At 38.9% G+C, this 144,179-nt stretch overlaps 5 protein-coding genes, 1 long non-coding RNA gene and 3 pseudogenes across 8 annotated transcripts; 7 read left to right on the forward strand and 2 right to left on the reverse strand.

The window, feature by feature from the left end:
* Positions 1 to 10,068: 10,068 nt before the first annotated feature.
* LOC131329638 (uncharacterized) lies at positions 10,069 to 15,487 on the reverse strand. Its single transcript, XM_058362892.1, has 5 exons — positions 15,043 to 15,487; positions 12,974 to 13,010; positions 12,495 to 12,731; positions 12,356 to 12,403; positions 10,069 to 10,534 (listed from the first exon to the last, which is right to left on the reverse strand). The coding sequence occupies exons 1-5, from the start codon at positions 15,348 to 15,350 to the stop codon at positions 10,274 to 10,276; spliced, it is 891 nt and encodes a 296-aa protein (XP_058218875.1). The 5' UTR covers positions 15,351 to 15,487; the 3' UTR covers positions 10,069 to 10,273.
* A 5,985-nt stretch (positions 15,488 to 21,472) lies between these two features.
* LOC131333190 (uncharacterized) lies at positions 21,473 to 29,195 on the reverse strand. Its single transcript, XM_058367572.1, has 9 exons — positions 28,976 to 29,195; positions 26,610 to 26,660; positions 25,780 to 25,801; positions 25,541 to 25,655; positions 24,581 to 24,613; positions 23,670 to 23,795; positions 22,696 to 22,802; positions 22,539 to 22,610; positions 21,473 to 22,032 (listed from the first exon to the last, which is right to left on the reverse strand). The coding sequence occupies exons 1-9, from the start codon at positions 29,147 to 29,149 to the stop codon at positions 21,623 to 21,625; spliced, it is 1,110 nt and encodes a 369-aa protein (XP_058223555.1). The 5' UTR covers positions 29,150 to 29,195; the 3' UTR covers positions 21,473 to 21,622.
* Positions 29,196 to 30,295: 1,100 nt separating this feature from the next.
* On the forward strand, positions 30,296 to 87,085 carry LOC131298645 (class V chitinase-like). 2 transcript variants are annotated; one of them, XM_058324126.1, is made up of 4 exons: positions 30,296 to 30,502; positions 32,910 to 33,537; positions 33,922 to 34,619; positions 86,778 to 87,085. In XM_058324126.1, exons 2-4 carry the CDS (start codon positions 33,152 to 33,154, stop codon positions 86,798 to 86,800), a joined length of 1,107 nt encoding a protein of 368 aa, XP_058180109.1. In that variant the 5' UTR covers positions 30,296 to 30,502; positions 32,910 to 33,151; the 3' UTR covers positions 86,801 to 87,085. The 2 variants fall into 2 exon arrangements, with proteins under 2 accessions (XP_058180109.1, XP_058180106.1); XM_058324123.1 differs by lacking the exon at positions 86,778 to 87,085 and adding an exon at positions 35,052 to 35,291.
* On the forward strand, positions 41,520 to 59,708 carry LOC131308859 (uncharacterized; annotated as a pseudogene).
* LOC131298823 (uncharacterized) lies at positions 51,030 to 53,948 on the forward strand. 2 transcript variants are annotated; one of them, XR_009190542.1, is made up of 2 exons: positions 51,030 to 51,260; positions 53,800 to 53,948. It is a non-coding gene; the product is annotated as an uncharacterized LOC131298823 (long non-coding RNA). The 2 variants fall into 2 exon arrangements; XR_009190538.1 differs by having other exon boundaries at positions 51,043 to 51,260; positions 53,743 to 53,948.
* On the forward strand, positions 56,562 to 57,875 carry LOC131298640 (class V chitinase-like). Its single transcript, XM_058324120.1, has one exon. It carries the CDS (start codon positions 56,655 to 56,657, stop codon positions 57,771 to 57,773), a length of 1,119 nt encoding a protein of 372 aa, XP_058180103.1. The 5' UTR covers positions 56,562 to 56,654; the 3' UTR covers positions 57,774 to 57,875.
* LOC131308970 (uncharacterized) lies at positions 65,564 to 69,061 on the forward strand. Its single transcript, XM_058335975.1, has 6 exons — positions 65,564 to 66,677; positions 67,345 to 67,625; positions 67,696 to 67,906; positions 68,012 to 68,249; positions 68,351 to 68,501; positions 68,591 to 69,061. The coding sequence occupies exons 1-6, from the start codon at positions 65,591 to 65,593 to the stop codon at positions 68,891 to 68,893; spliced, it is 2,271 nt and encodes a 756-aa protein (XP_058191958.1). The 5' UTR covers positions 65,564 to 65,590; the 3' UTR covers positions 68,894 to 69,061.
* Positions 87,086 to 92,206: 5,121 nt separating the features above from the next.
* Positions 92,207 to 97,268, forward strand: LOC131298801 (cysteine-rich receptor-like protein kinase 10; annotated as a pseudogene).
* A 4,675-nt stretch (positions 97,269 to 101,943) lies between these two features.
* On the forward strand, positions 101,944 to 107,302 carry LOC131326551 (class V chitinase-like; annotated as a pseudogene).
* Positions 107,303 to 144,179: the final 36,877 nt, after the last annotated feature.

Below are 144,179 nucleotides of genomic sequence, written 5' to 3' on the forward strand. Positions count from 1 at the left end.
ATTTTGGTCGTCTTTGTGTGTCGAATTCCGACCGGGGGACCTTTCTAAGCTCTCATTCGGGCGAAGGGCCGGCAGTTCGTCTCTTCTAGTTTGATGTTGCTGCTGTTGAAGATTGTGTTGCTGCAGGGAATTGTTCAGAGTTTTGGTAGATGGTGGTAGTGGCTAGCTCTGACTGCCTCGGCTTTCATTTTCGAAGGTTGGCTCCCCGCGCCGGTCTCTACGTACATCTGGGAGAGACCGGCTCGGCTTAACGGCGAGACTAGGCTTTAGTGGTTAGTACGGCAGTGGCTCCGGTGTAGTTAGGCTGGCTCGGTTTAACGGCAAGGTTGGGCTCCCGCCGCCGATCTCTCCATCTAACTAGATATATTATACGGTAAAATTTCTCCTACAACTCCGTTGAGTTAGATAAATATGTACGCAACTTAATTTAAATATGTATATGCTTCTCCATGGATGACCCGTGGTGTCCACCACGGTATATATATTTCGAAATTTTGATTGGTTCGTTGTAAGTCTAGATGTATGTACGATATTTATATAATTCAAATGGATTCGATGATTGAAGTCACGGATTTCATTGCATTTGAGTAAAGAAAATAGTACAATATATATGTAATTTTAAAAGTAGACCATCGATCTATTATTTTTCAAGAGTTAACGTCATGAAATCGCGATTGTCACCATCAATGAATAAAGTTAATTTTTGTCGTCGGAGCTCTTCCACATACTTAGATTGACCATAAAAAATGTAGCATGAATCACGTCATTACAATAAGACTTTTGGCGCACCAGACGACTACAATTCACGTACTCTATCTACGGCATCGAATCTTAATTCATAAATCTATATTATAAAACAGGACGGGTATTTTTAGGAATATTCTTTTTCAACGGTTCAGATTTCTCTCTAACACAAATTTTATCTACTCATACAAACTAATCCAACGGTCCAAATTTCTCCATCCTTCACATACAAACCAATGGCAATTTAGTAAATAACTTACATTGTTTGGACAAAGATATATATGGTAATCTTCGTTCAAAAGGAACTCTCAGCTGAGTAGGAAAAAAAATAAAACACTTCCCATATATAATTTGAGCAAGATTTGCCATCTACGTAAGAATTGATTTTGAGAAATTGCCGACTTCCGTTTCAAAATTTAAAATTGAAAGAAACACTTTTCATATATATTATTTTTTCCTATATATTACCCCTCGGAAGACATTCTAGTTTTTTTTTTTGGCCGCCCAGCTATTGCTTTCTCTTCGATGATGGTTTTTCCTATTTTTCCCCCCGAAAACGTATAGGTAGGTTTAATACACTGATTCTTAATCTCTTGAATTTTGTTTCTTTTCTTTGAATTTTTCGTATTATGCAGGAGTGGTTCAACTTTCTGATGAGCAATATTGAGACTGAATCTTTGAAAACCTACATATTAATGTGAGTAGTTTGATCCTTGGTTTCGTTTCTATGTTTTATTTTTGACATTTGTTTTGTAGATAGATTCGATTGGTTGGATTTTCTTTTATACTTTCCTCTGATATTTTCTTTTTGCAAGAGAAATCATCATATTGATCAAGAGCAACCAGAGGGAAAATGTGAAAAACCATATCATACGTTATTTTCTTTTGAGTGTTGCTATAGGTACCGAAAATGGGGGAGGGATTTCGTACCGACGGCTGCCGGTGGGCCGTCTCCGGCCACCGGACGGCCGATCCGAGCCGTTCAAAAATTCTAAAAAAAAAAACCGAGGGGCCCTACGCGGGAATCAACGGCATCCAAGGTGTGTAGGGTGCTTGATCGGAGCACCCCTTTTCGTGTACACACGAAAAGGGGTGCTCCGATCAAGCACCCTACACACCTTGGATGCCGTTGATTCCCGCGTAGGGCCCCTCGGTTTTTTTTTTTAGAATTTTTGAACGGCTCGGATCGGCCGTCCGGTGGCCGGAGACGGCCCACCGGCAGCCGTCGGTACGAAATCCCTCCCCCATTTTCGGTACCTCTATCATTTCTGTTTTCTTTTTGTTTTCTCTCTACCAATAATAGGTTAACAAATTCCTTCAATTTATCATTTTTTTCCTTCTGTGTAACTCTGTCCTTTTCTACTCTTTTGCAAAGGATATTATAGGACGTCGTCTCAGATCGCGTGCATCGTGCTGACTCTCCTTCATTTACTTTAATTTTAGACATGTTAAATACAATTGATTTTGCATGTTACTTAAAGGTATGACGACCAATTTAAACTTCGTGATAATTTAAGTTAAGAGAATGTATTATGTTTCATGAAAGTAAAAGTAGCGTCAAATGCAACAAATTATCCCGCTTGCGCCGTGACTTGGTGGGTGTGTAATGGTTTTGAACAGGCTACTTTTGGTCATCAATGGTTTTTATCAACTTCTGTTCCGTGGAGTTTTGATCCTAAAAGTGGCACCATGGCACATCTACGACTTTAGTGGTAAGCACAAATTAAATTATTGCATATTGTATTGCTAATTCCTTCAACTTTTCTTCTTTTTCTTTTTAAAAAAAAATAACTTTTGGTTCATTTTGGATTTCAATTCATGAGAGTATGGTACTGATGATTAACTTTTGGTCCATTTAGCTGTTTTTGCTGCTGCATTTGATGTTGTTGGTTGCATTTATTGTAGTGCCTTTGTTTTGCTGGCTGTTTTTCGTTGTTGCTGGGTGGCTGAGGCGTAGACTTTGGTGCAAACCACATCGATTGGAGTTACCAAAGGGAGTTCCAATCACTGGTACAATGTCACTTGCATTTATTTTTAATATACACATAAATAGTATAATGATGTGGTTGATTTCTATCTGGTAAAACATCTCTTGCATCTATTTTTATACACATGAATAGATATAATGTTGTCGCCAATTTCTAGCTGGTCTGAAATGCACAGTTTAATAGATCACGCCAGGCAAAACTAAAAAAATTATTTATGCAAAAGGTTTAGTTGGTGGTGGTTTCAGCTGGGAACCCTTGACTGTTAGATCTTGGAAAAACAAAAAAATTGTCCAACAACATCTAATATGCAAAATGTGTAAAAATAAGACTTAGATTAACCCTCACCGTAGTCATGTGACGCAGTTGGGGTGCTCCGTATTAGATTTGATGCTTTTTCCTATTCGTCTGTCTATGGTCATTGGTCATTATGAATGGTACATTAAGCTAATTGAGAAGGCTGCAACAAGAAGCTTATAAAGTTTTGTTTGCACACTAAATTTGAGTTTCAATTGTTCGTCATCTTTATGAACGGTTTGTATATTGATTGTATTGTCCAGGGACTAAGATATTTGATATAGTTTCATGGAAATGATGGTCTTAGGTTTATTTACTTTTTTAAGGTTTGCTTAGGAATAACTTTCAGTTAGAGCCATCAGCCTATTATGTTCTCAAACTTGGTGTCTTTAGTCGATATACTTGCCATTGAGTGACTTACAATTTTCTTGCATAATGCAGTTTAACATGATACTAACTCCTTCGAAATTAATTGCTTGCTTTAATTTGGTGGAGTACATAGGGATGACGGTTGCATGACTGTGCGAGCATGGAGGCTGAAAAGACTCAAAAATCAATTGGCTAAGTCCAGATTGTACATGTATGTTTAGTGTATTGAAAATATTGTAGGAATAAGTTATCACATATAGAAGTTTAGGGAATTAATCTTGGAAGTAAAAGAATAGGGTGGTGGAATGGAGAATTAGATCAGAAAATTAATTATATTTACTATATCTAAACAAATTATAGTATATGTGTCTGTTATACGGTTCAGATCAATTTGGAACCAAAACCGTTAACGCAAATCCATAAACCAAATCATTTAACACGGTTTCTAGATTTTTAAAATCAAGACCAAACCACGTCACTAAAAAACCAAACCAAGCCAAACCAATCGAATTGATTTGGTTTGGGCTGAATTCATGGTTTGACGGTTATTTTGCTCACCCCTTTTTTTAATTACAACATAAATTTATAGAGGTAACATGGAGTTACTCATACGCTACCTTATTTTTTTTCTTTTGTAAACAGACAAATTCTAGTGACTCCAATCTAGTAGCCAGAGAGACGTCATGCATTATAATAATTATGTTTCCGCCAACAGAAGGTGGGAGATACATTTAAAATATCGCGATAATTGCGTTAAATCAAACTAGACTGTCAAAAAAGTACCAGCATAGTTTGACACGCAAACTACAAACAAGCTCAAGATGAGAAATAATTAAACATCACCAGTCAACTGTATATGCAAAAGAGACATCATCAGATAAATCTTTATTGACCCAAGGGATTTTTGCTTACTATGGAAATCAAACCGCAGAACTTGAGGGGCAACAAAATTTTGTTAGAACTCGACAAATGGTACATCGAGGAGTGACCAATCTCTAAGCTTAAGAGAGAAGACTTGAGACAAAAAGAAGGCCAAAAGAAAAGAAAGAGAAAAATGAAAATTACATCCAATCCGAAATTGAATGAAACCACAGGCAAGAGTGGCGACATCCAACCGCTGAGAGAAAAAACACTCGGTTTATTTTTTAGTCAGAAGAGTTCGGTACTCGATGATTTTACGCGGAAATTGTGTGCATCAACTATCCTACATAAATATAAAAGAAGCAACGTACGTCTCCTGCTTATGGATTAACTTTTGTGTGTTTTGGTTTGTTAAAAGAAGCATCTTTGAAATTTTTATTTTCTCTATTTGCTTCGATTGGCCAAATTATTTAAATAGAGTCTGTCATGTAAGCGTCACTTAATTTGTTACACGTAATTCGCAGCCAATGGTTCTGTATTATATATATATATATAGTAAATGAATGATAGTGATCAAGTATTGGGTAGGCGTTTGAATAAAGTTTGGTCTCGTTATTGGTCAGTTAAAGATTGTGCATGTCACCACGTGAATCCAAATCGTTTTCATGTCATTATCAACCGACGAAATCAACAGTATTTGAGAATGTACCTTTCTGACCACAATCAAAATGCTTCTGGGAGCTTCGGGAGCTTCTGGGACTAGCTTCTAGGAGTGTTTACGGAATGCAATAAGTTGAGTAGATTTTGTTGTCAAAAAATTATTGGTTGGTTCCACTAATTAATAAGTCGTAGCTGGGTATGTGAGTGAAAAGTCGTTGAAAAAGGTCAAGTTGTTTCCATTAATCAATAAGTTATTACCAAATGTTAAGTTGTTTTCGCTAACCAATAACTTGTTGATTAGTGAGAACAACTTGGTAAAACGCCGTAAGTTGTTGAAAAATTTTAGTGGAAACACGGCGAATTCTCGTCGTTGCTAGTCATGTTTTGTTATCGCGAGGTTAATTAATGAGGTAGCTGACTTATTATCAAGCATCAAAGCATGCAGCAGCAACTCTAAGGGCTTTTTGTTTTACGTAGTGTTACACCAGACTTTTCGTAAGACGCTGCGTCCAAAGATCAGATGGGCACAGTAGTACCTTGTTTTGCAAAAATGTATCAGCCTTTGTAACACTTTTGATCTAATATAAGTTATGTCTTTTGGTTCAAAAAAAAAATTGCTTCAGATACGAAACTGAAACCATCGAAAGAGAAAATGTTCACATTTTATGAATAGCGTAATGTACCCTCTCTAAATTTGGACTTCGACTTATGCCAAAGTTTTAACTAAAGTATACTCTATAATGTATGCGTCACTCGTAAAGTGCAGCTCGTGGTTATGCACGGGAATAGTCACATAATCCTTCGTAGAGCTATCTGCTTCTACCCTATTCGTGAAATGCAGCAAGTGGTTATGTCATGGGTATTGGCCGGGGCCGTAGAAAATGATGGTGATTGAGTATCTGTTATATATAGTGTTATGGTCTTGAATGGTCTCAATAACGAACGGAAAGATAAATAATTAAATTGTATAGTTATTCAAATTAATTAAGACGTAAATCTATATGCTCTAAATAATATGTGCCTTGCATGCAATGATGGAGCTAGGGGAGATTAAGTGGTGGCCGTCGCCGCCCCACAATTTCAAAAAAAAATTCAAGATTCATACCATTGTTTTTATTTTATTTACCTCAAACTAAAGTGTTTGCTACCTCTAGATTTTTTTCGAGTAATAATACTATATGATTAGCAATACTTTAATCCTCTGTTCTTTTATACTCCATAGATGACCTAAATTAAGAAGTCGAAAGTCAATGCCCCAAACTCAAATTCGAGAGGCCTAATTAAAAAACCTGATCAATAGAAAGAAAACTACTAATTCCCGGCCTTCTATTCTACTTTAATTAAGTCTGCTCCGGAACCGGAAACTTGTAGTGCAAGGGTGCATACTTAGAGTTAGTTCAAATTGGAAAGCCAGCTATCGCTTAGGGGATAGCATGTGTGTTGACTCATCTGGGCTGTCCAATTTTGGCAATGAACGGCTCAGATTTCATCTTAGTAATAAACTAATGGACAGTTGAGATTTGTTCGGCTTAGATAAAATCTGTGTCATTCATTGCCAAAATAAATGGCCCGAATGAGGTTAGCACACATGCTGTCACTGTCCCTTAGGGGACAGCAGATTTCTCGGTTTCGAGTTCGTTCCATAATTCCATGGCTCCAACAGGACATTTGAAGCCAATTGACTAATTAGATCGAGAGAAAGACATTGCTGGAGATTTTGATGTCATTCTACTGCAAATTCTTAGAATGACATACGAGCCGTCGGATGTACGATCAGACGGCACAGAGGTGCGCATCATCCCCCAATTCGAAACAGTGTCAAGTGTAATTCAAAGCACCTCGGTTTCGTTTGGATTTCAAAATCCGATCAAATTTATCTCTGATATGGATAATTTTTTTTGACGAAATTCAAAAAAGTGACCGGTTTCGATCAGGATGCACCCGAAAAAGGACTGCAACCAGTGGTCCCACGTGTGATCCAAGGATACGAAGATGTTATATAACTAATGTAGATTCAGATTCTTTCTTAGCTGGAGAAGATCAGTGTCTTGTTCAAATTAGCTGTACATTATGGGGTTTAAACTTTTAATAATCAGACGGCTTAAAAAAAATAATCAAGCGGGCAAACACTCATCGTTTAATTATGTAAAAATTAAACTCAGTAACCACCATATAAACAACATTAACCAACTTAATTAAGGAAGTTTGTTTAATTAGTCCCTAAAATTCAACCAATGTAAATGTCATTTGATGATTTCGAAATTGTCTCTTTTTAAAAAGCGACATGCACAATAGGGAGTTGAAAATTTCTGTATTTTAAGAGGATTGCGACCTATTGATGAAGGGTAATTTTTTTATACTAAGCTTTAATTGGCAGGAAAGATCATCCCCGTTGTATTAAAATACGAGTAAATTACAACTAGAACAAAAGCAAAATACAAGTAAAAGCCGCATATAATCAGCTCCGGTATTGGACCCATGGGTAGTAAAATCCTAGCTCGCCTAGGTGGATAGATTTGCTAAGTTTTATTTCTTCAATTAATCAACCCACCAACTGAAAAGTAAATCAATCTCATAAACGGAAAGCAAACAAAAAAACGAACCGTGGCCCGTGGTCCTAACAAGTAGTTTATAGCAGTGGTGCACATGCTTTGGCGGTTCACTTGTATAATTAAAATGGTCATTCTTTGTATGAGTTTGGATTTCGTTGATAATTTCTCCTTACAAAAACTATAAAATTTTTCAGATACCCTCTCCTAAGTTATGAAATTGCCCCATCAATCCTATTAGGAAACAATTTTGCCCTATTATATGCACTACAGGAGAGGTGCACACCGGCCCGTGACCCGCGCATCTTGACCAAGCTAGTACGCATTGATAAAGGTTAGAGATTGATATTTATGCTCGCAAGATAGGTCTGAAACTTCGGTTGTCCCCGTCCAGCATATAATATTTACATAGATTATTTTGTTTATTATTCAAAGAAAACCAAAGTTGTGAATTAGGAATTATTAATTTTCACTTTTTAATTGTTTTAGTACAAATTAAACGAGTTGACGGGCATGGGAAGTAAACTTCAATCGGCCTAGCCTTTGACCTCCTTTTCTTTTTTCTTTTTTTTAAACAGAGGAACAGCTCTATAACCAAGCCAGTAAATGAACCCGACTGCACAATCCAAACCTCCGGGAGAGCTAGAGCAGCCCGAGGTAATCATCTTGCCCCAGACCTTGAGACGTTCTCCCAAAACTTGGGCATCCGCCCGAACCACTGGGACAACCTCTGGATGTGTATCTTTGACCTCATTTATATTCGAACAGGGCTTGGCCACGCATAAGGTCCACTAATAACGTGTGTAAGCCTGATTTAAATCCAATCTGGCCCTTTAAATGTGCACTTACATGCTGCTATCTTCTCGATTGAACTACTACAAATCCACAATAATGAGGATACGTACGGTTCAGATTGGCGCAATTCTGTAGCAATTTAATAACCAAAATGTAATCACTTTATATGTAGAACCTGACCAAAATCAAACCGCAAAAGCAGTTAATTTTGATTTGATTCTTGCATGTTCTAATTTCTGTTAGCAACCCATCACTAATCACAAACAATATGGACTTGCCATGCAGTTCATATGTCACACAAAACTGTTGGGAAAATGGTGTAAATTTGACATGATTATATGCAATCTATTAGGCAAAATAGATTGCATATGTCACTTTGATGATTACGAAATTGTCTGTTTTTAAAAGTGGCATGCACAATAGGGAGTTGAAAATTTCTGTATTTTAAGAGGATTGCGACCTATTGATGAAGGGTAATTTTTTATACTAAGCTTTAATTGGCAGGAAAGATCATCCCGTTGTATTAAAATACGAGTAAATTACAACTAGAACAAAAGCAAACTACAAGTAAAAGCCGCATAAAATCAGCTCCGGTATCGGACCCATGGGTAGTACAATCCTAGCTCACCTTGGTAGATAGATTTGCTAAGTTTTATCTCTTCAATTAATCAACCCACCAACTGAAAAATAAATCAATATATTTCATAAACGGAAAGCAAACAAAAAATGAACCGCCCAGCCTGACCAAGCTAGTACGCATTGATAAAGGTTTGAGATTGATATTTATGCTCGCAAGATAGGTCTGAAACTTCAGTTGTCCCCGTCCTGCATATAATATTTACATAGATTATTTTGTTTATTGTTTAAGGAAAATCAAAGTTGTGAATTACGAATTATTAATTTACACTTTTTAATTGTTTTAGTACAAATTAAACGACACTTTTTAATTGTTTTAGTACAAATTAAACGAGTTGACGGGCATGGGAAGTAAACTTCAATCGGCCTAGCCTTTGACCTCTTTTTTTTTAAAACAGAGGAATAGCTCTATAACCAAGCCAATATATAAATTCGACTGTACAATCCAAACCTCTGGGAGAGCTAGAGCAGCCCAAGGTACTCATCCTGCCCCAGACCTCGAGACATTCTCCCAAAATCTGGGCATTCGCCCGAATCACTTGGGCAACCCTTGGTGTATACATTTGACCTCTTTTATAACTGAACGGGGCTTGGCCACGCATAAGGTCCATTAATAACGTGTGCAAGCCTGATTTAAACCCAATCCGGCCCATTAAATGTGCACCTACATTCTGCTATCTTCTTGAACTACTACAAATCCACAATAATGAGGAAATGTACGGTTCAAATTGCGCAATTCTATAGCTATTTAATAACCGGAATGCAACCACTTTATACGTAGAACCTAACCAAAATCAAACCGCAAAAGCAGTTAATTTTGATTTTGATTCTTGCATGTTCTAATATCTGTTAGCAACCCATCACTAATCACAAACAATATGGACTTGCCATGCAGTTCATATATGTCACACAAAACTGTTGGGAAAATGGTGTAAATTTGACATGATTATATGCAATCTTTTAGGCAAAATTCAAGCGGGCTCCATACATCTTGGGGTGGGTTCGGGCTACACGGTTTGATAATAACTTTTCTTTTTTCAATGTAATAGTAGGATTTTTAAAAATTGTAAGAGGGCGACCGCCCTACTGACTCTTCTGGCTCTATCCTTTGCGTAACTCTTATTGAAATACCCCTATATATGTCGATAAGTCGTTTTGACTGCTACAAAATAGGGCCAAAATAAGTAATTTCCTTCCAACACAAACCTTTAAGAAAAATACCGAGCCAAATGAGGTTGACTGCCAAACATCGCCGATCAAGCAAGCGCATCTTTTCTTTACACAAATAGCATTCCTCGGGAAAAAAAAAAAAAAAAAAGACTAGCCATCTATGCTCACTACTCAGGCGGGAAAAGGAAAGATATTGCAGGCTTGCAGCTATCTTCTTCCGAATCTTAAGCATTTGTTGTGTTTGGATTCTGACATACTATCGGTAGGACCAAGACGAGACTTGTTTTCCTTTGTGAAAGAGAGCTTCTCCATCGCGTTCACAAACTTGCGCAAGTGCTTAATGTACTCGGGATAAGTTTCGAGGTTGCAATGACCGCCACCCTTGACCCATAACGGATCGTACTTTTCTTTGGCTAGTTCCCACAGTCGCTTTCCGTGGGACCAGTCTACAATGTCGTCTTCTGTTCCCTGCAAATTATCATCAAGGCATAGGAGAAATAACGTAAAGCAATTTTGAATCGGCGCTTAACCTGAGCTCGGATACCACAAAATCAAGAGTGAGAATGAGTAGAAAGGAATCATAATGTAGGGAAAAGGGGGTTTTCTAACATATACTCATCACAAAGCCTTCACATGCCAATAATCAAGGACAATCATTTTCCAGATTAGCTAGCAAAGAGCTACCTAGGTAACTGGACAAGATATTGGTCGGAGATCATGTTGGATACTCGACTCCTAACTAAGCTTATGAGATATGTTTCCGATAAGTGTTGTAGGGTATTCCCCATCGAGTATGTCCACATACTTGAGTTTTTGAATTCCCGCCGTCCACAAACTTGAGCTTACAAGTATGCTATCTTGTATTTGGAATGAAATGCTCTATTTTTTTACCTCATAAACACCATCTTAATATGCTGGAAAATAGAAGTGAAAGGGTGACATTAAGAAAATATGGTATTTATGTTCTCGTGTCCTTGGACAGGGATATTTATGGATATTTTGTCATGTCCCCTGCTGCGTCTGTGTCCCCATTTTTTAAGAAATCCCATGTCAGTATCCGTGTCCGTGCTACATAGTACATATATAATCTAGTTACATACCATCTAAAGACAACACTCCACTTAACCAACCGCAACAGCACCAACTAAACCAAAAATCGTCTCTAGCTCACTCTACCAATCAACCAGCAGAACAAGATACATGGAGTATCATTTGCACGAGGAAATTCCATGCATCACTACTTCTACAAAGTCAAAATATTGGGAACTCATTTCCTAAAGTTCCATTGTCAAGGAGTTCAAAACATTGGCAGCTCTTAAAACGGTAAACACCACCCTCGACCAAGGCTTGTCTAAACAGTAGCATTGACTAACCTCGACAGATTCCAATCCTCCCTTACTCCGAATTCATAGACTAACTTCAAGGAACTACTTGGAGTCCACTACCTCAAAGTTTTCCATCATTTAATCTACAAGTTCTTAGATTTTTTTAAAAACGCAACAAGCATATTTTTCAAGCTTTTTGACCGCTATCTTCTGTTGTGCCCACTTGCGTTCAAATGGACAAGGACCTGGTCATTCAACATCGATCCAACCCGATATGTACCTCAACCCATGGTTTGTGCAGCCTCTCGTTGTATTCTACCATGCCACGACTAATCCATTTAATAACCTTTCCCTAATTTGTGCTTCCTTTAACTGCACACGAAAGCATTCATGAGGTGATACCTTCAAACAAAAGCTTCCAACTCACCCACCTTAGCATCCCATTTTTGGGTACACATTATTTGAACATCCTAGTCTCTTAAGAGACTGACAAATGGCAGCGTTAATCACAGCTTATCTCTTTGAAACTTGATCAATGTTCTCCAAAGATTAATGAGCTCCCTAAGGATACTGACACACCCTCATGTTCTTTAGTCATAAAATACCAGAAAAATAACATAGCAATGAAAGACAATAAAAACCTTGACATAGATCTTGTTAAAAAGATAGCATGGCGAGAGATCATGGTTTTGACATAGCAATTTGTTTTCATTGAACTTTAGATTGTTTCTCAATATAGTACAGCATACGATAACAAGAAAAGGATAGTCATTCCAACAGGAGTTACAAGCAAGATGAGGGTAATCTCAATGTGATGTAATTGCAGAAAAAATTTAAAATCAAATGCCAAAAACGAAAAGCTTTGCCAAGAATGGACGTGATAAGATTTGCAGAAAACAAAATGGATAGCTGGAAATATCTCTGGAAAGAAAGGAGAGAGAACTAATCAGCGATGGGAACTTACATGTATAACTAGAACCGGACAGTCGACATTCCGTATTTTGTCTACATTCTGAAGATAGGAGCAGAGGTTTGTCAATATACAGCAGAGGTAATTACACATCGAACATTTGAGATAAGAAAAACCACACATTGAAACTTACTTTGAAGATGTCAAACCAGAATGTCATTTTGACATTATACAATACTCGTATGCCTGAAAGGATTGCACTATGAAGAACAACACCTCTCAACCTCTGCAAACGAGAAGCTAAGTGGAGCGTGGGTCCACTTCCAACGGATTGGCCGTACAAAATCACATCCTCCTCCTTAACTCCATGTTCGTTCTTCAAACAATTGTAGACGGCCTCTATGTCATAGTACGTGTTTAACTCTGATGGCTGTGAAATACAAGCGGTAACCATTTCTCAGTAACAGATTTAGGCAACCAGCCAAAACATGTATGATCAGAAGAAAGGAGCTGGATCACAGTACTTAATTGCATCTTTCACTTATCCTTTAAAGTTTCCGAGTTTTTTTGGAGAGGAAATTTAATGAGTAATTAGGAGTTTGTACATAGCCTCCTAGATTTTTCAATCCAGAGACTAACTATACAGGAAGATTGGTTTCATATTATAATTACCTTACCAGAGGATGCTCCATACCCAGAATAATCATAGCTGCAAAATAGCAAATGTGTCGAGTCAGTAACAGCCCTACAAAAAGCTATACTAAAGATATCCAATTGGCATCCCGCTAGGCTTTTAACGGTTAAAAATAACATCAGCTGTAGTTAGATTCCACATGGGTATTTTAAGTGTTTTTACTCATTAATATACAAAACCAAAAAGGAAACTTGAATCATTTTAGAAGAAATACCTCCACAAACCTAACAGATTCACAATGATATGTGCCTAAAAAAATCCATATAAGAACCCTATTTGTGTGATTTAGCAGATTGTAATACAACTTAGGAGTACAGACTCATCACCCCAGTGTATTTCACAGGCGAAAGAAACATCAAACAGTTGTAGGTCTTCAACATGCAACCAAAGGACAAAACCAAACCAAAAAGGGAAGGAACGAAACAAAGGCCTTAGCTGTTGGAGCATTGAGAATAGACAGGGAATACAGACCATTATTAACGGCAACAAACCCAAAAATCGCAGGTGCAAAAACAGATCTGCAAGAGCACAGCATACGTAATGGGTATATAACTCATTTCACCCACAGGACTGAAACTTGTGCATGCTTTGAGGAACAAGTAGAACAATCAGACACAAAGCAGGAGGCGATGTTCAAGAACTATACAATCAAGCAGTAAATGGAACATCAAAAGGTACATAAAATTGTGAAAGCTTAGCAAGTTAGCAACAAACCAAGTAGAGAAGACTCTCCAATATAGAGGCAGATGGAATGAGAAGGATATCAAAAGGAACTAATTTACCAGACAAAAGATAACCAACCTCATACAACCATTTCAGTTCCATCAAACCCTTACCACACTATTAGAAAAACAAGATACAATAATAAGAATAAAGAACACAAATCTATATAGTCTCCTCGACACAATACAAATGCGTTGTAAAAATTCAACGCCAGACCAATAATGGCGCTGAAATGCAAACAAACAATGACGTAATCTCGATCTTGCAACAGCATAGAAGAACAAGAACAAAATCCAACCGTTGCTATCATCCAAAGGAAATCACCCAATCAGAAACCCAAATTCCTAAACCGTAGATATACGTAGTCCTTGGTAACGGATAAGAATACCAAACTAAACAAACATTGAAAAGCAAAAGGGAATGGAAAACCCCACAATTTCAGTACCCAACTAAAACAAGCATTTTAAATTTAAAAAAAAAAAAAAAAAACTAAAATAAGCATTGAAAAGCAAAAGGGGGTTTTTAAAAAAACCCATAATCACCCATTTCCATACCATTAACAACAACAAAACCCATAAAACCCCAGATTCTCAATCATTCCTCAATCCAAACAAAACTCAGATTCCAAGTCATCCAAATAACAGAAAAACACAAACAAACCCAATTAGAATAAGCATTGGAAAAAAACCCACAAAACCCCAGATTCCCAATCATCCCTCAAACCGAACAAAACCCATTCCAAATCACCCAAACACCACAAAAACCCAAACAAACCAATACATCCAAAAACTACCTCCATGACACTGAAAAACATCCAGAGAGAGAGAGAGAGAGAGAGAGAGAGAGAGAGAGATATCATAGCCTCAATATCTGATAAGAATACCTAAACAACCAAAATAAGCATTGAAAGGCAAAAGGGAATTTTTTTTTTTTAAATAAAAACCACACTCTCCCATTTCCACACCATTAACACAGAAAATATAATCGAAGCGTCCGTAAACTGGCCGGACACCAGAGTTATCCAAAGTAAACAACAAAAAAATACCCCATCATACCCCAGATTCTCAATCATCCCTTAATCCAAACAAAACCCAGATTCCAAACCACCCAACTAAACATAAAAACACAAACAAACCCAACACACTCCAAAAAATATCTCATGAAAAAAACGGAATGGAAAACCCCACAAACAATCACCGAACATAAGCATTGAAAAGAAAAAGGGAAAAAAATCCAAAAAAAAATACCCACAATCACCTATTTCCACACCATTAAAGTAACAGAAAAACACAAAAACAAAGCCAATACATATTCCCAAAAATACCTCATGATATTGACACGGAGGTGAGCTCTGAGCTCAATGAAAAGCTCCTGCATCTGCCCCAAATCGGCAGCGTTTCCATGGGAGTACAAAATCGTGAACCTCCCAAACGGGTGTTTCCAGAAAGTGGCCACAATCTTGTTCCCGCCCTTTGTCTCGAGCAAGTGGACGCGGACGTTCTTGTCGGCCGTGAGCCCCGTGAACACCAGCCGTCCGTCGTCGTCTTCCCCGTCCTTGTACACCTCGTACGTCGGTGGGTCCGGCGGGAAGAACGCGAACCTCGCCGCCACGCTCGACGTCACGTTCCCCATAAAAAAAAAAAGAGGTCTCTTGACGCCGACCCACCAAAAAATATTCACTAATTGATGATATCTACGGAAAATGAGGTCAAATTTGTTCTTTTGATCTGTTTTTTTTGGGGGGAAATTGATGGGAAATGAGGGATTTGGGGGTTAATTATGTTGGGTTTTCTCTTTTTGGGATGTTGGGTTAGTTTGATGGGAAATTTGAAGCTTCCCATGGAGATTTGGGTTGAGAAAGATGTGGATTTTCATTTTTTCCTCTGTTTTTTTTTGAGGGATTTGGGGTAAATTTTTGTTGGGTTTTTTTTTGTAAAAGTTTTCTGCTTTGGATTTTGTGTGGATTGTTGTTGGTGGTGGAGGGTAGATCCGATCTAAGCGGGAAGGAGTCGAAACAGAGCCTCTCAGAGAAAAGAATTGAAGGGAGAATAAAGAACAGAGGGGGGTGACGATGGCTGTGATGGTGATGATGTATATGTTGACGTTTGACTATGGTACTTGTTGTATCTAGTGATTATGTGTACTCATCTCCAATAAATAAATGATGGCCATATCTCTCACGTATAGTTTTTCATCATGGAATAAAAAATGTACATTGGTTATGTGGGATCCGACGTGGAATAGTCACAATTTTATTTGAATGTGAGTTAATTCATTTTATAGATCTCGATGCGTTTATGGCTTCTGTTGTGAATTAGGACGATTGAATATTGACAAAACCTTGGTCGACTTATATTTCATTGAAGAAAAATGAACGACCAATGTTTGGCTTTTCATTTTTATGTGACAGATGTGTTTTGTTCAAACGATGAGTGATGTTTGATTAACCAATTTTTTTATGAGAATAAGCACATCGAGTCATGTAAAATAAAGGGTTTAAGATAATTTAAGAATAGCATGATGGGGTCTATTTTGTATAACATCAAAGAATAATTGGATAATCGTCACATGATAGGATCTTAAATCATCTACCACATAAGTTTGTAATTGATTAGTCATAAAAAAAAGAAATTAACGTACTTTAATAGTACATCATGATACGATATGGATATGGTAGTATGTCAAAACTTAAATAATGCAGAATATGGATATGGATATGTCATATACATCTATAACAATTTTACATTTTTTTATTTACAATTATTATTCTATTATTAGATTAAAAAATGGTTAGAAATGATGTATTTTGAGAGAGTACGATAAATTGATAGAGTGAGTGAGAGATATCTATCTGTGTTCAAAGTTTGAACCAATAAACTTAAGAGATAAGTTGTGAACAGAAAGACGATGTATCGACTTCGCATGCCAAGATTTTGTTTGTTGTTTAAGACAAATGTATGTAATGACTAATTGTCTAGTGTATATAATTCATACATTTTATTTGTTCCTTATTGGATACTTTAAAAAAAAAAAACAAAATCTTTTAACGCCCTCCATATTTTGGAAGTATCTCGCGCATATTCAATAGGCATATTTGCGTATATTCAATAGATATCCGAAAGCTAACATTTCAAACAAATACTAAAAACTTATCTGTCATATCCAACACATATCATGTCCATATCGCTATCCGATATTCGATACACTATAGGACGTCTACTTTCGGATTCTCCGTGCTTTGATTTGTAAGAAATGCAATGAAAGGTGAAGTGGGAGCCCCTAAAGCCCCCCCACCCCAAAAAAGAAAAAAAGAAAAAAATAGTAACTGGAGGTTTCACATGAAAAGACACTAAAATTGTGGCTAGATATTGCTTATTATTACGTAGTACAGGGAGGTAAATGTAAGTAAAAGTGGCAAAAGATCTTTGGTGAGATGAGAGGGTGATGGACGGCTGAGTGTTGGTCAAAGGCTGCTGCAGGCAGTGTCAGAGTCATACATTCCCCCGTTTTCCTTTGTTCAGTCAAATGAAATGAACACAAAGTTTGATGGTTCGTTAACCCGAGTAATTATTCAATGGTCTTAAAGACACGGTTACTTATTTTTCAATACCTTTTTTCTATCACACATTCAGTCCCATTTGTTAACCCTCTTCGCTCTAAGGATTGAATTATCAATTTCAAGAGACTATCAATACTTTGTTTGGAGTTTGGATTATGAATTCAATGGACTAACAAGCTGGGGATTAGGGGTATTAGGAATACTTTGGGGGAGATGGTATTAATAATTCAAACCTAACTCATTCTCATTATCAATTCATTTTATCAATCCAATCCCATCATCTAATATCATCTCAAATAAACATATTCATTACTAATCTCTTCTCATTACCAATCCCTTCTCATTATCAATTTTAATCATAAACTCATCTCTTTATGAATCACATCCATCTATCACTGTTATCAAACGAAATCCATGTAAGACTACACAAATTGGGTGTTATTGCAAAGATGTGTTGTTGAAAAGAATGTTAGAAGATCACATGGCAGTGTCCAAAGACCATGACCATGAATGGGATAATTTTTCTTCTTAACCCAACTCTTGGAAGTTGTGTTATTTATCCTCATGCTACCATAATTGCTTCTCTCTCAATTTAAAAGCCACGCTTAAGTTCATTGTCTCAATGATTTATAGGTTAAACTTTTAATTATCGGCTTAATGATTTTTTTATAACTCAGGTGTCTAGGTCAGTTTACACACCTCAACTAATCATGTAGAACCAATTACATTGGACACGTGCGGGGGTTCTAATTAAAGCAAGAACGAAGCTTTGTATGGACTGACTCCAAAAAAGATAATAGAACCTGACAGATTTCGAACTTGAGACATTTGGCTGTGTTTGGATGGTAGACATTTTAGGGGGAATAAAAATATGATTCGAGAACTATGAGATTCTCACGTTTGGATAATGATTGAATGAGAATATGATTACTAATCTCCCAATTCAGAAGCAATCAAATTTCTAAATAGAAGATGAATCTGATACCTTCACTACTCTGGGAATATGAGATTACGGGGTAATCTAATTACTTGGAAAAAACAGAAAGTCAAATTAGTACATCTTATACCCCCAAGACCCACGTTGTTTTTTCCCTCCTCTCTCCCAATTTTCCCTTTATCCCTATTCCCCCCTTTTCCTTTGCCCGATATGTTTGCCTCTTTTTTATTTTTTTGCAATCCATTCCAAAGTTTTGTTCGGGATAAACATGGTCCTCTATTTTCATATCTGTAGCAGGGCTCTAAGTTTTTCAACACAACTATTATAAGATAAAATATGTGCTGATTTGCGAAAAATGACGCCTCTAAGTCTACAAAATAAATGATTCACATCATCAAATAGGACCATGGGAGGAATCGTCATATGAGAAGTACCATATTAAGACGGATGTTTCAGAGCCAACGTTGAGCTAAAACTCACGGTGTCGGCTGCTATAGGTCTCGGAAAATTTACAACTTCTAAGGATCCCTCCTGCTTCAATACCTTTCGTAATTGTTCAAAGGTTCCCATCATAGATTTTGGTTTTATGCCCCGGAAAAGTGCCCTAAATGTTTGAACATACCTCGATATCACAACGGATTTCATGGATTTTTATGCATGTCACAGCAAAACCCAACAAAGACGTGGGGCAAGTCCTAAGTTGTGATTCCATGAAGTGCGTTGTGATAGATTCCTCATTCCTGAGGAAGAAAGCTTGTCCTCAAAGGAATGGACTGGGTCAAAAAAGGCCCCATAGAAATGTAGTAGTAGAATGCTTAGAACTTGGTGCAAAAACCAAAGCTGGGTCCTAAAGAAAACTAAAGTTGAAAAGGGAACTCTGTTTTGTTGGGTTAATAAAAGGTCAAATCATTGGTCATTAGAGTCGGCTTTGAGTTAAAGTTTGTATTACGGATATTAGGCTTTCAAAAAATTTTGATTTTTAGGTGGCCTTTCTATCATTTTATTCTTTATAATAGTTCAACAAAAGGGTCTTATTTTTTATTTTCGCTTTAAATCCCTAAAAAAATAGGGATGACTCTGCTGGACACTCCTGGAGTACCACGTTGTATTCTCCGCAAATAAAAGATCACCGCAACACTATAGGAGTCGGTCCTTGTTTTTCAACCACTCCGCATGAGTGAATGATAATGGCATACGTCGCTGCGTAAATGATTGGGAGTACCACGGAGGCAACGTCACAAGGTATTCAGGAACGCTGAATAATTTCTCTAACAAAAAGATTAGTCAATGGAAACACATTGTTTGGTAGTTGTCTGGCTTTAAGACAACATGTATTTTCTCGGAAATCTAGTTAATGGAACATGACTTTCATGTGGAGATGCCACTGTCTGAACACATAAACAATGATTTAAAATCACATCACTTTTAAGGAGCTTAAGAAGCGAATCATTAACGGATTATCCAACTACGACTGTGTTAGGATCATAATTTGTCAATAAAATTGGGGAACGAGAATGAGAAAGTGAAGTTAGGCCGTGTTGTTTTAAACTTATCTTAAAATAAATTTGTTTGTCATTATTTGAATTTTTTTTGCATTTGTTAGTTTTGGGTCAAACTTTTGTAGATTATTGATTCGTCTCGATGAGAGAAATCGGGCCCAAATATTTAGGAAAAAACCACTTATTTCTCAAAATAAGTCAACTTATTTTACTTTTTTTTGCTAAAAAGTGATTATATTTCAAAATACTTGGGTAAAAATAAAAAAAAATTACTTTTCCGATTCCTCTCGTCGAGACGAATCAATAACCCACAAAAATTTGGCGCAAAACTAACAAATGCAAAAAAAAATTAAATAATGACAAACCTACTTATTTCAATATTTTTTTTGATAATACTTATTTTAAGATAAGTTTAAAAGAACACAGTCTAAAAGATAAGAAGACAATAGTTTGCATGAGCAAAATTTAAAAATTTGGTAACCATCAACTCCGTTTGGAAAATTCACCATCCAAACACAGCCTAAACATAAGACCAATTTTTTTTTTTTTTGATCCGCAACATAAGACCAATTTCTTCTGTCCATTATGGTCCATTTGAAGGCTGAGATTTACTCTCAGAAATCCAAGGTTCCCATCATGCCACGTGCAGTCTTATTTTTCTCTCAAACGGCACTAACTTGCAAACGGAAAAGCCCCATTCAACGTGAAAAAAAAAATTCATAAAAAATATTTTAAGAATGACTTGTCCCGCAAAAATAAAAAAAAATCATTGCTCAAAAATAAAAAAAATCTTGACTTTTGATTTTTATTTTATTTTTGCGGGACCCGCCCCTGGTCCTATAAAGATGTATCAAAACAAAAGTCATTCTTAAAATATTTTTTATGAATTTTTGAAAAAAATTAGCTCGGTTTGATATTGATAAAGGCTCTTTCAGAATTCGTAAAGCCTCTACGAATGCTGAAAAAACCTTTACAAATATCGGATTGAGCTAATATTTTACAAGAACTTATAAAAAAATATTTTAAGAATAACTTGTGATTTGAACATTTTTGAGAGACCCGAAATGGGGGCCCTACAAAATCATGCCCATTTATGAATTTTTTTTTTTTCACGTTGAATGGGGCTTTTCCGTTTGCAAGTTGCTAGCGCCGTTTGAGAGAAAAATAAGACTGTGCGTGGCATGATGGGAACCTTGGATTTCTGAGAGTAAATCTCAGCCTTCAAATGGACCATAATGGACAGAAGAAAACTGGATGGGATCCAAGTGGGGTGGGGTCGAAGTACAATCTGCAATGGACCATAGTATGTGATACGAAAAGGCTTTTCTGCTGTTTGGTTGTGGATTGCAAGGAGTGCAGTTCGGTCATTTTCGGAGCCAGCCATTTTTGGAGTCACTTTGATGGTAGAACTTGTCCACATAGTAGAGCTTGTTGAGTAGAACAACCACATAAAAAATCAGGTTAATTAGTTACCGACTAATATCCCATCTAAGCACATTCATTTGAAATACAATGAGCTAAGTACACTGGATTACAACTTAAAAACACGTAAAAATATTTGCACTCCGATCAGATTAGTTGGTATCTAATAAACTTGCTTTGTTGTGTGGTTGTTGTACTTGACAAGTTCTACAATATGGACGAGTCCAATCATCAAATTGACTCCAAAATGGGTCAAAAAATGGCCGGAATGCAGGGTTGCAGTTCATTGCCAAATTGCACAAAAGCCTATGTGCCTCTTTTAATTGCTCTTTAGAAGTTGCAAAACCAAAAAGTTATAAGTTGATCAACTCAGTGCAATGGAAGCACCATCAATTTCTTCCATATGAAGCTACAAAACAATTGCATATATAGATATCCATATATACATGTATTAATGTACAACTGGGCATAATAATCGTTCATATCTTCACTGAATAGGATTCTCTGTGCCTCCATGCTCTCTCCTATACAATATGTGCTCCTCTTGCAATGAGGTCTCATCTCCAGTGACAGAAACCCAAGTTTCTGCAATTTTCTGCAACTTTCCGCCCGATATCTCAACCAAAGTGAAAGCTCGAACCGTGTCTTCTGCATTTGGTGAGGAGAGTGAGGTTTTGTTGTTCATGGAGCTTTGGGTGTCGGCAGTTTGATCATTACCCAATCTTTTAACCCTAGGAACTATGGCACCATTTAGGTAGATTGTGTTGTCATCCCCAACTACTATCATTTTTCGCAGACCATTCCCATAAGCCAGCTCTTTATGCATGTGACCGAACACAACCAAAGGGATGCATAACTGTGTCGTCTCCTTCAAGTGGGAAATGGCATGTGCTAAGTCTGTGCCATATATAAATTGGTAAATAGACATTGTGAAGTAGAGTAATTCCAATTTTTGGCAAACAAAACGATGCCACATTTCCAGTAAAAAAGTGAATCAGAGGAACTACTATTTCCTATTGGGTATTTTTTGACACCTTTTCCGTAATTGTTTTCTTGGTTTAGGAAAAACCAGTGACAGGTTCAAATGCACTAATCGTTTTCAAATAGTTTCTATTCCGTACAAAAACAGTTTGAAACTCACGAACAGTTTTTTGGTATTTCTTGAGAAGTCAAAATTTTCTTCAATACAGTTCTTGGAATAGTTCACCCAAACAATTTCTACGGTCTTTTTTTCTTCTGGAAAAACAAAGTCAGAACAGATAATGAAATGACACAAAACAGGCCAACTACCAAGCTTATTCAGTAAAATGGTCTACTATCAACCCTTTTAGAGGGCTTGCTGATATGGAACCTACGGAACAAGAAATCCAAACGAGCAAGGACCTGAGCCAAAAGGGTACTACCTGGATCACCGTGGTCACCACCTCCAAACACCCAATCTCTTCCACAAATGTCATTGATCTTAGAACCTAGACCTGCTTAGATGTAACAAGAAACTATCCATCTAAAGAGAGCAGCTTGTCATAGAAAGACTAGAAGATATGGATTAGATTTACAGACCTGTGGGACCATTGTGAGCGAGCAATATAACAGAATGATCCTCTGGGGCACCTAAAGCAGCTTCATAGATTCTCTTTGCACTTCCATCAAAGTCTTGGATGCCATACCTAAGAGAATCATTTCTGTTTGATGAGTTGCAATTCACCCCATAATAACTAAGAACAAGATCCAGCACATATGCACTAAAATCTAAACCACGTGATAAAAGCAAGCCATTTTGCCTTAATCCTACCTGACTCCTATGAAGAAATCACAAAATCCAACAAATGGATGCATCATCAGTATGTTCAACTAAAAACTAAAAGGGACTTAAAAAAGAATAAGGAGAAAAAAGAAAGCAATGGAAGAACAGAAACAGATATAGCATAGTCTAATGCCTCGAATACTGAAAACAAACCATCATTAAGCTTAGTGCATCTCCAATGATTGGAACCAGATAACCACAGCCAAAGCAATTTTTTTTGGCTCGCTGCAGTGTCATTTTGCCAAATGTTGGCAAATCTGCTGACGGTGCCAAAGCCAATTTTTTGGCCAACCATCACTTGCTGCTATTAGATAACAACCATCTCTTGGACAGTTGGATCACTTGCCCTGAAGGGGCACCATTCGTGCAATACAAGCTGAAGGGGCAGCTCTCTTTGTTTAATCAGGACCTTGCAGCCATTGGATCACTCGGGGTGTGCTTAGATATCCCCACAATCTCTCATGGGATGGCTGATGTGGCAAGAAACGGCTGAAACAAAATCTGGGTTGAGAAGCAGCAAAGTCATTACTTTATTGTGAAAATGGCCGACTGTAAGGGACCAATACTTGGAACCTCCTGCCTTTTTGTCTTGGCTTGGAAAATGGCTGACCATTGGAGATGCTATGGCAATTTAGGATAACTGGTATCAACAGTCAAAATGCACTAGCACAATCACTATCGATCAAGACAGAGTAAACAGATTGTAAGTAACATGCAATGGAAAACTAACCTTGCATCCAGAAGTGCTTTCCGGAACAAATGCTCACCCCCACAAGAAAAAGGCCGTCCGCCAACAATACTCAGCTTTAATGAAGGATAATCCACGCGTCGATAACCCACATGCTCTTCACCAAGACTGCCCATCACATAATGGACTCAAATTAGTCCTTATCAACTAAACAGTTGAAAAGAGTACCATAGACTTCGGTCATGCAAGTTATACAAAAGATCCATCAACGTGACTCATATTTTCAAATAAGTCAATGTCAAACTGAGATTAAGTAAGTTGATTAAAAAAAAAAAGCTGAGCTTAAGTCCCAATCAACGCTCCGTTCTGGTTTGGAATTTTTTGATGAATAAAATGCATGATTACAGTTTTCCTGGGCAAGAAAGGCATTCGACAATATCACAAATCAAACTCCAACAATCACAAAATCCTAAGGATCTAATGATTAGTTGTTGCTCCATCATAAGGGTAGAAACACATGGGTAGTTACTGTAGTTTAGTCTTAATAGATTTTAATCTAAGTTTAAATCTGGCCCACTAAGACAAGCATGGGCTAGTAAAAACATAAGGGATAGGTTCAATTGCTAAACTGAAACATTTAGCAAAATTATGGGACAAGTTCAATTGCAATACCATTAGACAAAAAAGATTTTACCAGCAAGATGAGAAAGTGCTCATATGCAGCCCTATACCTTTGGCAATTCTATTTTCCTTCCACTTTTGTTTAAGACAGAAAGGCTTGAGGTGTGAAACAGGGCATTTGTAGTATGAGGGAAGAACAACTATCTTTCTGTTTTTCTTCTTTATATGACGAGGGAAGCTTACTGAGGCAATTAAAGAGTTCCATATCATGTACATAAATAAAAAAATTCGGATACTGTAAAAATGAAAAAGTAGAGACTGTAAATGCTCACCATTCCAGCTGAAGTTGGACTCTGTCCTTCCTCCTACAAAATCAAATCCATGACACTGTCAGAGAAAAAAATGGCCTTTACGTTTAAACTTGCATCTTTGACACATCAGACATAGAACTAGCTACTTTATAATCTAAAGTATGTTGGACAATAGCCATTGAACTAATCTAGGACTAATCTAACCCTCTGTAAATTGAACTAATCTAGGACTTCTGATTCTAGGTGATGGCTGCAGCAGCAGGAGTGGAGTTGACAAAAGAATGGAGAATGCAGCTTGTGAAAACCCCACTCGCCTACTCGTCGAAGCTCCTATATAAGAAAAATAGCAGCCAAACTTTAAAAGGGTTTAAACTTTCAAATTAGTCAAATTTAGTGATCAACTGTGGATAGTTTTTCTATTCTCCGTGTGGAGAAAGCTATAATCACCATTAGCGAAAACTAAACAAAGAAGAGATATTAGAGCCTCTGTTCCTTTGTTTTTCTGTGTTGCTTTTTCTGTTTTTTTTGCTTGGTTGTGCCTGCAGTGGCTCCTCATTTTCTGTCTCTAAGGGTTTTATCCCCTTGAACCTTGTTGTATTTGTGCTTGGGCTTTATAAGAAATGTACCACTTATCATAAAAAAAGATATTAGAGACGATAATATGAGAAGAAGAGGAACATGATGTTGGGAGAAAGAAGAGAGTATGGCTGAAACGATATAGTGTTAAAGGATAATCAGGACACAATCGAAGAACAAAAAAGCAAATAAAAAAATATAATCAAGTTCTGGTATAAATTAGAGCAACTTGAATTGAAGATCCTGCATACACATCATGCAAACAAAGCCAGTCGATATAGGTTAAATAATTCCATGAAGCTTCTGAATGCGACCATGTTCTCACTTTTCATAGACTCATAATTCAGTGCAACTTCCTTGTTTCTTAATCCAAACTAGTCTGAAACTTCGACACAGATGACTTGCCTTTGAGCAAATTGTTGAGTCCTCCAGGCATCATGGTTTCCCAATATAGCTGCTTTAGAAAGTTTTAGATCCGCAATGCTCCTAACAAGTTCAACATTCTCATTTCCAAAATCACCTGGTAAAGCCGACAAATGCAAATAAGTTATTGTAGCATCAAGAAATTGAAGAAGGGAAGAGAATATCTGAAAGCAGATCCGTCAAAAATATCAAGTACAAAAACAAGAAAAAACATGACTTGCCTGTAAACAGTACCAAATCCGGCTGCATTTCAAATAAAATGCATGTTAGACAGGAAGAGGAAACAGAGGCACTAGAATGAATATGGTTATAAGCATCTTAAACTACACCTGGTTCGTAGAAGAAAATTGTCACAAAGTTAAACTTAGAAATTAAACTACTGACTTAAAGCCAGCATATATTGCTGTTCAAAAAGAAAAAAAAAAGCATATATTGCGAATACAAACAATGGCACATCTCAAATAAAAAGTTGCTTCCATCACTCAATTTCTCGATATCTTAGCAAATTAACATTGATTGAAAATAGTGGGGCCAGTTCTATAGTTGCAGCCATAGCATCACCATAGCTAAATATTATTTCCAGTGACCAACCAAGCATAAGCAAGGGCCTTAAACCACTATTTTGAATTCTCCGTGAAGAGAACCCCATCCTATTTACTTTATCAGTGTTCCAACATCAACAAATATAGTGTCAGACAAGGCATACCAGTTGGTGATGCTAATGTTTCTTGTTAAGCTAAGTGTTTTTCATCAAATGGAAGACCCCTTTTATCAATAAGTCATATCATGCAACATATCAAGTTCCATTCCATTTAAGATCCAAAAAATCTGTAAGGTGTAATCCCTGTTTTCTCTCTATTACGGGATATATTTGACAAGATTTTGTAAGGCTGGCTGCAAGCTTCAGATTTATCTTACACAGTTGTAAGAATCAAACATACAACTGCAAACAAGAGGAAGGCAAGTTCAATGGCTTGAAGCTTCTGAGTAATCGACAAACCTGAAAGCATAAAACATACAAATACAAACAAGAGAAAGGCATAAGTAATACCTGCAATAATTGAAGAGCTTTTGTATCTTCTTGTAGATTCCAGTCATCATGCTTCAAAAAACATTTAAAAGATTGCGAAAAGAACAAAAAACATTAGTAGTCCATGCATTTATTCCTATTTATTTATATAGTAACAATGGCCATATTAATTACTGCAACTTACACACACACAAAAAAACATGTTCTCAACTAAACTCATTCAGTGAAATAACCTTACCAAATAAAACAAAAGCTAAATATGAGTATGTGTTGTTAGTCCATGTGCACAGAAGCATCAGATTACATCAAACTTTTTAAACTATACTACAAGTACAAGCTTATTCGGAGATGTCATTAAAACTAAGAACTAGTACGAAAGTGATAGCACAATTTGCACTCCCTAATAAAAAATTGGTTGGAAGCCGTTGCATGGTCCACTTATGGAACGCTGCCTGAAAACCCTTGCATACTTTATACCAGGTATTAGGAGAGGTTAAGAGAATAACTGAATAAAGATTAAAGCAACACTAAGACTGTTTTGAGGTGTATTTTATTTATTGGAACCTCAAAGTTGCTCACTCCAGACAACGTTATCTTGTGTTCTCGTGTTTTTGCACTTGTTTCAGTGTTCTTTGTTGTTCGGGGTAGATCAATTTGTTTTGTCTAGGCATGCCGCTATGCTTAACCTAAATGAGCAGAATTATGCCTGAATTGGGATAACTAACTCCTAGAGTCAACAGATATGCTGACAAAGCTAGGAAGGCCAAACATTGCCTAGGAGTTTCAGATGATTGAGCAGACATTAAAGTCAGTGACAGTACACGTCAAATGTCTCCATAAGTGGAATTTAATAGCTGAATAATGCACTAATTGTAGTTACTTGTGGATTTCTCCGCTGTTAAGAAGAGGGAAAATGATCAGGTGTGGTCCACAAGATCACAACATTAACTCCTTACACTCGAAGATGGATGTTGACATAGAAATTAAAGGCTGAACATGGTAAGCATAATTGACGACAGGCAATTTAAAATATAGCTTCCAATAATCTCAGCATATAGAAGGCAAGCTGCTGTCGAGAAAACTAGGCATTAAGATCCTCATGCTTTTTCAGCCCGAGCAAGAAACCATTCTACCCTTTGTTTGCTGACAATTAGAGCAGCAACCTCAGCCTTGACTTTATCATGTTGAATAGTTTATGCATGCGCGATCGCAGCCTTATTAGCCTGCTCCTTCTCCTTCGTACCGCTTCTAGTTAACTACATTGTCCACCAGCTCAATAAGAGTTCAATTTCATTGAGCTTGCCTTGACAGTCTGAGTGACTGCCCTTGGAGGCTTCAAAGCACTGTGGAAATTTTTCCTCGAACCTTCTTAAGTCCTGGTGCCCAAGAAGTGTAAAGGACCAGTTCTAGTACTATATTGGTTAGGGTTTCTCAAGTCCTTGAAGGGGGATAGTAGATCAAACTTAAACATCTCCTTTGTCTTTCTGGTGGTTTTGGAATAGGTTGAGTATGTAAAAACTTTGGATTCAACCAAAAAGCTAGAGCTATTAGCTGGAGAGGGCCCCTTGTATACCAACGGGCCATTTGTTTGACCAGATATAAGCATCAAATTGGAGTTAAATATCCATAGGACCACGTATGTGACGTTCCGTTAAAGTAATGTGGCTCGGATAAAACACAAGTCGGATATACGATCCCACAGAGTTTGAGATATATGCAATACAACGGAGATGCAACATTATTAACCCCATCATTATAAATGTATGAGATTACATATCTCATCGCTTCACTATTAGCTTGGTCAAACAAACGGGCCCTAAGTGATCAGCCATTCTCAGCCAATATGGGATTGCATTTATCGAACACAAAACAGGCGGAAGATGGAGCATCATACTATTACAATGGAAGATGTGAGCGTGGAAAGAGTTGACCGCAAAGAAGATAAAGGTAAAATAGGATACTAAAGGGATAAAAAGAGAGTCAATGATGGCATCAACAATCCCGAAATGTTCAATCTTTTTGGGATGATGTGTCATTTTCAATTGTCTAAAAGAAAGTAGAGAGAAAAATTGGGGAGGCATACATGTTAAAACCTAGGGTTTACATTACTTCAACAAAAAACAGTCACTCAAAAACCACGATACACAAATTCGAATCCTAAGAGGTTTTGAAGGCCAAACATTCTGGTCACTGGAGGTTTGCCTGGTTGTTAACTTCAGCACACCAAAATTAGTATTGGTGGGTGCAGCCCGGACATCCGGTTATGGAAAAATTTAGAAAAAACCACGATACACAAACAGAGTGACAGCCTAACAAAACCAACAGATACGATATAATGTTAGATATACAGATATACGTGTATATGTAGAGAGAGAAGGAGAGCTTACGACGTCTCCGACAACGGCGATTCGGACGGAACTAGCCATTGGTGAGCGGCAACTGGGGTTTGAGGAGGACGGAGGAGAGAGAGGGGTACAACCGAACAGACACCAAAAGGTTGGGAGGTGCAATAACTTGCCAAAATACATTACTATACGAAAGGGATACAATTTCGGGTACATGTATGGTCTTTCTCCTGTGGTACTACACTACTCCATAGCCATATGAGGTTGCCTTTTTCACGGAGGTCCCATAAAAGAGATTTCGCGCTGCCCTATCTCACCTTTGTTGCGGTAATCGAACGGTTCGAATTTTAAATAAATTATTCGTGTAAATAGTTTAAATATTTAAACTATTCGCGAGAATAATTTATTTAATATCTGCACAATTTAAAACATTTTTGAACGAATGAGATTATTTACCTCCGTAAAAACCTTTCTTACGAAGCCTCTGTAAAGAAGTTTTTATTTATCCATATATGCCAATTTTCACAAAACAAAATTTTGGTTTTGTTTAAACGGACTACTTTCCGGGCTAGTTTACGTATATTTTGGTTAATTTTTTTTCCCTGGGTCCGATTGGATGCGATATGAGTTTTGGGTGTATTAGTTATGGAGGGAGATAAGATAGTAAGGGATATTAGGTAAGAAGGGAGGGCCCACATTGATGCGACATTTATAGATGATGTATTAAAATATATATGGTTTGGATGATGTATTAGAAAGAAGGGTGTATGATGTAAAAAATTGTCCAATGACTCATTTGCCCTTGTGCAGTCCCAAATTTTATTATGTATAACATTAATTATATAATTGCAAAACTTAATATATTTAATTACTTTTTGACAATTTTAAGCTATAATAATTTACTTCATTAACAAATTAAATAATTTAACAAATTTGTAAAATATAAATTTTGTTTTTGTTTTAAAAGATGGGGAACTTGTAGGAGTAAGGCTCCGTTCTAAAAACTTTCTTAAAAAATAAGCAGCTTATTTCATATTTTTAAACTCAAAAATAATATAATAAAAGATCTCGATGATATCTTTCAAAGAAGATCTATATTGCATATTTTTAAATTCAATAAACTCATTATTTTTAAGCTTAAAATTATTTTCTTAAAAAATAAACTGCTTTTTGGAGTTCTGGAACCCATCCTATTACATAGGGTCACACGTGTTTTTCAAAATTGCTTGTGACCATTGGATTGCTCTCCATTATTCTAAACCATTTATTTGGGTTGATCTCAACCACACATGATAATTTTCCCAACATTGGGAGTATCGGCTGCCTGTCTCCTTTATCCCAACTGTATAGTTGTCTGTACAGAGAGAGTCATGCACACGGAGAGAGAGAGAGAGAGAAGAAAGACAAAAGCGTAGAAGAAGAAGAATAAGGAGGAGGAGCAGCCCCACTGATTGTCTCTTCCGATCTGTACACAACCCATCCCAATTTGGCAATCGTCTCTCTCTCTCTCTCTCCGATCGGTGGGTTGTCTCTCTCTCCGATCTGTACACAACCCACCCCCAAGAACAGGTACATCTCTCTCTCTCTACGTATACATATATATTTTTTGTGTATTTGTTTTTGTGGTGGTGCTGGTGGTGATCTGTTGTTGGTGATGGTGGTGTTCTTGTTTCCTCTCTGTAGCAAATAGAGAGAGAGCCGTTGGGGGAGGGGGTTGAGGAGGGGCGTTTTGGTAAAAAATCAGGCGTATACACCCGGATTAGCTACCGCTACCTGGAGGGGTAGCAATAATTTATGGTTGTTCTCGGTGTATTAGTGAATACGGGGATTAGCTAATACAGGGGAAAAAGTGGATGCCAAACGGTGTATTGATTTCTCATCCGGGGTGTATTGTGTAATACACCCGCCGAATACACCATCCAATCGGGCCCACTTCTAATGGGGCTCGAACCCTAGCTTTCCACAAGGGAGGGACTGGGAATACCATTTAGATACAAGCCCTTTGGCCGACTAATTTTCTTTTGGATAAATTACGGGTCAGTTCAGTGTGGTTAAAGATAGATTACCGCCGAGATTAGGAAATACACAAGAAATTACTTACTGCCTAACCCAACAAAATTTCGTACTGCTTGACCCAAAAATCAAACCTTAGTCAATAATAGTATTGAGAGCAAACCCAACAACCAATCAAATTTTCCTTCAAGCTGAAAACAAAATTTTGTTACAGCACGAGTGAAGCGTAAAGCCCAGTACAAACATGGGCCGTTCTAGGCCCACTCCCAATTCGGTGACAAGGGGTGTACAAACATGGGCCGTTCCAGGCCCACTCCCAATCTGGTGATACTATTAGGGGGCGTTTCCACTAACTAATAAGTTATGGACAACTTCTTATTGTCCAAAAATGTCAAGTTGTTTGCACTAATCCATAAGTTGTAAATGGTATATGGGTGGGTGAAGAAAAAAATAGAGGGAAAAAATATAGGAGAAAATGAAGAGGAAGAAATTGTGGGTTAACATAAACAACTTGACAACATGCAATAACTTGTAGTCCAAAGAAAGCCCCCCTTAACAGGAGAATGATTAGTTTGGGTAGAAGTTTCAAATCTGAGAAGTTGCATACTTGCATTTTGTTTCCTGCAAGAAGTACAAAATAAATTTAGGGGCTTACTTGGTGGTTAAAGCCTAAAATTTAAGAATTTGCTTTAGAAAATTGATTTTGGCACTCTTGTTTTAGCCATTGGCACTTCATTTTGTATCTTAATCATGTAAGATTACAAAATAAAATGTGGAGTGCCACTGGTTAAAACTTGAGTGCCAAAATCACATCTCTTTGCTTTATCTTAAGTTCTCGAGTTTGAAACCCGGGGCGGTTTCGGGAACAACTAATTAGACACCTAAAAAAACACCTCATAGTTCTCAATCAAATTTTGATGATCCAAGCCGTTCAATGTAATCAGAGCGTGAAAAATCAGCATAAAAAATGATCGGGAAGGGCTTGATTTGAGTAGTTTTTAGCTTAGATTTGATGAACTGTTCAATTAAAAACTATACAAAACAAGCACTTGCCGGTCATATTTTTTGTTAATTTCTCGCGGCAATCTTAAAATCACATTCTGCATATATTGAACGGTTCGGATCATAAAAATTTGATCGGGAACTATGAGATTGAGATTTGGGATATTTTTTTGAATGTCCCTTCAACTGCCCCGTTTGAAACCTTCCAAGTGTTATCAACCTTTTTAGGGTCAGTTTATACGGAGATTTGCTCCGGTTTTAAGTGGGCTCCACGTAAATGGGTAGTGGAATTAAGCTTCAAAATTAGTCAATGTGTATATAAACTGACCCGGACACTTGAGTTAGGAGTAAAAAAAGAGCACAGAATACTGTACTACCATGCGTAAGGACCATGAAAATGTGAAATTTCTTTATCCAGAACATCACTTGGCATTTTTTCTGTTGCGAAATGGTTGACCAGGACTATGGTGGAACAAATCATGAACCATCTGTCGTTCAAAAGTCAAGTTCTGTTATCGTGAGATAATGGATCTTTCTCCGCCCAAGAAAATTCAAGCTGACATTTTAGACCAATACAACAAGCCAACAACAGCATTACTATATGCCAAAAGATCAAAATTAAACAACACTCTACATTCCAATAGACTAAGGTCCCGTTCCAAAAGCCTTCTTAAAAAATAAGTACTTATTTTGAAATTTCTCAAAAAAAGAAGAAGAAGGGTTGTTCCACAAAACCCAAATAAACAGTTTATTTCACATTTTTACCATTAGATCTAAGTTCGCATTTTAATTGCAAAAGAAGATAAGGGTCCACAATCTTATGTTCAGGACTCATTGTCTACCTAATAGTTATAACAATCTTGAACAGGATTGATCAATGGCCAAATTTATATAAATTTGTTGCAATGGTTAAGTCCATAGAGTTTCTTGTTCAGTAAATTAACATTCTCTTTTGTGCCAGTAAGATAGGGTGGGATCTTAACTTCGATTTCAAAAAACATGCGGTGAAACCCAATGCAAATATGACTGTGGTGCTGAGAGCAATACTCTTTGACAAATATGTGAAGTAGACTATTTGCATATCCATTATCTGGTCAAAAGAGCAATGGATAACTCCTTCAGAGATCACTATATATATGCATTCCTTACTCATCCTAACCTATATGCTACAATTCATTGACAAAACTCATCCGCCGGTGTCCAATGGCTCCCAAATATCCCCTTTTCTCCCTCTTCTTTCTCCCTCTCCTATCTCTCCACTTCCACTTCTCAACAGGACAAGCTTTTGTGAACTCTGTTTACTGGTTTCCCGACAGTGGTCTGGCAGCATCAGATATAGACTCTACTTTGTTCACTCACATATTTTGTGCTTTTGCTGATCTTGATTCCAATACAAATCAAGTCACTATTTCCTCCTCAAACAATGCCCCATTTTCTCAGTTCACCCAAACTGTCCAGCTTAAAAACCCTTCTGTCAAAACCCTCTTGTCCATCGGCGGTGGCTCCGCCAACAAGACTGCCTTCGCTTCTATGGCTAGCGAGTCGGCTTCTCGGAAAAGTTTCATTGATTCTTCCATAAACTTGGCAAGGTCAGTAATGTTTGTGCAATCAATCCTAGTAAGTTTAGATTGAGGTTTATTTCATTTGATTTGTTTAGGTTTGAACTAAAAGACATGTCTTTGTCGTAGGTTGCCAATTACTAACCACATGACTTTCGTGACTACCCTTTCATTTTACGACAACTTTGAAATATCTTTCCTCTTCCTTACAAAATTAATTTTTTTTATCACATTCAATTACTAACCAAATGATTTAGAATGATGCCCTCGATGCTATAGATAACTATGCCCGGAAGCAAATTGATATAGGGAAAAAATATTTATTGCTTGTGAAGCTTAAGAGAATGTTTGCTTCGGTAATTTACCAATTTCAAATTTCATAGGGTCCTTTTTTGACTTCTAAATACCCAACAGGTCATATGGCTTCCATGGCTTGGATCTTGACTGGGAGTACCCACAGTCCACTTCAGAAATGGCCAACTTGGGCGTCCTCCTCGACGAGTGGCGGGCCGCGGTGGCAACCGAGGCCCAATCTGCCGGACAACCACTGTTGCTTTTAACCGCGGCCTTCTATTACGCACCAAGCATTAATGGGCTGAACTATCCAGTCCAGTCCATATCCAATAGCTTGGACTGGATCAACTTGATGGCCTATGACTTCTACGACCCTACATGGGCCAAAGTGACCAACTCACATGCAGCCCTGTACGACCCGTCGGGCCCAATCAGCGGAAGTTACGGAGTCGAGTCTTGGATCCAGGCCGGGATGAGCTCAAAGAAGTTGGTCCTCGGAATGCCGTTTTACGGGTACGCGTGGCGGCTTGCGGACGCGAACAACCACGGGCTTATGGCACCGGCTGATGGGCCAGTTGGATCGGGCAACGGGGCGATGCGCTATGGGGAGATCTTGGGGTTCATAGCAGAAAACAAGGCCGCAACGGTGTACAATGGCACAATTGTTTCAAACTATTGCTATGCTGGGACAACTTGGATAGGGTATGATGGCACCCAGAGTATCTCTGCCAAGGTTTCATATGCTAAGCAGGAAGGGTTGCTTGGTTACTTTGCTTGGCATGTTGCACAAGATAACAATTGGGATCTCTCAAAACAAGGTATATAGGTCTCAATCCAACCATAAATTCATGCATGTTGATTTTAAGAAAAATGACGGACATATACTCCCCCCGTTTAATAATTTTGGTCCTGGCCTCCTGGGATTCCATGCCGTACGTTTTGGCACTAAAAAATTACATTTCCAAAAGCAATTTCTTTTGTATCTTTTTCTTGCACCGTAACAACTTAAATCCCAATAGGGATTAAAATTATGGGATGGTGGGAGTAGAATTTTTGTCGGGAAAACTCTTTTCAAATGATGGGGTAGTGACATTCGATCATGAGTGCAATAATATGTAAGCGGTAAGCCATTCGCAGTAATTAACCACTGCAACGCTTTAAATGTACAACCAAAACTCAGGTCTCTTGTGGTCGGATTTTAATTCTAAAATTAACTTTTCTAATGTATGTTGTTTTTGTTTTCATTGCAGCCAAACAAGCATGGGGAGCATGAAACTCATGGAAAACAGAAAATATAACTATACAAGGATTAGCCGAATAAAAGGGCTTAGGTAAAACCCTAAATTTAGTAAGCTGATGAGCTACTTTGAAGAATAATGTGGTTGTATTATGATAATAACATTTATGCACTAACCAATTTTTTGTTGGCTCGTTGTCAATTGTAATGATTTAAATAAAAAAGAAAAGTGGCAGATTTTTCACGCATAAAATCATTTATGGGTTCCGACGAAGGGTTCACCATCATGCACGGAGCCCAAGTTCGGATTCCACGCAAGTGATCCGAACTGTTCAAAATATTTATTGAGAGGAAGGATCAAATAATGTCGGCAGAAGTGGTTCGAGACTTCAAGTGGTGAATGTCAATTAACCGGCCTGCATCATGGGCAAGTCTCACTTTCGAACCAAAGCATTAATTCTGTAAAGTACTAATGACTACTTCAGTGCAACTCACAGAGCCATTTATTTCTAGGAGGGATGTAGAACAGCAGTAGTGCCTTTCCTATCAAGAAGGATTGTGGGTGTGTTGGTTTTTTCCCCTGTCGTGGGCACATTGAAAAAAGATGGTTATCTCTCCGGGCAGATACACTAACCAAGCAGGATGTCTAGCTTTCCATATTATAATACTAGAACCTTGCAATTCCGAACTTACCAACGAATTTGAAATAATATTTGCCGACCTTCGAATAAATCGAAACTCATGCTCTCTCATCTTTGGACCATGTGACGCACAAACAGGCCTCGATCATTCTAGAATTTAAAAAGGGTGATATGTGTTGTTTATTTCGTTCACCTCATTGAGTCGCACATTTCAAACATCGGCAAAAACATGAACGACTCGCGTTCATACAACTCGCTACACATATTTAGGCTATTTAGGGGGTATTATGAATTTGAGACAAATTAAGCTTCAAAGACAAATGTGTTTAGTTCATGTCTCTACCTATGTCTATATCCGATCAATGTGATTTTTGCATAATTAAACAGCTAACGAGTCTAGCAAAATGAATGATCCCGATCACGTCTTTTTCGACAAGAAATGAGGCCCATCTATGTGAAATCAGGGCTTGTTGTGCCTTAAAGAAAAATAACAAATCGAAAAAAGGACACGTTGCAAAGAAGTCTCTTCCGTTCAATTTTGACAGTTCATCTTAAGAATCAATGGTACAACAAATCGATTGGATACATTAAGTAAATATGTTACCTGGTCCATTGAAAACACTTTTAATCAACTTGGATCATTCGAACTGTCCTCTGCAGTCCGCTTTTGGACTGCAGAAAAGCGTTTCTCATTAAATTTGTGTTTCTAAGCTACTTTATTTTGAAAAATATAGGGCACAGGATAAACTCTAAAACCTCCAACTACCAGGTCAATTACGACGCAAAGTTGCCAACTAGTACAAGTCAAAAAGAGGAGAGACTTTTCATCTAGCTGCTTCTTAAGGAGTGATTACTCAATGCTCCTAAAATACCACCACGTGACAATTTGGTGATGACTAGATGACGATGGGGTGATGGTTGTTCTGTCGGTTTAATTTAGTTTACATATTCGTATATCAGTATGGGTTTAAATTTTAGAAAGTTAATTTAAAAAAAAAAAACTCACGGGACAATTTGACATTTTCCAATTTGGCATCCGCAAATTCTACCTCACCGATCTTAACTTTACATTTTGGAGAGGAAAGTTTCGTTCTGAAATCATCACTTTCTTAAGAAAAAGGAGAATAAATTCTTTATATCGCCGGTGTAAACATTTGTTTTCTCCAAATCAATTGCATCGCGACATGTGTCAAAATACTAGTCCCAATTAATAAAACATGACGATGTGATGCATTACAATTGATTTGAAAAAAACAAATATTTATACCGATAGTGTAAAGAATTTATTCTTAACAAAAAAAACGGATTTGACCTTTCTGTCAAACATCAACCAAGGGATGCCAAATATATCTACCTATCATTTGACTTTACTTGCAAATAAGGAGAATTCAAGTTCAGTGGAACAAGGGGCAAATAAGTCTCAACTCACGAACTACTTTTTCGAAATTATGAAGTAATGGTAAGGAAACAAATAATTACCAAGACATGGTATTTCAAACTTACACGGACAAAAATATCCCTTCCCCTATACGACATTTCATTGGCCCCCTTGTCCTCTATAGGGTGTAAGAGCAATTACACCAACTAATAGGTAAAAATAGATAAAAATGCTAATAAACAGTGTAAATTTTATATTTTACCTACTCATATTTCTTTCAACGTATATTACACCAATCTTATTTATTTTAACTATCACTTCATAAAATAATACTATTTTTTTCTTTCCCTACTTCTAAATTTGATTTATGGAATGTGTATGTGTGTGAGAGAGAGAAAGTAATAATAAAAAAATAAAAAGCTTGTGAACAGTTGATTGTAGGTAAATTTACCTACGAACTGTAGCAAAATATAGTTTGGCTTCAGGTTTTGCTATTCTGCTGCAAGGGAATTTTCTTATTGAAGTTCTCGATTTTACCTTAATAGCAGCAAGTAGAGAAGCTGATAAACTAGCTCTAAGAACAAAACACAAATCCCCCTTCTCAGAATCTCAACCTCTTCACCACCACTACCATCCCACGGCCAAACCCACCTCTCTCTCTCTCTCTCTCTCTCTCTCTCTCTCTCTCTCTCTCACACATACACACACAAAAACCCTGTCGGAAAAACCCAAATAAAACCCAAATTAATGGAATAGCTGTGAAATCAAAACATGAGAAGACGAGAGTATAGTAGCAGCGGCGCCGAGGAAGCCAAAGAAAGGTGCGGTTTCATCTCCACTGGACGTCGACGAAATTTCAAATTTTCTTTGAGAAGGAACGTTGATTGGATCTCGAGAAAATTGCGTGGGAATTACTCTGTACGAAAGGGAGAAATCTGTGGAGTTTAAATTAGATCCCTTTCTATCTAGACTTGCATGCATGTGCGCAAGATTGATGGAGAAATTTCGTGGAGATTAGATTGGTTTTGCTTGTGAAATTAGGGTCTCTAAAATGGGTATTGGTTTCTTTATCACTGTTGTGTCGAAATTTGAGATTTAAGTTGTCAATTTGAGGATTTCAAAATTAGGGTCTCTCTCTCTCCCTCCCCTCTATATATGTATGTATCTATATGCGTGCCTGGGTGTGCTTTTTTGCTGGAAAATCAGAATGACACAAAGGGGTATATTAGTCTTTTTATGTGGCCATTCTCATGTATTGCGAATTAGTTTTCTCCATTTCATATCGGCTTATTTACTTTTTTGGTCTACAAAGTATTTCTGTTGTGCTACTTTGATCTCCAATATTCCAATTGTAACCATTGCATTCCCAACATATCAATTTTGTGTTTAAATGGCCCCTGGAGGTCACGCTGTTCATTCCCTCCGTCAAAATAAAGGGCAAACTTGGTATTTCACCACCCCATAGCTTTATTTTCTTTTTTGGTCTCCAAAGTATTTTCGCCATGCCATTTTGGTCCCTAATATACCAATTGTAAACTTGGTATTTCCCTAGCTCCTGCACCACCTCTTCCATCTTATGTTACACGGAGACGGGTGCACGTATTGGGTGCAAGTGCATATCTAAGGGTTGGATACCTAAAATTCAAAAATTGGGAATACGTGGATATGGAGCTAGATTTAGACACAGGTGCGGAGATATGTTAAATAACTTTTTTTTGAAATATTTTTTTATATTTGTAAATTTCCATAACAAGATAGATATATAATTTATGTATGAAAAACCCAAAATACATTTTATTTCTTTGTTTTGTCATCAAAGTATAATAAAAGCCCATCAAAAGGCTAATGAAGGCCCATTTATTTTACAGGATTGATACGCCAACTGCATTTTTGTCCCCCACATGTCATGTGGGGCCCATTTCGAGCCCCACAAAAATACAGAAAAATATTCATAAATTTTAAAATAATTATTTATGGTCAACTCGAACAGATATCGGTAGATATGTTTTCTGAATTTATAAGGGCAAAACTACGAAATTGAGCATTTTCACTTCTACGAATTCATAAAACATACTCTACTGATATCCGTTGGAGCTGATTTTTTTAAAAGCTCCACAAATAATTATTTTAAAATTTATGCATATTTTTCTGTATTTTTTTAGGATCCGGAGTGAGCCCCGCACGATGTGTGGTGGCCATGCGGTGGACAAAAGTGCGATGAGCCCAGCTTTATTGTTTATTTTATTCTATTGTGGAAGATACAAGCCCTTTAGTAGTAAAGCATAAGTACCCTTGAAACATACTCCCTCCCTCCCGATTTGTTTGTCCCCTTTTTTGACTTATGTATGTCACAAATTGACTGTCCAATTTCAAAATCAATGGACTAGATCATGTAAATTTTCAAATCAATGGATAGGATTTGGTTTCCTTAATAAGTTTCCGAGATTGGACAAACAAATTGGGACGGAGGGAGTACAAAAAAAGTACTTATTTTTTAAGAAGACAATTTTAAACTCAAAAATAATGTGTTTACGCAAATAATTTTTTTAGCAATATGGATCTTGTTTGATAGATCTCATTGAGATCTTTCGAACGATGCAAAAAAATAATAATTTATTTACATTATTTTTAAATTTAAAAATGTGAAACAAACTGCTTATTTTTTAAGAAGGTTTGTGGAGCGAGGGCCAAAAACCAACTTTACAACCCCAAAGAAATAAAACAAACCCTAAAGCCCACAAATAAAATAAACCCTAATTGAAAAGGCAGAAAAAACAGCGCATTAGAAGAACGTCGTTCTGCAATGACTACAGCGATGATTTTTTTTTCGCCGGGTTCTGTACGTATCCCGCACTTGTGTCGTGTCGTGTCGACAGGAGTACTTTGTCAAAACTCGCAGATCTGTGTATGGTAGTCTCCACCACCCCTTACCTCCACATTAGTCCTTCCACCACTCCTGACTGGCAATTGGTATAATATTGGGGACCAAAATGGCATGGCAGAAATACTTTGGGGACCAAAAAAGAAAATGAAGCTATGGAGTGGTGAAATACCAAGTTTGCCCTTCATTTTGACGGAGGGAATGAACGGTGTGACCTCTAGGAACCATTTAAACACAAAATTGATACGTTGGGAATGCAATGTTTACAATTGGAATATTGAGGACCAAAGTGGCACGACTGAAATACTTTGGAGACTAAAAAAGTAAATAAGCCATTTCATATCTAGAGGAATTTCATAAAAACTAGTCCATGACTTGAGACTTATTTGTCCCAACGGCCACTGAACCTTAATTCCCCCGAAATTTTGTTTTTAAATTTCAGTGCCGAGTGGGTATGTCTCATGTGGTACCTGCTCGGCACATCTAGGCCGTACAATATACTTTTGGACAGTTCGAATTGAAACTCTCTTTCTCCTCTCACCTCAACACTTTTTCTCTTCAAATCCTAGCCGTCCAAAAACACAATGAACAGCCCGGATGCAAATTTTTCCGTAAATGAGAGGTTTGAGGGGCTTGGCTTGGAGTATTAATTTTTTTTTTTACCGTTTGAGATGCCACGGCAATTTGACAGCTCCCTTTGGAGTTGCTTCAGAAGAGAGGAAGTTGACAAAGATATTTGCGGTGCTTTTTATTTCGCATATCATAAGAAGTTAGTATTGTTTGAAACCCAATTTTAAAACACAATTTTGATCCAACTGTATCCAGAGTCGTTAGATGCACGTGAGTTTCCATACATCGAACAGATCCATAGATAGTTGTGCCCAGAGTTTTTTTTTATCGGCCAAAACTTTCTATAAATTAGCTAATTACCTCCCAAGAGGCATCATCTTTACTAATACGGGAAAATTAGGGATGGGGATTACAGACCCAATCAAAACGGGAGGAACAACTTAAACAAAAAGAGGCTACATAATGGGCTGCTTAGTACATTGTGCTTAGAGTAATGTTCGGAAGTAATGTTCCTAGACTTCTAAAAAAAAAAAACAAAAGTTACGTGCACATCTGACTATGCCAAAGGGGCAAGAATTGGAATTTTCCCTGTACTATTATGTTGCCATTGATCACATGTTCTAACCAATCGACATCACCTTCCTCTTTCTTTCATTTGTATGACCTTTTTACCCAATGACATCCTCTTCCTTCCACTTTCTTGACTACAAGAAAATCCAGTCTTTCACTCTCTTTCCACTAATGATAGTTTTGTTCGTTGACAAGTAGATATGATAGTTGTTGTTTGTTGACAAGTTGATAAGATAGAGACTTCTTATAATTCATAGATGGAGAGATACTTATTCACGGAGCTATAGATGGAGAGATACTTATTCACGGAGCTGCTGCAAAACGGCTCTTTACGGAGGTACTCAATTTTGACCGTCCAAAAGTATTTTGGACAGACTAGATTAAAAACAATCTATTACCTATCTATTAGCCTTAATAGATTGTTTTAGCCGATATTGAGCTCCATAAACTTACTCTACAGAATGCTCCGTAAAGAAGTTTTTCTCTTCATAGATGACCATTTCATGCGAAAGTGAACACAAGATAAAGATAATTGAAACCCACATGACATTCAATTGCTTGCTTAGTACAGCTACCACTCTTCCATGGCACTGACTATACCCACTCTTTTCCTCCTCCTCTTTCTTTCCTCCAAATTCCCATGTTCAACTGCTCAAACATGGATCAAATCCGGTTACTGATTTTCTGGCAGCGAATTCCCCGTAACCGATATAAACTCACCCCTCTTCACTCACCTCATATGCGCTTTCGCCGGCCTGAACTCTTCCACGTACCAACTTTCCATTTCTTCATCAGATGCCCAGTCCTTCTCCACCTTCACCCCCACTGTCAAGCAAAAGAATCCAACGGTCACAACCCTCTTATCGATTGGTGGAGGATCAGCGAATTCTTCAACTTTCTCTTCGATGGTTCGCCAATCCGGGTTCAGGAAGTCCTTCATCGAGTCCTCCATGAAAACAGCAAGATCATACGGGTTTAATGGGCTGGACTTTTGCTGGGTTTCAGCCAGTACAAGCTCTTAAATGACAAACATGGCCACCCTATTCGATGAGTGGCAATTGGCGATCGAATCAGAGTCAGCAAACTCAAGTGGGTCTCAACTCATCTTGACAATGGCTGTCCAGTTCTCCCCAGACCTTGACAATGCGCGCAAGTTTTCCAATCGAATCTATAAAGAAGAACTTGGACTGGGTACATGTGATGGCGTACGACTACTACATGCCAAGTTGGTGGAATTACACTGCTGCCTTTGCAGCATTGTATGATCCAGGAAGTGAAGTGAGCACAGAATATGGAATCAATGCATGGATTGACGGCGGGTTATCGGCTAACAAGCTTGTTTTGGGGCTGCCTTTCTACGGCTATGCTTGGACGCTAGTGAACCCGAATGACACTGCAGTCGGTGCACCGGCAAAGGGGACAGCGATAACCGACGATGGTTCAATGAGCTACAAGGATCTTAAGGCGTATATGCAGAGATACGGAGCTGTTTCGGAGTATAATGCAACCTATGTAGTGAATTACTGCGTCATTGGATCGAGTTGGATTGCTTATGATGATGTTGAGGTTGTGAAAATTAAGGTTGCTTATGCAAAGAAGATGAATTTGCTTGGTTATTTTGTGTGGCAAGTCCCATATGATGATGAAAATTGGGTGCTTTCTTCTCAGGCAGGTGAGTACTATACACCCCTTGTTATCTAAGTTGTCCTTTTATACAAACAGTGCATTTTCAATGTGGAGAAACTCCGTAAATAAGATTTACAGAGCTAATCTCGACCTTCTAAAAGTGTTTTGGGTGATTCGGATTAAAAATAATTTATTAGCAGTAATAGATCTATTACCGATAATAGTTTAAAAACATATCTCAACCATTGATTGCTGAAACGGACGATTGGAATTGCACGGCTCCGTAAATAGGTTGTTTGCAGCGGCTCCATAAATAAGTTTCTCTTTAATGTGACCTGTAAATTGGAGAAAATTTCTCAAATTGATTGTTCCTCCTGATCCACTAAGCTGAGCAACGAAGTTGCGATTTTGTCTTTGTGGAATGCATCTCGTAGCCATTTTTCGGTTCAAAATCAGCTTGCTATAAAAAAAACACGGGAAAACACAACTTTGATCCTTTTGATGGCAGTTCATGGAGGTTCAAAATCAGCTTGCTATAAAAAAAACACGGGAAAACACAACTTTGATCCTTTTGATGGCAGTTCATGGAGGGAAAATGTTGTTGCGTCGAAAATCCCGAATCAAATGTTACAGATATTTCACAAAAGGGTCATGCTAAAGAAAAACTAGAAGATAGGGAACACAATTGTTGTCAAGAGGATTATCCCCGAAAGCCTCCAATTTGAGCAAAATATATGATTATTGTGTTTTTCCATTGGAACGGATAAGAGTGTTCTGTTTCTCTTGTCTACTGCAAGATTGTCTTCTCACATTTCTCTCTAATGTACGATTTCTTAGCACAAGAAGATGAGAAAGATCCCAGAAACAAGAGACACTTCTTGTTACTAGTAATCTTGCTTCCAACTGCAGCAACAGTTACCCTCGTACTAGTTTCTGCGACGTGGTATCTGCGTAAAAGAGCACGCAGAAATAAAGGTAAGTTCTTCCGGTCGTAAAAACTTTGTGCATAAATCATTTTCCTTCACCCTTTTAACATCTTTCTTCGACATTCCACATGTTTTTTTTTATTGGTTACAGGATGGATGGACGAAGAAAAAGAATCGCAATTGCTAATATTTAAATTCACTGACCTTGTAGAAGCTACCAATAATTTTTCATTCGAAAATAAGCTTGGAGAGGGTGGATATGGACCTGTTTACAAGGTAATATTATTTGGCTTTGCATAAATGAGAGGCAACAAAACAATATACGTAATGTGGTGAAATAATCGATTAGCGGTGTCTGTTTTGCCTACAGGGTGTATTACATAATGGACAAGAAATAGCAGTAAAGAGACTTTCAAAGACTTCTACACAAGGATTTGAAGAGTTCAAGAACGAGGTGATGCTTACTGCTAAACTGCAACATGTAAATCTTGTAAGAGTTCTTGGATTTTGCACCGAAAAAGAAGAACAGATGTTGATCTACGAATACATGCCGAACAAAAGCCTAGATCACTATCTCTATGGTTAGCAATCTTTAATGCTTCTAAAATAATCGTGAACAAAAATTGAGCGTGGTTTTAATATGAGGGGTCGCCTCTGTTTAACTATCCAAATCTCTTTCGCATAGATCCAATCAGGGGATTACTTTTAGATTGGGAAAAACGAGTTCAAATTGTTGAAGGGGTTACTCAGGGGCTCTTGTACCTCCAAGAGTATTCAAGATTGATAATAATTCATAGAGATTTGAAAGCGAGCAATATTTTGTTAGACAACGAGATGAAGCCCAAGATCGCGGATGTTGGCATGGCTAGAATTTTCCAGAAAGATGAATTCGAAGCTAGCACTAGCTGAATTGTTGGGACGTAGTAAGTGCCTTCTTTCTTACAATACACACTAGCTAATGTGTTCTAGCCTCAAACATTACCCATCTAGTTATCTGTTTTTTTTGTTCACTTATGCAATATTGCAGTGGTTATGTACCTCCTGAATATGTAAAACGTGGCATATACTCCACCAAATCAGATGTTTATAGCTTCGGAGTTCTTCTTTTACAAATCATTAGCGGAAAGCGGAATAATTGTTTACATGGCCTTGATGAAGACTTAAACCTCCTAGACTATGTAAGTAATTCTGAAAATTGTGACATGAATATTGCGAATTGATTTCCTTCCGGTGAACTCTAAATTAAGATGCACTGCATTGAAATACTTCAGGCATATGATTTGTGGAAGTGTGGGAAATGCATGGAGTTCATGGATCCATCGCTCGACGATACAAATTCATCCTGTAAATTAGTGAGATGCATGCAAATAGCTTTGCTATGTGTCCAAGAAAATCCAGTTGATAGACCCTCCATGGTGGAACTCTCAGTGATGCTGAAAAATGAAACTGCCGCCATGAACATCCCCAAAAGACCTGCTTTTTCTACGAGAAGAGATGAAAATGAAGTTCAAGTTCAAGAGTCTACATCTCAACAAGAAATTTGGTCAGTTGGTGATGTATCCATTACCCAAATGGTAGCCCGATGAAGTTTAGTTCTCCTTTTTTTCATGACTAGATCGAGTAAGCCCCGTAACAGTCCATTTTTTTTGTCAGGATTTTGCTTTTGCTGTCACGTCTTTCTGAAGTTTGGGCAAATATCCCTATCCCTCTGTGTATATTGCCAGAAATACAACTTGTCTTGCTTCAATCATTGCTCCTTTTAGTTCATCAAAGTTTCAAGAAGACATGAGCTAGCTATATGCAATGTTGTTACTCTGGAAATTTTTGTCATTATTCTTTGACCTGGTATAGTAATCACAATGATTGTATGCATTCAATACCTTGCAAGCAATTACGAATTAGTAATTTGAACCAAACTCCGCATAATTGGGCTCCCCTGGGAGTGAGCGGCGGGTTTGGACTTTAGACCCTCAAGATGAGTCGAGGTGCACGTGATCGAGGTGACCTGAGTTATCAAAAAAAATAAAAAAAAAAAAAATAAAAAAAAAAATATATATATATATATATACAGTTATTTTCAAATGTGGAGGTCCTTATTTTACTCCCCATTTCTCCCTATTTTCCGATCGAATTTCGATGATTCGAGCCGCTCAATGTGTTCAGAACGTGATTTTAAGGGTACTCGCGAGAAATCGGCAAAAAAAATGACCGGGAAGGGCTTGATTTGAGCAGTTTTTATTTGAACCGTTTGATAAAAACATAACAAAAACTGCTCTGATGAGCCCCTTCCCAATTTTTTTTTTTGCTGATTTCTTGCAGTTACCCTTAAAATCACGTTCTGAGCACATTGAGCGGCTCGGATCATCAAAATTTGATCGGAAAAGGGAGGTTCTTATTTTATTAAAATGAGGTGGTCCTTAGGAGAAGGGGACTTTATATATATACATATATATATAAAAATCTTCAAGTAAGACCTTAAAATGAGGACCTTATATGCGGACCTCCCCATTTCTGGCCTTTCCCGATCGGATTTTGATGATCCGAGACGCTCAATATGTTCAGAACGTGATTTTAAGATTACTCGCGAGAAATCGGCAAAAAAAATGATCGGGAAGAGCTTGATTTGAACAGTTTTTATTTGAACCGTTCGATAAAAAATAAATAAAAATTGCTCGGACGAAGGCCTTCCCTGTCTTTTTTTTGCTGAACCATCGGATTAAGGTCCTTTTACTTACAACCATATTATGAGTTCAATTATTCCTTGACACCAGATGACATATTGGATGATATCCTAAATTTTAAAAAACAGATAGTATAACAATTTACGTGTACTTCAACTCGAAATAATTGACGATGGATGAAGTCGTCGTCCACTCAAATCCTAGTCTTAAGATAATTTCATCCACTCAACTAACTTGGCTGAGGTAGAGGAGTTTGGACAGGCGAAATTCTTTAAAACGAGAAATGCTATGATACATGAAAAAGAAAATATGAGAAAATGTCAATGAAAGAGAACAAGCCGTCCATTCTCTCTTTCATGGACACTTTCATGTTTTCTATGTTATGTATCCTACGAAGCCCCACAGAGACTGAGTCAAATATCTACATACAACCCTCGCATTTCGTTGCAATTGCCGATTAGGTCATATGTGGATAACCGGCTGTTTTTTTGGGTGGCAGCTTGACTGCATCTGAATTAATTTTGGAGTTCGGACAAATCTCTAATAACCCCAAAGTTTAAAATATTTAGCCTCCATAAATTTTGAACTTGCGAAGTCTTGGGAGCAAGTCTCTTTTGTTGCTTTCTCAAATCTACTTTTACACCCTGGGCCTTGGGGTTCATGACAAAGATTGTATTCCATCGGCATTTTAAGAGTCAAGAGTCATTTTCCTTTTTATTGGCCAATTGGTAAAAAAACAAACAATTAATAGTAGACTGGCAAATTCGTATTCAAAAGAGAAAAGTCAAAGATAATAAGCATTATAACATGCTTTTTTGACCTTATAGCTTTTTGAACGAGCTGGTCGACCTTTTTTTTTTTTTTTTTTTGTAAACAGATTGAATAAACTTAAACCTAGATAGTGGAGTTAGCAGGAAAAACTATAATAATAAGAAAAAAAAATGGTGATCTTCTCCTAGAATTAAACATCTTAATTGGTGTGAATAGTTCTAGTGGGTGCATGTTTTTTCTCCGAAAGAAGTTTATTCTAATTTCGCAATCTCTAGAAGTCGACACCTACCTAATACCTATGTGTGTACATGTTGAAAAAGGAAAGCAGTGGATGAGTGCGTGCCGTGTCCCGGAGACATTTCTCTGAGAAAATCTTTTCCCTAGATACGGGTATGAATCATTAACTTCTTTACTTTGTTGTTAGTGTCCGGACCAGCTTATCCCTTTAGTTGCTTTCTCAATGGTTTCGGCATTAATATCGCTCAAAATATTTACTAATTTGTAGTATTTTATAATTTTGAAATATTTGTTTGAGAAAAGTAATTGCGTTCTTTCAAATAAGATCAATATCGTATTAAAAAAGGTTTCATATAGGTTAAAAAAATCATAGTTAATTTTTTGAGAGGTCTAAAATGATGAAAGTGTCATTCTGTGTGGGACAGGAAGTGTTTTTTATTAGATTCTTGGGGGCAATTACTAATAATTAATCATATTTTCATAGTTTTTTTTTTGCTCGGCAAAACGAAACATATATATAAACTCGAAAGGGTACATCGAGGGGGCTCGAGTGACGAAAGCTAAAAAAACTTACACAAACAATCAGCAAAAGCAGAAAAACAAAACAAAAAAAGCCACGCCCCTTACAATGACTTCCAACAGAAAATTGGAGGAAAAAACAAACACCTCATACACCAGTGCAAACAATCTTTACAGTTTCAACACTCTAATTCCATCCAAAAAAACCTTAAAATCCTCGACCGTGTACACCTTAATGTTGAACTTTGCCTTTATCCACATAGCAACTCTAGCTTTAATCTGCTCGCCCACAACCCCAGCTCTCGATGTGGCGTTGTTAAAAACATAATCATTTCTCGTCAACCACAAAGACCACAACGTCGCAAAGAAAGTAACTTCCCACAATTTTTTCTCCAAATTTCTAAATCTACTTTCCATCCACCACCCGAAATGAGCTTCCAGAGATGCGGGACACACCCATCTCAAATGCCACCAGTCTAGAATTTGTGACCAAACATCCCACGAAAAGTGACAGTGCAAAAATAGGTGTTGCGGAGTTTCCAAGTGCAGCGAACAAAAAGGGCACAGAGTAGATTGGCCCTCTGGAATCAAATTTCTACCCAAAAGCACAGAACGCGTAGCCACCTTGGATTGCAAAGCCATCCAAGCGAAGATTTCCACCTTAGGAGGGCTAAGGTTCTTCCACAGAGCACCCAACACCGGATTTCTTGAGTGCTCATTGCTTTCCCATTGATTGTACACCGATTTCACCGAGAACCTATTATCCGAGGTCCATCTCCAATTCAAGAGATCACGACAAGACGAGTCCAGAAAAATTGGTTGTAACTTCTGCTTTAATTCCTCCACTTGAAAAGATTCCCAATCGCGTAAATCTTTACTAAAAAACAGATTCCATCTATCCATTCCAACACCACCTGAAATTGCACTGACAACTGCTTCTTTTTGAGTAGAAATTAGATACAGACGGGGATACTCCTCCTTAAGAGTTGTGTCCCCCAACCATACATGGTTCCAGAAAGAAATCTCCAAACCGGAACGAATTTAGATTCGAAAACCCTCCTGGATGATACTTCCGATACACGAGGACACTTCCCCAATTGCATATATCCCGCCAAAAATTTGAGGCCTTACCAGAGATTGGCATACTAGGAAACCAACAACCCTGCTCCAAACTGTACTTCCCTCTGTTCACCCTCACCCACAACGAATTAGACTCTTTATTGAACCTCCACCACCACTTGGCTAGAAGGGACAAATTTTGCACCAACAATTTCTTCACTCCTAGACCCCCATTCTCCTTTTTCTTGCAAATCACCTCCCATTTAACCAGGTGGAGTTTCCTCTTGTCTATCGTGTCCCCCCAAAAAAAATTTCCTTTGAATTTTCTCCAACGATTTTGCTACTGCCACTGGCATTTTAAAGATAGACATAAAGTAAATAGGTTGATTGACAAGAGATGAATTGATCAAGGTGAGTTTACCCCCAATAGAATTGTATCTTCCACGCTATACACTTAAACGACGTTCCATCTTTTCAACCACAGGATCCCACGTCTTGAGCCTTTTAGGACTAGCACCCAAAGGCAAGCCCAAGTATTTGATTGGAAGGTGATCGACTTTACAACCCATCACTTGAGCTAGGGAAAGCACATCCTGTTGAGGAACTTTAACGCCACATAAGGAACTTTTGGAGAAGTTAATTTTTAGACCTGACATGAGGTGAAAGCATCTAAGGATTCTTTTAATATTAGACAGCTCCTCCAAGTCATTGTTGCAAAAAAGAATTGTATCATCCGCAAATTGAAGATGCGTCACCGTAACCCCATTAACCCCAATTCTTGTTCCTTTAATAATGTTCCGTTCCTTCGCTCTCTCCAGTAGAATGTTAAGCCCCTCTACCACAATATTAAATAGGAAGGGGGATAACGGATCCCCTTGTCTAATACCTCTCTTGATCTTAAATTCCTTTGAAGCAGAGCCATTTACCAATACATACATAGATCCCGTTGAGACACATTCCTTAATCCACCCACACCATTTCACTCCAAAGCCCATTTTAGCTGAAAGATCTAGCAGAAAACCCCAATTGACACAATCGTATGCCCGTTCAAAGTCAATTTTCAAAATTAGCCCCCCTTGCGCACAGTTTTTCCAATTGTGAATAACCTCATTTGCAATAAGAACTCCATCCAAAATTTGTTTTCCTCCTATAAAAGCAACTTGAGATTCTCCGATTATTAAAGGTAAGTAGGTTTTGATTCTATTAGCTAACACTTTGGATAACACCTTATACACCCATCGCACCATACTAATGGGCCTATATTCTTTAAAAGATAAAGGACAATCCACCTTAGGAATCAGAGCAACAAAAGTTGAGTTTATACCTTTTGTGAGTCTGCCATTAGAATGAAAATCAGAGAAGAACTGCATAATCAAATCCTTCATAAATCCCCAACCTTGCTTCACAAAGGAGAAATTAAATCCATCTGGACCCGGAGCCTTAAGGTTGCTACATTCCTTTTGAGCAGCAAGAACCTCCTCCTCTTCAAACATCCTTTCAAGTCGGACTGAAATTTCAGCTGAAAGTCTCCTAAGAAAAACTCCCCCTAGCACTGGACGGACAGCTCTAACCTCTTTAAAATTAGTGCTAAAATGCTCGACAGCTGCTTCCTTTATCTCTTTCGGATTTTCTACCAATCTACCATTAGCCGTAATTGAACCCATCATGTTTCTTCGGAACCTACTGTTGGCAATAGCTTGAAAATACCTTGTATTTTTGTCTCCCAATTTCAACCAATTGATTCTAGACTTTTGCCTCCATAACGACTCAGTTAAGCGAGTAAGTCTCCAAAACTCCGAGTTAGCCTTGCAAAGCAGAGCTCTTTCCTCCATATTTAGCTGTCTCTCCTCCGCTAACAAATCGAAACGGTGGGTTTCAGCTTCCACTACTTGCAGAGCTGAGTTAACATGTAGAGACCCATGATTTATTTTATTTTATTTTATTGTAGGCTGTATTTTTTTTTCCTTTGTTAATGTACGGCCCGTTGAAATAGACGGTTCGAATATTCGGTGTGACGGATTCGTGGGAGGATATAAGGGTAATTGTGCGAGAGGTTCACGTGTGTGTGTGTGGGGTGGGAGCATGGGATTACTCCCCATGCCAATAATTTCCCCAGGAGACTACTTTCTCCCATTTCTCTTTTTCTCGCTCTCTCGGCCAAACTCTCTCCTCTCCTCCGAAACTCTCTCCTCCCTTCTCTCTTCGATCTCAACACCATAGACCGTGATTCCGGACGAAGTCCAAGAATTAAAATTGCTATACGGAGCACGGGCTTTCCGAATATCCAAGAAAAATCTTGATCGGACCGCGTGGGAGCTCGGTTGACTTGGTCAAAGGGTCGGGTTTTGCTCAAAACCCATGAGGTAGGGATTTTTTACCCTCGTTATGTGTTTATACGGTGTTTATGTACTTAGATCGTGCATTGTTTCGTTGTTTGAGGTTGTTTGTTCCATTTCCGAAAATCTGCAGGACAGGGCCTTTGTTTTTGGGGTTTTACACCTTCTTAAACTCATGATTGAATTTTGGTTCTTTCATATGGAATAGAGTATACTTAGAGCCCGTTCTAATGCCGCTTGAATCACCTAAAACCGTTGAGAATTGAATTAATGGTGGATTTTTGAAATCTGGTCTGCAATCTGTCTCGTTTTCTGGGTTTCAGCCCACTTCGAATGGCCATAACTTTCTCATCCGATGTCCGTTTTACGCAAACTTTATCTCAGTTTGAAGGTCTTGAAGTTAGCTTTCATTTGCCTCCGGAATCGTCTTAAAACTCTAAGTTCACGGAAAGTTATGATGGTTTGAGTGGAGGTATGTCAATCTGTCATGCTGTGAAAAATCGCCAAATTCCCACTACTACAAAAATAGATAAAGATCTCGGTCATTTGGTGTGATCTTTCACTTTTAATCTCGCATTCAAAACCGTGGTCTATCAAGGCGTAACTAAAAGTCTCTATCTTTTAACCACAAGATAAAAATCGTGATTAAAACTCATTTAAACCGTGACTAAAAACATAAAAACTATGATTAAAATGATAAAATCGTGACCTTTAATAACTTAACATCTCAATTTTATTATAAAACTGTGGTTGTTTAGAGAGAAATAATCTCAGTTTTGGAAAAAACCGAGATTAAAAGTGGTGTTTTCCTAAGGGAAAAAATCCAACTGTATTTTTCCTGCTGGGTTTTGAACCCAAGTCTCTTGAGTTTAATATAGAATCTTTAACCAACTACACCACACACACTTTTCAATGTATAATTGAAATATTTAATATATAACATATGCTTTTAACTTACAACCTCAGTTTTTAGATGACTGAAATTAAAGATTCCTTTTATCTCAGTTTTTCTGAAATGAGATATATTCTTCCATATACAATCTCAGTTTTTCAAAATCGAGATCTATTCTTTAAGTTACAATCTCACTTTTAAATTACTGAGATTAAAAAATCTTTTCATCTCAATATTTTTCAAAATGAGATATATTCTTTCATATATAATCTCAGTTTTTTTAGAATAAGATCTATTCTTCAAGTTACAATCTCACTTTTTAGATTACTGAGATTAAAAAATCTTTCCATCTCAGATTTTTCATATAATTGAGATGAAAACTATAGTCTATAACATTTTATTACGCTTTTACAAAAAGTGAGATCTTTTTAATTTTTGTACCGTGATCTTTATATCATTTTGCAGTAGTGTCCGGATTCCTACCGGTAGAACTTTTCTTTCTACCGATAGAATTTTGTTGCCATGATATTGGGTGCTTACTGTTTTGTGTTTGTACCGGTAGGTACCCATTTCCTACCGGTAGGTAACTTGTCAAAAGTAAAATCTCCTGATGCAGTGAAGTACCAACTTTTGTCCAAAGTCTTAAGTCATTTAAGGGAGTTTATATTATTATATACATACATAATGAGAAATCAGGTGGTTTTGTTTGTCCCATGTGCTACGTGTGATGCATAGGGGATTGTTCAATGTGATGGAACTATAGAATTATGAATGTAAGCTTCTTGCACGACATTTGTACGAACGATACACTTGAACTTGTAAATGACGCGCGAACATTCGGGGCCCATCGATGGGTGGGTGCCTGACAGGGGATATCAGGGTCCCATAATTAGCCTGGCAGGAGCTTATGCTCAAAATAATCACTCAAGGCCTAACCTTCGCGGTAGGTGCTTGGCAGGGGATATCGGGGTCCCATAATTAGCCCGGCAGGAGCTAACGCTCATATTGAACACTCAAGGCCTAACCTTCGCGGTAGGTGCTTGGCAGGGGATATCAGGGTCCCATAATTAGCCTGGCAGGAGCTTATGCTCAAAATGATCACTCAAGGCCTAACCTTCGCGGTCGGTGCTTGGCAGGGGATATCGGGATCCCATAATTAGCCCGGCAGGAGCTTCGGCTCAAGACATATACGATGAGATGGCGTTGGACACATGAAAAGTGGGAATGGTTCTAGTGTGAGTCAACGGATTCCGGTATTCGAGCTCGGATTCCGGAGCTCGACCCGTATTGGTTTGGTTTTGGTTTTCCCAAGTCATTTGAAGTAAAAATGAAAGTTTTAAGGGAAAGAGAGTTGATATTCCGTAATATGAAATTGTGATGGATTGTGGTGTTTGCGCATGTAGTAAATGAGGTGGTTGAGAACCTATTGTAAGTTTGTTCGGTTTGATGTGAATTTAGTATAGCTTGAGTTCGACATGAGTCTGATAGGAATCACGATAAGATGCTTAGAACATAGAAGTCGATATCCATTTGTCTATTGTGGTAAATCCTTGTTGTTCGTGTTGTTCATTGAAACTTATTCATCTCTGGTACATATTTCATCTTATTTTCATACAGCTTGTGTAAAGATTTCTCTACTGGGCGCGTGTTTGCTCAAACCTATTATCATTTCAGGTACAACACAGGGGTAGTGATATGAAGTGCATGGAGTGCATCTTTGTATAAAAAGGGGTTCTTTAGGAGCTACCTATATATTTGAAAATCAAATTGTATTGTAATGTACTGGGATGTCTTAATTTGAAACATTATATTTGTGGACAAAATTGAGGATTTGGGAGCCGTATTGTATTTTGGGGTATTGGTTGTACTATTGTGAGGTTTTATACTTCAAATGGTATTGTTATTTATGTTTAAAAAGAAGGGCGTGACATAACATCGCCAAATTCCTCTTTATTCCACACCTTGAGTTTATCCTTAACAGCCCTCAATTTTTGCAAGATTTTGAATCCGGCCCATCCACTTACCAGGGTGTTCTCCCACGTTTCCTTTGCAATTGTCATACACCTCGGATTCGACAACCAAATATCCATAAACCTAAAAGGTTTCGGACCCCAATCCTGGCCATCATCATGGAGCACAATCGGACAATGGTCAGATATAGGTCTGTGAAGCCCCTACTGAAGCACTCTAAATTTCTCAAGCCACTGATGGGAAATTAAGAATCTGTCCAAACGACTATGGACCGCTCGATCTTGGAAATTAGTCCAAGTAAATCTCCTTCCCAGCAGTGGGAGATCAAGAAGTTCCATTCTGTTACCAAAATCAAGAAAATCCTTCATCCCCCTCTCCATCCTCTGGCAACATACCCTCTCACTAACCATTTTAATTTCATTAAAATCACCACCAATACACCAAGGAACTGTCGAGTTAGCCTTCAACACAAGCAATTCCTCCCACACCCCTCTCCTTGCCACCACATCATTAGGGGCATAAATATTAACCACAAAGCAAGGAAAATCATTATTAATTACGCCATGCAACAGGATAAATGATCTGTTGCAAAAAATGCTATCAGCTTTGAAAAAAACTTTTCTCCAAATCACTAATAATCCCCCAGAAGCCCCCGAAGCACCAGAACATGCAAATTCAAAGCCCAATCCCCCCACAATCTCTGGTCTGCCAAAACATCAAAGCTCTCCAATTTCGTTTCTTGAATAAACACCATATCGGGCTTCCTTTTTTTTATCAGCTTGAACAAAAATCTTTTCTTTACCGAACTCCCTAATCCTCTAATATTCCAAGAAATTATCTGCATAAATAACAATCAACCCCAACAACAACAACTCCACGGAAAAGATAGAAAAAATCTACCCTGGCCTCCAGGTACTCTCTCACGAACAAGAGAGGATTCCTGAGACTCCAATTCAATCATCTTACGAAGGATTAAATCATCATTATGGCGGAAATTAATACCTAACTCACCTCCAACAGCCATTGTTGCAAGAGCCTCTCGGACGACTTCGGGATTAGTCTGGAGAGAATCCTCCGAGACTGATGAACAATTGTTGGCCAACATTTCTGGGTTGAGCTTGATTGACATATTTTCATAGTTATAGTAAACATGTTTATGACATGCCCCAAGAGCAGCCAAAAATTGCCCTGAAATGAAAGCAAATGGAAGTTTGGAATGAGTCGTTATTGACGACTACAAAGACGGGAAGTTATCAACATGGCCACGTATTGAGACGTCTATTGTCTTGACCGAATTGGTTATACATCTAAAATCTTGCCTGCCAATTGCCAAGATGTGACTTATGAGAGAGAGAGAGAGAGAGAGAGAGAGAGAGAGTAATTTGGAATTGAAATTTTCTTGGGTAGGCTTTTTCGCTTTGTTAAATATCATCACAATCAATAGTTTCAATCTCAATCCTCATTCTTGCAAATTTAAGAGTTTCCAATATTTTTTAAAGACACTTTCACGTTTGTGCTTGTATTCGCACTCCTGCTTATTGTTTTGCCCCAAGGATCGAAACCAAACACACAAAACACAGAGTTTTACGTAGTTCTCCAAGATTGTACGTTCACGGAGGAATCGGACCAATCTCACTAGAAACAGACTAAAGCTTTACAATTGGGGTTCTCTCCCAACTCACTACCCTTCTCTCTCTGTTTACATTGCTTAACCCTACAGAATTTATACACCGCCAGAGGTTTGCACTTGTGTGCTAAAATGGAACTCCATGCCAAACCAAGCCTGGTGGTTGAAACACAAGGCAAGTAGATGAATATCTACACAAGTGGGTGGGAGAGGAAATGCTGAAGTAAAGAGGAAGCGGAGCCATGGGGCTCTAGTGGCGACGGTCGCCACGGTAAGAATTTTAGAAATTGTAATTATTATGTGTATAATAAAAAATTATCCAAACTTATATAGTTTCGCCACCGCCAGATTTTTTTTCCTTATTTTTTTGTTACATGCTAATCCTAGATCTTATTTTTTCCAAGAAAGAAGACTCAAAAAAATATTCCAAAACTAAATTCAAAGGGCCAGAGTGAAATAATACTCAAAAAAGTATTCCACACTTTAATTAACCCTAAAACAACTTAACCTAAAAAATTAAAGTTAGTCTTTTTTCGTACTCCTTGTGCAAATGACAAATATCATCTACTATAGTTTTTGTTATGTTATTTTAATTTTTTTGTAGAGTCGATGACTATTAATATCCTAATGCACATCTCCATCCATCAGTCCCAACACTCACTCCATCGCCATCCTGCATGTCTCTTAAGTCCACAAAATAAAATCCTTGGTAATTCTCAGCCCACAAAATCATGAAAAATTCTAAATCGGTTAAATGAGTAATAGACTACTCAAGAGAGTTGAATAGATACAGATATCTTATAGGACTTGGCTTCTATAACATGAAAGTCGCATGTAAAAGAAAATGACTTTTAAGTCCTCAGGATGCAGCTACATATAGTTCAAAGGTTCATTAATGAACACATGAGCTCTAGTCTCTAGCCATCTTCAAATGTTGTTAACCATCATTTCCCTCCTCCTCTTTCTTCCTCCATTAACAAGTTCTTCAGAGGCCCAGACCTGGATCAAAGCAGGTTACTGGTATTCCGGTGTCACATTCCCGGTTCCTGATATAGACTCAACTCTGTTCACTCACTTGACATTTGCTTTTGCGTATATCAACAATTCAACTTATGAGCTCTGGATCAAACCCTCTGATGAACCATACATGTTCAACTTCACCGACATCGTTCGGCAAAAAAACCCGTCAATTGTGACACTTTTGTCCATCTGGACAGGAGATTTAAACTTCTCAACCTTCTTTTCAATGGCTACCCAACCATCTCACAGAAGTAGTTTCATTGAATCATCGATACAGAGAGCCAGGCTTTATGGGTTTCACGGCCTGGAACTTTGTTGCGTCAAGCCGGACACAAGCACCACCAAGATGGAAGCTATGGGAATCCTCTTTGACGATTGGAGAACCGCGATAGATAGGGAATCGAAGAATTCCACCCGATCACCGCTCCTTTTAACACTGGCCAGTCATTATTTGCCTTCCAAAAACAGCACAAGCTATCCGATGGAGTCGATTCGCAGGAACTTCGATTGGGTACACATCGTAGCCTATAACTATCACGTACCCACCATGGAAAACTTCACAGGCGCTAATTCTGCTTTGTATGACCCCTCAAGCAATGTAAGTACGGATTATGGAATTAAGGAATGGATTAGCAGAGGATTACCTCCTGAAAAGATGGTTTTGGGGTTATCATACCATGGGTACACGTGGATGCTGGCGGACTCGACGGCTAATGAGATTGGATCGCCTGCAATGGGTCCGGCCGTTACGCTTGATGGTTCGGTGTCCTACAAGTTCATCAAGTCATACATGCGATGTGATGGAGAAAAAGTAGTGTATAACTCCACTTATGTCACGAATTACTGCGTTACTAGTAGTTTGATCTGGATCAGTTATGACGATGTGGAGGCTATTAGAACTAAGGTTTCCTATGCGAGGGAGAAAGGACTTCTGGGTTACACAGTAAATCAAGTCCACAATGATGACAATTGGGTGCTTTCCAAGGCAGGTAAAACTTTAAAGCAACATCATGGTGTCGACCTCAATTGATTGGGGCTTAAGGTTCGATTTTGTTTATCATACTGCAATAAAGGAAGAATTCACTTACAGATATGAAAAGTTGGGCAATATATGATCATTCTTTTTTTCTTTTCTTTTTAATATTGTCTCCTCACATTTCTCTCTAATGTACAATTTCATAGCACAAGAAGATGAGGAAGATCCCATAAACAAGAGACACTTCTTGTTACTAGTAATCTTGCTCCCAACCGCGGCCATAGTTACCCTTGTACTAGTTTCTATGACATGGTATCTATGTAAGAGAGCATGCAGAAACAAAGGCAAGTTCATTCCAGTTGTGAAAATTTTGTTCCTAAATCATTTCCCTCACCCTATTAATGTCTTTCTTCGATTATCCACATGTTCTTTTTATTGGTTGCAGGATGGATGGACAACGAAAAAGAATCGCAATCTTTATTCAAAACTACTATGGCATCCCCTGGAAATGCAAATGCTCCTAATTTGCTAGTATTTAGTCTCACTGACCTTGTAGAAGCTACCAACAATTTTTCATTCGAAAATTAGCTCGGAGAGGGTGGATACGGACCTGTTTACAAGGTAGAATTATTCGTCTTTGCATAAAATCGAGAAAACAAAACTAATACGGAGTGTCAATTTTGCCTGCAGGGTATATTACGTAATGGACAAGAAATAGCAGTAAAGAGACTCTCAAGGACTTCTACACAAGGTTTTGAAGAGTTCAAGAATGAGGTCATGCTTACTGCTAAACTGCAGCATGTAAATCTTGTAAGAGTTCTGGGATTTTGCATCGAAAAAGAAGAACAAATGTTGATCTACGAATACATGCCGAACAAAAGCCTGGATCATTTTGTCTATGGTTAGCAATCTTTAATGCTTCTAATATAATCGTGAACCATAATTGAGTGTGGTTTTAACAAGAGGTGTTGCCTAAGTTTTAACTATCCAAATCCCTTTCGCGTAGATCCAATGAGGGGATCACTTTTAGACTGGGAAAAACGAGTTCAAATTATTGAAGGGGTTACTCAGGGGCTCTTGTACCTCCAAGAGTACTCAAGATTGACAATAATTCATAGGGATTTGAAAGCGAGCAACATTTTGTTAGACAACGAGATGAAGCCCAAGATTGCTGATTTTGGCATGGCTAGAATTTTCCAGAAAGATGAATTCGAAGGCAATACTGACCGGATTGTAGGAACATAGTAAGTGACATATTTCTCACAATGCACACTACCTAATGTGTTCTTGTCTCAAATAGTACTCATCTAAATATTTGTTTTCGTTCACTTGTGCAATATTGCAGTGGTTATATACCTCCCGAATATGCAGGACGTGGCATATACTCCACCAAATCAGATGTTTATAGCTTCGGAGTTCTTCTTTTACAAATCATTAGCGGAAAGCGGAGTAATTGTTTACATGGCCTTCATGAAGACTTACACCTCCTAGAATATGTAAGTAATTCTGAAAGTCGGGACATGGATATTGCAAGTTGAATTCCTTGCCATGAACTCTAAAGATGGACTTAATTCGTTGAATTACTTCAGGCATATGATTTGTGGGAGTGTGGCAAAGGCATGAAGTTCATGGATCCGTCGCTCGACGATACATATTCATCATGCAAATTGATGAGATGCATGCAAATAGCTTTGCTATGTGTCCAAGAAAATCCAGCCGATAGACCCTCTATGTTGGAACTCTCATCGATGCTGAAAAACGAAATTGCTACCATGAACCCTCCCAAAAGACCTGCTTTTTCTACAAGAAGAGATGAAGATGAAGTTCAACAAGAAATTTGGTCCGTTGGTAATGTATCCTTCACCCAAACGGTAGCACGATGAAGGTGTATTCTCCTCCTTTTTATCATAACTAGAGTAGCTCTCGTAACAGTTCATTTTTCCGTTGAGATTTTGCTCTTGCTGGGACGTCTTTGTGAAATTTGAGTTAATATGATTACTCCTATTCCCCTGTGTGTTTTGTCAGAAATAGAACTTGTGGTGGCTCAATTTCCTTTGAAGTTGCATTTCGTCACAACTTGTGACTCAGAAGCAGGTTGCATAATAAACACCATGCCTAAAGAAAATAAGAGAAAAATTCCAGAAAGTCTACCCACACAAACAATCTGTGCACAGATTATGCACAAATTTCGTTGTGGGGCCTACCACGGGTCCCACACAAATCATCCAAGCTGTTCATTAAATGTAAAATATTTTTTTAAGGGTCCCCGTAAAAAATAAGCTCAATCCGATACTTATAAGTGCTCGATCCAACCATATAACTTTTCATTATCCGAAAATCTGAATGAAAAGTTAGATAATTGGATGAAGCACCTATAGGTATCATATTGAGCTTATTTTTTACGGGGACCGTTGAAAAAATGTTTTACATTTAATGAACGGCTCGGATGATTAGTGTGGGACCCGTGGTGGGCCCCATAATAAAATCTGTGCACAAATGTGTGAATGCAAGAAGCTATTAGGACATGCCCCAAGAGCAGCCAAAAAGTGCCGTGAAACGAAATTAAAGCACATGGAACCATGAAGTTTGGAATGAGTCGTTATGGACTTTTAAAGAGCGGGACCCTGCAGTGCTCCTGGTTTTTATTGACCATAAAGACCGGGGACATCCCAGCACGTGCTGCAGAGGTATAGTGCACAATTTGATTCGTAAAAAAAATATTTTTAATGGTTCAGATTTCAAAAATATTCCAGAAATAAAGTAAGTGTATTGATTGTAGAATGAATGGCGGAAGCGAACTGATCAACGAGAACGAGAAAGAAGCCCTATAGTGTACACCTGACCAACAAGGCCAGTGGGCCACATAGTGACACATTTATTGTCGTGACCAAATTGGTTTTTAAATCAAAAAAACGTGCTTGCCAAGCGGTAAGGCACTTTCTTGGAAGAGTCCAGGTCACTTATTAGAGAGAGAGAGAGAGAGAGAGAGAGAGAGAGAGAGAGAGAGAGAGAGAGACTTTTATGTTTGTACTCGTACTAGCAATCGTGCACGCCTCTTTGGTCCACACTTGTAGAAAGAGCGATGGACTACTGATCCCTCTTTTTTTTTTTTTTTTTTCTTTTCGAGATTCATATGGACGACTGATCACGTATGAAATATTTGGGAAAGAGTACACATTTGAGTCACGATTCACGAAATAATTAAGCTGTGACAGTGATACCTTTTCACAAGAGAGAGAGAGAGAGAGAGAGAGAGAGAGAGAGTTGGAAACCTCAATAATATTCTTGCTCCTCATTCTCAGCTAAAAAATTATGCAAAAGTCTTAAAACCACGTACACACTATACACACACTGTAGGGAAGTTTTTGGTTTACCACTTTGTAGTATAGGATGGAACCAGAAATCCTGGGTGCACTACAGGGCATGTAGGGCGTATCATAACCGTCTGTGAAACAGTCTTGCAAGGCACCCTGTAGTATCCCCACGTCCGTATAGGATTGCATTGAAATTCTCCCAAAATATAATACTAGTGGATCACCACGGCTTTTGTTCTTTGACTTTTTTTGTTCTTTTGGGGGTCAGAGGAAGTAGAAGTAACATGTAAAAGAAAAAAAATGTCTTAAAAGTCCTCAGGATGCAGCTACATATAGTTCAAAGGTTCATGAAGACAAGAGCTCTAGGCTTTGTTATTCCTGTGAACCTGACAGACTAAATCTAATATGAGCTTCAAATTCTCTTTATTGACTAACCATGTTTTTGCTTGCTTAACAAAGTATATGCCAAGATGAATGGAAGGTTGTGTTACTGATGGAAGGGGGTTGTGTCAATTGGGATTGTTCCCTTTGTAATTATGCATTCAATTTTTCGTAGTTCCTCCAGCTCTTTTTCCCTGTTTTTGTTCACCTGCTATTCTTTTTTAAAGAAGAGATCACGAGTATCAACCAATAGAATAAGATGAATTCGAAGCTAACACTAGCCGGATTATTGGAACGTAGTAAGTGCCTTGTTTCTTAGAATACACAGTACCTAATGTGTTCTAGTCTCAAATATTACCTATCTAGTTTTCTCTTTTTCTTTTTTACTTGCGCAATATTGCAGTGGTTATGCACCTCCCGAATATGTAAAACAGGGCTTATACTCCACCAAATAAGATGTTTATAGCTTCGGAGTACGTTCTTCTTTTACAAATCATTAGCGGAAAGCGGAATAATTGTTTACATGGCCTTCATGAAGACTTAAACTCCTAGAATATGTAAGTGATTCTGAAAACTGTGACATGGATATTGCGAATTGATTTCCTTCCAGTGAACTTTAAAGATGGACTACCTTCAAATACTTCAGGCATATAATTTGTGGAAGTGTGGCAAAGGCATGGAGTACATGGATCCATCGCCCGACGATACATATTTTGTCATACCTTCAATTTTCAACATAAATAATGAATACTCTTTTGATAAATAAAATTCTCGCAGTAATACAACTAATACCCCCAAAGATCTTCCTTTCCCCTGTTCTCAAATAAGATTCAGATATTACATTTCTTTGGCTCAATGGCCCCAAGTTACCACAATACCAATGTCCGAAGAAAATGATTTTACGGTTGGAACAAATGTCTTTCCCAAAATACTTCTTTCGAATCGAATGCAAATAATCGTTTCTTTTATAGCTTTGAAAGACATGATCAACAATCACAATATGCACGCCATGCCAACTTCTTTATTTTGTACCTGAAAAAGATAGGGTTGAGCATACACACACCCAGTAGAGAAATCTATACTCAAGTAATATGAAAATATAATGAGTTATGCTTCTAGAGTTAATGAATATCACAGATAAGCCCAAAGCTCGCATGATTCTCAACATGCATCATACTACATACTACAGCCAAGGGGTTTTAGACAATCCTAACAATTCACAAGCTAAGCTAGAATCGCTAATATTCCCATTCTAGCCTAAACATACCATTAATTTGGGTTTCAGTCCTCCTTAATAGTCTTAGTCACATTTCATTTGTTATCACAAATCTTCATATTTATCAATACCACGTTTAATTCTCATTCGTCTTTCGTTCATTACCATGCAATTTCATTTTCTCATTCCTTTTTATATCAAACAGAGTGAGAAAACACTCACTCTATTGATTCGAGCCAGAATACCAAAATCCGTTGATTTGTACCCAAATATCGGAAATCGTTGATTCGCTCAGAATGCCAGAGGATTTTTATCAGAATCCTTTAACCAAAAACCATAATCTCTTTCATCAACTTCATAATCCAATTTCTTGTTATGTGTCTGAGCCAAAGCTCATGTCGGGCCAATTAAAGGATCCCGATGTCCTCTGCCAGACACCTTACCCATAAGGAGGCCCTGAAGTAATCAATATGAGCATTTAGCTCCTGCCATGTCAATTAAAGGATCCCGATGTCCTCTGCCAGGCACCTTACCTATAAGGAGGTCCTGAAGTAATCAATATGAGCATTTAGCTCCTGTCGGGCCAATTAAAGGACCCCGATATCCTCTGCCAGACACTCATCCATCGATGAGTCCTAAATGTTCTCATTGTGTCCGTTTGTTATTCACATTTCAATTCGCGTTTCCAATTTACAAGCACCAAACCATCCGGTCATTTCTCAATTTAATCAAACAAGTACTTCTCTACCAATTACGCACGTCACAATATTCCTTATAGCCTACAATGTTCACGGACTCTTTTACGCTACTATAGCCTTTACAACGATACTCCAACTATGCTAACGAAAACCAATGGCACAAGTGCAACGTGTCACGGGAATGCCTCTTAATAAACTGGAATCTACGAAAGATACCAATACATTTGGACTACATCATTGTAGATAGAAATCAGAATTGATTGGAGTGTTTCACTAACTAAAATAAATAATTATTTTTTAAATAAATATTTATTTTTTGAATTAAAAATAATATATTATGAGATAATAATCTGTCTCGTAAAATAAAAAATAAGTACTTAAAAAATATGAACTTTAGTGGAACGGGAACAAGAAAATAGAGATAGATTGCTATGCAAAGTTGGCCCCCATTCAACTACCAAGTCAATAACTATGCAAAGTTGCAAACAAGTACACCAAGTCAAAAAAGGACACTTTTCATCCTTAAGTGGTAAATCTAGCTGCTTCCTAAGGACCGAGTAAACTACCAAGTCAATTACTATGCAAAGTTGCAAACAAGTACACCAAGCCAAAAAAGGACACTTTTCATCCTTAAGTGGTAAATCTAGCTGCTTCCTAAGGAGTGATTACTCGGTGCTTCTAGAATACCACCACGTGACAGTTTGGTGATGACTGGATGATGATGAGGTGATGCTTGTTCAGTCGGTTTAATTTAGTTTACATATTCGTGTATATATATATATATATATATATATATATATATATATATATATATATATATATAGTTCCCTTCTCCTAAAGACCACCTTAACTTAATAAAATAAGGACCTCTCTTTTCCGATAGAACTTCGATGATCCAAGCCGCTCAATGTATTTAGAACGTAATTTTAAGGGTACCCGCGAGAAATGAGCAAAAAAAAATAACCGGAAAGGCTTCATCCGAGCAGTTTTTGTTTATTTTTTATCGAACGGTTCAAATAAAAACTGCTTGGATGAAGCCCTTCCCGGTCATTTTTTTTGTTGATTCCTAAAGTGTACTCTTAAAATCACGTTCTGAACATATTGAGCGGCTCGGATCATTGTAATTCGAACGGGAAATGGAAGAAATGGAGAGATCCTTATTTTAACTAAAATAAGGACCTCCTCATTTTAAAAAGCCAATTTTTTTTTTTGAAGGACAATTTGGCATCTGCAAATTCTACTCACTGATCTTAACTTCAAATTTTGTAGTGGAAAGTTTGGTTCCTAAATTGTAGCTTTTCTCTTAAGAAATAAACGGATTTGACCTTGGCTGTCAGACATTAAGCAAGGGATGCCAAATCCAGGAGAAATTTTTGGGTGCCGGGTGGGTATGCCCATGTGGTGCCTGAGCAGATCATCCATCAAGGCTATCCAAAATTGTGTTGGATGGCTCAATTTGAAACCCTCTCTCCTCTCATCCGACCACTCTCTCTCCTTTTTCTTTTTCCAAATCCAAGTCGTCCAAAACAGGAATGGACGGCTTAGATGCACTACTCGGACACTACGTGGTGCCTGCTCGACATTAAAAAATTTCTCCAAATCCACCTACTATTTGACAAATTTTGACATTACTTGTAAATGAGATGTTTGAGGGGCTTGGCTGTCTTTTTTTATTACCGTTTGAGATGCCACGGCAATTTGACAGCACCCTTTGGAGTTGCTTAAGAAGAGAGGAAGTTGACAAAGATATTTAGCAGTTTTTGACTAGTTTGCTGTGCTTTTTATTTCGTGTACCATAAGAAGTTTAGTATTGTCAGAAACACAATTTCGGTCCAACTGTATCCAAAATCATTTGATGCACGCGAGTCCATATATATAGAATAATATCAGTTTTTACATTTTACTGCAACTTAATCATATTTTCATAGTTATGGTAAATATGTTTATTTGTTTCTACCCCAAGATCTAAAATCAAGATTCTATAGCAGAATCTAAAGCTTGAATGTAAATGTGAATGATTTTGTATAAATATTTGTGTAAGTGTTTGTGGTTGTAAAATAATTGATGGAAGTTTGGAACAAGTCGTTGTTGACTATGATCAGAAGTTATCAACACAGCCACATATTTAGACTTTAATGTCGTGACCGAATTGGATACGAGAGCCGTAAATAAGTTATTCACGAAACCGTGCAATCGCAGCCATCTGTTTTGGCAATCAATTGCTTGCTATAATTAGCCACAAACATCAGCTACCACTCTTCCATGGCCATGGCACTGACTATACGCACCCTTTTCCTCCTCTTTCTTTCCTCCAAATTCCCGTTTTCATCTGCTCAAACGTGGATCAAATCCGGTTACTGGTTCTCCGGCCGCGGATTCCCTGTAACCGACATAAACTCACCCCTCTTCACTCACCTCATATGCGCTTTCGCAGGCCTAAACCCATCCACATACCAACTTAACCTTTCTTCATCAGATGCCCAGTCCTTCTCCACGTTCACCCCCACTGTCAAGCAAAAGAATCCAACGGTCACAACGCTCTTATCGATCGGTGGAGGATCAGCGAATTCTTCGACTTTCACCTCAATGGTTAGCCAATCCAACTTCAGGAAGTCCTTTATCGAGTCCTCCATAAAAACAGCTAGATCATACGGGTTTGATGGGCTGGACTTTTGCTGGGTTTCAGCCGCTACTACCTCTGAAATGACAAACATGGCCACCCTATTCGATGAGTGGCGATTAGCAGTCGAATCAGAGTCAGGAAACTCAAGTGGGTCTCAACTCATCTTGACAATGGCTGTCCGGTTCTCCCCAGACGCAAGTTTTCCAATCGAATCTATAAAGAAGAACTTGGACTGGGTACATGTTATGGCATACGACTACTACATGCCTGGATGGTGGAATCACACTGCTCCCTTTGCAGCATTGTATGATCCAGGAAGTAGAACGAATACAAAAGATGGAATCAATGATTGGATTGATGGTGGGTTATCGGCTAACAAGCTTGTTTTGGGGCTGCCTTTCTACGGCTATGCTTGGATGCTCGTGAACCCGAATGACAGTGCAGTCGGTGCACTAGCAAAGGGGACCGCAAAGGGGAGCAGGATAGATGAAGATGGTGCGATCAGCTACAACGATCTTAAGGCGTATATGCAGAGTCCCGGAGCTGTTTCGGAGTATAATGCAACCTATGTTGTGAATTACTGCGTCAACGGATCGATTTGGATTGCTTATGATGGTGTTGAGGTCGTGAAAAAGAAGGTTGCTTATGCGAAAAAGAGAAATTTGCTAGGTTATTATGTGTGGCAAGTCTCACATGATGATGAAAATTGGGTGCTTACTCAGGCAGGTGAGTACTGTACACCCCATGCTATCTAATAAGTTGTGCTTTTATATACAAAAACGGTGCATTATTTCAATGTGACCTGATTTCTCAAACCGATTGTTCCTCCTGATCCACTAAGCTGAGCTAAGTTGGGATTTCGTCCCTGTGGAATGCATCTGGTAGCCATTTTAATTTTAGCCAAAAAAAAATGCAGGGTTTTGGAACTTTTTTTCACTTTTTGGTGTACGTCTTCAGTTCAAAATCGGATTGCTATCAAAAAACATTTGACCCTTTTGATGGCAGTCCATGGAGGGAAAATGTTGTTGAGTCGAAAATCGCGAATCAAATGTTAGAGATATTTCACAAAAGAGTCATGATAAAGAAAAACTAGAAGAACTAGGGAACACAATTGTCGTCAAGAGGACTATCCCCGAGAGCCTCTAAGTATAGTTGAAACTAATTTTGGGCAATATATGATCATTTTGTTTTTCCATTGGAACGGTTAAGATTGTTCTGTTTCTCTTGTCTACTGCTAGATTGTCTTCTCACATTTCTCTATAATGCACAATTTCATAGCACAAGAAGAATTGAAAAATCCCGGGAACAAGAGACACTTCTTGATAATCTTGCTTCCAACCGCAGCTACAGTTATCCTTGTACTAGTTTATGCAATGTGGTATTTGCGCAAAAGAGCACGTAGAAACAAACGTAAGTTTTTCCAGTCGAGAAAACTTTGGGCATAAATCATTTCCCTTCACCCTTTTAATGTTCCACATGTTTTTTTCATTGGTTACAGGACAGATGGGGAAAGGAAAAGAATCGCAATCTTCATTCAAAACTACCATGGCATTTGTTGGAAATGCAAATGCTCCTCATTTGCTAGTATTTAGACTCACTGATCTTGTAGAAGCTACCAATAACTTTTCGTTTGAAAATAAGCTCGGAGTAGGTGGATATGGACCTGTTTACAAGGTAAAACTATTCGTCTTCACATAAAATCGAGAAAACAAAACTAAATACGCGGTGTCTATTTCGCCTGCAGGGTGTATTACATAATGGACAAGAAATAGCAGTAAAGAGACTTTCAAAGACTTCTACACAAGGATTTGAAGAGTTCAAGAATGAGGTGATGCTTACTGCTAAACTGCAGCATGTAAATCTTGTAAGAGTTCTTGGATTTTGCACCGAAAAAGAAGAACAGATGTTGATCTATGAATACATGCCGAACAAAAGCTTGGATCATTATCTCTATGGTTAGCAACCTTTAATGCTTTTAAAATAATGGTAAACAATAATTGAGTGTGGTTTTAACATGAAGTGTCGCCTATGTTTCAACTATCCAAATCTCTTTCGCGTAGATCCAACCTGGGGATTACTTTTAGATTGGGAAAAACGAGTTCAAATCATTGAAGGGGTTACTCAAGGGCTCTTGTATCTCCAAGAGTACTCAAGATTGACAATAATTCATAGGGATTTGAAAGCAAGCAACATTTTGTTAGACAACGAGATGAAGCCCAAGATCGCGGATTTTGGCATGGCTAGAATTTTCCAGAAAGATGAATTCGAAGCTAACACTAGCCGGATTGTTGGAACGTAGTAAGTGCCTTGGTTCTTACAATACACACTACCTAATGTGTTCTAGTCTCAAATATTACCCATCTAGTTATCTGTTTTTGTTCACTTATGCAACATTGCAGTGGTTATGTACCTCCTGAATATGTAAAACGTGGCATATACTCCACCAAATCAGATGTTTATAGCTTCAGAGTTCTTCTTTTACAAATCATTAGCGGAAAGCGGAATAATTGTTTACATGGTCTTCATGAAGACTTAAACCTCCTAGACTATGTAAGTAATTCTGAAAATTGTGACATGAATATTGCGAATTGATTTCCTTCCTGTGAACTCTAAAGATGCACTGCATTGAAATACTTCAGGCATATGATTTGTGGAAGTGTGGGAAAGGCATGGAGTTCATGAATCCATCGCTCGACGATACAAATTCATCCTGTAAATTAGTGAGATGCATGCAAATAGCTTTGCTATGTGTCCAAGAAAATCCAGCCAATAGGCCCTCCATGTTGGAACTCTCATCGATGCTCAAAAATGAAACCGCTGCCGTGAACACCCCCAAAAGGCCTGCTTTTTCTACGAGAAGAGATGAAGATGAAGATGAAGTTCAAGTTCAAGAAATTTGGTCAGTTGGTGATGTATCCTTTACCCAAACAGTAGCACGATGAATGTTTATTCTCCTCCTTTTTCTCATGATCAAAATAGCCCCAGTAACAGTTCATTTTTTCCGTTGAGATTTTACTTTTGCTGGGACATTTTTGTGAAATTTGAATAAATATGGTTACTCCCATTCCCCGGCCAGTGTATTTTGTCAGAAATAGAACTCGTGTTGCTTCATTTCCGAGTGGGTGAATAAGATTTTGCTCTGGCATAAGCATTGCTCCTTTTAACTTCATTTCGTCACAAGCAGGTTGCATAAAAAACACCATGCCTAAGAGCATCCATAGTGGTATAATCAAAATTAAAATATGGTTAAGGTTAGCAACATTGGTTCAAAAAAGAGCTCATAGTGGAATAATCAAACTTAGCAATCTCTTAGCAACTCATCAAATTTTTACCCTTAGATAATTAAAACTAGCAACTTTTTGCCAATAATCAAATTTAGTTGTCTCCACATTTTCTCAATTAAGTACACCATCATAACACAAAAATCTTCTCTCTCTTCCATTTTCAACATATTTATAAGAAAAATACTTTTAAAAAAAGTTTCTATTTTTTTTGCAAAAATTTTTTTTTTTGTAAAAACTATTTTTTTATTAAAACTGTTTTTCCCAAAATATTTTTTTTTTGCAAAAACAGTTTATTAATTAAATTTTTTTTTCAAAAACTGTTCTTTTAAAAAAAATTCAAAAACTATTTTTTTATTAACTTTTTCCTGAAATTTTTTTGAAATCAAAGTTTTCAAAAAACTATTTTCTCTTTTTCTAATAACCTATTTTTATTAGTTTGAAGCCAATTTTTAAAAAATTGTTTTCTATGTTCAAAATTTTTAGATTTTTATAAATTGAAAAGGTGATGTGGCAAGTTTTGGTTATTCAAATTTGATTGTATCATTGTGGACCTCTATATTGTTAACCTTAATAACCCCTTAAATGCCTAATCAAACGATGATGTGGCAACTTTTGATTATTGACTTTTGGTTATTCCACCGTGGAAGCTCTAAGAAAATAAGAGAACAATTCATCGAAGTTTGGAAATTTTTGTCATTATTATTTGACCAGGTATAGTAATCACAATGGTTTTATTAATTCAAAACCGGGCAAGCAATTAGGAATTTGAACCAAACTCATTATAATTGGGCTCCCCCGCAAGTGGGCGGTGGGTTTGGATTTCCAAGATGAGTCGGGGTCCGTGTAAACTGACCCAGGCACTTGAGTTATCAGGGAAAAAAAAAAGTATATGGTAAACCATCCGATTAAGGTCCTTTTAATTACAACCATATTATCAGTTTGAAATATTCCTTGATAACAGATGCCATCCTGGATGATATCCTAAATTTACAAAAACAGATAGTATAACAAATGTATATGTATTTCAACTCGAAATAATTAACGATGAATTAATGAAATCGTCGTCCACTCAAATCCTAGTTTTAAATGTATTATACAATCATTGTGAGACAAGCTCTTTTACCACGGCTCCCCTTGTTTCGGTGTAAAATGTATTTTCAAAAAAGAAATTTTAAATTTTTATTTTTTGGTGTTTGATTGGCATATAAAAAATATTTTCCTAAACAACGACAAATTGCTGGCTTAAAAATATTTTAATCAAGTAAGCGCTTTTTCGATTCAAATATTTTTTTATGTTTTACAAAATGTAATAGTATATCAACAACATATACGTACGTACACTCTCCAAAGTCCTCTCTCTCTCTTATAGCTGGGGCTGCAATGATTGATAAAGTACACTCTTTCATTGGTTGTCGATAAGAGTGGATTCTTAAGTTTGCGCATATCTCGATTAGTTGTTTTTTCAAACTTGCTTGCATGCACCTTGGGCCTTGGGGTTCATGACAAGTATGGCATTCCATCAGCACTTTAAGAGTCAAGTCGTCCTTTTTCTTTTTTATTGACCAATTGGTAAAACAAAATAATAGACGGGCAATTTCGTTTTCAAAAGAAAAAGGCAAAGACAATAAATTAAAACCTAGATAGTAGAGTGGGTGTTTTTTCTCCAAAAGAAGTTTATTCTAATTTCGTAATCTTTAGAAGCGGACCTGTAAGGCTCCGAATTTTGAGTACGTTAATAAGGCATTTTATTACATAAATAAAGAGAGTTTGGCTCTTTATTACATCACAACCTCCATAAGAGTATTTTCATTACAAAAGGGGAGGGAAACTAAGGTTCCTAACTACAGCTCCGCCTGCTCCTCCATCCTAACTAGCTCTTCAGCTCCAAAGGCCTCCAAGGTATACAGCTCACATTGATCATCTACGAAGTCTGACACATTATACCAGCGTCGCCACCAGTATAATATGTCAGGGTCACCAAAGGTAACACCATGAGCTACGAGAGCTCAATTGAATAATCCATACCTCCTAACCCTTAAATTACAAACAATAGATCACATAGTACAAGCATAATTGACAAAACAGTTAATAATGACACATCCACATTCACTATCCACTAACGTTGGTGTCGATGATTTTCTGAGTTTCTCCTACGTGACATTTTGTAGACCGTGTCACTGGTTTCACCATTCATTTGCCAAATCAACATTTCCAAAATTCGTTTTTAACACACCCAATCTCGATTCCGCTGTTCCGGTCTCCTGAGTATCCTCACAATGTTTCTGCCGTCCCGGGTTCCTATTGGCACACAAAATCTGCATCGGCTCCTCTCCGCGGATAACCAAGCCATATTACCAATGAGGCTACCATGTCCGGCCCCATTGGCAATCTTCACAATGGGCTACCAAATCCGGCCACATTGTGATTTTCACAATCCACGCAATGGGTTACCAAGTCCGGCCACCTTGCGGTTTTCACAATCCACACGATGGGCTACCAAGTCGGGCTTCATCGCGGGTTTTCATACACACAATGAGCTACCAAGTCCGGCCACATTGCGGTTTCAAAACACATCTCTTGATTAACCACACCCTAGGTGTGATGTTTCTATTTTTTCGATTTCTGTGTCTCGTTTTCATGCAACGACTCCGCGGTAGGACTTATCACATATATATTCATAAATCATTCATTGTAATCTTGAAACTAAATTAACATGATTATCCAACTCTATATTACTAATCATGCTCAAATCACCATTTAAAGTATAACGCCACATGCACGGACGCCTTTGGAGTGAATAATCACTTATGCTTTATCACAAGTAATACAAGTAATTCATGCATACATGCTGATATCCATCCTAAAAATCAAAATACGAATACTTCTAATCAAGCGATAATTTCTAATCTTTCAAAATCCGTGTTTTCTTCCTTTATGGGAAGTTCAAATAAACATATGTATATTAGAATAAAAGTCATTTATTCCGACATGCTCATACTTCCATTAGCAAAAATAAGTTTGTTGACTATCATGCATTCCAAACATTAGAAATGGTAGATAATCTTATCTATTTAGAGAAAATGGTTAAGAATATTATACTTAGAGATAATGAGGACGGAAGATCTACATATACTTAGAGATAGGGAATAAGATAATTCTACAAGATCGTAATTTCATTTTAAGATTTTAGTAAAACGAGCTTGCTAATCATTAACATGCCTTATCATAAGCAAAAATAACTTAAATTATACTAGGGAGAATGAGTAGAGATTAATCTACCTTGATCCGAAACTAGTCGGGGCCGAATAAGCTAGTTGGAAAATTCTACGGGCGGTCAAACTCGCAAATTTGGATCAAACTTTGGATGGCAGTAACTCGGTCAATATTTGGCCGAATATGATCGTTCTTGGATCGAAATCGAAGCTCTAAAAGTGCTCTACAACTTTTGTGAAGGAAGTTGATCCTAGAAATTACATTAGGTAGGAGAAAAATGATGATACAGGAAGATATAGTATGTTGTCTGGAACTGAAAATCCGAGATTTTTACTGAATTTCGGATGTCAATATCTTTGTCATTTCTTGACTGATTAGGGTGCTTCTTGGATCTAACTTGAAGGTCTCGAAGTGCTCTACAACTTTTCCGAAAGGAGTTGGTTCTAAGAACTACTTTAAGCAGGAAAAAAATGAGGATTTGTGAAAGGCAATAGGCTATCTGGAAAACGAAAATGGTTTCTAAAGAGAAGAAAGAGCAAATGAGTGAAGGTGTGAGAATGGCTTGGAAAGGCCTTGTATTTATAGGCAAGGCATGTCCCTCTCTCTCTCTCTCTCTCTCTCTCTCTCTCTCTCTCTCTCTCTCTCTCTCACTTTTAAATCTTGATTGAAAGCTTGATGGGTTAGATTTTGGTACTTTGGATTGGATTTGGAAGGATTTTGGAAAGATTGGTGGGATTGTACAAAGATTTAATGGTTAAATACATATACAAGGACTATGGTACAAGGATTTTGCTTGGAGAAGTATACAACCAAAGATTGCAATCAAGTCAAGTACAATGGAAAGATCAAGGCAAGGTACTCACCAAATCTCCTTTTCTTCTTCTCTCCTTCTCTCTCTCTCTCTCTCTCTCTCTCTCTCTCTCTCTCCTTTGTGTGTGTGTGTGTGTATATATATATATATATATATATATATATATATATATATATATATATATATATATATATATGTATGAGCATGTCCTATTATAAAATAAGTGCATAGGTACTAGGTGATCCTACTAGATTTTTGATCAAGTCAAGATTTTCTAAATAAACAATACTAATAAACACATGTTCTTAATATATATATACACACACACACACACGTCCAAGTAATCAAATATATAATAGTACTATGAAATCTAGTAAGATTTCTAAGTATCCAATAAAAAAAATTATAAGACCAAAATCCTTTATTAAAAAACTAGATTATGTACTTAGTGTATCTTAGGGTAATATATTATAAGGTACATATATACATATATATATATATACATATATATATATATCATCACATGGAAAATCTAGGAAATGAATTATTTAGTAAATCCTAGTACTTGTTGGAAGATTGACTTTATTATCCAATAGATAATATTTTTCCTAGCGGTTATGGACCAAAGGTTAAAGAGGTAAAGTAATCTATACTTGAATTATATATGCATGTACTGTAGGCATGTGTGTATATAACAATATATAACTATATATATGTACCTTTAACAAATCTAGTAAAGTATTCTTGGTAGAAATCTAGATTCACTCTATTGTCCGATGGATAAAATTTTTTCTAACATTTATTGTTCAATGGGTAAAAGCTCATCTAGGATTAGAAGGAAGTAACTAGATGAATTGGTAGTTAGGTTACTCAATTAATTGGTTAGAAGCTAACTAGGCTCGCTAAGTAGGGTTTCTAGTCAAGAAATATGATTTAAGGATTTTATTTACTCACTTAGGAAAATACACAAGTGTTTTTACAAGCATACTTGTCTTTAGAAAATGACCATATTGTCCGGGGTTAAAAGATTCAATTTTTATAAGTCTCAAATCTAATTATGACAAATTATTAGAAATTAAAAGGAATTTTTTAAAAGTAATTCAAGTAATTAAAATAAAATTTAAATATTTAACGAAATTTTTATTTACCGAAATTCAGGGTCGTTACAGGACCCATAATACCTATGTTTGTACGGGTATGAACGATTAACTTCTTTGCTTTGCTTTTAGTGTCCGGATCAGGTTACCGCTCTAGTTGCTTTCTCGATGATTTCGGCATTCATATCTCTCGAAAATTTATAATATTTACTAATTTACAGTATTTTATAATTTTGAAAAGTTCGTTTGAGAGAAGTAATTGCGTTCTATCAAATAAGATCAATATCATATACAAAAGGTTTCCATTTAAGTTAACAAAATCATAGTTAACTTTTTGAGAGGTCTAAAATGATGAAACTAGCTGTCATTCGGCTAAAATGATGAAACTAGCTGTCATTCGGCATAGGACGGGGAGGTAACATTTAATTAGGTTCTTGGGGGCAATTTATGAAAAATTAGCGGGTCAAATGAGTAAAAGACTAACAAAAATTCTTGGTATTCTACCTAAATTTTCCAAACCACAACCACTACAAGAAAAATTCAATTGGGTGACGAATGAAAATCGTCACAAATTGCATGTTTTTCATCACAAATAATATAGGTGACGAAAAAAAATTTGTCGACTAAAGGTTGTCGAGGATTCCTACCTGGTGACGAAATCTATTTTTCGTCACCTATAGTGCCTTTTGATGACGAAATATTTCGTCACCAAAAAGTGAATAATTGATGACGAAATTTTTTTCCTCACTTATTATGCTTTTTGACGACGAAAAAATTCGTCACCGATGGGTCACATTGGTGACGAAATTTTTTGTCACTAATATAAGAAATCGGTAACGAAATTTTTCGTTGTGAAAGATGTTTTCATATGGGAAAAGAAATCCATCTTTCTTGCTCCTGCTGGGTTTCGAACCCGAGTCCCTTGAGTTTTTCGCGCAAGCTTCAACCAACTGCACTAAACACACTTTTCAGTAAATATTTGAAATATCTAATATATAACACATATGTTTAACATGAAAATATATTTCGAATGTAATTTTGGACCTTTAAACATTAAAATTAGCAATTTTGATAAACATGAAAGTTGTAGGCAATTGAGTTATTGTTCAAACCCAATTTGAATTATCTCAATCGGAGATTTTAGTAAAGAGTTATGTCCGAAATACATTTAGCGACAAAGCGCAATTCATAAATTTCGTCACGAAAGGTACCCATTTGACAACGAAATATATTTTTTGTCGCTGAAAGCGTTAAAATGGTGACGAAATTATTTTTCGTCACCAACGTTAAGCATTTGGTGACGAAAAAAATATTTCGTTACTAAATTGCTCACATTTGGCGACGAAATATATTTTTTGTCACCAAATGATTATCTTTGGCGACAAAAAATAATTTTGTCACATTTTTTAAGCTTTCGGCGACGAAAAATGTATTTTATCGCCAAATGGGTACCTTTAGTGACGAAAATATTTTTTTCGTCGCTAAACAGGCATAATTGGTGACGAAATTATTTTGTCACGAAAGTTATCAAAATAGTGACGAATTTATTTTTTCGTCGCCAAATATACTCATTTAGTGACAAAATTAAATTTCGTCGTCACTTTTTCGTCACTAATTTTCATTTTTCTTGTAGTGAACTACCACGACTAGGGCATGTATGCGAGAAATTATTTTTGCAGATTTTGAGATTAAATATTAGAATCAACTTTGAACGTTTATCAAAAATTCTGGATAAAATACTTTTAGATTTTACAAATGCTGAAAAGCTAAAAAAAATGAAATGCTGAAAATCTCAAATCGGAATTTGGGTAGCTTTTAGAGGACTTTGACTTCAAATGAGAGCAAATGGAAGTTTTGAAGGAGTCGTTATTGACTATGAAGACTGGAAGTTGTCAACACGAGCGAGTAATGAGACTTAGGGGGTGTGCCCCAAGGATCAAAACCAAATACACAAAAATACAAAGTTTTACATGGTTCTCCAAAATCGGATACATCCACGAAGAAATTGGAGCAATCTCACTGGAAACAGACCAAAAATTAACAAGTGGAGTTCTCTCCTAACTCACTACCCTCATGCATGCCGATATTTTAGTTATTCTAGAAATATATGAATTTCTTATTTGGTATTTTTGTAATTTTCGCAGAATTCATTCCATTTAGCATAAATTGCCTAGAATATTAGGTTTTCTGATTCTATTTTCTTTCTTTTTCTTTTTTTATTCTCCAAGACTTAGGGGGTGTTCCAACTTTAAAAAAAGAAGGTTTTGGAAAAAGGAAGGTAATTTCAAGCCCAAAAATTATATGTTTATGCAAATAATTTTCCTACCAATATGGATCTTGTTTGATAGATTTTATTGAGATCTTTTATACGGTGCAAGAAAAATCAAAAAATTATTTTTCATTTTCATTATATTTGAGTTTGAAAATTGAAGAAAAAGAAGTTTTCAAAAAAGAAGGTTAGTTGGAACGGGGCCTTAGATTTTTAGCTTTATTTTATTTTATTTCCTTTTTAGTATTTCTAGATTATCATTACAAATAAGGATGTAAGCCTTAGGGCTAAGAAATTGTTTATTATTTGATTAATGAAAATTTGAGAAGTTATTACTTGTCTGTAAGAAGTTATCGCTTGTCCAAAGAAAAAGTATCTCTAATTCAAACTTATTTTATGATTGTCATTGTTACGCGTTCTTCTTTTTTAACACGCCTCCCAACATCACTCTCCCTATTTACATTGCTTTACCCTACAGCTAGTTTCTAGAATACACCGCTTTTAGAGGCTAAAACGGAACTCTTGTTCACGCTAGTAGAAGAGTTTATCCACTAAGGTTATTCTAGTCTCTCCATTCCATGTCGGGGAATTCAGATATTAAGGGCCGAAGATTGTCCCGACACTTGACAACCCAACCGCTATGATCCCTTTTCAGCTCAAGGATTCTGAATCTGCTAGGCCACCACGAACGAGACAAAATAAGAATCAAACCACCACCACATTCTCCGAAATACATAATATTGCATTTAGGAATTTCTGCCCAAGCCTTAATTACTCCTGCCTGGTGGTTGAAACACAATTGCTAGTACATGAATATCTGCACAGGTAGGTGGGGGAGGAAACGCTGAATTCAAGAGGAGTGCAGCCATATGATCTCCATCCATCTTTCTCAGCCCAAGAAATTATAAAAAAGTCTAAATGTGTTTAAATGAGTGATAGTCTAGAGAATTGAATAGACATCGATATTGAGAAAAAACTTATTCACAGAGCTTCGTGAATAAGTTTTTATAAAGGTGAAATGAGCGCGTCCGTTTCAACTTTGAATGGTCCGGGGAAATGTACAGGTTTCAAGTCCATTGATTGGGGCTTAAGGCTCGATTTTTGTTTTGTTTGGTTTATCATACTGCAATGAAGGAAGAATTTACTAACAGATATGCCATCTACCATCTCTGTGATTAACTTGCCATATGAATGTTTATTGGTGACGGTTCCGGGGAGCTAGCCACCACCCCTAGCCAACAAGAATTACAATGCCAAACTCACACAACATCTCCATTCCCCTTTGCTAGCAGTTATTGGGATCACCTCACCTCATGCGTAAGTGTGTGATATAATTGTGGGAGGGGTTGTACGTAGGAATTAGTCCGAGTTGTGCGCAAACTAGCCCGAGACACCCTGCGTTACAATAAAGAAATGGCAAAAAGCAAAACCAAACAAAACAGTAAAAGCAGGTCACGTACTGCTAACAAATTAAACACTTATAGTCTAACGTGTCGCAGAGCTGAATTTTGTTTGCAATTTGACACTGAATTGATGAAGTACTATTATTCTACTTCTTATTCATAACTACACCCTAGAGATAGGTGTTCATCTGCCACTGCCGGACACCCTGAGTTATCAAAACGCAGAACGAAACAAAAAATAACTAGAACTATTCCCTAACGCCTATTAAGTATTGTTGAAACAAATTTGGGCAATAATATGATTTTTTATATTTTATTTTCACATTGGAAGGGATAGGAGTGTTCTATTTCTCGTCTACTGCTATATGTCTCCTCACATTTCTCTCTAATGTACAATTTCATAGTACAAGAAGATGAGAATGATCCTAGAAATAATGTACAATTTCATAGTACAAGAAGATGAGAATGATCCTAGAAACAAGAGACACCTGTTGCTAGTAATCTTGCTTCCAACCGCAGCCACAGTTACCTACTAGTCTCTGTGACGTGGTATCTGTGTAAGAGAGCACGCAGAAACAAAGGTAAGTTCCTTCCAGTTGTGAAAATTTTGTTCCTAAATCATTTCCCCTCACCCTTTTAAAGTCTTTCTTCGATTTTCCTCATGCTCATTTTATTGGTTATAGGATGGATGGACGTCAAAAAAGAATCGCAATCTTTATTTAGAACTACTACGGCATCTCCTGGACATGCAAATGCTCCTAATTTGCTAGTATTTAGTTTCACCGATCTTGAAGAAGCTACCAATAATTTTTCATTTGAAAATAAGATCGGAGAGGGTGGATACAGACCTGTTTACAAGGTAAAATTATTTGTCTTCGAATAAATCGAGGAAACAAAATTAAATAAGTGGTTGTTTTGCCTTCAGGTATATTATGTAATGGACAAGAAATAGCAGTAATGAGACTCTCAAGCACTTCTACACAAAGATTTGAAGAGTTCAAGAATGAGGTCATGCTTACTGCTAAACTACAACATGTAAATCTTGTAAGAGTTCTTGAATTTTGCACCGAAAAAGAAGTACAAATGTTGATCTACTAATACATGAACAAAAGCCTGGATCATTTTGTCTATGGTTAGCAATCTTTAATGCCTCTAAAATAATTGTGAACCATAATTGAGTGTGGTTTTAACATGAGGTGTCAACTAAGTTTTAACTATCCAAATCTCTTTCACATAGATCCAATGAGGCCGGTGATCACTTTTAGATTGGAAAAAACGAGTTCAAATCATTGAAGGGGTTACTCAGGGGCTCTTGAACCTCCAAGAGTACTCAAGATTGACAATAATTCATAGGGATTTGAAAGCAACCAATATTTTGTTAGACAACGAGATGAAGCCCAAGATCGCGGACTTTGGCATGGCTAGAATTTTTCAGAAAGTAGAATTCGAAGGTAACACTGACCGGATTGTTGGAACATTGTAAGTGGCATATTTGTTATAATACACACTACCTAATGTGTTCTAGTCTCAAATAGTACTCATCTAGTTATATCTTTTTGTTCACTTATGCAATATTGCAGTGATTATGTACCTCCCGAATATGTAAAACAGGGCATATACTCCACCAAATCAGATGTTTATAGCTTCGGAGTTCTTCTTTTACAAATCAATAGTGGAAAGCGGAGTAATTGTCTACATGGGCTTCATGAAAACTTAAATCTCCTAGAATATGTAAGTAATTCTGAAAATTGTGTCATGGATATTGCGAATTGATTTCCTTCCTGTGAACTCTAAAGATGGACTACCTTCAAATGCTTCTGGCTTATGATTTGTGGAAGTGTGGGAAAGGCATGGAGTTCATGGATATCCATCGCTGGACAATACAAATTCATCCTGTAAATTAGTGAGATGCGTGCAAATAGCTTTGCTATGTGTCCAAGAAAATCCAACTAATAGACCCTCCATGTTGGAATTCTCGTCGATGCTGAAAAATGAAGCTGCCGCCATGAACATCCCCAAAAGATTTGCTTTTTCCACAAGAAGAGATGAAGATGAAGTTCATGAGTCTACATCTCAACCAGAAATTTGGTCTGTTTGTGATGTATTCATTATCCAAACGATAGCCCGATGAAGGTTGATTCTCCTTTTTTTCATGACTAGAGCAAGCCCCGCAACAGTTCATTTTTTCGTTAGGATTTTGCTATTGCTGTCATATCTTACTGCTCGTTGTTGCGTCCCAAGGATCAAAACCATACACACAAACAATGAGTTTTACGTGGTTAACCAAGATCGTACATCTGCGGAGGAATCGGAGCAATCTCACTAGAGACAGACTGAAGCTTAACGAGTGGAGTTCTCTCCCGACTCACTACCCCCTCTTTCTCTCTGTTTACATTGCTTAACCGTACAGAATACACGCCAGAGGTTTGCACTTATGGGCTAAAATGGAACTCTTGTTCATCCTCCATGCCAGACCAAGCCTTTACTCCTGGTGATTGAAACTAGGGCTGTAAACGAGCCGAATCAAGCAGAATCCTGTTAAGTTCGGCTCGGGTTCATTAAGTGGTTCGAGTTCAGCTTGGGTTCGATTCGAACTTGAACAACTTGGCTAGAATTTGGTTCATTAACATTTTTCAAAGCTTGTGTTCGGCTAGTTAAACTCAAACGAACCAAGCCGAGCCAAGCCAAATCTACGCTCGAATTGAGTTCGTCAAGGCTTGGATTTGGTTCGGCTCGACTGATTAAACTCAACCACATCCAAACTCTCTCATTGGTCATTTAGAATTTAGGAGAAAAATAAGTATCAAAATATATATAACCTAGAAATTTTTTATATTTGCATATAGACTCCTCAATAATTATTAATTATATTTAACTACAGATTCGCGAGTCTAACCGAGCAGAATACTATAAGGTTCAGGCTTGGTTTATATATCAAACAAGCCTAATATTGAGGTTCAGATATGATTCATTTAACAGACAATCGAACTCGAACGAATTCTTACTAGGCCTAGCTTCGAACAGTTTACGAATGACCCAATTATTTTACTTTCCTAGTTGAAATACAATGGTAGTAGATAAATATCTACACAAGTGGGTGGGAGAGGAAATGTTGAAGTATAGAGGAGTCGAGGCGTATCTCCATCCATCAGTCAACACTCGCTCCATCCCCATCGTGCATGTTCTGTAGGTTTATTAAAAAAAAAATAAGTACTCTTATTTATTTGTAATTTTTAAGTTTAAAAATATTGGACTTAATTTTTTGAGCAATATAAATCTTGTTTAGTAGATGTCGATGAGATCTTTTGAACGATGCAAAAAAATCAAAAAATTATTTTCGTAAATACATTATTTTTAAATTTGAAAATTGCAAACAAGTACTTACTATTTTTGAAAGACTATTCTAGCTAATTAAATAGACAGAGATATTTTATAGGACTTCGACTTCTATATCGTGCAAGTAAATTCACTTTGTGGAGATGGCGGTCTTTGACATTCAGTGCTTGTGAGAAAATAGTGTCTGGGGAGTGGTTGAGAAGCATGTAATGGATATGGTGGGATTATAACTTCGGTCTCGACAAACGTGTGGTGAGACCGACTGCAAATATGACTATATGGTGCTGAGAGCAATACTCTTTGACAGATATGTAAAGTAGATTATTTGCATATCCTTTATCTGGTCAAAAGAGCAATGGATAACTCCTTCAGAGATCACTATATATGTGCATTTCTTTCTCATCCTAACCTATATACTAGTACAATTCATTGACAAAACTCATCCCCTTGTGTCCAATGGCTTCCAAGTATTCCCTTTTCTCTCTCTTCTTTTTCCCTCTCTTATCTCTTCACTTCCACTTCTCAACAGGACAAGCTTTTGTGAACTCTGTTTATTGGTTCCCTAACAATGGTCTAGCAGCATCAGATATAGATTCCACTTTGTTCACTCATATATTTTGTGCTTTTGCTGATCTTGATTCCAATACAAAGCAAGTTACTATTTCCTCCTCAAACAATGCCCCATTTTCTCAGTTCACCAAAACTGCCCAGCTAAAAAACCCTTCTATCAAGACCCTTCTGTCCATCGGCGGTGGCTCCACCGACAAGACCGCCTTTGCTTTTATGGCTAGCCAATCGGCTTCTCGGAAAATTTTCATTGATTCTTCCATAACATTGGCAACGTAAGTAATGTTGCAATTTTGAGAAATCAATCCCAGTAATCTGTTTTTCTTAGAACAATTGTTAGGAATAATTCGTCCCATTAATTAATTATTGTACGTAAAAAAGAAGTATTGCGTAGCTAAAAGATGCACCTTTTAGGTTTGAACTAAAAGACATGTCTTCACCCTAAGGTGTCAATTACTAACCACATGACTTTTGTGAAAGGTTTGACTTAAAATTTCTTTCCTCTTTCTTACAAAATTAATTTGTTTTATCACATTAATTCAATGTTTTTTTTTTTTTTTTGGAACACTTGAGAATGACTTGGTATTAAATTAACCATCAAAATTTGCCATAAAGTTGTGATTGTCATAAAGTTGTGTTAAATTAACCATCAAAATTTGCCACACAAAAAAAAAAAAAAAACTCGTATTATTTTAGCAAAACTGCTTATCGTCTTATTGATCTCCCACGCTTTGTTAACAAGCAACTCTAACCTAGTTTTCTTTATTCTCTTCACCAAATATGTACTTTAATGAGCTGCAAATGTGTATCAATTTTGGTGTCTCATGGGAGTAATTCTTTTGTGATTTTAATATTTTGAATTTAGCTTAATTCACCCTCAAAAGGGTAATATTGGAAATTCAAAGGCGGACGACCTGGGGTGGTAGCATAATGGCTAGTGAGTCGCTCCAAGTCTCCAACATGGATGTCAAAAAGTTGTGAATTCGCAGCGTGCTATTGACGCTCCCCCGAATGTTGCAATCCCAAGTAGCCCACCTTCTGATCCACTTCACCATGGGTGTTTGAGCAATAACGTTGGCTATACGAAAACCGAGGGTGACATTTCCTGAAAGAAGAGCCTTCTTATGCCCGGAAGCGAATTGATGAATTAGAAAATTAGAGGCCGGTCCTGATTTTTAGGCTCGGTTTGATCCCAACCCTAAATATTATTTTCAAACCTGTATGGACTCGGATATGTTATCGCCTGACTTGTTTGCCCTTTTTATTTCACATCGTCAATTCCATCTCGCCATTCTTCCTCTCTGTCTCTTAAGACGGCCGACCGAAACCCATCTTAAGAAATTCTCTCTCTCTCTGTCTCTTTCTCTCTCTCTCCCCTAATGGACCACCGCCGTCAGCCGAGTTGGGGAAATCTAAGATTCCAGTCGAAAAAAACACGTAGGTTAGATCAGTGCTTCTACGGTGGCGGCGAAGGTCTTCCTTTTCCGGCGTTCATGGAGGTTGAGCCGTTGATTAAGTGCACAACACCGCATCGAGGCCACTCCAACTACTTAAGCGTCGGATCATCGAGGGTTCCGGTGGTTTCTAGGTTGAAGTTGAGTTGGTAGGTCTTGATTGTCTACTCAAGATCATCGTCGAAATCGTCGGAGGGATCCTTGGAGTTGTTGGTGATGTAGCAGAAGTTTTGGAAGTCGTATTGATTGCCGATTGAGGTGCTGTGATTAAGTGATTGTATGCAAGGCACGTGGGATAATTCAGATGATGTTGTTTTCTTCTGGTATCTTTAAGTTTTCTAAGTTAATTTGTTGATTTTTGAATTCGAAGGTGGTGTTTGACTACAAGTCAATGAATCTGTTATATTTGAGAGTTGTGAGAACCGTATATTTTTCTATGAGAATTGTGTATTTTTTTTGAGAACAGTGTATTTTCTGTGAGAGCTATTTATGAGAACTGTGTACTTTATATAAGAACTGTTTATGAGAACTGTGTATTTTATATGAGAGCATTGTATTTTTCTATGAGAACTGTGTATTATATATGAGAACTGTCTATGAGAACCATGTATTTTCTATTGGAACATTCTATTGGAACATTGTATTTTTCTATGAGAACTGTGTATTTTTCTATGAAAATTGTATATTTTTTATGAGAACTGTGTATTGTCCATAACAATTATCTATGAGAACTATGTATTTTCTATGAGAATTGAGTATTGTCCATGAGAACTGTGTATTTTCTATGACAACTACATATTTTCTATGAGAACTGTGTATTAAGTGTATGGTGAGACTATTTGAACTGTATATTTTCAGTTCATATAGCCATTTTCACATAGTTCTCATAGAACTAACTATGAGAATTGACAGTTCTCATAACCAGTTCACATAGCTAAGGGTAAAAACTGTCTATGAGAACTATGTATTTTATATGAGAATTGTGTATTATACATGAGAACTGTCTATGAGAACTGTGTATTTTCTATGGAAACATTGTATTTTTTTATGAGAACTGTGTATTTTTCTATAAGAACTGTGTATTTTTCTAAGAGAATTGTATATTTTTTATGAGAACTGTATATTGTTCATGACAACTATCTATGAGAACTGTGTATTTCCTATGAGAATTGAGTATTATACATGAAAACTGAGTATTTTCTATAACAACTGTGTATTTTCTATAAGAATTGTCTATTTAAGTATGTGATAAGACTATTTGAACTGTGTATTTTTTAGTTCACATAATTATTTCATATAATTCTCATAGAACTGACTATGAGAATTGACAGTTCTCATAGCCAGTTCACATAGCCAAGGATATTTTTGTCCGAAACAGTTTTCATAAAGACAGTTTTCATAGGAACAGTTCTCGTAGAAATAATTCTCATAGATAGTTTTCATGGAGACAAATATCATAGAAACAATTCTCATAGAGAGTTCTCATAGAAAATGATATTTTTTTTAATCTTACATAATTTCATGTTCAATATGGATCTTGTTTGGTAGATATCGTCGAATAAGTTCCAAAAATATAATTTTTTTTAAAAATGAATAGCTACAACAAAAGATATTACTTTTTGAAATTTAAACAATGTTTTAATGGTGCATCAATACTCATGGAGCACTGGATAATTTTTCTATACTAAATGCTCTCTAGTTCAGTGCGCTGCTGCACGTGAAGGGACATGGTTGGAATAAAAAATATAAATAATTGTGCAGGACTAAATTAAGTCCGAACCTAATTTTTACGACCAGCCTAAAAATTCCCCTTGATGAATTCCACTAAACCTTCTTAAAAAATAAATATTTATTTCAATTTTTAAACTTAAAAATAATGTGCTTATGAAAATAATTTTTAATTTGTTTTAATGAGATCTTTCAAACAAAATTCATATTGCATCTCTATTATAAAACAGAAGGGTGTGGGGATAAGTTGTTGCAACGGCTCAGATTTGCTTGATCCAAGGGTTGACGTGTTTTTTTCAACTCTTTTAAGAAAGTGTCCACAAATTTTCAAATATTTCACAAAAATGTCATATCTTCTTTTTACCCATGCACCAGCTTCTGTCGATTGGGTCCCCTCCTGCTCTCTCTCTCCTGTCATCTTTCGAATTCCTATCGAGATCTACAAATCCCGTCAGAAACTAGGCCAAGAAACATTTTTTCGATTATCAAAAAAAGAGGAAACATTCATTTGGAATTTTTAATTTATTCCGGCGAAGCTGGTTGAAGAAAGCTGCGTAAAAGTTGGGTTAAGAAAGTTCCATGAAAGCAAAGGTAATTGGTCTAACAAAGAAACTATTTTTTGAAAGCCGTGTGAAACATTCTTTTGGGATTTTTTTTGAGAGTTTTTGGTGTCTGTTTCTTTTCAGGGTGCAAATAGTGTTTAAATTTCAATCTAGCTGCTGTTTCGGGTGGAATTTGTGTCTGTTCCGAATATTCAAGAAATTTGGGTGATTTTTTTTGGTGTGGGTGGGTGGGTGTGTTGTTAAATGTTACACATAATCGAGTTTTGTTATTTTGACTCCTCTTGACGTTCCGTTTTGAATAATAATTTAGTAGTGTAGTCTACGAGCTAGGTCCATATGTTTTCAGGCCCTTCTTTTTCTTTTTCTTCCTTCATTTTTCTGTTATCATGGGGGTAGTCCGTAGGCACAAGCAAGCACTATGCATCCGGTGATCGCTTACACTTAGGTATTTCAACTAAAGCCTGAAGCTTTTTTCGATAGCCTGTTTTTTTTCTTGCGGTCCGAACTAATTTTTTTTACTCCTTATATGGTTAGTTTATGGCGTTTGATAACTATTAGTGATTGAAGTTACATTGAGGTTTTTGATTTCTGGATTCTAATATGTTCTTTCATTTTTGCAAATGGGTTTAATGTATGTGGTGGGAGATCTATTATAGTGCTATTTTAACTTTTTTACTTGGTATTTACTGAGATTCCATAAGCAAATTGATAGTTCTTTGTAGCTAGCTTAAAAGTTTAGTTGGGAGAGTGTCGTACGCACGGGTAATTTTCTTTTGTGCCACTAAGAAAATAATCACATATTACACATTAATGAATTGATTTAGTGTTTGAGCCACTAACTAGCAAGTGCCATAGGCACGGACAATTCCAACCGGGTTGCGTAGTGCCGTAGGCACGGGCAAACACTAGTATTTTTATATTTCAGTAAGCTCATTAATTTTAAGCTTAAAAATAGCACACAAAAAAAGGTACTTAAAAATAAGTACTTTTTTCAGTTTCTAGAACGGGTTTACTTTTGAATCTTAGGACAAAGTGTTTGCTTTGATAATTGGCACTAAAAATTTAACTTTTCTAATGATGTGGTTTTTGTTTTCATTGCAGCCAAACAAGCATGGGGAGCATGAAACTCATGGGAAACAGAAAATATAAAACTATACAAGGATTAGCCGAATAAAAGGGCTTAGGTAAAACCCTAATTTAGCAAGCTGATGAGCTACTTTGAAGAATAATGTGGTTGTATTTTTTAATGATAATAATTAACATTTATGCGCTAACCAATTTTTGTTGGCGCACTGTGATCAATCGTAATGATTTAAATAAAAAAGAGAAGTGGCAGATTTTTCACGCATAATTCTATGTTTACCGACGAAGGGTTCATCATCATGCACGAAGTCCATGTTTGGATTCCACATAAGTGATTTAAACTGTTCAAAATACTTTTCCTAGTGGCCTTATAGAGAGAAAATTGGAGTTGGGGGAGCTGCTGTCCCTTTAAGGGACAGCAGCCCGCTGTCAGGCCAAGGGGGCCGTGCTCCGGTCTCGCTCCAATAATCGGAAACGTTCACTTCGTAGAGCTCGTTGGGTTGAATAAACATGCAAAAAATCAGTTCTATCGGATATCTTTAAGTGCCTAGTCGAAACCTTTTTGTCTTCAAAGGAATGGGTCCGAAACATTGGATCAAATCTACTAGAACCCATTGTTGGCAAAGTTATATGTGTTCCGATCAAACACTTAATGATATCCGATTAAACTGATTTTTTGCATATTTGTTCAATTCGACGAGTTCAACGAAGTGAATGTTTTCGATCATCGAAGCAAGACCGGAGCGGGACCCCCTAGGCGGCGACAGCACGCTGCTGTCCCTTCTCCCTCAGTCCGAGAAAAATTGGGGTGCATATCATATCTATTTATTGAGAGGAAGGATCAGATCAAATAATGTCGGCAGAAGGGCATCAAGACTTCAAGTGGTCAACGTCAATAAACTCCTCACTTTCGAACCAAAGCATTAATTCTTTAAAGTACTAATGTCTACTTCAGCACAAGCTGCACAACTCACAGAGCCATTTATTTCTGGGAGGGATGTAGAACAGCAGAAGTGCCTTTCCTATCAAGAAGGATTGTGGGTTTGTTGTTTTTCCCCCTTTCGTGGGCACATCAAAAAAGACTGTTACCTCTCCAAGGGGAGACAATAATCAAGTAGGAGGTCTAACTTTTCAAGTTCTAATACCAGAACCTTGCAATTCCGAACTTGCCAACGAACATGCAATAATATTCGCTGACTTTCGAATAAATCGAAACTCACGCTCTCTCATCTTTGGACCATGTGACGTACAAATAGGCCTCATTCTAGAGTTTAAAAAGATGGTATGAGTTGTTTATTTCGTTCGCGCCCATTGAGTTGGTCTCTTGACCAAAAAATCACACATTTAATATATCGGCAAAAACATGAACGACTCGCATTTATACTACTCGCTACACATATTTAGGCGCTATTTAGTGGGTATTATGAATTTGAGACAAAGTCTTGAAGACAAATGTGTTTCGCTCATGTCTCTGCTTGTGCCTATATCCGATCAATGTGATTTTTGCATATCTAAAAGTCTAACGAGCCTAGCAAAATGAATGATCCCAATCACGTCTTTTTTACAAGAAATGAGGCCCATCTGTGTGAAATCAGGGCTTGTTGTGCCTTAAAACAAAATAACTTAAAGCAAAATAACAAATAAGGTCTCTGTTTCCGGGGGGAAAAAAGAGAGAGAGAGAGGTTGTAGATACTCCATTCATTTTTGGCGACGCTACGTCATATTTTTGTTCTCCTTTCATGTCGAGTAATACTTCAATGACCATGTTTATGCCACACAACAGTGATTGGACTTATTCATCTTGTAGATTCTGGAGAGAATATGAATAAATGCATGGATAGTTTGCAACTTTTTTTACTTAATAGTTGACAAGTAAAATTTGGAACATAAATTTTCCATTTTTGCATAAATGTTTTGCTCGCATAATCTACAAGATGAACTGGGGTGGATCATTGTTACGCGAATGAAGCCCAAAAAAGAGTCTCGAGGTGTAGACTTAAATAGGGGTCCTCTTCTACACAAATACTTATGTCCTAAAATTCTTCAGTGGACCTTAAACTAACTTTTTATGTTAGTTTTACGTCCTGAATTTCTTCACCTATATAGTAATAGAATTGCAGGACCTTAGACTAATTTTTTATGTTAGTTTTACATCCCGGATGATTTTGTCATGATTCTGAATGACTTTGCCATAATTCCTGTTCTTGTCATGATTTTTGTATTTATCGTGATTAATGGTGTTTTAGGTATTCTTTAAATTTCAGGATGTCGATTTAAATATTCAAATCTAGTAGGATGGACACCTACATACGTCTACAAAATAGGATGGCTATTAAATTTCTTCGAATCTATCTATCAATATATTATAGAAATGTATCTGAGCCCCACATGCCTTCAAACACTCATTCCTAATTTTTTGGATTTTTCACTTTTTTTTTGTTTAGAGAGAGAGAGAGAGAGAGAGAGAGAGAGAGAGAGAGGTGTGAATATGGACACAAAATTATTAATTATACGCCTCTGAAGCATAGCAACATGATGTCCCATACTCATTCTCCACCACACATATATCTTTCAATGCATAGAATGTGAATAATGTCCCCATAATGTTAGTGTGAAAAAATTGAATTATCGTTTTCATCAAATACTTTTGTGCCTGTCTGCTTGATATGTGGGCCAAAATGCACCAATATGAATTTTTTGTCTCGTGCATCGAACACGTACAAGCGCTAGTAGTATTATAGGAATGTGTGTTGGTCTCTCATTCCTCCAAACTCTCAGTCCTAATTTCTTAGATTTTTCTTTTCTTTTAATTTTTAAAATTAAGAGAGAGAGAGAGAGAGAGAGAGAGAGAGAGAGAGAGAGAGAGAGAGAGAGAGAGAGAACCGTGTGTGTGTGAGAGAGGGAGAGACTTTAGAAGTAGTATCATACAAAAATAAAAAACAATACTTTTTCAATTTGCTTTATTTACCTTATATATTTTATAATTGCATATTAATTTGAACATCATGAGGCTCCTAAATTCCTAATATGATACTTCATTTCTTATTCTATATTTTTTTCTTTAATCATATTTTTCTATCAACTAGCATTGTATCCGTTCGATGCACGAGACAAAAAAATTCAAATTCTTTTTCTTAAACTATATTTTCTATCAACTAGAGGTGTACCCGTTTGATACACTGGAACAGAAAAGAAAATATCAATGTAATTTTTTTGTCTTGTGCATCGAATGGGTACAACAATAGTTGTAGGTATGGAGAGGTGCTTAACCTGTAAACATTGATGAGTGCAGAAGAAAACTCACAGTTTTTGTTTTGTCGTATGAAAAAAGGACACGTTGCAAAGAAGTCTCTTCTGTTCAATTTTGATAGTTCATCTTAACAATTAATGGTACAACATATCCGTAGGATACATTCAGTAAATATATTATCTGGTTCATTAAAAACACTTTTGATCAACTTGGATCATGTGAATTGTCCTCTATAGTCCGCTTTTGGACCGCATAAAAGCCGTTTTCCATTAAAGTTGTGTTTCTAAGCCACTTTATTTTTTGAAAAATATAGGGCAATGGTGGACCAAGTCCATACATAAATTTCAGGATAAACTCTAAAACCTTACCAAGTCAATTATGCAAAGTTGCAAACAAGTACACCAAGACAAAAAAGGAGACTTTTCATCCTTAAGTGGTAAATCTAGCTGCTTCCTAAGGAGTGATTACTCAATGCTCCTAGAATACCACCACCTGACAGTTTGGTGATGACTGGATGACGATGGGGTGATGCTTGTTCACTCGGTTTAATTTATTTTACATATTCGTATATCAATATAGGTTTAAATTTTAAAAAGCCAAATTTTTTTGAAGATTCACGTGACAATTTGACATTTTCAAATTCTACCTCCTGATCTTAACTTCAAATTTTGGAGTGGAAAGTTTGGTTCTGAAATGGTCGCTTTCTCTTAAGAAAAAAACGGATTTGACCTTGGCTGTCGATCAAACATTAAGCAAGGGATGCCAAATCCATGAGAAATTTTTGGGTGCCGGGTGGGTACGCCCACGTGGTGCCCGAGCAGACCATTCAAGCCGTCCAAAATTGTGTTGGACGATCCAGATTGAAACCCTCTCTCCTCTCACCCGGCCACTCTCTCTCATTTTTCTCTCTCCAAATCCGAGCCGTTTAAAATCAGAATGGACGGCTTAGATGCATTGCTCGGATACTACCTGGTGCCTACTCAGCACTTAAAAATTTCTCCAAATCCACCTACTATTTGACAAATTTTGACTTTACTTGTAAATGAGAGGTTTGAGGGGCTTGGCTGTCTTTTTTTTTTTTACCGTTTGAGATGCCACGGCAATTTGACAGCACCCTTTGGAGTTGATTCAGAAGCGAGGAAGTTGACAAAGATATTTAGCAGTTTATGACTAGTTCGCTGTGCTTTTTATTTCGTGTACCATATGAAGTTTAGTATTGTCAGAAACACAATTTTAAAACACAATTTCGTCCAAACATCGAACGATTCCATACATAGTTGTGCCCAGAGAGTCTTTTTTTATCGGCCAATACTTTCTATAAATTAGCTAATTACCTCCCAAGAGGCATCTTTACAAATTCGGGAAAACAAGGGATGGGGATTACAGACCCAATCGTAAACACGCCCTAATGCATGAAATCACCGAAATGCTTGACTGCGAGAATTGGCTATTGAGACATGCCCCAAGAACAGCCAAAAATTGCCCCGAGAGTAATTCTTCACGGTCAAGAGTAATTCTTTGGAGCCGCAAATGGAAGTTTGTAATGAGTCGTTATTGACTACAAAGACTGGAATTTATCAAAACAGCCACGTATTGAGACTTTAGTGTCGCGACCGAATTGGTTATACATCAAAAACCTTGCCTGCCAAGTTGTGACCTATGAGAGAGAGAGCGCGCAAGCAAGCCTCAATCTTTTGAAATTTTCTTGGGTAGGCTTTTTCGCTTTGTTCTTAAATATCATCACAATCAATAGTTTCAACCTCAATTCTCATTCTCGCAAATTTAATAGCTTGTAATATTATTTTTAAAGACACTTTCACATTTGTGTAACTGTGTTTATACTTGCACTCATGCTCGTTCTTGTGTCGACCTAGGAACAAAACCAAACGCACCAGACACACAAAACAAACACAAATACAGTTTTATAACGCGATTTCTCAAAATCGAGTCCATCCACGTAAGGATAGGAGCAATCTCACTAGAAACAGGTCGACTAAAACTTTACAAGTGGAGTTCTCTGCCGACTCACTACCCTCCCTCTCTCTTTATAGGACTTGACTTTGTGGAGATGGCGGCCTTAGACATACTCTTTTTTTCTTTTTCTGGCGGCCTTAGACATACTCTTTTTTTCTTTTTCTTTTTTTCCGGCTCCACATCTGCGTGTTCCACTGCTTGTGAGAGAAGAGTGTCTGGAGAGTGGCCGAGAGGCGTGTCTGTAGCATGTAAAAGAAAATGTCTTTTAAGTCCTCAGGATGCAGGTACATATAGTTCAAGGTTCAAGAACAGGAACTCTTCAGGCTCTAGCCATCTAAAAAATGTTGTTCACCATCGTTTCCCTCCTCCTCTTTCTTCCTTCATTAACAAGTTCTTCAGAGGCGCAGACCTGGATCAAAGCAGGTTACTGGTATTCCGGTAGCCAATTCCCGGTCCCTGATATCGACTCGACTCTGTTCACTCACTTGACATTTGCTTTTGCGTATATCAACACTTCAACTTATGAGCTCTTAATCGCACCCACTGATGAACCATACATGTTCACCTTCACCGACATCGTTCGGCAAAAAAACCCGTCAATTGTGACACTTCTGTCCATCTGGACAGGAGATTCAAACTTCTCAACCTTCTTTTCAATGGGTACCCAACTCTCTCACAGAGGTAGTTTCATTGAATCATCAATACAGAGAGCCAGGCTTTATGGGTTTCATGGCCTGGAACTTTGTTGCGTCAAACCAGACACAAACACCACCAAGATGGAAAATATGGAAATTCTCTTCGACGATTGGAGAACCGCGGTAGACAGGGAATCGAAGAATTCCACCCGATCACCGCTCCTTTTAACGCTAGCCAGTCATTATTTGCCTTCCAAAAACAACACAAGTTATCCGATGGAGTCGATTCGCACACTACAAGAAAAATGAAAATTGGTGACGAAAAAGTGGCGACGAAATTTAATTTTGTCACTAAATGAGTATATTTGGCGACGAAAAAATAAATTCGTCACCGTTTTGACAACTTCCGTGACGAAATAATTTTGTCACCAATTATACCTGTTTAGCGACGAAAAAAATATTTTCGTCACCAAAAGTACCCATTTGGTGACGAAATACATTTTTCGTCACCAAAAGCTTAAAAAAAGGTGACGAAATTATTTTTTGTCGCCAAAGATAATCATTTGGTGACAAAAAAAATATTTCGTCGCTAAATGAGACCAATTTAGTAACGAAATATTTTTTTTGTCACCAAATGCTTAACTTTGGTGACGAAAAATAATTTCGTCACCATTTTAACGCTTTCAGCGACGAAAAATATATTTTGTCATCAAATGGGTACCTTTCGTAACGAAATTTATGAATTGCGCTTTGTCACTAAATGTATTTTGAACATAACTCTTTACTAAAAACTCCGATTGAGATAATTCAAATTGGGTTTGAACAATAACTCAATTGCCTACAACTTTCATGTTTATCAAAATTACTAATTTTAATGTTTGAAGGTTCAAAATTACATTTGATATATATTTTTATGTTAAACATATATGTTATATATTAGATATTTCAAATATTTACTGAAAAGTGTGTGTGGTGCAGTTGGTTAGAGCTTGCGCGAAAAATTCAAGAGACTTGGGTTCGAAACCCAGCAAGAGTAAGAAAGAAGGATTTTTTTCCCATATGAAAATGTCTTTTGCAACGAAAATTTTCGTCATCGATGAGACTCATCAGTGACGAATTTTTTCATTGCCAAAAGGAATAATTTATGACAAAAAATTTCGTTGTCAAAAAACACAATAAGTGAGGAAAAAAATTTCGTCACCAATTATTTACTTTTTGATGACGAAATATTTCGTCATCAAAAGACACTATAGGTGACGAAAAATAGATTTCGTCACCAGGTAGGAATCCTCGACAACCTTTAGTCGACAATTTTTTTTTCGTCACCTATATTATTTGTGACGAAAAACAAGCAATTTGTGACGATATTTATTCGTCACCCAATGCAATTTTTCTTGTAGTGGCAGGAACTTCGATTGGGTACACATCGTAGCCTATTACTATCACTTACCCACCATGGAAAACTTCACAGGCGCTCATTCTGCTTTGTATGACCCCTCAAGCAATGTAAGTACGGATTATGGAATTAAGGAATGGATTAGCAGAGGATTACCTGCTGAAAAGATGGTTTTGGGGTTATCATACCATGGGTACGCGTGGACACTGGCGGACCCAACGACCAATGAGATCGGATCGCCTGCAACAGGTCCCGCCGTTACGCCAGATGGGTTGATTTTCTACAAGTTCATCAAGTCATATATGCTATGTGATGGAGAAAAAGTAGTGCATAACTCGACTTATGTCACGAACTACTGCTTTAATGGTTCGGTTTGGATCGGTTATGATGACGTAGAGGCTATCAAAACTAAGGTTTTCTATGCGAGGGAGAAAGGGCTTCTGGGTTACAAAGTATGGCACGTCGCCAATGATGACAATTGGGTGCTTTCTAAGGCAGGTAAAACTTTAAAGCAACCAAGCCGACCATAATTGATTGGGTTCAAGGCTCAATTTTGTTTGGTTTATCTTGTCATACTGCAATAAAGGAAGAATTTACATACAGATATGGAATCAACCATCTCTGTGAACTTGCCATATGAATGTTTATCACTGACGGTTGAATCCGCTCAAGAGCCAGTCCATTTATTTTTATTTTTATTATTTTATTATTTTTATTATTTTTATTAGTTTTTTTTTTTTTTGGGGGGTGTTTGGGGTTTGTGGGTAATAGAGGCAAGAATTAGATTAAGAAAATCCTTCTTATAATCCGTAAATAAGCCTAGGAAGCACCCACTAGGAGCTAGCCACCACCCCTAGCCAACAAGAATTACAGCGCCACACTCACATAGCACCAACATTCCCCTTGCTAGCAGCTGTTGTGGTCACCTCACCTCACGCGTAAGTGTATAAAACGACTATGTGATGGGTTGTACGTAGGGATTAGTCCAAGTGCAAGCTGGTCCGAAATACCCTACATTACAATAAAGAAAACGCAGAAAACAAACAAAATAAAACAGTAGAAGTAGGTCACCATGCTAACAAAACACCTATAGTCTAACGTGACACAGAGCTGAATATTTGAAATTTCGTTGAATTGACCAAGTATTATGCTACTTTTTATTCATTACTACACCCCTAGAGATCGGTGTTCATCTCTGGGTATGCATCTACCATTGTTGGACACCCTGAATTATTAAAAAACAAAACGAAATTTTTTTTTTTATAGAACTTGGGAACACAATTGTCGTCACGAGGATTCTCCGCTTAACGCCTTTTAAGTACTGTTGAAACTAATTTGGGCAATATATGATGATTCTTTTTTTCTTTTTCTTTTTTTACATTGGTAGGCATAGGAGTGTTCCGTTTCTCTTGTCTACTGCTATATTGTCTCATCACATTCCTTTGTAATGTACAATTTCATAGCACAAGAAGATGAGAAAGATCCTAGAAACAAGAGATAGCTGTTGCTAGCAATCTTGCTTCCAACCGCAGCCACAGTTACCCTTGTACTAGTTTCTGCGACGTGCTATCTGCGTAAGAGAGCACGCAACAAAGGTAAGTTCCTCCCAGTCGTGAAAATTTTGTTCCTAAATCGTTTCCCTTCACTCTCTTAACATCTTTCTTCGATTTTCCACGTGTTCTTTTTTATTGATTACAGGATGGATGGACGACGAAAAAGAATTCCAATCTTTATTCAGAACTACTATGGCATCTCCTGGAAATGCAAATGCTCCTAATTTGCTAGTATTTAGTCTCACTGACCTTATAGAAGCTACCAACAATTTTTCATTTCAAAATAAGCTTGGAGAGGGTGGATATGGACCTGTTTACAAGGTAAAATGATTCATCTTCGCATAAAATCGAGAAAACAAAACTAAATACACAGTGTCTGTTTTGCCTGGAGGGTGTATATTACGCAATGGACAAGAAATAGCAGTAAAGAGACTCTCAAGGACTTCTACACAAGGATTTGAAGAGTTCAAGAATGAGGTCATGCTAACTGCTAAACTACAACATATAAATCTTGTAAGAGTTCTTGGATTTTGCACCGAAAAAGAAGAACTGATGTTGATCTACGAATACATGCCCAACAAAATCCTGGATCATTATCTCTATGGTTAGCAATCTTTAATGCTTCTAAAATAATCGTGAACAAAAATTGAGTGTGGTTTTAACATAAGGTGTCGCCTAACTTTTAACTATCCAAATCTCTTTCGCGTAGATCCAATCAGGGGATCACTTTTAGATTGGGAAAAACGAGTTCAAGTCATTGAAGGGGTTACTCAGGGGCTCTTGTACCTCCAAGAGTACTCAAGATTGACAATAATTCATAGGGATTTGAAAGCGAGCAACATTTTGTTAGACAACAAGATGAAGGCCAAGATTGCGGACTTTGGCATGGCTAGAATTTTCCAAAAAGATGAATTTGAAGGTAACACTGACCGGATTGTTGGAACATAGTAAGTGGCATATTTCTTATAATACACACTACCTAATGTGTTCTAGTCTCAAATAGTACTCATCTAGTTTTCTCTTCTTTTTTTTTTTTTTTTACTTACACAATATTGCAGTGGGTATGTACCTCCCGAATATGTAAAACGTGGCATATACTCCACCAAATCAGATGTTTATAGCTTCGGAGTTCTTCTTTTACAAATCATTAGCGGAAAGCGAAATAATTGTTTACATGGCCTTAATGAAGACTTAAACCTCCTAGAATATGTAAGTAATTCTGAAAACTGTGACATGGATATTGCGAACTGATATCCTTCCTATGAACTCTAAAGATGGACTACCTTCAAATACTTCAGGCATATGATTTGTGGAAGTGTGGCAAAGGCATGGAGTTCATGGATCCGTCGCTCGACGATACATATTCATCATGCAAATTGATGAGATGCATGCAAATAGCTTTGCTCTGTGTCCAAGAAAATCCAGCCGATAGACCCTCTTTGTTGGAACTCTCATCGATGCTGAAAAATGAAACTGCGGCCATGAACACTCCCAAAAGACCTGCTTTTTCTACAAGAAGAGATGAAGATGAAGTTCAAGAGTCTACAATATCTCAACAAGAAATTTGGTTAGTTGGTGATGTATCCTTTTCCCAAACAGTGGCACGATGAATGTTTATTCTCCTCCTTTTACTCATGTCTAGAGTAGCCCCCGTAACAGTTGATCATCTTTTCCGTTAAGATTTTGCTTTTGCTGGGACATTTTTGTATATTTTTCTAGGAGAATTGTGTATTTTCTATGAGAATTAAGTATTGTCTATGAGAACTATGTATTTTATATGATAATTATGCATTTTCTATGAGAACTGTGTATTTTAGTTGTGTGGAGGTTATTTGAACTGTATATTTTTCGGTTCACATAGCCATTTCACATGGTTCTCATAGAATTGACTATGAGAATTGACAGTTCTCATAGCCAATTCACATATCCAATGGTATTTGTCCAAAATAGTTCTCGTAAAGACAGTTCTCATAGGAACAGTTTTCATAAAGACGGTTTTCATGGAGAGACAGTTCGCATAGAAATAATTCTCATAGTAAATGGTATTTTTTTTAACCTTACATAATTTCATATTCAATATGGATCTTATTTAATAGATATCGTCGAGTAGATTCCAAAAATATAATTTAAAAAAAAAAATGAATATCTACAACAAAAGATATGACTTTTTGAAATTTAAACAATGTTTTAATGGTGCACCAATGCTCATGGAGCATTGGATAATTTTTCTATACTACATGCTCTCTAGTTCCATGCGCTGATGCGTGTGAAGGGACATTGTTGGAATAAAAAATACAAATAATTGTGCAAGACTAAATTAAGTCCAAACCTAATTTTCGAGGCCGGCCTAAAAATTCCTCTAAATATAATTACTCCTATTCCCTTGTGTATATTGTTAGACTAGGTCCGGCCTCGTGCATGGCACGAGTTTTGTGCCCATTGAATTGTATTGATGAGTCATGCCATGTATAATGGAGAAATGGTTTAACTATTGCAAAAGTGAACATGTGGAAATATATACTTGGTTGAAGGATTTCGTTGTGAATTACGGATAAAGGAAGGCATTCACAGTGAACAAGAACTGGGATTTTGGTTGTTGAGAGGCCTTATTATTTAAGGGCAGGAAAAATGAAAAGGGAGATACGTGGGTTAGATCTGCAGATGACATGGGTTATTGCTGTTAGACATTTACAGATAACATGGGTTAAAGTTGCATTTTGTATTGTGGGCATGGACTTAGCATGCACTGGAAAAACGAAAAGGGAGTAGATATAAAGTTTGAAAAAGATCAGTAGGCGTATGTCTAAAATAGCAGAGAAGACAAACTATTAGTGTTTGATAGATATACATAACAGCAGAAGATTAGCTATTTATGGGCACGCAAAGCATCACGTGTAGGACGAAACTGCAAGCAGCTTATTTTCACACAAGCAGCACATGTATATGTCGCTAAATTACAATGAAGGGATTACGAAGAGGAAATTTGTTTTTCATTCACCAACCGAAAAGGACAACAATAAGGCACAACTGGCGGAGAATCCAAATTATGAATTGAAGCACCATGCACACCCATTGTCAAGACACCCAACAAACTAAATTTTGATCTGCAAAACCAGAAGGGTGTGCCATGCACAGTGAAAAATAGAACATAGCCCAAAGCTATGCAAACTTGATAACATGTCGAAGTGGTGAATACAGACAAGCATAGGCATACAACAAAAGCTAAGCCTGGACAGAAGCACATACTAAGCACGCAGCCCCTATGAAGTAATTTCCAATCTACCTATACAAGGAATACAGGACCAAAACGCACGGCCTACGTGCATGGAACCAAAGTTCTAAAAACCCTGTCCAACCCACTACCACAACCGCAACTCTGCACCACCCAACAACACCATACGAACATCAAAACCAACTATATATTTTTTCAATGTCATCATCTACCGGGAAGATGACAATCCGGAACTCAAGAGTGGGCAACATGATAACCAGAAGGTAATCAAGAAAATCCAGGTCAAGTGCAGCCAAGAATCGTCAAACACTTCAGCATCGAGGTGAATATCATTAATGGGCACATTCCACACACGATCCGCCATTCTGATAACCATCTCGTCAAGATCAAATTTGCGGAAGGCTTCCTCAAGGCGCACGTCAAACTCCTGTGCAAGAAGAGCAAGGGCACACAGCAGACAAGAATTTCCACAAATTTTAAAAGCTACACAAACTTTTTTTTCCTCTGTGAATCAATAAATCAAACAAAAGATGAGAGTATTTACCGAGCGAAGTTGAACCACCGGAAGGTGCAAATGACCAAATTTGAGCACAGTTTGCTCATGCGAAATAGAAGACGGCAAGCAAGACGTGCAAAGATTCACTAATAAAAGACAATGACATAATGAACACATTAACAAAAGCTGGTGGCAGGCCTAAGCCAAGCAAAAGATTTGGCACGCAGATAGCTATTCAGTCACACAACATACAACCCATAAACATGGTGCTACACTGACCTAAAGGAGGATTAAGTTCCCTATGGTGCATATTCTGACCTAACCAATGCAGGCACACTTCCCGACCATTTTTGCCAAGAATAATAGTGTGGAAAATCCATTTACGCTCACACGCAAAGATGACCTTAAAACCAGGTTTTAACTGATGCACACCATAAAAACTATCCCAACCATCACAAAACCGTTGATCGACAACTTCAATTGGACAAATCTTGTATCCATGCAAAACCAAAATCCACGTAGCTGAACCACAGTGAGGAAAGTACTGTTGCAGTCCCAATGGCAATTGCTGCGAGTAATAGCAACACCATGATTGGCCAGACAAGGGAAATTAGGTGCATGGCATGCGCGAAGAAGATAACAGCAAAACAAACCTGACTAACACCACGCGGACCAACACCGGTAAAATGTCAGCAGCTGCCCACACCTACTCAACCAACAGTCAGGATCAAACAAGACACAAAAACAATGGCAAGGGGAAACAAATCTGGAAAAGAACCGAAAACATAAGCCTGCAAAATAACTGGAGCACAGATCTAGCCAATACCTAAATCAGACAAAAGAAGTCACAATTGCACCTGGTTCACTATACCGCAGGAAGGAATAATACACAATCCCGTCCAACCAAGCACCCAGCTGGAATCAGAAATCCCATTCGGGCAGACGACTTGAAGGCAACACATCGTGGTACTATTGCAGGAAATTGTCAAACGGTCTATACGTCATGCGGTTTCCCTCACCAGGAATAGCATCAGCATAAACCACCTTTCCTTTTCACCCTGCCTAGTTTGTAAATAGTACACACCAGCCCTTGTGGACCCACCTGAAGCATGCATGATTATGTCCCATCGCACAAAGGGCTCATGCATGACCATCCTAGAACAAACATTTAAAACCCAAATTAGGCACACACGGCACATGGAAAATATAAGCCAGATGACAAAACAAAGCAGAAAAGAGTTTTCGTTCTCCTTGCCTTCAGCATAATAATAAAGAAGAACTAAGTGCAACAAAAAGTAGCAGAACGCAGCAAAATTTAAGAAGTCACCAAAATAAAAAACAACAGAAACTGGAGCACAGGAGAAGCGGAAAATTGGCTAAACGGGAACACGCGGAAGAAAACGGGGCAAAACCCATGGCCAAACCCGAACACCGATGGCCCAAAAACACATTGAAGCTGACCTAGTAGTAACGCGCAAGATCCAAACCAAACACACCCATAGCAGAACAAAAAGGACAAGAAGATCCCAAACCACTCACCATCAGCCGGAGCAAACAAGCCCAACAAACACAACACCAGCGGAACAGAAACCAGGCCAAAAAAGAGAGAGGAAGAATATATGGCAAAAGGAGAAAAGGACGAGCAGGAGTTTGGTGGGAATCAACGGACCAAATGGATCACGAATCGCGCAACAGCATCGGATGGCAACAGGTGACCACTGAAGCGCCTGAAGCAAAATGACAGCACTACCCCACTCTAAACCACAGGGCCGGCAACACACCAGGGACCCAATTGGAAAAATCGACCAAAATTGGGACACCGAAAACCTCCCCCTTATTATTTAAGGGCAGGGGAAAAAAAAACAAGTACCTAAACCATTGAAGTTACTAACTAAAATTTTAAACAGGCTAATTTGTATTTCGTGACAAAATTAAGCAACAAGCAAGCAATAATCAAAATGAAGATTCTACTAATATATGCTATTTCAAGGAATATCAGATGTTGTAACCTGAAATAGCAATTCTCCTTCTCACAGTAACAACAAAATTCGAGGAAAAGCTAATGCAAAAGAAACGATACACAAACTCTCGAGTCTCGACTATAAACCTAATATAGAACAAAGCACATAATCCTAAAGAAGTACTTGAAAATTAATCGATCACGAATCCCGCAGAATACCTCTCGACGGCACGCGGCAGAGCAGAGAAACAGAAGGAACCCCCAAACTCATCTCTCTCTCTCTCTCTCTGTTTTCTCGAAGTGAAGGACGGGGGAGACGTGGCGTAATCACGTTCACGTTTTTTGCCTAGGCTGGAAAATGACGAAACCACCCCTGGAAAACCACGCGGCCAGCCGGCCAGGAACTGGCGGGGGACATAATTGGAAAAATCGAGCCAAATTGGGACACCGAAAGCCTCCCCCTTATTATTAACGGTAGGAGATAGGAAATAGAACTCGTGTTGCTTCAATTTCCTAGTGGGTGAATTGGCTCCGGCATAATCATTGCTCCTTTTAAGTTGCATTTCCTCACAAGCAGGATGCATAATAAACACCATGCCTATAGAAAATAAGAGAAAAATTCAGTGTTTGGGCTGCTACATATTGTTCATCAAAGTTTCAAGAACACATGAGCTAGCCATCTGCAAAGATGTCTACTATGGAAATATATGTCATGATTCTTGGACCAGGTATAGTAATCAAAGGAAAGGATAAGCGATTAAAATGGTTGAAATTCCTCACCGTATTCATGGCGATTGATTAATCGATAACCAACTTTAATAGTTGGATTTGGAAGGCTAAATTCAATTTCTTTTTTTTCCAGACCAATTTTTTTTTTTTTAAGGGCTCAGTTAATCTCAAAACAGCCTTTTGCTGGGCACTTACGTAAGTACTTGAATGAGCTCTAATGGTTGGACCTCTCTTGGAACATGCTCGCAGGGGAAATATTCCCTCAAACAACTAGCTAGTGAATAATCTTAAGCAGAATCAATTGATGGAACGAATTCCCCGGGGATAAAGTTTGACATATTTCCGATGATTCCTACACTGTAAACTTTGCATTATTCCGAACTCCATTATCATCAAGATGCAAAAACCCTACCATAGCGCAATTGATGTTCTGACAAGAGAATTCAAGATTTCCAAGGGTTCAGCCTAGAAGTTAAGGTCTGAGATTGAGATCATTCCCAATCGTCAAGAGCACCGGGTTTTTTTTTGCCACAATGATAGCAGTTGATATTATAACTCACCAAAATATCATTACACCAAGGATGAGACTTGTCCCAAAATAATGGAACAAGAAACCACAACGGCGGGGGAACAGTCCAAAGATTAGATCCATACCAAACAACCTCAACACGCCAACAGATAAGCAATTGGAGCTGCTACCCAACAAAAGCCAGTGGAAAATCCCTCGGAACTGCTACCTAATTAACAAAGTCAAAACCGCCGGCACACTCCTGTCAGAAGGCCACGGATCACCAACAATCAAATGCCAACAAACAGGTCCTCGCTGTCACAAAAATCTAGACGCTACTCTGGTGCGAGCCCCCGTTGTCACGACGAGCTCTAGACATGAGACGGCAAAAACCGGCAAATCTCATGGACATGGCGAGACTGGATAGCAATCTGGGACCACAAACTCAAAACCAAACCTCAAATTATTAACCACCGCCCGGGTCTGGGGAAATCAGATCGGGAGAAGACACCGGCGTGAATAAACCAACCGGAGAAAGTCCCACCAGAGGGGAGAGAACCCACGACGGCCACCAAAAGGTGAAACAATTAAAAAAAGGAGATAAAGCAAAAGATACACTCCCCTGCTGTCATTGAACAACCTTTCTCTTGCCTAGCCGCCAATCATTCGAAACTCCAAAGCCAACGACCTCGCGACTGCAACCCAAGCATTAATGGGCTGAACTATCCCGTCCAGTCCATATCCAATACCTTGGACTGGATCAACTTGATGGCTTATGACTTCTACGACGACCCTACATGGGCCAAAGTGACCAACTCACGCGCAGCCCTATATGATCCGTCGGCCCGATTAGCGGAAGTTACAGGGTCGGGTCTTGGATCCAGGCCGGGATGAGCCCAAAGATGTTGGTCCTCGGAATGCCGTTCTACGGGTACGTGTGGCGGCTTGCGGACGCAAATAACCACTGGCTTATGGCACCGGCTGATGGACCGGTTGGATCGGGTAACGCATCGGCAACGGGCGATGCGTTACGGGGAGATCTTGGGGTTTATAGCCGAAAACAAGGCCGCAACGCTGTACAATGGCACAATTGTTTCAAACTATTGCTATGCTGGGACAACTTGGATAGGTTACGATGGCACCCAGAGCATCTCTGCCAAGGTTTCATATGCTGAACAGGAAAGGTTGCTTGGTTCCTTTGCTTGGCATGTTGCAGTTGATAACAATTGGGATCTCTCAAACCAAGGTATATGGTCTCAATCCAACCATAAATTCATGCACGTCAAGACCAGTTCACTTTCCATCCTAAGTGCAATGATCTTTCCATCTCTTATTTGGCCTTCGCTGATGACCTATTCCTTCTAGCTGGAGCTGACTGCAAGTCCATGAAGATTATTAAAGAAGCTCTTGATGAATTCTATCATTCTTCAGGCTTAAAACCAAACCTGCAAAAAAGCCAATTCTTTTTTCTGGTGTTGGTACTGACGTTAAAGCTGCCATTCTTAACATCCTCCCCATACCCAATGGCGGACCCAAGAATTGGATATAGTGGAAGCATTAATTTTCTTTGTAACGCCATAATATATGAGTTACAGTTAAACACAATCACACCCAAATAATTTTAATTAGCATTCATGATAATATAATAATTTTAAAGAATTTATGTATTTTAATAAAAGCTACTTGAGCAAACTTGCGCACTTCGACTATATGCGTTAAAACAAAATTATCACATATTCATCATCTATTTTCCTATTATTAACTCTACAAGTACAAGTTTCGGGAATCAAAAATGTACAAATACAATGTGCGAATTCTTATTGAGTACTACACAAATGATTGGAGACGTTGGAGAGTGAGGGAAACCTTGATTGTGGAAGAGTTCTCTGCGAAACTATTGGGGGTTAGGAATTGGAACCAGACTGCCAAACATGCTGACTTAAATTCGCTTTCTAGTGAATTTTGAAAAAAAACCAAAAATAGTTAGGGGAGTGGGACTCGCCCATCCTTTCCCATGTCCTGTCACTTACCACTGCACCAAACTTTAACATCCTATACATGATAGCATATATAATATATATACATAAAAAATCTTGGAATTTTTTTAAAAAAAAAGGCGTGGGGGCATGTGATCCCACGTGCCCCAAGGTGGGTCCGCCCCTACCTATTCCTAAGGGATCCTTGCCTGTGAAATATCTAGGTGTGCCTCTCATATCTTCCAGATTGAAGTACGAAGATTGTATCCTCCTAAAAGAAAGAACTCAACAAAGAATTGCCTGCTGGTCCAACCGTTCTCTATCTTTTCGAGGTCGAGCTCTTTTGATTCAGTCTGTGCTTTTCAGCATGCAAACATATTGGTGCTCCTTGTTTATTTTCCCCCAAAAAATCTTGAAGGAAGTGGAGGCATTACTTAGAGCCTTTCTTTGGTCTGGTCTTAATCTCAAAAAGGCTGGGGCTAAAGTGAAGTAGATGGACGTTTGCTCTCCAAAATCTGAAGGTGGTCTTGGCTTCAAGTCTCTGAAACTTTGGAACAAAACCTCCATGATGTGTCACCTTTGGGCATTGAGTAAAAAGGAGGACACCCTTTGGGTCCAATGGATTCATAGCTACATCATTAAAAGCAACAATCTTTGGTACATGCCAATCCCTCATGACTGTTCTTGGACAATTAGAAAGTTGCAGAAATTAAGACCTTTAGCATAGAACTTCGTCAGACATACCTTAGGTAATGGGCAATCTACCTTCTTATGGCTTAACAATTGGCATCCAAGTGGACCTCTGTACAAACTCTTTGATGACAGGAGTATATCCAGCTTTGGATCCTCTTTATATGATAAAGTCAGCTTTGCATTTTGAATGGTGTTTGACATTGGCCAAGACCTAGGAACAGAATTATACAACACATTCAGGGCTCTACCCCTTCATCTCTTTTAACTTTAGGGGATAGTGAAGACTTAATAACCTGGACAATCTCTCCTACAGATTCTTACTCAACAAAACATACTTGGGAAGCAATTCGGAACAAAAATCCCAAGGTTCAATGGTCCTCTCTTGTTTGGTTCACTAATAACGTTCCTAAGTGGGCATTTGTAATTTGGATTGTCTGTCTTAAGAAGCGTTCGACAAATGATAGACTCAAAAAATGGGGCATGCAAATAGACCATCTCTGCATTCTTTGCTCACAAAAAGCGGAAACTGTTTCTCGCCTATTTTTTGACTGCGTTTATTCTAGACAAATATGGGAATCTATTCTCAACAAATTTCAGATTCTTCGACCAGCTTGTGGATGGGAGGATGAGCTAAATTATGCCATTAGCCTCTGCAAAGGGCATTCATTCCGTGCTCTTGTGTGTTCAAGCATTTGGTTGCTGCTGGGGTATACTTTATCTGCCTTGAGAGGAACTCTCGTGTTTTTAATTTTGAGGGAATCCAAAGAATCCAGATTGTATTTTAGCAGAAAATATGAGACTTTGAATTTGTACATGGAGGAGCATCCCTAAAATGTAGAGAACCAAAGATTATGTGATCTTTGGCGCATTTCTGCTAGTTTGCTAGTTTGATTTTAGTAGTTTGTAGTAGGTTCTCTTTGTAAAGTTGTTTGCATAAGGGGTTCTCCCCTAAGATTCTTGTTTGGTTGGCTAAAAAACGCATCATTTACCAAATAAAAAATAAAAAATTCATGCACATTGATTTTGTTTTCATTTCGATAACCAGATATCCGGACCAGTTTGCATGAATCTTGACTATCATTTTGAAGTTAAAATTTAAGGAAAATGACAGACATATACTCCCCCGTCAATAATTTTGGTCCTGGCCTCTTGGGATTCCATGCCGTACGTTTTGGCACTAAAAAATTACATTTCCAAAAGCAATTTCTTTTGTAACTTCTTCATGCACCATAACAACTTAAATCCCAATAGGGATTAAAATTATGGGACGAAGGGAGTAGAATTTTTGTCGGGAAAACTCTTTTGAAATGATGGGGCAATGACATTCGATCATGAGTGCATTAATATGTAAGTGGTAAGCCATCCACAGTAATTAACCACTGGAACGCTTTAAACGTACAACCAAAACTCAGGTCTCTTGTGGTCGGATTTTTATTCTAAAATTAACTTTTCAAATGATGTGATTTTTGTTTTCATTGCAGCCAAACAAGCATGGGGAGAAACTCATGGAAAACAGAAAATATAACTATACAAGAATTAGTTGAATAAAAGGGCTTAGGTAAAACCCTAATTTAGCAAAGCTGATGAGCTACTTTGAACAATAATGGGGTTGTATTATGTGATAATAACATTTATGCGCTAACCAATTTTTGTTGGCTTGATCCTTGTCAGTCGTAATGATTCAAATAAAAAAAGAAAAGCAGCAAATGTTTCACACATAATTCTATGGGTACCAACGAAGGGTTCACCATCATGCGCGGAGCCAACGTTCGAATTCCACACAAGTGATCCAAACTGTTAATAATATTTTTACTGGTGGCCTAGTAAAAATTCGGGTTGCATATCTATATATTTATACATTGAGAGGAAGTGTCAGATCAAATAATGTCGGAAGAAGTGGTTCGAGACTTCAAGTGGTGAATGTCATTTAACCGGCCTGCATCATGGGCAAGTCTCACTTTCGAACCAAAGCATTAATTCTGTAAAGTACTAATGACTACTTCAGTGCAACTCACAGAGCCATTTATTTCTAGGAGTGATATATGTAGAACAACAGAAGTGCCTTTCCCATCAAGAAGGATTGTGGGTTTGTTGGTTTTTCTACTGTCGTGGGCACATTGAAAAAGATGGTTATCTCTCCGAGTAGATACACTAACCAAGCAGGTTGTCAAGCTGGATTTAATGCTAAGGAACGCTATATAGCAGTAAGAGCATCTGTATCAGCCTCATTAAATTTCAGACCAAATTACACCTTAAAATATCACTTTATTACTTTTGCTAGTCATTTTTAAAATATATACTGCATCAGACTCACTATTCTAACTTATGGTCTATCTATTAATATATTATTTCCTTCTTCTTCCAAAATAATATTGAGATGTTATTAGTATTCTTTATTTTTTCTCAAACATAATACGTATACTCTATAGCGATCTATTAAAAAATTAAATGCTTAATTTTTAATTCATTAGAATCGTTGAGAAAATCTTATTTTTTTGATCATTTTATTATAAAGAGTCATAATTAATTTAGTTTCTAGGGATCTCATAATCAAGTTTCTGCTCTTTATTTTGGACTCTGTAAAATAGGAACTTAATTATGAGAGCCCTATAGAAAAAAATAATTATGACACGTCAACATAAAATGATAAAAAATAAGATCTTCGCACTGGTTCAAACGGATTGAAAATTAGAGCATTGGATTATGCCTGAACGTTACCTTTATGGCCCCGAAATTAATAGAGACGCGCAAGCTGGCTCGGATCTGATTTAAAAAAGAAAATAAAAGACTCATTGGTGAGGTATAAATTAAATAGTAAAATAACATAGTATGATGAGCAAAGGTAATACCTTATATATTTTAATTTTTGAAAAGTTTTTTTCAAAAGAATTCCCATAGTTTCAATCATTTCTCTCTCTATCTCTCTTCACTTATTATCCATACTACTCTCATAAAAAATTTCTCAAAAACTTATCTAAGCACAACATAAACAAATTGCAAAGTAGAGAGGGAGGACAAGAAGCTGATGCAGGAGACTTTCTGCCGTTTTGCTCTTTATTCTAACTTTGAGCGAGAAATAGCGACAGTGGTGTGAATGCTCTTAGCATTATTAAAGCGTAGATTTTGGACTTTGGAGTGAAAAGTTTGGTTCTTCAAAAAAAATAAAATGATCAAAAAAAGATTTGACGTAGATTTTGGGGTGTGTGTCAATGCTCTTAGCATTATTATAGCGTAGATTTTGGAAAGTTCGGTTCTTGTTTTTTTGGTCAAGCGGAAAATGGGAAGTTTGGTTCTGAAATGATCACTTTCTTAAGAAGATTTGATGTTGCTGTCAGACGTATCATTAAGAAGACTGCAAAATTAGCATAACACTGGTTCAAAAAGACTGCAAAATTAAAAATAAGATTATCTTATTATTTCTTTACTTTTTTGATCATTAAGAAGGGTGAGAGGGGACAATCAGCATAACACCTCCCTTTGACGTGACCATAAGAACTTCCTATCCGTCAATAAAATATCCGGTTCGAGCCATAGCTACCGTCCAAGAGGACGCGCCGTCACCACGGCACCACTTTAGTGCATAGCTGGTAAAAAGTCTCTCTTTTAATCTGCAAACGAGTTTCGAACACCTATCGGGACTTGAACTTCCTTCTGCATTAAGGAGAGCAGTGGCCCTCACTAACTGCACTACCACCTCGGTGGTAGATATTCTTTATTTCAATTCAACCCTTTTTCCATTCTTCCAGCAAATGGTCTATTTGAAAGACTGTTCTATTTTTGCCTTTTTGATGAGTGAAGGACTGGAGCCTTAAAAACAGACTAGACTAAGTCAAGTCGCCCTGACAAGCCATTGGAAAGGCCGAAAGTGGGGAAAGAAGAAAACCAGAGGTAGCACATACTGTGTTAATAAGATTATACACCATGATTAGGTATATCCAAAATGGCACTAATGTATACTCATTTCGTACCAAAATGAATGATATTGTCTGCCTTTGTGCATGCATGCCTTTTGAAATTTTCTTCTCTATTTGGGAAATTTATGATGTTTTCTAAAAGTTTGAAAATCATTTAATAGTCTGATTCAGATTTATTAAACAAGATTCATAGAGTATTACTTATAGAAAGCATTATGAATAATTTTCTAAGACGTTCGAAATATTGAAATTGTCATTCAGTTTAGGACGGAGGGAGTAAGATATCATTAACCATCGTATTAGCAAGTATTGGTTTTAAGAGAAATTTGGCTTCGCTTAAAGATATGTGATTAGGATCAGATCGTCCAGCCTTGATTAGATAGGTTGTATATTGTTCAGTTTATATAAGGATTACAACAGCTAATTACAAGGAAATAAAAAACAGAGACTAGGTCTCTTATAGAAACAAGTTACACTAATTAGGCAACCAATCATGGGATTGATTGAATATCTTAGTCATTGGAATGACTAAAATCGTGGGATCATGATTTGCTTCCTTCACGCCCCCTCAAGCGAGATAGAACAGAGTGCAGATTGAGCTTGACGGCAAGAGAACAAAATTGTGCGCGAGTGAGCCCTTTGGTGAATATGTCAACCAGCTGATTATTAGAAGGAACGTACTAAAGTTGCAATGTTCCTCGAGCGAGGAACTCCCGTATAAAATTATAGTTGATTTCTATATGACGGGTCCGGGCATGAAATACGGGATTAACGGCCATGTGAAGAGCTGAAATGTTGTCACAGAAAATGCACGGCGGGGAGTGAAGTGGAATCCCAAGTTCACGAAAAAGGTAACGGAACCATTGGAGTTCAGCAGTGGTGGTAGCAAGTGCGCGGTATTCAGCTTCTGCGCTAGACCATGAGATAGTGGATTGTTTCTTTGCGGTCCATGTGAGGAGATTAGAGCATCTCCAGCCTTCACTCATATTTTTTCTCAAATTTGAGTCAAATTTTGGGATTACACATCTCTAACCATCAAACCCAAATTTTACACATCTCCCTCTTTCTCTCTCTCTCTAACTAGCTGTTGGAGAAATGGGTCAAGACAAAAGTTTTTTCAGATTTGGGCAAAAAAATGGGTAAAACCCAAAATGGAGAAGGGTTTGAGTCAAAAATTGGAGAGAGATTTTTGTAGTTTTTGTCCCATTTTTAAATTTGAATCTTAAAATGGGTCAAGGCTGGAGATGCTCTTAGGATCAAGAAAAATACAAGCGCCTGTTGTGGAGCGTCGATCAGGGCATCCTGCCCAATCTGCATCTAAAAAAGCTCTCAAAGAATAATCACTCAAGGAGTGAAAAGATAGGCCATGTTCAATGGTGCCCTTGACATAGTGGTAAATTCTCTTAACGGCTGAAGTTCTGGGAGTTTGAAAAAAATTTGGCAAACTTGATTGACGGCGAAGGTGACATCCGTTTGAGAAAGAGTAAGATATTGAAGACCACCAACCATGCTACGATAAAGAGTAGGGTCCTCCAAAATATCACCATCAAGTCGAGAGAGCCTAGAGGGGGCAAGAAGCGGGGTGGAAAAAGGCTTGCAGGATGCCATATTAAACTTAGACAATAGATCAGTAGCATATCGGCATTGCGAGAGATACAATGTGTCAGTAGTACGGGTGACCTCCGTGCCAAGGAAAAAACTAAGATTACCCAATTTGCAGCTATCGAACACTGAACATAAGAGCATAAGAGTTCAATAAAATCATTAATGGCAATAGTGTCACTACCTGTGACAATTAAATCTTCAACATACACCAAGAGAAAGAGAGAATGGGTTGATGAATGCCGAATAAAAAGAGACGCATCCGATTGACTGTTGAAAAATCCATTGTCAATATGAAATGAGTGGAGACGATGAAAGCAAGCATGTGGAGCTTGTTTAAGTCCATAAAGAGCGCGATGGAGTTTACACACATGCTGAGGGCGAAGAGGATCAATGAACCCTGAGAGTTGTTTCATATAAACTTCTTCCTGAAGAAAACCATTGAGAAAGGCATTCCGAACGTCAAGCTGCTTTAAGGGCCATTTTTGAGAGACGGGAAGAGAAAGAATAGTGCGAATTGTAGGGGGATGAAAACAATTGACGCTTCGGATCAACTGGATTGCAACGGCTTATTCGTGCCTCTTCACCGGAACCCTAGCTCGACGTCTGAACCCTAATCTGCAAAATAGACAGGGGGTGAGTGCACCTTTGCCTCTCGTGGCAAAGGCCCTCCGATGCTTTTGTTAGTATCACGTACTAGAAAACTCAGCCCTAATTATCAGTAGGAAAGCAATAATAATGCAGTATTGCGTACCTCTCACCTCTAGGTTTTCCTCATATTTATAGATTTATGGATGCTTGCTGTCCAAGCATCCTTATTGCCATAGGATTCCTAACTCGTATAGGAAACCCAGGATATCAAGGAGTCTCGTTTCCTTTATCAGTTTATGGAAAAGAGTCCTTTTAGGATTCTTTTCCTTTAAGAGCCGAACATCCCATACTCGTTGGGTATCTTTCTCAGATCCTATATTCTTGGGATCTTTATCCCTATATGAGACATGACTATTCTGGAATCTTCCAGAGTATTCTCTCTGCTCCTACTCTCGATTGGAGTTCCATCTTTGTTCGGCCGTCTCATAGCCGAACAGACGTCTTGGACCAGTTAACTCACATGTAACTGGTCCTTGAGCCCGTACAACCTTCCTGGACCATTGACTTCTCATGTCACTGGTCCATATTGCCGAACACTTGTTTAGCATGATGACTGTCCTGTCTATATTCAAACTATGGTCCCACGTACCATTTATTCGGATATCGATTGCATTGCTTTCAACCCGTGATCACTCGTATCACGTGCTAGGTTCTTTACATCATCTGTTCGGCTGTATCATAACCGAACAGTCTATTTATAGCCATGACTTCTCATATCACTGGTCCATATCGCTGTTCACCGAACTACTCGGCGGTAAGTCTAGTCGTATTTACCACGTGTTCCTAGACATCACGTGTTCGATAACTAAATGTACCTGCTCGGGAATACCTCCCTACAATTGCTCCCCAGCTTCATATATTTACCACTGTTCGGGGGCAATATATGATGCTTAGAAACAGAATTCTATCTAGACCAAACTCTTTTGATCCCGTGCAGTAATAATTTCGATATCTTATTGATGCCTTTTGGCGCCTATGTCATTATACCATTTCGGGGTAAACGACTCCACGTGGCACGTTTCATATGCCTAGCATTAACTTCGAACTGACGTTCTATGAAACGGCGTCAGAACGGTTTCTGCTTTCCGTTACTTTTTCCTGTAACGGCGTGAGAGGAGACGTTTCGTCTCCGTCTCTTACCCTTAAACCCCTGAAAGGGCTCTCTTTGGTTTTTCATCCAAAACATTCAAACTTTCAGTTTTTCTCCGTAAAGCTTTCCGCCATTGCCGCCGCCTGCAAACTCGATTGGATTCCAGGGAATCGTCACAATATTCTCGTAAGATTCTTGCTCTCATTCCCCTTCTTCTTCTTAGGTTTCTATCTGAGATCTCATTCTCAGATTTGGTGGGTCGTTTCTAGGGTTTCAATTCGTACCCATTTCCATCTTTTCTTCTTTTCTGAATATACTCATGGCGGATGACAACCCTCCTAGACCCAGTAAGTTTAGGAAGCTTTGTGATACCCCTGCTGCCATGGCGGCATTTAGAGAAAAATACAATATCCCTGAAAACGTAGGGCTTGAACTCGCTCCATTAGGAGCGGATAGGGATGCTGGATCGTGGGATAGAATGTGTATCCCAATCGTGTCCATTGTCGAAGGCGGGGTCCGTTTCCCCCTTCATCCACTCATCCGCCAGATTTTAAGCTGGTACCGTCTTACACCCATGCAAGTTTCTACGAACGTTTTTAGACTGATAATGGGGACTATAGCCCTAAATGGGATTCTAGAAACCAATTTAGGAATCTGGGACATCCAGTGGTGGTATAGTATAGTACTAAACCCTGAGTACAATACTTACTACTTCAAAGTTAGGAGGGCAGAGAAGCGCTTCGTGCTCAATCTGCCAGATTCTGCTCGTGACCATGAGATCGACTTCCTCTATGTAACTGGAGCATTCGAGCCTTTAGGGGAAGATGGCCAAGTGCTGGGGCTCCATTGCCCCCACATATGGGGCTATCCACGTATGCTTTTGATTTTCCTCTTTTACAATTCTTCATTTACTGCTTTCTCGTAGCTTTTCTCATGGACTAAATTTGGTTTTTCAATTTGAATTTTGCAGCTGAAAACGTTAATCATCGTCCCAGACGTACACCAAGCAACATCCGAACAGAGGACATTAACAAAGTTCTGAAATATAAAGGCGTGCCTGGTACCCGAACAGCTGGTCGGGGTCGTGACGCTGACGTGCTTCTGGGATACGATCCTGCGTACAGAGGTGTCATCGACAGGAGGCTCGCTCATCCTAGCACCAGCGCTGCCTCTACATCGACTGCTCCTCAGCCTAGGAGCACAAGAGCTAACGCAGGAGTAACTGTAGCTGGTCAATTGGGTGAAATCCCTATTTCCGAAGGTGTTCCATTACCTCGAGTTAGAGTTCGAAGATCCAGACAGGTCATTCCTCTTCAACCCGAACAGCCAGTATTGAATCTTGACACCAGTCAATCATCCTCTTCAGGTTATTCTCAATTTTCTCCTAACTCAAGCACCATGACACGTCAGCCTTTAAACCTCAGCTCCCTCCTCACCGTCTCTTCTCGGGGACGGGGATCTAGTCGGGTAGCTTCCACAGGGAACGCCCCCCCTGCACCCCGTCGCAACAGAGGAGGTTCGAACCGCTCCACTTCATCTCGTGAAGTGGAGACTACCATAGAGGCCAGTGATGCTCACAGAGACAAACGGCCTAGATCAGAAGACCCAACTGGTACTGCGTCCCAAGCAGATACCGAAACACATCACCCCGTTTCACCAACTACCCAAGTACTTCCTCAAACATGGACTCCTCTATTCACTAGAGGAGACCGTCCCGTTCACGTCGGGGACAGTGCTAGTTCGTCGGAAACAGCACTTGCTCTGGCCCAAGGATTGTTACTCCCTGTTGACTTACAGAAAGAGTCTTCGTCTCCCCCTGATCGGCTTGTGTCCACTGGTCTCGTCAGTGGAATCAAGGTAACATAAACTTCTCTTTTTAAAAGCTCCAATGTTGTAATATTTAAGAGAAAAGTTACTTACGTTTTGTTATTTGCTTTAGTTTATCCAAAAAATGGTCGTACTGGGCCAAAAATTCCAGGAAGCTGAAGCCGAGAGGATCAGGCTTTTAAATGACAACACCAGGCTAATCCGAACAGTTACGAGATTAGAGAGGGAGAGAGATAAAGCTAAAGCTGATTTGTCTGAAACAAAGGGCAAGCTTGAGACCACAGAGGAGAGCCTTCATCATGTTTTGGCCGAGATGGACAGCACCAAAAAGGCATCCTTTGAAGATGGTTATCAGAAGGGTTTCGACGCCACAACATCAAGTTACGTCGAGCAGATGCCTGATATTCAAGATCAAATCTGGGTTGCCTGCTGGGAGGCATGCCTTACAAAGGCAGGAGTTGCTGAGGACTCTCCCCTATGGGTTGAGAATGATCTACCAAGTCGCCAAGTTGCAGCTCAAGCAGATGATGTTGATCAACAGATTGACAATTTTGCAGATGTTGATGAAGATATACAAGTTGAATCACAAAATGACGTGCAACCATCTGTTCAGGAAATGACCACTGAGATAGTTATCCCAGAGGTACAAACTGCTGCTGCTGTTGCTGAGGCTGCCGTCCCTCCTGAGGTTCAGAACCTAGATTAAGATAAATCATCCGGCTTGTCTTGCATGACCATAGCCTTCTTTACCCTGCGTGGTAGCAGTACTATCAATACTTTATTTTAAAACAGGTATTCGGCCCTTCGTGGCATAACTTTTTTTGCTCGGCTTCCATGTTTGCTGCATCTGTTCGTATGCAATTTCAATCTAAGTATTTCGTACTGTTTAAGCATCGTTTATGTGCATAAGTATTCGTACTTTAAGCAAATCCTACAAACATGCTTATTTTGTATTGAGTCTAAGTTTCACGTACTTAAAAACATTTGTTTCCCAGTGTCTCGTACTGTTTTAAGTTTAGTACTTTACAAGTGTATTCATACTTGTTAAGTATCACGTACTTTCACAAAATCCCTTAAGTATCACGTATTTAGAACATCACACAAGTATTTCGTACTTGTGTTTAAGTTTCACGTACTTAATGTTTTGAAAATCTTACAAGTGTTTCATACTTGAAAATTTTACAAGTATACTTGTGTCTCAGTTTCACGTACTGAACTAAATGTGGCTTACATTTAAGTCAAGCCAATATAGGTTCTCAAGTATCACGTACTTAAAACACCATATAAGTATCTCGTACTTTGAACGTCCATACAAGTATTTCGTACTTGTATTTGTTAAAAGAAAACACACAAGTATTTTCATACTTGCTAAGTATCACGTACTTTAAGAAAATACATACAAGTGTGTTCATACTTGCATTCAAATGTATACCCAGGTTTCACATACTTGGGATTCTATACAAGTGTTTCGTACTTGTATTTGTTAAGTGCCACGTACTTAAAAATTTATAAAACTTTTAAGTTTCACATACTCAAAAGGTATACCCTGCTCCCCAATACGAATAAGGAGAACCAAACTCGTAGTTCGTATTTTAATACCACAACAGTTATTCGAAAGAAGTGATTTTATTCATAATCTGTAAAACGCAAGAGGGCGTTACTCGTACCCTTGTTTTAAAAAATAATCAAAACTAGAACAAAGGAATTATATTCGTAATTCCCACACAATCACGTAGTGTAAATCCAAAACAGGATTTAATACTTCTAAACAAAGAACTTTCGTAAATTATGAACATTCCAAGGCCTTGGAATTGGATCACCATCCAAATCTGCCAATCGATAGGCTCCTATGCCTATAATCTCAGTTACTCTATATGGGCCCTCCCAGTTGGCCCCCAGCTTGCCTTCGTTAGCCACCTTGGTGTTGCCGAGCACTTTTCGTAGCACAAGGTCCCCAACACCAAATTCTCGAGGGTGAACATGCTTGTTGTAGCTTTTCATCAGCTGTTCTTGGTAAGAAGCAAGATGTACTAAGGCTTTTTCTCTCCTCTCCTCGGCAAGGTCAAGCTCGATTTGAAGGGCCCTGTCATTGCCTCCACTCTCAACCAAAGCTGTCCTGTTGGTCGGCAGACCCACTTCCAGAGGTATAACAGCCTCTGTTCCAAATGCCAACGAATAGGGGGTCTCTCCCGTAGACCTCCTAGGCGTTGTTCGGTGAGCCCACAAAACTAACGGTAACTCATCAGGCCATTTTCCCTTTGCTTTGTCCAACCTCTTCTTTATCCCATCTAGGATAGTTTTATTGGATGCCTCTGCTTGCCCATTACTCTGAGGGTAGGCTGGGGTGGAATAAAAATTTCTTATTCCATATTGGGCACAAAAAGTCTTGAATTTCTTCTGAAATTGGGATCCATTGTCTGTAATCAATGAATAAGGAACCCCAAAACGAGTGATGATGCTTTTCCACACGAACCTTTCTATCATAGGCTCAGTGATTTTGGCCAGTGGTTCTGCCTCAATCCACTTTGTAAAATAGTCAGTTGCAACAAGCAGGAATTTTCGATTCCCAGTTGCTTTGTGCAATGGACCCACGATATCCATCCCCCATTGAGCAAAAGGCCAGGGACTTGTTAATGGCACCAGATCTTCGGCGGGTGTTCGAATCATTGGTGAGAACTTTTGACATTTCTCACAAATCTTTACATACACCTTTGCATCGTCTTGCATGTGTGGCCACCAGTAGCCTTGAGTAATTGCTCGGTGGGCAATAGATCTGCCTCCAGCATGGCTCCCACATGTTCCCTCGTGGATTTCATGAAGGAACTTCTGTACCATCTCAGGATGTACGCATAGCAAATAGGGACCCGTAAAGGATTTCCTATACAACTTACCCTCTGGGGACAGCCAAAACCTAGCAGATTTGACTCTTATCTTGTGGGCCTCCTTTTTATCAGAAGGGAGTATCTCGTCTCGTAAGAACTCCATTATTGGGTCCATCCAACTTGGTCCTTGGTTCACGTCCAAGACCAAGTCTACACTCCTCCCAATGCTCGGCTCATTGAGGTATTCTACTGCCACCCTTCTTTTAAACTCTGTTGGTACTGCTGCAGCCAACCAAGCTAAAGAGTCTGCATGAGCATTCTGTCCAGAACTTATTTGCTCAATATATACCCTCTCGAAGGTATCAAGTTAGTCTTTTGCTGCCTGCACGTAGGCTACCATCTTTTCATTCCGAGTCTCGTACTCTCCGGACAGTTGATTCACAACAAGCTGGGAATCACAATACACCCTGACCCGTTCTGCTTTAAGGGTCTTCGCACTTCTTAACCCAGCCAAGAGTGCTTCATATTCAGCCACATTATTCGATGCACTGAATCCAAGACGAACAGAGAGTTCAATGAGAACTCCTTGAGGAGGAAAGAGGACAACTCCAATTCCAGAACCAGTATTGCACGCTGATCCATCAACGAATAACTTCCATTCTTTGGGATCCTGTTCGGCTACGGGTTGATCCTTCAAGGATGATGTCTTAGCTGCCTGTTCCTTTCTCGTAGGAGGCAAAGGAGCAACAGTGGGGGAAAACTCTGCCACAAAATCAGCCAATACCTGGCCTTTAATTGCTGTACGTGGCTGATACTCGAGATCATACTGACTTAACTCTACGGACCATGTCGAGATCCGTCCCGAGAAATCTGCCTTTCGAAGCAGTGATTTTAATGGATACTCAGTATAAACCACAACCTTATGGCTTTGGAAGTAGTGTGGCAATTTCCTGGTTGCTGTCCTAAGTGCCAGGACAAGTTTTTCTAAAGGCAGATATCTCGTCTCTGCATTCAACAACGTCTTGCTAACATAATAGATGGGGATTTGTTCGATCCCCAAGTCCTTCAACAAGACTGCACTTACTGCATGCTCGGAAACAGCTAAGTACAGAATTAAAGACTCACCAGGCTGTGGAGTTGACAACAGTGGGGGCTCGGCCAGGTACTTCTTCAGGTCCTGGAAAGCTTGTTCACATTCTGCTCCCCATTCAAATCCCTCCCTTTTTTTCAATAACTGAAAAAAGGGTCTGCATTTGTCGCTTGACCTGCTGATGAATCTGTTAAGTGCTGCTGCCATCCCAGTCAGCCTTTGGACTTCCTTGGTAGTTTTGGGACTCTGCAATCTTTGTAAGGCATCAATCTGATCGGGATTTGCCTCTATCCCTCTCAAAGTTACCAAATGACCCAGGAATTTTCCTGAGCCAACTCCAAACGCACACTTCGAGGCGTTGAGCTTTAATTTATACTTCCTCAGGATTTCGAACACTTCCTTTAGATCAGAAATATGCCCTCCCTTTTCTCGACTCTTTACCACCATATCATCTATGTAAACTTCCAAAGTCTTCCCGATGAGCTTCTTGAACATAATGGTTGCAAGTCTTTGGTATGTAGCCCCAGCATTCCTCAGCCCAAACGGCATGACACTGTAACAGTATAACCCTCGTGGTGTGATGAACGAAGTCTTCTCTTGATCAGGTTCGAACATAGCAATCTGATGATATCCTCGATATGCATCGAGAAAACTCATTCGCTCGTAGCCAGATGTTGCATCAACCAATTGGTCAATCCTAGGCAAAGGAAAACTGTCCTTAGGACATGCTTTGTTCAAGTCTGTGAAGTCCACGCAGACACGCCACTTTCCGTTCTTCTTCTTTACCACAACAGTGTTGGATAACCACTCTGGGTAATAGACTTCACGTATTGCCTTGGCCTCTAATAAACGATCGACCTCTTCAATCACTGCATCTACATGCTGCGCGGCAGCCCTTCGTTTTTTCTGAATGATCGGCTTGTGTTGAGGGTCAATGTTTAAATGATGACAGATCACGTCTGCATCCACCCCTGGCATTTCCTCTGGCACCCATGCAAAAACATCAATATATTCCTTTAGAAATCTTATTGACTCAGCCTTTTCGTTTGCTGATAATGATTTCCCAATCAAAAAATATCTTTCAGGATCAATCTCGTTGATCTGAATCTTCTCTAGGCACTCAACCACTTTTTCAGCCGGGCTTCTCCCAACATCCTCGATGATTGGTTGATCTGGTACTTCTAGTGTGTGAACATGGTGGACCTTCGGGGCTGTTTTGATGATGGAAATCAAGCATTGCTGTGCCACCTTCTGGTTTCCTTTAAGGACTTCAATCCCATTTGATCCTGGAAATTTCACCATCTGGTGATAAGTCGAGGAGACTGCTCTCATTTTGTGCAACCACGTCCTCCCTATAATCGCGTTATAGGAAGATGGGACATCGACTACCAAAAAGTCTGTTCTTAACACTACTGATCCAGCCCGAACAGGTAGAGTCACCCTTCCCAGGGGCCAAACTGCTCCTGCACCGAACCCAATTAGAGGTGTTGTTGATTGTTCCAAGTCCGATTGGGCCAGGCCCAGCTTCTTGAATGCATCATAGTACAACACCTCTGTACAGCTCCCCGAGTCCACTAGAATTCTTTCGATGTCGTATTCCCCAACTCGTAGGGTTACGACCAATGCATCATTGTGGGGTATTTGGACCTCCGCCAAGTCATCGTCACTGAATGCCATGCTCTCGTTGCATGCATTAGTCTCTCGCCCTCTCTTGTTTCCCAACCGCATCACGTGCTGATCATGCTTGACCTGTCTTTGCAACAGCCTCACCTCACTCCTCGTATAAGGTGCAGCCAACCCATGTATCATATGGATCACGCCTTTAGGGTGTTGCTCGTAACCCAGTTCCATGACCTTCCCTTTCTCTTTAGGGTCCTCCTGGATAAACTCCTTGAGATAGCCTCGAGAGACCAAATCATCAAGGTGCCTCTTGTATACCTCACAATCCTCGGTCATATGGCCCCAATCCTTGTGATAACTGCAGTGCTGATTCGTAGCACGTTTTGCATCTTTATCTCCACCTAGACTTGGGGGCCATTTAAAATATGGCTGATTCTTTATTCGATAAAGAATCCTGTATATTGGCTCCTTCCAAACCGTAGTGATAGAGAAGAAGGACTTGGGGTCAGGAGCTTGCTTGTCTTTGTATGGCTCTTTCTTAGCCTGTCCGTACTCCCTTCTGTCTTTGTAAGACTTGGGTTCAGGCTTATCCACCTTTTTGGCAGGTGTCTGCTGCTGTTCGGCAACCGTCCTGCCATCCTCACGGAGTATGTCATCCTCCATTCTGGCGTGTTGCTCTATCCGTTCCATCAATTTAGCCAAGGTGGCTACTGGATGTTTATTCAATGAACGGCGCAGCTCTCCCCGAACAGGCAAACCAGTTTTGAACGTAGCAATTGCATACTCTTCACTGCAACTTTCAATCTCGTTGAAAGTTTCCCAGTACTTCTTTGCATAATCCCTGATCTGCTCGTTCTCCTCCTGCTTCATGGTAGAAAGACTCTCAAAAGTCTTTGGGGCCTTTCTGCTTGTTAAAAACCGAGCAGTGAATTCCTCCGCCAACTGCCTCCATCCTCGTATGGATCGTGGGGCCAACTTATGAAACCAGGATAAAGCCACCTTGCCAAGACTGGAGGGAAACATCTTGCACAAGATGGAATCATCCCCCTCATGCATAAACATGGCCTGTTGGTAATGTTGTATGTGAGCTACGGGATCCGTATTTGTCTCGTAAAGTACGAATGCACCGTGCTTCACTCTGCTCGGCAACCTTGCTTCTTGTAGCCTCCTTGTAAAGGGGGAGGCTGCAATATTACTCAGGGCCTTGCGTGCTGCTTCTCGTGCAGTTACTGTCCCATCCTCTTGCTCCTTTGACTTATGGGCCGAGGTCTTGACCCAATCAGCATCAGGTCTCTCGTACCTGTCTCGATGATGCTTTCTCGTGTCCTCTTCCTCGGGGGTAGAACTCCGGTCTCTGCTCTTCCTTTTTCGTGAAGAAGTCCTTCTCTCCGGTGTTCGGCTTCTACTTTTTCTTCCCCTTTTTCGTGGAGAAACTTCATGACGCCCTCTAACAGGACTTCTGCTCCCGCTTCTGCTCCTTCTTCCTCGTGAAGGAGCTTTTCTGTATGGTACCACAGCATACCTATTGCCTCTAGAATTTCTTCGAGACAGGCCAGAATCCTCCGGATGATCCCTAATTCTTTCCAATTCTCTGATCTCATGCTCTCGTTTTTTAATCAGACGAGCATACTCCTCGACTTCTTGCCTCTTCCTATCAAGAACGTCGTCACTATGGTGCACACTCCTGGAGTGCGCGATCGATTCATCCCTTTGATGGGATTTACTCCTTCTCGTGGATCTCGAAGCCGTCTCTCCATCTCCTCTATTTTTGGAGTTATGATGCACGGTAAGGGGGCGGTCCTTACTCGTGTTCCTTCTGTGCCCACCCTGGGGCTTTCTCGGAGCCCCAGGTGGTGATTTGTCCCTTCCCTCATCTAACACATCTTTTGGTTCATGCGGCGTTGCTGGAGTTACTTCCACCATGGTCGTATTTCAAAAGGGAATTCTTTCGTTTCCCACAGACGGCGCCAATTGTAGGGGGATGAAAACAATTGACGCTTCGGATCAACTGGATTGCAACGGCTTATTCGTGCCTCTTCACCGGAACCCTAGCTCGACGTCTGAACCCTAATCTGCAAAATAGACAGGGGGTGAGTGCACCTTTGCCTCTCGTGGCAAAGGCCCTCCGATGCTTTTGTTAGTATCACGTACTAGAAAACTCAGCCCTAATTATCAGTAGGAAAGCAATAATAATGCAGTATTGCGTACCTCTCACCTCTAGGTTTTCCTCATATTTATAGATTTATGGATGCTTGCTGTCCAAGCATCCTTATTGCCATAGGATTCCTAACTCGTATAGGAAACCCAGGATATCAAGGAGTCTCGTTTCCTTTATCAGTTTATGGAAAAGAGTCCTTTTAGGATTCTTTTCCTTTAAGAGCCGAACATCCCATACTCGTTGGGTATCTTTCTCAGATCCTATATTCTTGGGATCTTTATCCCTATATGAGACATGACTATTCTGGAATCTTCCAGAGTATTCTCTCTGCTCCTACTCTCGATTGGAGTTCCATCTTTGTTCGGCCGTCTCATAGCCGAACAGACGTCTTGGACCAGTTAACTCACATGTAACTGGTCCTTGAGCCCGTACAACCTTCCTGGACCATTGACTTCTCATGTCACTGGTCCATATTGCCGAACACTTGTTTAGCATGATGACTGTCCTGTCTATATTCAAACTATGGTCCCACGTACCATTTATTCGGATATCGATTGCATTGCTTTCAACCCGTGATCACTCGTATCACGTGCTAGGTTCTTTACATCATCTGTTCGGCTGTATCATAACCGAACAGTCTATTTATAGCCATGACTTCTCATATCACTGGTCCATATCGCTGTTCACCGAACTACTCGGCGGTAAGTCTAGTCGTATTTACCACGTGTTCCTAGACATCACGTGTTCGATAACTAAATGTACCTGCTCGGGAATACCTCCCTACACGAATGGTTGAGGGTTTGACCACAGGGCTAAAGGTCTCATCATAGTCTAACCCCTCCTTTTGGTTATACCCTTTGGCCACTAAACGAGCTATATGTCGTTCAATGGAGCCATCAACATTTCTCTTGACTTTGAAAACCCACCGACAACCAACTATATTCATTGAGGATGTATGGCGGACAAGTGACCAAGTTTGGTTTCGATGAAGACCAGCAAACTCATCTTCCATGGCTTGCCGCCAATGAGGAAATTTAGAGGCTTAAGTATAAGAGTTCGATTCATGGGTCAAAGAGTTGTCAAGATCTTCCATGGCTTGCCGCCAATGAGGAAATTTAGAGGCTTAAGTATAAGAGTTCGATTCATGGGTCAAAGAGTTGTCAAGATCAGCAGTCAAGGCATGGGGTAATGGATCGGGGGGGGGGGGGGGGGGCGGGCGGTGAAGAGGGAACCATAGACAATAGCATTTCATCAAAAGTGATATTTTGAGATACATAAATACGTCCAATAATAATGTCATGCACCGGTATCCTTTGTGATTGCTATCATAGCCAATAAAAATACACTTTGTAGACTTTGGTAATAGCTTGTGTTTATTATAAGGAACCAAGTGAGGAAAGCAAGTGCATCCAAAAACCTTGAGGAAACGGTAATCTGGTGCCCGATTTAGCAATTTTTCATATGGTGACAGATTTCGAAGTTACGGCATAGGTAACCGATTAATGAGGAATACGGCCGTGGAAAATGCCTCCACCCAAAAACTCGAAGGTAAGTGAGACTGAGAGAGGACACAAAGGCCTTTTTCAACAATATGCCGATGCTTGTGCTCAACCACACCATTTTGTTGCGGTGTATGGGGACAAGGGATCTGTTGAGCAATGCCATGATGACGAAGAAAGTTTGTGAATGGTTTGCTAGTAAACTCACCACCTCCATCTGTTTGAACAACCTTGATAGTGTGAATTGCTTGTATAGTACGAGAAAAATAATTTTCTACCATTTTCTTGAATACTATAAAGATAGAGAGGACATCAGATTTTCGAACTAGAGGATAAATCCACACATAGCAAGTACAATCATCCACAATAGAAAGATAATACCGATAAGCTGAGCGTGACATAATTGGGGCCAGCCCCCACAAATCCAGATGCAAAAGATCAAGCGGGTTTTTAGCATTAAAGCTCCAAGCCAAAAACGGAAGTCTACAGGATTTGCCCATTGGACAAATATGACAAACTTTATTGGAAACAATATTGCCGGCAATAGGTAAATCAAATTTCTGACATAGTACTCGAAAAACTCCATAAGAGGGGTGACCAAGGTGAGCTTGCCAAACATCTTGGTTTGTTCTTTCTCCATAAAAGACCAGTTGACTAGAAATACTTGGAAGGGTATGAATGTGGTATAGGCCCGCGGAGCTACTGCCACTGAGAATAATTTATCCTGTCACGCCCTCGATTTTCAACATAATTAAATAATACATTTTTAATAGAAAAGCCTTGCATATCTTATATATTACCCAAAAGAGTTCCCACATGTCTTAAATTACAAATCAAGTCCCTAAGTTTAGATAATTACAACTTTGGCACCACGGCCCAAATTAGTTTAGACACAAGTACGAACACATTTAGAATACTACAAACTTTAGTCAAAAGATGATTCAAGTGTAATTAATTAAAAGACCATCTTTAACAAAATGAGATTTTTTACAAAGATGATGTAATAACTGATAATGTCCGCTTCCAAAAGTCTTTCACTTCCAAGCATACAATGCATGTAATCTATTGCCCCGCATTTGAACCTGAAAAGAAAGATTAGGTTGAGCTACACTAGCCCAGTAGAAAAATCTTTACCAATTCTAAGTATAAATATGATGATAAGGGCAAAAGAAGGAAAATAAAGGGATATAGCTCAACAACGAAATACAATCCACTCAAGGATGAGCCAAACATTCAAGATAATCATTCTAGGACTTGCTATTATCACAATATGCCAACCAGTTCACAAGACATTGGCAACTCTAACAATCTCAACACGACTCACGATCGCCAATCTCCACCCCTTGCATCACCGTATAACACTGCGAGGATTACCGTGTTAAAAGACTTACATTCCGGGTCTTGAGAACCCCGTACATCTCCCAGAGATCTCCAACACGAGTCCAAGTAGCTCATTGTTCATTGACTCATCAAATAGTAAACTTAAGAAACTTTCCGGGTCTTAGGGCCCCATATATCCACAATACGTTTCGGGTGCTCGTGACCCCGTATATCCATTTCACGTTCTGGGTTTTTGGGCCCCATATACCCACAACACATTCCGAGTACTCGTGACCCCGTACATCCATTTCACATTCATCCTACGCATTTTCATGAGTCTAATTTCAAGTATAGGAGAGAGATATTAATGTTAAGTAGGTTGTTCACATATTAACTCGTATTTCCGTTTTGTTTCCAAACTTTTTATCTCGACTCACCCCTCGTTCTACATAACACCAATAGTCAAGTTGTCACATCGTACATTAATAAGTACCTTAAGATCACGTTATTCTTCTAAGTATATCACGATGCCCTTCGTCACGTACCGTACCCAGAAATGACTCCATGACACACTATCCTCTAGGTTCTAAACGAGAATCTTACCGAAAGAGTGCCAAAGGGACTTAGGAAGCTCAACAAGACGAGGCACGAGTGACAACACTACCCATCAGATCACTAGACAAACTCATGTCTTCCCATAACACTCACCACTTTATCCCGTATAGCCCATAGTACTCCTATCGACCTTACGGTACATTTCCCTAACCAACGTCATTAATATTAAGCTCTAATGAGTACTAAGGGACAAGATCAAATAACAAGTCATTAGAACATAAGCAATCATGCTCAAGAGTGACTTAAACATGTTCTAATCATATAGGGAATCATAACACAGAACAAGAATAACCTTAGGAATAACCAAAGACATCGATAGACTGACACATCTCTACTCAGAAGGTCATAACTTTCTGTGTACTAAGAGATTTAAGGTGATTCTAGTAGCAAATGAAAGCTGACTTCAAGACCTTCGAATCGATATAGAATTTACATGAAACGGACATCAGACGAAAAAGTTATGGTCGTTTGAAGTTGGGCTGAAACTCAAAAAGTGAGCAAAATTTCCAGAAAGGGGAAGGATCGATCCCTCCTCTCATGGGGATTGATCCCCATAGGTAAAAATCCAGTTTTGAAGTGAGGGATCGATCCCTCATGCTTGGGGATCGATCCCTGGGCGATTTCAAGCGATTTCTGCAGATTTCGAACAGCTTTCGAATGAACCAAGGGAGACAATCAATGATCGATTCTTTCATCAAATCAACATATAAACACATAAAAGAGGTAAAGAAGTCCCTACCTTGCAACGATAACCAAGATCCAAGTGATTTGGACAAGCCCTAGCCTCCACAAACTTCGAAGCTTCGATCCAAGCTTAACCCGAGGATTTCCGAGCTCAAGGACACGATCGGAAGGCCGAAGGGTGGTTGATTCTTGGAGTATTTGAGAGATGGAGTGGAGTCTTGTGTGAGGAAGCAAGAGAGAGAGAGAGGTCGGTAGAGAGAGAGAGAGAAAACGTGAGGGAGAGAGAGATACAAGTAGATGAAATCATCTCCTACACCACACACATCCTATTTATACTACTATATCTTTTATATCACACTCATACTCCCTTTAGTTTCTATTCTTTCACTCTAGTCCTCAATTCAAATAATCACCTAATAAACTATATTCTTCCAATTGGGCATTTAATACACATTTCAAAATTTTAAAATTTTTCAGGTCTCTACATGCCCAGTCTTGTTGTCCTTAACACGAAAACCGTTAGAATCCATTTCAAAATAGAAGTCATTATCATGACAAAACCGATGAATGGAAAGAAGATTTTTCTTAATCGCAGGTACACACAAAACTCCATTTAGTGAGAGCGATTTTGTAGGAGTGGACACAACAGTTTGACCAACATGAGAGATAGGCAACTGTGATCCATTTCCGACAACGATAGAATCAGTACTTGTGTATGGTTGAGCATCTGAAAGAGTGGAGGTTGATGGTGTCATATGATGTGTTGCTCCAGAATCCAAGCACCAATTTGGATCAGCAAGATAAGAAGTACCAAAGGTAGTATTAGCCACGGACTCGTCGGCATAAGCAAAGTTACCACGTTCTAGGCAAACTTTTGCATTGTGGCCTTGTTGGTTGCAGATTAATTTGGCAAAGGGAAGTGAAGGTTGGTGTTGGAAGAAGAGGGGGGCGATTATCTAGTACATGGAACCTATGAGAAGTTGAATCTCAGTTATTTGAAGAATAAAGGCCTCCTCGGTTATCAAAATAATATTGGCCTCCCAGGCCTCTTCCATGACGCCCCCCACGACCTCTGTTGTGGTGGTGGTGGTGGTGGTTATTGTGATGTTTATTGGTAGAAGGCTGCTGATTTTGGGGGACACGATTGGCAGCAAATTCTGTTCCAGCAGAGAAAGAGAGCTGTCATCCTTTTAAGAAGGTGTTCTTCTTGAAGTAGAAGATCATAGAACTCATCAAAGGAAGTTGTGGGATGATGATTAAGAAAAGTGATGAAATCCTTATATTCAAGGCCAAGAGCATCAATTATGTAGTCAATGAGTTCATTGTCTGAGATAGGTGATCCTGCAGCAGCAAGAGAGTCAGCGAGTGACTTGGCGTGCAGTAGAAAATCACCAACAGATTTGTCCGCATCCTTTTGAGTGTGCGAACTTGATCACGAAGTGTACGAATATGGACCTTAGACAAAGGAGAGAGTCTTTTTTCGAGGACGGTCCATGCTTCGGAAGCTTGTGGGCACACGCCCCAAAATTTTTGATTTTTGTTGGTTTAAAATCGGGTGCGGCCCTCTTTGAAAAGCGCGGCGAAACGCCTCGATTCAGAGTCGTCATTCGGGTTTTAGTGGTGAAAACACCCAAGGAACCGAATTCGAAAACGTTTGCCATGTTTGTTTGATTTTGAAAAGGGCTTGTAGACCGGTCCGTCGTTACCTTCGATATCTGAGGTTCGGGAGCCAGGTTATGAGAGGGGAAGGGTTTTATGGCACCCCTCTCGCCCAATCCGGAGATCGGTCTCTACTCGGGCATATTGTAAAACATTTGCATCTTTCTCTCATTTGATCATTTTTTAGCCAGTTAGGGCGGGGAACAGTTAATGGGGATTAAAACTTGTAACAAGTTGCAGTTAGGTGACAAAATGTTTATGGATGATTGTTTGCAATGATAAATAAAAATTGGGAACAAGCACTGAGGAACCCGGATGAGTTGGAGTACGCTGTCCCGAAGGGACGTGAGCAGGTCTCGCACCAGCATGCACTGGCCGAACCACTGCATACCGATTAGACCTGCGCACGCCATTAATAAACTGGCATACTCCACTTATCAGGTTTCACAGTTTTTGTTTGTAACCCTCTGGGCTCTGGAATGGGACCAGCACACACCCAGGACAAACCACGCAGTTTAATAGAACAAAATATATACAGTTACAGACAAATGAAATGACTTCAAGCCATGAAAAGCAGCAGAACACCCCGAAACAGTGTGGGGATAGAAAGGAGGCCAAAACAAGACTAGGATGCAAGGGCCAACCCCTGGATCCTGGACAATACTGCCGTACGCCAGTCATAATAGACCGTATGTCAGTTTATCTTTGGATCCAGTGCTTGGCTTTACATCATCTGGGTTCTGGAATACGACCAGAAGGATCTTAGAGGCCTTTTAAACATATGAAGAAGTAAGCAGTGACTACTACAGCTAAGCAACTCTGGATACAGAAAGCAGTAAACTGGTTATTAACATGCAAGGGTGATTGACAGAAAGATAAGATAATAGAAATGATGATCCATGATCCCCACGCCAGTAGTGCTCGCACTGCCATGACTGGCGTACGGCATGGGGGAACTGGCGTGCGCCAAGTATCATCTCATATGATTGTTGTATGTTACCCGGTTAAGGCCAGGACTAGTATCGCTTACTAGCCTGGGCCTTACTGGTCCCCCTCAGGAGTTGAAAACAGAAAGAAACACAAAGGTGGTATACCTTTTTGTGTTGAGGTTTGAAGGTGGTATTGAGCTTAAGACTTGAAGATGGAGGCTTAGAAGGTGACTGTATATCAGTAGGGTGTATGGAAGTGGGTTGCCTTCCTTTCTCCTTCAATGGAAGAAGAGAGATAGAGAGCAAGAAGAGAGGAGAAGAAGGTCCTTTGCTTCTTAATGTGTCTAACCCCATGCAAATGAATGCAAGAGGGGTATTTATAGGAGAGAGAGACTGAGATCAGTTTGGGACCAAGGCCTTGTTTGGCTGGTTGGAACAAGAATGGAGCCTCCCATGCATTAAATGCATGGGACTTGCCTTGATGGGGGGTGTAGGAGAGAGGGGGAGCGTCTCTGCCGAGAGTAATCATCAGGGATACTGTGGCCGACGTCAGGGTGGCCACCAAAGTCTCGTCCATGTGGCTGAATAAAGTTGATTTGACTGGGATTGACTGGCGTGCACCATATATGGACAGGCGTGCACCAGTGAAAGCTGAGTCGATGGTCGATGATCGACACGTGGCAAATGACTGGCGTACGTCATCAATGTATTGGCGTAAGCCAGTTGGATTTCGTTGGGGCCGTTTGGCTCTGGCTTGAAAGGTTTGACATGGGTTTGAAAGAGGCTCGGGACGCTCAAAGCTCAAACACCATCATCCTCAGACTGTTCTCGACTATAATCATCATTGGGGGAATAAAAGATTGGAAAATAGCGCTGTCTGGACAGTCCAGAATGGGGTGTCTACAAAGCTGTGGAACAAGAGATCAACAAAGTTTGAATCGCAGGGGAGGAAGTAGATTTGATCCAACTAAGAACAAGTTTGTCCTTAGAGTAGGCTGGATTGATAGAGCCATCTTCAAGTTTCTTTGGAGGAGTTTCTTTGCTGGAAACAACTTCTTTAAGATCATGTAGTTCCAGCACACCCTCAAATTGGGATCTCCAACACAGATAGTTGTTCTATCCATAGGAACGTTGAAGAGATGAGAAATGTTGAAAAGGAGATTGGGAGAGGTAGAGAAGAAGAAGAGGAGGAAGGAGTCTTGTCCATGGGTCGTTCTTGCTCTGATACCATGAACGATAATTAGGAGAAGAAGAATGAAAACCTCCTTGATTAGGTAGGTTGTATATTGTTCAGTTTATATAAGGATTACAACAGCTAATTACAAGGAAATAAAAAACAGAGACTAGGTTTCTTATAGAAACAAGTTACAGTAATTAGGCAACCAATCATGAGATTGATCGAATATCTTAGTCATTGGAATGACTAAAATCATGGGATCATGATTTGCTTCTTTCATGGAATGGCGAAATTCTTTAAAATGAGAAATGCTATGATACACGAAAAAGAAAATATGAAAGCGTCCATGAAATTAAGAGAACAAGCCGTCCATTTTCTCTTTCATGGACACTTTCATGTTTTCTATGTTATGTATCCTACCAAGCCCCACAGATACTGAGTCAAATATATACAACCCTTGCATTTTGTTGCAATTGCTGATTAGGTCATATGTGGATAACCGACTGTTTTTTTGGGAGGCAGCTTGAGCGCATCTCAATTAATTTCGGAGTTTGGACAAACCTCTAGTAATCCTAAAGTTTAAAATATTTAGCCTTCGTGAATTTTGAACTTGCGAAATATTGGGGGCAAGCCACTTTTGTTGCTTTCTCAAACCTACTTTTGCACCTTGGGGTTCAAGACAAAGATTGTATTCCATCAGCATTTTAAAGAGTCAAGACGTCATTTTCCTTTTTATTGGCCAATTGGTAAAAATAAAAATAAAAATTAATAGTAGACGGGCAATTTCGTACTACTATTCAAAAGAGAGGTCAAAGATAATAAGCTTTATAACATGCTTTTTTGACCTTATAGCTTTTGGACCGAGCTGGTCTGACTTTTTTTTTTTCTTTTTGTAAACAGATTGAATAAAGTAAACCCTAGATAGTGGAGTTAGCAGGAAAAACTATAATAAAAAGAAAAAAAAATGGTGATCTTCTCCTAGAAATTAACATCTTAATTGGTGTGAATAGATTTAGGCCCCGTTCCGAAACTAAAAAAAAAGCCCTAATTTTTAAAAAAGGCAATTTCAAACTAAAAAATTATGAATTTATTGAAATCTAAAAATATGCAATATGGATCTTGTCTGAAATTAACATCTTAATCGATGAGATATTTTATACGATGCAAAAAAAAAATTTAAATATTATTTTTCATTTACTTTATTTTTTAGTTTGAAAATGTGAAATAAGCTGCTTATTTTTTAAGAAAGTTTCTAGAACGAAGCCTTAGTTGTAGTGGGTGTTTTTTCTCAGAACGAAGTTTTATTATAATTTCGTAATCTCTAGAAGCCGATCCCTACGTAATACCTGTGTTTGTACATGTTAAAAAAGGAAAGCAGTGGATGATTGTGTGTCATGTTCCGGAGACATCTCTCCGAGAAAATCTTTTCCCTAGATATAGGTATGAATCATTAACTTCTTTATTTTGTTGTTAGTGTCCTGACCAGCTTATTCCTTTAGTTGCTTTCTCGATGATTTCGGCATTCAGATCTCTAAAAATATTTACTAATTTACAGTATTTTATAATTTTGAAAAATTTGTTTGAGAAAAGTAATTACGTTCTATCAAATAGAATCAATATCGTATAAAAAATGGTTTCATAAAAATTAAAAAAATCATAGTTAATTTTTGAGAGGTCTAAAATGATGAAAGTGTCATTCAGTATGGGACGAGGAAGTAATTTTTATTAGGTCCTTGGGGGCAATTACTAATAATTAATCATATTTTCATAGTTATAGTAAACATGTTCATCTATTTCTACCAAGATCTAAATCTAGATTCTATAACAGAATCTAAAACTAGAATGTAAAATCTGTATCTATAGCTCTCGTAACCCTAATGCACACACCCAAATGTGTGATTGAGGACATGCCCCAAGAGCAGCAAAAATTGCCCTGAAATGAAAGCAAATGGAAATTTGGAACGAGTCGTTATTGACTACAAAGACGGGAAGTTATCAACACGGCCACGTATTGAGATGTCTATTGTTGCGACCGAATTGGAGATACATCTAAAATCTTGCCTTCCAGTTGCCAAGTTGTGACTTATGAGAGAGAGAGAGAGAGAGAGAGAGAGAGAGAGAGAGAGAGTCAATCTTTTGGAATTGAAATTTTCTTGGGTAGGCTTTTTCGCTTCGTTCTTAAATATCATCACCATCAATAGTTTCAATCTCAATTTTCATTCTCGCAAATTTAAGAGTTTGTTTTCTATAGACACTTTCACTTTTGTGCTTGTACCTGCACTCGTGTTCATTATTGTGCCCCAATGATCAAAACCAAACACAAACAAAACACAGAGTTTTACGTGGTTCTCTAAAATCTTACATCCATGGAGAAAACAAAGCAATCTCACTAGAAACAGACTAACTTCATTTCAGAACACTTTCTTAAAAAATAAATACTTGTTTCATATTTTTAAACTCAAAAATAATGTAAATGGAAAAAAAATTTCAATTTTTTTTATACCATATTAAAGATCTCAATGAGATCTATCAAATAAGATCCATATTGATAGAAAAATTATTTTCGTAAGCACATGATTTTTGAGCTTGAAATTACCTTTTTAAAAAATAAGTACTTATTTATCGTTCCGGAACGGGAAAACTTTACAAGTGAGAGTTCTCTCCCAACTCCACTACCTTCTCTCTCTGTTTTCATTGCTTAACCCTACAGAATACTCCGCCAGAGGTGTGCTAAAATTGAACTCCATGCCAGACCATGAAAGTCGCATGTAAAAGAAAATGTCTTCTAAGTCGTCAGGATGGCAGCTGCATAAAGTTCCAAGGTTCATCAACAGGAGCTCCAGTCTCAAGTTAAACTTAATTGATTACTGTGTGCGCATGTGTGTGGGCCTTGTTCTGTTTGGTTGAGGAGACAAAGAGAGAGTGGAATGACAGAGGAGAAGTCGAGATCGAGTGATGAAGGAGGGACCTAGCCTAACTATTTTAGCACGTTGAGTTAAGAGGGCAGTTGAGAGATCGAGTGATGAAGGAGGGACCTAGCCTAACTATTTTGGTTCGGTGAGTTAAGAGGGCAGTTGAGAGATTGTATGGCTGTGAGTTAAATGTATTTGTATGTTTTGATTGAGAAATGAATAAAAGTAGAGTTGTTAGTATGTGAATTCTCTCTTGATTCCCAACAATTGGTATCAGAGCGTTTGGTGAGAGATCGTGGAGCTGTGGTGTTATTAGGAATTTGAACAAACTCATCATAATTGGGCTCCCCCGCAAGTGGGTGGTGGGTCTGGACCCCCAAGATGAGTCGAGATGCGTGTAAACTGATCCAATCACTTGAGTTATCAAAAAATAAAAATGTATATGGTAAACCATCGGATTAAGGTCCTTCTAATTACAACCATCGGATGATATCCTAAATTTACAAAAACTGATAGTATAACAAATGTATATGTATTTCAACTCGAAATAATTAACGATGAATTAATGAAATCATCGTCCACTCAAATCCTAGTTTTAAATGCATTATACAATCATTGTGAGACAAGCTCTTTTACCACGGCTCCACTTGTTTCGATGTAAAATATTTTTTCAAAAAATAAATTTTAAACATTTATTTTTTGGTGTTTGGTTGGCATATAAAAAATATTTTCCTAAATAATGACAAATTGCTGGTTTAGAAATATATTAATCAAGTAAGCGCATTTTCAATTCAAATATATATTTTTTTATGTTTACAAAATGTAATAGTATATCAACAACATCTACGTACGCTCTCTGAAATCCTCTCTCTCTTATAGTTGGTTTGGTTTCGGTGGGGGGGGGGGGGGGCTTTGTGTTTCAATTGAAAGAAAATAAAAAATTTGCTTGTTGGACTCCAAAGTCCTCTCACTCTCTGTGGGCACGCCACCCGAAAATTTTGTTTGTGAAATTGGGTGCGGCCCTTTTGTGTTTGGAAAAGCGCGGCGAAACGCCTCGATTCAGAGTCGCCACTCGGGTTTTAGCGGTGAGAGCACCCAAGGAACCGAACTCGAAAACGTTTGCCACGTTTGTTTGATTTTTGAAAAGGCTTGTAGACTGGACCGTCGTCACCTTCGATATCTGAGGTTCGGGAGCCAGGTTACGAGAGGGGAAGGGTTTTATGGCACCCCTCTCGCCCAATCCGGAGATCGGTCTCTACTCGGGCATTTTGTAAAAGCGCTTGCATTTTTCTCTCATTTGATCATTTTTTAGCCAGTTAGGGCGGGGGAACAGTTAATGGGGGTTAAAACTGTAACAAGTTGCAATTAGGTGACAAAATGCTTTATGAATGACTTGCTTGCAATGATAAATATAGATTGAAAACAAACACTGGGCAACCTGATTGAATCGAAGTACACTGCCCTGAAGGAACATGAGCAGGATCCACACCAGCATGCACTGGCCAAGCCATTGCATGTTGGTACAACCTGCGCACGCCACATCTAAACTGGCGTACTCCACTTATCAGGTTTCACAGTCCTTGTTTGCAACCCTCTGGGCTCTGGAAAGGGACCAGCGCACACCCAGGGCAAACCACGCAGTCAATACATCAGCAGTTATATAATTACAGACAGATGAAACGGCTTTAAGCCATGAAAATAAACAGAACACCCCATAAACAGTGTGGGAACCTAAGAGAGGCCAAGACTAAGCTAAGATGCAAGGGCCAGCCACTGGATCTTGGCATAACTGCCGTACGCCAATCGTATGAGACCGTACGCCAGTTACGCCCCTTACCCAGTGCTTGGCTTTGCATCATCTGGGTTCTGGAACATGACCAGAAAGCATCCCAGAGGCTTTCTAAAACCGATATGGACAAATATTGAATATTACAACTAAACAGTTCTAAATACAAAAAGCAGTAGACTAGTTTTTAGCATGCAATAAGGTGATGAATAGACAGGAAATAAAGCATAAAACAAAGATCTGGACCCCATTTCACAACTGGAGTACGCTAGTTCTGGAGGGCTTGGAACTGGAGTACGCCAGTTATTAACTGGAGTACGCCAGTTCCAGACAGACTCCAAATAGATCAAATTTAAAACTGTACGTTCTGCCACGGACCGGCGTACGCGGGCTTATTACCGGCGCACGCCGATTCTAGTCAGAAACGATTTTTTTTATTTTTGAAGCCTGGACAGCGTTAGGGCCAGGACTGGTATTGATTACCAGCCTTGACCCTGTCAGCTCCCCTCAGAGATCAGAACAGGAAAACAGTTCAAAGGTGTATACCTTTTGCTTTTGAGTTTGATGGTGTGTTTTGAGCTTGAGCTTGAGATTTGAGGGATGGATGATAAATGTTTGGGCTTGGATGATGTATGAAAGGGGCTGCTTGCTTACTCTTTCAAGTGATGGAAGAAGAGAAAGCAAGAAGCCAAAGGAGAGAGATAGAGAAAGAGACTTAGGAACTCTCTTTTTTTTTGTAACCCTTTCAAATAGAAGTATATGGGGTTATATATAGGGGAAGAGGGAGAGAGAGGGGCTAAGGCCAGTCAAAGTGACTGAAGCCTTAGCCCTTAAGCCTTCCTTCTCATTGGATGAGAGGAGAAAGGTGATGGGATGGGTGTAAGAAAATGTCCCCCGGCGGAGAATGCTTTTTCAATGGATTAGAAGGTTCCCAAGTGCTGTAGACCCCTACCCATGGCTTCTGCATGCTTAAAAACACAAGTTTGACCGGAAGTTTGACTGGCGTACTCCAGTTAATAACTGGCGTACTCCAGTTCTTGCTTGGTCAACGGTTGCTTGACCGATTTCCTAATCCTAAATTAATGGGTTGCCCCAAGCGTAGGGCGGAGACCGATGTAGCACAATATCCGGTAAGTCCGGAGTCGAATCCACTAAGGACGGTAAAATGTGCTGACTAAAAACTCGGGCTTAACTAGTTTAATGGGCTCTTAGGTAGCCACCCTTTTCCGATTTGATTGAGAGATTAACTAAAACAAGAAATTGATTATACTTTTTTAGAAAATTAAAAAGAGGTACAATCGTAGGGTTCATAGCACTCGTAACCAGTCCAGATCAACCTGCTCCATTTGGTATTCTTAAAAACGTTCAATTTTGGATTGAAAAGATACCCCGAAAGATGCGAAATCTTAGGGTCGCCGTATACCCATGCGCAGCGAAGAATGGGTTTTGGACCCCCATTCTCCCGTTCACATGAGCTCCGACAATGCCCGGGTTCGTCCACGGGAAGTATTTTTCAATCTAAAATCGCTTTTTTTATCATTTGAAAATAGGAGCAGTGCCCGAACTGGCCACAGCGTGCTAATCACCCCGCGACCCTACCTACACGACTACTCACTCATCATTACGCAAGAAACACAAGAAACCCTAATTTGAATCATGCTTTTAATACTGGAGAAAGAAATTGAATAAACGAAAGATAACAACTAATTGAAAATCAACGAACAATTTTAATTAAAAACAGAAATTAAAACGAGTTACCGAATACTTAAATACTCAAACAAAAATTAAAAACTTGAAGGGAAAAGCTCTGAAACAAAATAACGTAAGAGAAAACCTGTTGAAAGAAAAATCAAACCAAAAGAAACGTCTCGGCAGCCCCGTTATTTGTTATTTCCGATGGCCCCGTTCGTCGTCCTTCTTCCTGTAAAAAGTCACTGTAAAATAATGCTGCGGAAAGCCAAAAGTCTTGTGTCAGAGAGCCCTGTACCGCAGCCCCGTTCTTCTCCTTTCTTTCCCACGGCCTGGTACCTTTTTTTCTTTTCTTTTTTTCCACGGCTGCTGACTGACGACCGTAGGGTAAAAAAAAAGTTGGTTTTATAGGATTGAATGGATTAATCACATAGTGGCCCTTGGGTTTCATCTACTTCGCGCTTTGACCCAAAACTTTTGCTAACTTCCGTCTTTACCCCAAAATCTTGAACATCAAGCTCGAGCAACCTTTATACATAACAACAAATAATAACAATCAGTTAACAAAAATAAAAGACTAATAAATATAGATTGGAGGGCCAAAATATACATATTTTGACACTTATCACACCCCCCAACTTACATTTTGCTAGTCCTCGAGCAAAAAACAAAATAAATAAATAAATTCTAACTATGTCACTTTCGTAGGACTCACGATTGCACTTAGCATGTGCAACAAGCCTTTTAAACCCCTAGGCGATCCCCAGAGGACGAGTGGAGTCTCGTGAGGGTTTACAGCAATGAACACCCACAAACACTGTGAATTCTTTTCACTCAAAACCCGAAAACCTGTAAAACAGGTCAATGATATCTAAAGCAAAGAATATGAAGTCATCGCAAAGAGATATTGGGCATAAGCAGTTCTAGGTACTATCAAGTCCGAAAAATGAGTCATGGCACTTATACTCAGCGTGTGTGAACAAGGGCTTCGGTCACAAGTGAGAAATAACCAAAAGTTCTCTCTGGACCGAGTCTCGACTTCAAATCTCACTGTGTCATGCACTCAACAAATGAAATCACTCGAAACAAGGTGCATATTACTCTCAATATGTGCAGGCGAACGTTATGTAAATGAAATTAAGCAAAATACTTCCGCACATAATGACACGAAAAGAACGCTCTATAAAGTGGACACACGATCTCATGAACAGAATGCCAAGTATTGGAAACTCTCTCTATCCACCAATTCACAGCCCATTGCCCCTAGGATCAAATAGGACTTTCATTTGGGTTATAATGTCAGGTAAGGGAAAATGTTTCAAGGCTAGGTAAAAAATTCAAGTGTCCGAGAATAGGCTAACCACAACTCACGTAGGGCAATATAACGATGCGTGCCCTCGTTTTCTTCTCTTTTTGTTTTTCAACTCTGTCACATCTCTCTTTCCTACCTTTAACACAAACTCACTTTTAGAACAACTACTATTTTCCACAATAATATGGTGTCTTCCCTTTTTGCTCTTTTTTTTTTCTTTTTTTTTTTTTTTTTTTTTGAATGGAAAAGATCACCAGTCAATCAAAACTCAATTCACAACTCTACTCATCTCCTTCTCAAAAGTTCACCTTCACATCATTAACTAACCATTCTCAAGATACAATATAGATGGTGGAGCTCAACAAGAAAAAGGCTGTATGCATGAGGCTCAAATTGGTTCATAAGTGATAAATGTGTGAATGAAGAAACGAACCGGCTCTAAATAGCAAAGATGGCCTATAATCCTCTCCAATGGGCAACACAACCATGCAACTTTCCAAATCCAAAAGATAAGTAGGCAATTCAAAACATTTCCAACACTTGACGACAAAAATAATGAGATCAACAACGAATTTACTTTTTTCATGACAAACAAAAGTTTATTTGACACCACTCCAAGAAAAGATAAGGCTCTAAACTCACATGGGGCATAAGTCTCCACTAAACAAGCCATCAAGAATAATCAAGTCACAGCTCACAAGCAACCAAAGCCCAAACAGACGTGAAGTGCAAATGTGCTAAAAATAAATGCCATGACAGATTTTTCGCGACAGGCTAGTAAAAAGAACTACTATGCCTCCACAATATCAAAACAATGACTATCACATCACAAACTCAATCAACTAAGAGCCAATCTCAACAGCTTTTAAATCCCATGACAAAATAAAGAACAAAGTGATTCCTCCCCCCAACTTGAACTATTCAATGTCCACATTGAAAGCATGAAAAATAAAGATAGGACATAAACATAAAAGAGAGAATAGATATCACCTCGAAAAAGAGAGACTAAGCAGAGTAAACTATAGATAGAGGGAGACCCCCCAACTTGGATCGAACAACCTGCAAAATGTTAGCCTCCAAAACAGCAAGAAAAAAAACTAAAATAAATAAATAAAGCAAGAAATAAAAGGAAAAAAAAAAAAAAAAAAAATCATCCACTTTCTTCACGCGAAAGACACGGGTACTACTTTTCTCCCTGGCCAAAGACTGTGTTTCCCTATTTGTTGGAAGGACAGTATGCATAGGATTCAACGATATCTTGAGAAGTGGTACCATCATCTAATAGGCTGTCACTCCCTCTGGGGCTACCAGATTCCTTACCCACCACTCCGTTTGTGAAGCAATCTCCACAGAGTTTGGACATTGAAGTCAGATGGTTCAGACAGAATTCTCGCTGCTAACTACGCGCCTGCCGTCAGACCCAACCTCCTAAGTACTACATACATAGCTTCGACCAGGTGGCTATACCAGACCATTATGCTAATTTTTTCCCCTTTTCCAATTTCTACTTCTTTTTTTTTTTTTTGAATTTTATTGATTAACAAGAAATAAAAGAACAAGTGTACAAAGATTATTCCCAAAACCCAAGTCAATGATGGGTACCCCTATTGCTAGGGGCCGGGTCCACTTCTTAGTGAAGACAGTGGTACGCGAAAGCTACCCGTCGGAACGTAGCCCAACGGCTACACAACAGGGTCATCCGAATAAACAGGATCGACCAAAACCTCATCAGGTTCACCTATTTCCACATATTCCAAAAATGGTTTTAGACGTTGCCCGTTAACCTTGGAAATATTATTATTTTTCGGGTCACAAATATCTACAGAACCATTCGGGTAAACCTTATACACAACGTAGGGACCATCCCAACGGGACCTCAACTTACCAGGAAACAAATGAAGGCGCGAGTTATACAGTAACACTTTCTGACCAACACTAAAAGTTTTGCGCTGAATATTTCTATCATGATACGCCTTAACCTTAGCCTTATAAATACTCGCACTCTCATACGCGTCATTCCTAATTTCCTCAAGCTCACACAACTGGAGCTTCCTATGGGCACCCGCCTCTGGTAAACGCGCATTAAGCGTCTTAATTGCCCAATAGGCCTTATGCTCCATCTCAACGGGCAAGTGGCAGGCCTTACCATAAACGAGCCGGTAGGGTGAAGCACCTAACACGGTCTTATAAGCAGTGCGGTAGGCCCACAAGGCATCAGTCAACCGAAGTGACCAATCCTTCCTATTCGGGTTCACGGTCTTCTCTAGAATCCCCTTAATCTCGCGATTTGCTAGCTCAGCCTGACCGTTGGTTTGAGGGTGATAGGCAGTAGACACCTTGTGAGAGATGCCATACTTGTTCATTAATGCCCCAAAAGACCTATTGCAAAAGTGCGTACCCTGATCAGAGATAATGGCACGTGGCATGCCAAACCTTGACAAAATGTTAGTTCGTAAGAACTCTAGTACGACCTTGGAATCACTGGTCTTAGTGGGGACTGCCTCAACCCACTTGGAGACATAATCCACCGCCAAGAGGATGTACTCATAACCGTATGACACCGGAAACGGGCCCATGAAATCAATACCCCAACAATCGAAGACCTCTATCACAAAAATGTTCTGTAGGGGCATCATATTCCGCGGGCCAACCTTGCCTAATTTCTGACACCGGTCACACGACTTACAAAAGACGTACGCATCCTTAAAAAGACTCGGCCAAAAGAAACCACACTCACTGACTTTGGCGGCGGTCTTCTTTGCGGAGAAATGACCTCCGCACGCCTCGGTGTGACAAAACTCTAAAATTCCCCTTTGATCAGTTTCGGGGACACACCGGCGCACTATCTGGTCCGCGCAATACTTGAACACATATGGATCATCATAAATATATTGCCGGACCTCTCTCAAAAATCGCTGCTTCTCAGCTGTGGACCAATGGGGTGGAATTTGCCCAGTCACCAAATAATTGGCGATATCTGCAAACCATGGGCACACATTAGCAGCGAACAACTGCTCGTCAGGGAAAGAATCCACAATGGGGAGATGAGAGGTGGGGTCCTCAAACTCCAGCCGAGACAGGTGGTCGGCTACTACATTCTCAACCCCTTTCTTATCCTTAATCACAAGGTGGAATTCTTGCAGCAAAAGAATCCATCGGATAAGGCGAGCCTTCGCATCCTGCTTGGTCATCAGATACTTCAATGCCGCATGATCGGTATACACCACAATCTGCGAACCCACCAAGTAGGACCGGAACTTGTCTAAGGCAAACACCACCGCGAGCAATTCCTTCTCGGTAGTGGTGTAGTTCATCTGTGCCTCATTCAACGTCTTGCTCGCGTAATAAACGACGCAGGGATCTTTCCCTCGCCTCTGCCCTAAAACCGCTCCGACTGCATAGTCGGAGGCGTCACACATCAACTCAAATGGCAAACTCCAATCTGGAGGCTGAACAATCGGCGGAGTAGTGAGACTCCGCTTCAATGTCTGGAAGGCCTCCTCACACGACTCAGACCACACAAACGGGGTGTCTTTTGACAGCAAATGACACAACGGCCGGGAGATAGCACTGAATCCCTTAATGAAACGCCTATAGAAACCGGCGTGACCGAGGAAAGATCGAATGTCTTTTACAGACTTTGGAGTAGGAAGATTTGCGATCAAATCAATCTTCGCCTTATCCACCTCAATACCCTTGGATGATACAATGTGTCCTAACACAATCCCTTGGGTCACCATGAAGTGGCACTTCTCCCAATTAAGCACAAGTTGCTTTTCCTCGCACCGTTGCAAGACTTTTCCTAAGTTCTCGAGGCATTCGTCAAACGAATCCCCGAAAACTGAAAAGTCATCCATAAACACCTCCACGATCTTCTCTACCATGTCGCTAAATATTCCCATCATGCACCTTGAAAAGGTTCCGGGAGCATTGCACAAGCCAAAGGGCATGCGACGGTAGGCAAACGTACCATAAGGGCACGTGAAGGTGGTCTTCTCCTGATCCTCCATGGCTACCTCAATTTGATTGTAGCCAGAGTACCCATCAAGGAAGCAATAAAACGCCCGGCCAGCCACTCTCTCCAGAATTTGATCAATGAATGGGAGAGGAAAGTGGTCTTTTCGGGTGCTCGCATTGAGCTTTCGGTAATCTATGCAAACTCGCCACCCGGTTTGAACACGGGTCGGCACTAGCTCGCCCTCGCCGTTTCTCACGACGGTCACTCCTGCCTTCTTAGGCACCACCTGCACTGGGCTCACCCACTCACTATGGGCTATCGGGTAAATAATACCCGCATCTAAAAGCTTCAGCACCTCAGCCCGAACCACCTCCTTCATATTGGGGTTCAGACGACGCTGAGGTTGCCTAGTAGGCTTCACATCCTCATCTAGAAAAATGCGGTGTGTACACACCGTTGGACTAATACCCTGCAAATCTGCTATTGTCCAGCCTATCGCACCCACGTGCTTTCTCAACATGGTAAGCAACTTAGCCTCTTGATCTACCTCAAGGGATGAAGAGATCACAACCGGAAAAGTATCATCGCCTTTAAGGAAGGCATACTTAAGTGTGTCCGGCAGAGGCTTTAGCTCTGGTTTAGGTGGCTGGACAGATGATGGGAAAGCTGTAGGAAGTGGGGCGCCCAGCGGCTCAAGAACTGGGTTCCAAGCGGCGCCACACACATCCTCCACTGCAAGCATCTCCATTAAACTTCCTACCTCTGGAGAATCTAAAAATGACGCCTCCTCGGCGGTTAAGGTTATCTCCAGAGGATCCTTGTATAACACACTATCGACATGCTCTTGTACCAGCGTGTCGATCAAACTCACCTCATATATCTCCTCATCATCCTCAACCCGGCTATCTACGTTGAAAACATTCACCTCCATTTTCAAGTCCCCAAACGACAATTGGACTTGTCCAGTTTTGCAATTCATGACAGCACTGGAGGTGGCTAAAAATGGACGGCCTAGGATGATAGGAGTCTTTTCAAAGACCTCTGGTATTGGGCATGTATCCAGGACAATGAAGTCGACTGGAAAAAGAAACTCGCCCACTTGAATTAGAACATCCTCCACCACCCCCTTTGGAATTCTCACACTCCGGTCAGCCAACTGTAGCGTGACTGGAGTGGCTTTCAAATCGCCTAAGCCAAGCTTTAAGTATACTGAATAGGGGAGCAGGTTGACACTCGCTCCTAAATCCAGCAAAGCCTTATCAAACTTTTGGCCTACGATCGCTATAGGGATGGTGGGACAACCAGGGTCCTTACACTTGGTGGGGATCTCAGTTTGGAGAATGGAGCTCACTTGCTCCGTCAGAAGCACTTTGTCCTGACTCTTAGTTCTCCGCTTCGATGTACACAAATCCTTCAAAACCTTAGCAAACTGAGGAATTGCGTCAATGGCTTCCATCAAAGAGATTGGAAACTGAACTTTCTTGAATAATTCAAGCATTTGAAAGTTCACATTGACCTTAGGTTTCGCCACCAAGCGATTTGGATATGGAGCAACAGGTGGCGTTGGAGTCACGGGGGCCGCAGTTGCAGGCACCACCACTTCAGGAGACTCCGCCTCTTTCTCTACCTCAGGAACACTTCCCAAGTCTGGAACGACTGCTGGAATAGCTACCGGCACCGGGGGTGGTACCGATTTCTTCTTTGGGGGCAAATCTTTGTCAATCACCTTCCCACTTCTGAGAGTGGTGATCGCCTTAGCATCTTCCAGACTGAGATTCGGATTACTTGGGCCAGAAGAATCGCCCACAAAATGGGTACCAGCGGCATTGACTAAAGGTTGAGAAGGAAACTTTCCCTTCTCCTGTTGGACTTGTCCAACTGCCGCCGTCAACTGGGTCAATTGGGTCCTAATGTCACCAATTGCCTGTTTGGTTTGTTCAGTGAAGCTTAACTGAGACTGCATGAGAGCCTTCATCATCTCATCAGTCTGCTTATCCCGCGGGGGATGGTTTATGCCTGGGGGTGGTCCAAAAGATGAAGGACCGAACCCCTGCTGCTGCTGAGGTGGGTAACGAAACTGGGTCATTTGGCCTTGAGGAGGCCGGAACTGCTGAACTTGCGGCTGAGGTGGTGCTTGGGGTTGCACCGGGGCTTTTTGATCCCTCCAACTCAAAAGTGGATTTTGGGCCCACCCTGGATTGTAGGTATTTGAATAAGGATCCCAACGCTGGTTAAGCGCGTTCACCTCAGCCTGATTACTATGGTATGCATCTTTGACAATGGGAAATGCGGGGCAAGCAGTGACAAGATGCCCCGGACACTCACATAACGCACACACCTCTTCGACTCTCACCTCATTCGCCTGATGGACTTGCTTAAGCTTCAAGTCCTCTAATTGTTTAGCCATCTTGTCCAGCTGAGACTGGACATTGTGCTCTCGCACACTAGAAGGAAAAATGCCAGACCCACTGGGTCCCTGTGCAGCCATGGCCCTATCACCGAGGTCGGAAGGTTCCCAACTTCGGTGCTTCTCGGCCAACTCTTCGAGAAAGTCCCACGCATCGTCTGGGGACTTATCAAGAAAATCCTCCTCTTTACAGAGGTACTCCATTTGTTGGACCGTAGCAACATTCAAGCCCAAATAAAAAAATGACACCAACTGGTGTTTCACGAAACCATGATGCGGTAAGGACAACAGCAAGTC

This window comes from Rhododendron vialii, chromosome 1a, assembly GCF_030253575.1.
Source record: "Rhododendron vialii isolate Sample 1 chromosome 1a, ASM3025357v1".
Taxonomy (NCBI): domain Eukaryota; kingdom Viridiplantae; phylum Streptophyta; class Magnoliopsida; order Ericales; family Ericaceae; genus Rhododendron; species Rhododendron vialii.

Coding starts and splice junctions, on each gene's coding strand:
- LOC131298645 (XM_058324126.1), top strand. CDS start 33,152: ATGGCTCCCAAATATCCCCTTTTCTCCCTCTTCTTTCTCCCTCTCCTA. Junction 33,538..33,921: donor TCTTCCATAAACTTGGCAAG/GTCAGTAATGTT, acceptor AATACCCAACAG/GTCATATGGCTTCCATGGCT. Junction 34,620..86,777: donor TTGGGATCTCTCAAAACAAG/GTATATAGGTCT, acceptor TTTTCATTGCAG/CCAAACAAGCATGGGGAGCA.
- LOC131298640 (XM_058324120.1), top strand. CDS start 56,655: ATGTTGTTAACCATCATTTCCCTCCTCCTCTTTCTTCCTCCATTAACA.
- LOC131329638 (XM_058362892.1), bottom strand. CDS start 15,350: ATGGGGAACGTGACGTCGAGCGTGGCGGCGAGGTTCGCGTTCTTCCCG. Junction 12,404..12,494: donor TCTGGTTTGACATCTTCAAA/GTAAGTTTCAAT, acceptor TCCTATCTTCAG/AATGTAGACAAAATACGGAA. Junction 10,535..12,355: donor GTCCGGTTCTAGTTATACAT/GTAAGTTCCCAT, acceptor GATAATTTGCAG/GGAACAGAAGACGACATTGT.
- LOC131308970 (XM_058335975.1), top strand. CDS start 65,591: ATGGCCATGGCACTGACTATACGCACCCTTTTCCTCCTCTTTCTTTCC. Junction 67,626..67,695: donor GATATGGACCTGTTTACAAG/GTAAAACTATTC, acceptor TTTCGCCTGCAG/GGTGTATTACATAATGGACA. Junction 67,907..68,011: donor CTTGGATCATTATCTCTATG/GTTAGCAACCTT, acceptor TCTTTCGCGTAG/ATCCAACCTGGGGATTACTT.
- LOC131333190 (XM_058367572.1), bottom strand. CDS start 29,149: ATGTACCCGAAATTGTATCCCTTTCGTATAGTAATGTATTTTGGCAAG. Junction 26,661..28,975: donor TCGCCGTTGTCGGAGACGTC/GTAAGCTCTCCT, acceptor TGTTTTTTGAAG/CATGATGACTGGAATCTACA. Junction 25,802..26,609: donor AAGCTCTTCAATTATTGCAG/GTATTACTTATG, acceptor TTTGAAATGCAG/CCGGATTTGGTACTGTTTAC.